Consider the following 144,179-nt stretch of genomic DNA (forward strand, 5'->3'; position numbering starts at 1 on the left):
CGAATCCACGATTCGTGTTCCGACTACTTTTCCGAACGAAAAATGCGAAAGTTCGCAATCCAGTTCGCGAACTGAAAAATGTTTGCGAACGCGAATTTCGTCTTGCTAATCCTCCGTAATACCGGTACTGGTATCAAGAGTACATAACCCCGGGGTTATGTACTCTTGCTGGTATGTAGAGCAGTAGGTCACGGAATACACTATGCGAAAAACCCACTATGCGAAAGGGACAAGCTCAATTTTTTTGCGGATTTTCTCGGATTTTCTGTCATAAAATATAAACGTCACAGGCTGCTCTTCGTAGGTGTTCGCGTCGAAGCGGTCCGGGCGAGCGACCGCATCTCAGTGGGACACTTGGCCGTGGCCTTTGTACTGGAATCTGTGGGAGAGCCTTGCCAGGGGGTAGCGGGTACACACCAGGGAGTCGTCAAATATGGTATTAATTTTGACGACTCCCTGGTACACACCAATACAAGTTGAGCTTGTCCCTTTAGTCCTACCCATCCATCTATGCGGAAACGAAAAAATGGCTGCGGTGCTATGCTGACTGTCCCCAGTCTGACACAGCTACTGGTTACAAATTCAAATACAATCATGGCTTTCACAGCGTACAATGCATTTTCATCTACATGTACTAGCAATCATTGAAGTGATATCTATTCATTCCTGAAGAATATTGATGACTGGATATCCTGGTTTGTCATGCCATTTTACAAAAAAATTGTTTAAAAAAAGACACGCCCTGCAATTGAATACTGAGAGTACACAAGAGTGTTGCCTCAGGCTGATGATTGCGTGAGCATGAAACTTGAAGTAGCAGCAAACAAGCCTCGATTGTCCTTGTTCTGTTCTGTATTACGCTCTGCCTCCGCGGTGTTGAGCACTGTCAGCACTCTGGAGACATCCTCCGTGGTGTTGAGCACTGTCAGCACTCTGGATACATCGTCCGGTGAATACTGACAAGTTGTTTTAAAAAAAAGGGCACACCCTGCAATTGAATACTGAGAGTACACGTGTAGTGAGAATGTAGGACATGATTGCAGACACTTTCCAAAGAGGGCTCATCCTCATTTTTAGACTCAACGGGTACGGTTTATGTACTGTAACACGGCAATATACGACTGCCCAACCGTCCTGCTTTGAGCAGGACAGTCCGGCTTTGGACGTAAACATTTGTATACATTTACATGGGACACAATTGCCTTTGTATACATTATGCTGTGGGTGTCCTGCTTTGGAATGGTGGCAAGGTTGGACAGACTGCAATATACAACCATGTGAAGCACACCACTTGACTACAACCATGTTCAGTTAAAACAAGCCAAATCGCCTCGTATGATGATGAGCTGGGTAAGAAAACCGGTGAAATAGGCACGGTACTGAGCTGACAGGTACAGTGTACTAGGTCTCTTGTTTCACACCAGTAGCAGAAGGTTTCTTTGAATAGGAGGGGAACATTTATAGGTGACAGCATCATTCCACAATCTGTTCAGATCATCATAAGAGTGTTCTTGATTTGTGACCAACCCGCCAACCCACACTTCCTACATTGCTACCATACCAAATGCAGTTGCGCAAGTTTTATTGATGGGTGCAGCACAACACTTGACAACAAGGAGAAGGAAGAAAGCAAAAATGGAATAGAGGCGGGAAGTGAGTTTTGCAAAGCCCCAAACGGCAGATGCTATCTAGCATTGAGTTAACTGCAAAAAACACGAGTAAATAGCTGCTTGCCTGCTCTTGTCTGCTCTATTTGGTAACTTGATCTTGGGCATATACCTTGAGAGTGAGAATGCTATTTTTTTTGTTATGTGCTTAGATAGAGTGAATGTTCAGCCGAACAATTGATCAAATCTTGCTTTTACACTCGCTCTCTTTCTTGGCTACATCACAATGCAGAGCTCGATGAGTGGCACCCTGAACACAGCTACATGAGCAACACTTGTGAACTTTATGCTCCACCGACGACACTGTATAGTTGACAAAAGCATCCACATGTGACGAGTTCACTTTCTCTTTTCTGAAGATGTAGTTCCAATCCCACATGGCTCCACCAAGTTCCAATGCAACTGATGTATAGTCTTTGTAAGTATTCCTGTAAACACCTGCTCTCAGATTAGCTAGGGATTTATTTCCGTTTGTAACAGTCAGATCTGATGAGTAAAGCCGGTAACTGGAATCAACACCATAATAAGCACCCTCAAGACCAATTTTATTGTCGACAATAACTTCCAAAAGGACTCCTTTCCTCTTCAATTTCCTCTTCAAATCTGACCGAGAAATTTGTGTCCCGGGCATAACATCTCGGTCCTCATCCGAGATCAATAGAACAATTACTGCTATATCTGGACGATCCAGTCTTAGCAGTTGGTCATTGGACCCGGGATCAGTGATGTTCTCCAAAGCAAACTCAATAGCATTGTAACCATCTTCTACGTGAGCATCGGTTTTTTTCAACAGCTTCTTGCTAGCCTCCTTAAATCCACCAATGTCATATACCAGTGAATTTTTATCGTTACGAATGACACTTGGTACTCTCATCTTGTTACCAAAGCTGACAAGAGTATAATGATTGTCTATTCCAGGGTACAGGCCAAACCCATGCTCTCTAAGAGATGTTTCAAGACTTTCTGAGATCATTTGCAGCCGATCTATGCGTGATTCTGACATGCTTTTCGACTCGTCAAACACAACAATGATATCGGCAGCTGATCGTCCACATTGAAAGGTGGTGTTGGAGTTGTTTGACATTGCTTGCAACTGCGGCGGAAAATCGGCTGGTAGTGATGCACCACATTTCACTGGACACACAAACAAAGACAAAGGAATACACTGACAATCACACCATAAGCCAGATTTCCTGATGCCGACAATCTTCATCATGAGAAAATTAGGGCTGAAACGATTATACCGAATAATCGAGTACTCGTTTGATAACTCTAACGATCGAGCAATCGTTTAGATTACCGATTACGATTATTTTGCGTTTTTTAAATTTTTGTCCAGAAAGTACTGTAAACCCTCGTTTTGTGAAGTTTGAATCAGTTTCCGCTGGGAGTATGCAGTTGCCAGGGGTATGGTTCATGTTCTGAGGTTAAATTGACTTCAAAACTGCCATGTTTGGGAGCTACCCTTTCCCTTATGCAGATTTGTTGGTATTATGAAGGCATAGTTTGTGGAAGCAGAGTGATGCTTGCACAGAATGAGGACACTACGGTAGGTATCGGTTATAGCGTGGGTGTTTGAAAAACGACTTTCTATTCTTATTTCCGATATTTCTTACACACGATACATCAAGTGTGACATATCATATGCATGTGCGCAGGGGCAGGAAGATCACTGTACGTGCAACGACGGGTTACGTAGTCGCTTAGTGCTACTGTGCATGCGGCTGGCCATAGTCCCATAGGCTTACCATGTGGGCTATCCAACAAGAGTTACATGACCACAACAGTTGAACCTGCGGCACTAGTGCCACTACGTCTACGACGCAACGCGAGTCAGATCAGAACTGCATGGGACAGATGTTATTACTACAGGCGATACACTTTGTACTAATCTGGCATGTTTTGCTACACAAAGTCCATTCTTAGGACCGATATATTTTACTATGCGATAAAATTGCTTGTAAGAATAAAAGTGCACTTGAAAGCCATGTTATGATTATGAAAACAGTTCATTCTTGTAGGCGGTATATTATTTTACACGACCACGCTATAACCGATACGCATTGTATTTGCTAACGATTATAATCGATTACTCGATCGTTAAGGTAAAGAGTAATCGATACGTGAAAATCCACGATCGTTTCAGCCCTAGAGAAAATGGCTTTCTTCCCAACTCACATTGTGTTTGTAGGGTCTAGGATTGCAATTGTGAAAGGCTACAGCATCACTTTCTACTTTTGGAGCTGCTTGGTTTGCTGTTGTCAGCAGATGTTTTAGACACCACTGGCACTCAAAAATTCTAGTATCTGGAACTACAAAAGGTAACCCAACTGACTGACCGCTGAATTTCTCGCCATGTTACCTGAAACATGCAGGCAGGCATAGTGGGATGGTCTAAGACCATGATTGAGAAACACAGGGTACCAGGTTCAATTGAAATTGAAGTTCTCCCAATCCTTTCAAAAATTATTATTATGATTATTATTAACTCGTCCTCGGTCCTCAAAGGGGTAAGCCTCATCATCTTCAGGGGCGTCACCGGACCCCTTCACAGGGGGTGCACAGGAATTTTGCACAGGAAAACACGAAAAAGTTCGCTGATAGCAGGCCCGTTGCACCGACTTTGGAGGTGGGGCGACTATGGGGTACGGGGCCCTCCCCCGGGAAAAATTCAAAAATTGAAGCCAATTGCAAGCATTTCCGGGCATTTGATGCCATTTCAGTGTAACTACAATGAAAGACTTTTTGATTCTGCAACAAGCCAAGAAGACGCTACGATCGGGGACAAGAATTCTTCGTTATCCTCCCCCGGGAAAAAATTTCAAAAATTGAATTATTGCAAGCATTTCCGGGCATTTGGTGCCATTTCAGTGTAACTACAATGAAAGACTTTTTGATTCTGCAACAAGCCAAGAAGACGCTACGATCGGGGAGAAGAATTCTTCGTTATCCTCCCCCGGGAAAAAATTTCAAAAATTGAAGGCAATTGCAAGCATTTCCGGGCATTTGGTGCCATTTCAGTGTAACTACAATGAAAGACTTTTTGATTCTGCAACAAGCCAAGAAGACGCTACGATCGGGGACAAGAATTCTTCGTTATCCTCCCCCGGGAAAAAATTTCAAAAATTGAAGGCAATTGCAAGCATAACCGGGCATTTGGTGCCATTTCAGTGTAACTACAATGAAAGACTTTTTGATTCTGCAACAAGCCAAGAAGACACTACGATCGGGGACAAGAATTCTTCGTTATCCTCCCCCGGGAAAAAATTTCAAAAATTGAAGGCAATTGCAAGCATTTCCAGGCATTTGGTGCCATTTCAGTGTAACTACAATGAAAGACTTTTTGATTCTGCAACAAGCCAAGAAGACGCTACGATCGGGGACAAGAATTCTTCGTTATCCTCCCCCGGGAAAAAATTTCAAAAATTGAAGGCAATTGCAAGCATTTCCGGGAATTTGGTGCCATTTCAGTGTAACTACAATGAAAGACTTTTTGATTCTGCAACAAGCCAAGAAGACGCTACGATCGGGGACAAGAATTCTTCGTTATCCTCCCCCGGGAAAAAATTTCAAAAATTGAAGGCAATTGCAAGCATTTCCGGGCATTTGGTGCCATTTCAGTGTAACTACAATGAAAGACTTTTTGATTCTGCAACAAGCCAAGAAGACGCTACGATCGGGGACAAGAATTCTTCGTTATCCTCCCCCGGGAAAAAATTTCAAAAATTGAAGGCAATTGCAAGCATTTCCGGGCATTTGGTGCCATTTCAGTGTAACTACAATGAAAGACTTTTTGATTCTGCAACAAGCCAAGAAGACGCTACGATCGGGGACAAGAATTCTTCGTTATCCTCCCCCGGGAAAAAATTTCAAAAATTGAAGGCAATTGCAAGCATTTTCAGGCATTTGCTGCCATTTCAGTGTAACTAGTGTAACTAGTCTACGAGTCGTACTGGTACTCGTACTGGTCATGTACATGCACTCGCTACATGCACTCGCTACATGCACTCGCTACATGCACTCGCTACATGCACTCGCTACATGCACTCGCTACATGCACTCGCTACATGCACTCGCTACATGCACTCGCTACTTGCACTCGCTACATGCACTCGCTACATGCACTCGCTACATGCACTCGCTACATGCACTCGCTACTTGCACTCGCTACATGCACTCGCTACATGCACTCGCTACTTGCACTCGCTACATGCACTCGCTACATGCACTCGCTACATGCACCCGCTACATGCACTCGCTACATGCACTCGCTACATGCACTCGCTACTTGCACTCGCTACATGCACTCACGCGATCGCGGCAGCACAGTACAACTAGTTTTAGTGCATGCAGTTTATTAGTCGATTCTACCAGCACTACACTTTTCATAACCAGGAGTTCGCAAGAAAACCAAGGTCGGATTTTTTAGGGGGGTGCACGTGCCCCCCGTGCCCATCACGGGTGACGCCCCTGATCTTTCGTTTCAATGCCTGTCCACGTTTAAAGATGTGCTCAGTGCCTATTAGCTCTTTCAAACCTCATCTTGGACCATTGGAAAACTTGTACTTCCTCCGTATACAAAACAACTTCGTGACTTTTTTTGAAGGCTGCGCACAGCTCTGGAATTGTTCCGTTTGACTTGGAATAACACTCGTGGCATTGTCCAACTTGTTTAAAAGTTATATGCAAAGAAAAAAAAGCAACTCAGACGAATGAGGTTGAGTTTATTCAGAGTCTTCGTAGCTCGTGTCATTGTCACCTGACAACAGTGACTCCGCATCGCCAACAGTCGCTGCTTCCGCTCGCAACTCGTTCAGTTTCTCGTCAGGCGCAGTGACGATTCGACACTGGACTTTGGCTACGTCCTCTTCATCTCCAGAGCTGTGTGCGAATCTGTGTCGACTATATTCAGTTGTTCCAACCCGCGACCTCCATTATGCCGTGAAACGAGTCGCACAAGCACATCCATGCGCTTTGCATTTTCTCGGCAGGATAATCCTTCCAGCATTCTACAACGGCTTCGAGGAGGTCCCTGCAATTCCCCTTGGCGACAAAGGAGACATCTGACTGGAGAGAGGCGAAGAAAGCCAGGTCGTCGACACTCCGATCCGCAGTCTGCGCTGGTTGCAAGACGACTGAAATGTTTCATCTTGCCGTGCGAGCGGAATGTTCTCACGCTGCGTATGAGGTCGCGCACTGTAAGTACGAGCCTGGCAAACTTCATGGCAACGAGTACAGCGTGACTCCGTGTTCCGCGAGCTCCACTTTCATGGCCAGGAATCGAGGACATCTGAGAGTTGTAATTTTTGTACTCCTCCGAGGTGTGATTTTTGGCGTGCTGGGCCAAGCACAAGGAAGCCATCTGCAAAAAAACTGCAGAAAATGGTTGTTGTTTGATCCTTTGGTGTAATCTTTGTTTCTAGTCGAAGCTAGTTGCTGTTTGGAGCAGAAACGCTGAAATTGACTATTTTCTGCATGTACTCATACATGTACTCATGTACTCAGGCATGCAGTCTCACTCGTATTTTAGCTCTTTTTCTGGAATGGATGCTGCTCTGCGCCCCTTGGTGAACATTTCCTGCGCTCGTGGAGCAGCTGAAAAGGACCACTGGTATGTCTGGTTCCTGGTTTGAAAGTGGAGAGTCGACTTTTGTGTCTTGAAAAAGGAGTAGAGAGCGATAAAGGTACGTCTGTGGCTGATTTTTGAGTGCTCATCGTACATTTTTGATCATGATAGAAATTCTCAGCCCAAAGTCAGACCAAAGTCAGCGCGATGATGGTCGTACAGTTTTCTTGTGGATTTTTTAGTTGTTTCATCTCGTATCTATGTCAGTATCGTGATGGTGAAGTGGAGAGGGTGATTTTCTTCCTCTGGGCTTCGTTCGGCCGACTTTGCTTCGTCCTCGTTGAAAAGTGATCCCGAAAAAAAGGTCGATTCGCAAAATTATGTTGATTTTCAATGTACGTGATGACATGCGATTGCTGGCTATGGTCACTGTGTCTGTTTCGGGCAAGTAAGTGTCCTCACACGCATAGCTTCCGTGGAGAATCTGTACGGGATCAACCCAACTTACCTCGACATGAATGTGGGTTGTCGATTACAGCCTTTGGCGCGGTTTGTTGAGCAGGTTCTTGCTCAAAATCACCGTTGCAATAAAGTCACGAAGGTTTTGTATACGGAGGAAGTAGTAAGATGTCCTTCTCCAATGTGACTGGTAAACTGACATGCATGCTACTGCTAAACTGAAATGCATGCTAAGGCTAAACTGTAAAACAGGCTAAAACAACTATTACAGTCAACTTGGCTAATAACGACTGCGGATATAACAACAATTCGCGAATAACGACAGAACGTCCATGCCCAGAGCAAAGTCCCATCCAACTGTAATACGTTATAGAGACTTCGGGTATAACGACACTTCGCGAATCAGGACACTTTTCTGATGCCCCGCCGAGTGTCGTTATACGCAAAGTTGACTCTACTACACTGTAAGACTAACCTTCACATGTTGGTGGCTCCTTTGACCAGTTGCCATTTTCCAGACACTCCAACTTATTATTTCCTTGCAGAATATAGCCTTTGTTACATCTGTATGTGTATATCACCTGCAGGTGCACAACAATAATCAGATAATATAGCCGAGCTAGATCAAATCTAGGCCAAAATACTGCAAAACGATGTTTTCCATTTCAACTCGAGTTTCAAACGAAGATCAATCTCCAGGCAACAGATCAAACCAAGAATATTCATTCTTTAACAAACGCCATGTAGCAGCTGGGTGATAACTGCGCTCCACCACTAGTGTGCTGTCACCTACAATGTGTCAATGTACAGCTTCAGGAGTGCTACATATACCAGGATACTAACTAGTAGTGAGCCCTTTTCCACCTCAAGGCCATCTAGTATGTACTTGTAGGTGATTAGGTCTTAGGATGTGTGAACACCGCTTGCACACTGTATCATCCCCTCCTCTTTCTCATCTACATACATGTAGCTGGTAGTATACTACTGGCTTCTGCACTGTACACGATTCTTGAACAGAAGCCTCAAATCATCTTTCTAAACGTATTCTATGATGGACAACTTTTATACTACCTGCCAAGTAGAGACCGTGTTCTAATAGACTGAACGCAACACAGCCACCCGCTACATGTAGTCTGATGTGCAACGTGTCCATGATAGGACCAAAACTAGTGTGGGAACGGCCACTTCAATGCAGAATACTGGAAGCAAGAGTACATAAGAAAGAGTGTGCAACTCGACAATCCCCGAGCCCACGGCGAAATTTTTTCATGACATCTGCCTTTGGCGGCGGTTTGGCTCACTGATGCGATCATGCGTAGCCAGAGATCAAAGCAAAAATAATTTGTATATTACAGCTACGGTAGTCGAAGCAGAACAACGGACAATAGACCGATTTGTCTTGAACCTGATGAACTCTCACCATATCTACAAAATAAGGTAAGGGCGGGAAAGCATATACACACTTCATCATACTTCTGCCAAAGAATGACGTTTTTTAATAACACTCTTGCTGTAAGTCAACAAATATTCGGCGCATGTTTATTCGAATAAACGCAGCGGCGACAACAACTATAATAAAGCAATGAATAGAACTAACTCTGCCATCGTCACCATGAATCTACAAAGTCAAATGTTTTCCATAATCGATTTTCTTGTCACTGTTGTAGGATTCCCTTTCCTAAGACAAGATTCCCATTCTCAGGTTTCACCAGGCACTCAAATTGCTCATATCGATAGTAAATCTTGTCATGGAGGAGAAGAGAAAGAAAGGCAAGAAATACGCGAGCATGCGCGCGGCTTACAAGGCCAGCGATTCGTCACGTGGACAGGAGCAGGAAATACGAAATACAAATGTAAGAAATAACAATCGTCATGCAATGATTACAGTAATACTCAAGTAATCATTGGCCTATACTACACAATTATTGGCCTATACTACACAATTCCCCTCCTCTCACCATTCACGACCTCGTGAATAATAGGCAAGCAGGGCAAAAACAATTAAATTTATAATATAGAAAAAAATTACGGGTATACATTGACCTAACTACAAAACATAGTCAAATCTCGCAGGAGCAGTGCGGGTCCGGCCTGATCGACGCACTAATACTGGAGTAGCAAAAGGAGGAGGTAGAGTTGATACGGCAACAGGCGGCGACAACGGAGGCGTACTCGGCACAGAGTCATCGGCATCATGTGGCACAACAGGAACAAAGTCATTAGCTGACAAACTCACTGCGTCGGGGAGATCATTGACAGACGACGGTAAGGTAACTGGGCACGATGAAGTTACTGGCTTCAAGCGATTGAAGTGAACAGTACGTTCAACTCCATTCAGCAATAATGTGTATGATGTCGAACCATGAACACGCACAATAGTATGTGGACCAGACCAGAAACGATGAAATTTACGGTGCTCGCCAGCACGGATAACTGGATCATGAAGATATACTTGCTGACCGACAACATAAGGCTCACCATGAACGCGATGGTTATAGAACTGTTCTTGAGACGTATGAGCAAGATCAGCATTATGACGGGCTTCAACGTGAATATTCCGCAGAGAAGTGTCGAGACTACGGACATAGGTATGCATATCAGTGGAAGGTGGCGAAGGTAAATTGAACACAATATCAGTTGGTAACCGGACATCCGCACCATACAGAAGGCGCGCTGGACTGAATCCAGTGTGCAGCACGATGTGACAACAAGACGAGAGGGAACGTTGCATCCCACTCCGTACTGGTTGGAGTAATGTGGGCACGCAGCAGACCTAGAAGAGTGAGGTTGACGCGCTCCACCAGACCATCACCAGAAGGATGATACGGCGTGGTTTGCGTCTTCCGGATACCAAGGAGACGGCAGATATCCCCAAATGGCCGAGATTTGAATTGGGCCCCTTGATCTGAATGAAGCTGTTCAGGTGCACCGAACCGACTGATCCAGCCATTAACGACAGCTGCAGTGACCGAAGCAGCAGTGATATCGCGCAAAGGGAATGCCTCGACCGCGATTACATCGCGTAAAGTAATCTGCCATGACCAGGAGATACTTATGGCCCAGTGACGTTTCAGGCAGAGGACCGACAATGTCCAAGGCAACAATTTCGAACGGATAACCGGCAATCATTGGCTGAAGTGGTGCACGGTTTGTTGGATTCTTCGCTCGAATCTGTGCACAGGTGTGACAGCATCTAAAAAATTCGGTGATGTCAGAAGCCATTCCAACCCAGTAGAAACGCAGACGAGCTTGAGACAGGGTTTTCTCCACACCAGGATGGTTAGCAGTAGGAAGAGAATGTACAGCGATCATGGCCGCTCCTGAAGTGAGCATGGTACGACCAGACGGCGTGACTCACCAACGTGGTCATGATCCGCAAAAGGAGGCAATACATACAAGACAGAATCAAGCAAAGACAACTGATCAATCTGTGACCAGATAATCTTGACAGTTCGACTAACACCAGAAATGTCATCTTCCGGAGGGCGAACGAACTTGCCATTAGCCGCGTCATACAATGACCAGACTGTGGATAGCTCCGGATCCGAGCGTTGAGCATCAACTATAGCAGCAGATGATACATCATCCAGCTCAACGGTGACAGCACTGCTCTGTAAACAAAAGAAGCATGTTGTCGCACTGAAATTGTTTTAATGATAGCTTGCATACCGTCCTACCGGTAGGACCACGGGTCCTACCGGTAGGACCCAAGAAATCGAGCTGCAAAAGTGCTTTTGGTTGAGAATTTTTTTAAACAATAGGTCTTTTGCCAAATAAGACACACAGTGACTTGGCGGGGCATGGCATGTGTACTGAATGCGTGACCCGGGCACACCACATACATGCAGTGCATTACGAGTCACGCGCGAGCTCTTGTTCCTGAACCGCAACGATCAATCACCGCGTTTGGCGTGTACTCACCCACGCGTCGAGAAAATAGTGACCTTCTTTTTTTGTTTTGCTTACAAAAACTATGTTTCTTCAAGCGATCGCGATCGCGATCGACATTCTAGAACAATAGTGAGGACGGTCACTGGATTTTCTCTGCCTAGTTCTTGTAAAGGGTTTAGTTTTGTTTTCTAGAAGATCTCTCCAGATTTTTTAGCCATGGGAAAGGCGATCACTGCTGCGTTCCGCAGTACAACAGCGACCGAAGTTCAGGCAAAATACTTTGTTCAATGTCTTCCCTGCTAGCAAGGAATCGAAAACTGGAGAAGCTAAGAGCGTGAGCAGTGACGAGTTGGACACAAGAAAGTCTTGGATTGCCGCCATTCGTCGAGATGAGCGGAATGGCTACGGGTACCATCATGTCATACAATATAGTGGTGTTGTTCTAACCATTTCACTGATGAACACTATAGTCGCTATCGACGATATCCAAGTGGAGTTCAGCCTGGAGATTTCGCTCGGTTTGAAGACTCTGACATTCAGTACTACACTGGTTTTCCTTTGCTTGCTGCGTTTGATGCATGTATTCAATTTCCTTACCTGGATTATAAGAGCGTCTTTCCTTTCGCAGTAAACCAGTGGATGCCGATTCCAGGAAGAAAAGGAAACCCGGTGATGAACGGAAGATTAAGTTAATTGGCTTGGAGAGCTTTTTCATAACCATGGTTAGTCTTCGCCATGGCACACATACCAATCTCTCCGCGTCCTTCCCAAGTGGCAGAACGATTGCTGGATGTTTTCAAAAAGCTGCATCCTACAACATTCATGATCATAGATGCTACAGTGCTGAAATGTAATATCGCTTCCAGTCTGTCTGCGCAGTCGCAACTCTACAGCTCATATGAGACGCATAACGTTACTACCTTGACGTGCCTCATTCGTATGACCCCAGATGCTGGTGCGGCGCTTACCTCCAAGTCATTTACGCGATCCACCAGTGACCACGAGCTCACAATCAGAAGCCACTACTTAGATCTTCTGCCAGTAGCTGGCTATGGGACTTTGATTATGGCAGACCAAGGATTTGACAGGGATCTCTTGATGCCACATGGCGTAAAGCTGAACATTCCCCCGTTCAAGCGATCAAGCAACAGATGGCCTTAGAAGATATCCAGAAAACGCAACAAATTGCCACGTTACGAATTCATGTTGAGCGTCTGATGGAGCGAATCAGGGAGTTCTCTATCTTTTCAAAGATCGTTCCAGTAATTCTTTTCCCTATCATCATTCAGATATGGTCCATTATGGATTGTTCTCTGCCTGCTCACAGTATTCTAGGCTCCTTTACTTGCTGAAGCAAAATAATATGTTTTCCATGCCAACTGTTGCTAGCATTGCATGGCGAATTGATCTTCAGCAACACGAATTTTGTCATGCCTGAACAATCATGCACAATACGGAGCAGCTAATGACTTAGTGGGTATAAATGTGGATAGTATGATATAATTTAGATTGCAATATTTGCAAAAGTGCAATGAATAATAATACCCCTCTTGATGAATATGAGTGCTGGCGGTTTAGCAATTTCCATGGTCACAGCAGACTTACAAGGGCGAATATAAAAGTATCTTTGCAACCATACAATAGGTCCTTTGGTAGAGCAGAGCTGGACCCAGTTTCAGGAAAACTAGGACGAAATGTAGCTGCTAGAGGGACGATTATGCTCATTGCGTCGCTATGGGCTTCCATGAGCTCAGCGTCAGCAATGCTCTGAATGGCAGCGGTTTTCCGCTTTCCTTGCCGATGCCTGCCGCCAAATATATCTGGAGTGTACAGTATTGGATCGATGTGATAGAACCAGGCCCTGAACAGATGGAGAAAGTTAGAATGTAAAACATGACATTGTACTGAAGTATCGATAAATGTACTTTTTCTTGTGCGAAATGTTGAAGACTGCATCCTGAAGTGGTACTTACCGATCGAGCAAATCACCCAGTTTCCTGGACACTCCGGCTCCTCTAGCTCGCAGGTAAGTCTTCAACTGGTTGATTGTCCATTTTTCAAAGGACTCGTTGTCCAAAGGCATCAAAAACCGAGCTTTGGGATCGCTAATTCAACTTGATTCTCCCTCGCAGGACTACTATCAACATTCCCTTCATCGCAACGTACCGCCACAAGAGATGAAGTGCTCGGCTCATTGACCGCTTCATCAGCCATGTATCAAACATATCACAAAGGTCCAGCAAGAAGTAAATGCAAAAAACCTTTCTACATATCGGACAGCAATGAAGAAGCGAGAAGAAAACAGAATCCTTCGCTGTCAGTTTTTTTTCCGATCCAGGAGAGTCTCGTTTTTTCTGGCCGCCTGGGTGAGTACACGCCAAACGCGGTGATTGATCGTTGCGGTTCCAGAACAAGAGCTCGCGCTGGGAGGAATGCACTGCATGTATGGCGTGCCTGGGTCACGCATTCAGTACGCATGCCATGCCCCGCCAAGTCACTGCGTGTCTTATTTGGCAAAAGACCTATTGTTGAGATGAGGTCTTTGTCAGGCAAAGTAATGGCGCAAAATGCAAGGCTATGTCCAGTGCATTGCGTATGCGCAATTTTACCGATTGTCAAAATGGCCGCACATAATCCTGTCGGTGCGCTAGCAACTCTGTCCAAAGTGAATTTTGACCATGGCACATCAATTGTGGTGAGGTCCTAATGTTTTTATTAGCTTGCCAAGGCCGTGGAATGCATAATTCCATACTCCGTTTCCATGGTTACCATGGGTTGTTACCATGGAATTTCGTAGTATGCCTTGTGCGATCACGTCTAAAATTTGTGGACTTCTTCATTAGCCCCTTAGCAACAGTTTAGGATCAAGTTTTAGGTCAATGTTAGAACAGAGGCCATGCAGCATGTCTGTGTATGATGGTCCTACCGGTAGGTCCTACCGGTAGGACCGAGGTCTATGCAAGCTATCATTAAAGTCCTTTGTTTCCATAGTTGTTTTTTTCACTTCACTTCATACTTTCTACATCCAGGTTGTCTCACCTTCCTTTGTGCCACCTACTTCCTATTTGTGTCGCTTGCTTGTAAATTTTATCACATTTTGAAATGCATGCTTAATCATTGTTTTTTGCTTGGCTTGCCTTCACTTCAGTCAAGATAATCCACTGATGATAGTGACAAGAAAATCGATTATGGAAAACCTTTGACTTCGTAGATGCATGGTGATGACGGCAGAGTTAGTTTTATTCCTGTAGCTATGCAGAAGACGTTACTTCAGTAACGTCTGGCACTAGCCTGGGTACACACAGCTTTATTTTGGTGTTTATTTGTTTGTTTGTTTAGGTGTGTGTGTCACGCCTGGCACTATCCCGTATCTGTCCCGTACCGTACCGTACCATCAAAGACAGCTGGCCACAATATTCAAATAGGGCTTTCAAATGCAAGATCATAACGTGAAGCAACTTGGAAGAATGAGTATGAATGCGAAGTGTAGCGGGTAATGCATGTAGGGCGATTGTGCGGGTTCGAATCCTAGGTTATGCCTTGAAAAAATAGGAGAATTGAAAAATTTATAACATCCCTATGCTTTTTTTGCCTAGGTCATCAAGGTGGTAGACGTTGTCGTATTACCCTCGACCGTACCTGTCCCGTACCGTACCGTACCATCAAAGACGGCTGGCCACGAACAGCTGGCCACAATATTAATAGGGCTTTCAAATGCAAGATCATAACGTGAAGCAACTTGGAAGAATTAGTATGTATGCGAAGTCTATCGGGGGATGCATGCAGGGCGATAGTGCGGGTTCGAATCCCAAATTATGTCTTGAAAAAAAAAAGGAGAACTGAATACTTTATAACATCCCTATGCTTTTTTTTGCCTAGGTCATCAAGGCAAAAAAGCATAGCGTAGGGCCCTGAGCTTCTAAGCTCTCTCGTTTATTGCATACATGCATCAAAAATTTGATGAGGCCGAAATGAGTTTTAGCCCTGGGAGGCGAAATTTGAATGGGCGGAAAATTTGTTGATTTACAGTATCTTTGAGGGTCATGCCATCTCTAGCAAATCTAATACGCATTTTTTTATTACTACAAAGCACTGGCCAGCAACATAAAAGGGAAGGTAGACAAAATTGGACAAGCGAACATTGACAACACAGAGGAGCCTGGCCATGGCCAGCAATCGAGGACATCTGAGAGTTGTAATTTTTGTACTCCTCCCAGGTGTGATTTTTGGCGTGCTGGGCCAAGCACAAGGAAGCCATCTGCAAAAAAACTGCAGAAAATGGTTGTTGTTTGATCCTTTGGTGTAATCTTTGTTTCTTGTCGAAGCTAGTTGCTGTTTGGAGCAGAAACGCTGAAATTGACTATCTTCTGCATGTACTCATACATGTACGCTGTTTGGAGCAGAAACGCTGAAATTGACTATCTTCTGCATGTACTCATACATGTACTCCTGTACTCAGGCATGCAGTCTCACTCGTATTTTAGCTCTTTTTCTGGAATGGATGCTGCTCTGCGCCCCTTGGTGAACCCCTCCTGCGCTCGTGGAGCAGCTGAAAAGGACCACTGGTATGTCTGGTTCCTGGTTTGAAAGTGGAGAGTCGACTTTTGTGCCTTGAAAAAGGAGTAGAGAGCGATAAAGGTACGTCTGTGGCTTATTTTTGAGTGCTCCTCGTACATTTTTGATCGTGATAGAAATTCTCAGACCAAAGTCAGACCAAAGTCAGCGCGATGATGGCCGTACAGTTTTCTTGTGGATTTTTTAGTTGTTTCATCTCGTATCTATGTCAGTATCGTGATGGTGAAGTGGAGAGGGTGATTTTCTTCCTCTAGGCTTCGTTCGGCCGACTTTGCTTCGTCCTCGTTGAAAAGTGATCCTGAAAAAAAGGTCGATTCGCAAAATTATGTTGATTTTCAATGTACGTGGTGACATGCGATTGCTGGCTATGATGCGTGCCGATGAGGTAGGTCAACCTCCCCTGACCTAGTGGTCTCGGGTTCATCAGTTGGTCTACGCATCAGGAAGGGGAAATGGGCAGAGAAAGGGAGAATGAGCATGAGGAGCTTCCCAGGAGAGGAAGAGTGAGAGAGAGAGAGAGAGAAACAGAAAATGATAATAATAGAGACAACCGGTTATTCTCAGTGCTGGTGGACGTCAGTGGCCCATAGCCAATTGGTCTGGCGGAGGGTGCATTATAAAGCCTTATGATAGAGGTCAATGGAAGGAGAGGTCTTACAGGTGATGGGTGCATGATCATTGCTAATGTGGATGTTGTAGTACGTTATTTTGTGTACGTCGTGTGTCGTCGTGTTGGTGCATGCGCGTGTTGCTGTGGTGTGAAAAGCTGTCTTCGTCTTGAGTTCATCATGTCTTCGTCTTGAGTTCATCATGTCTTCGTCTGAGTTCGTCATGTCTAGTTGTGTTCCCGTCGTCCTCTCGTAATAAACAGTCTTCCTAAATGTAGTAATCGTTGTGTGTGTGTGTACAAGTGTGGAGATGGCACGGGACTGGGAGCAGGTAGAGAAAGGCAGTTACAACATGGACTCATGTAAAACAAGCAAATAAGGACCCCTTACCTCCCTGTGGTACGTTGTGGATGAAAGAGTTCTAACGCCATTTTGGATGGATGGAAGAGGAGGGCACTGGGGAACTGTGGGAAGGGAAATCACAAGAATACTTCTTTTGAGAAAAGTATCAACCAAATAAGTGTAGCAGGACACATAAACGCTCATTACAAACACACACACACACACCCACACACACACACACACACACACACACACACACACACACACACACACACCTTTCAATCATCAAAAATCACAAGAAAAATCACAAGAATGCTTTCATTAAGAAATTATCCACTAAATGTAGCAGGACACATAAACGCTCATTACATAAACACACACACAAGCACACACAAGCACGCACACACACACACACACACACACACACACACACACACACACACACACACACACACACATCTTTCAATGGCTTCACCGTTGAGCCTATCCAAATCAAATCACTTGCATGCACTGTAACACAATCAAGTCCAGGTTTGTTTCAAGACGTTTTCAGTTGGGGTGCACCTTTCGCTGGTGTTCACCTCTGGCTCACAAACATTTCCAGCTACAAGATAACGGTCACTTTCCATCATGTCCTAAGTTGCTAGAACATGCTCATTGTAGTAAATCGGGTTTGGCGGAGTGCTAGCCGCACTTTATTATGATCGAAAGACACAATTAGGAAAGTTTTGCTAGAACTTCATACTGTACTTGTCCTTCACTTTTCAAAAACCGGCACAATCTTCATACATGCATGAACGGCTACATACGAAATTCAATTCATTTCTGATATTAATTTCACTGATTAAGCCCGGGGGTCCGACAATACCCAGTGATCACATCGATAGAGAACATCAGGATTGATTTTTTACTTCTCAATAGCAACCTTAGCATACTGCCTCTGTACTTCTCAATAGATCTCTTTTCCAAGTGTAGCCACTTGCCTCAGGCAGAATGCACTGGCTCCACGTTGTGGATATATGCGTGACCTTCACTTGATTTCTGATTTCAGCTATATGCGTGCTGGCCTAGTATCTTTATCATCATCATTGTTTTGTTGAAATGCAATACAATTCACAGTCCTACGTGTGGCTTATGCTGCCAATATCAAACAAATTTCTATTTCGGCATGGAAGGAGGGGCGCTGCTTAGACCTAAGTGAGGCAGACATTCCGGAGAATTATGGCATATCAATTTTGCGGATGAATATAATGAATGCAATGGCTCCAGCAATATAATGCGGTCAAGCAAACACAAGATCAGGTCATACCTTTACACTCGCTCTCTTTCTTGGCCACATCACAATGCAGAGCTCGATGAGTGGCACCCTGAACACAGCTACATGAGCAACACTTGTGAACTTTATGCTCCACCGACGACACTGTATAGTTGACAAAAGCATCCACATGTGACGAGTTCACTTTCTCTTCTCTGAAGATGTAGTTCCAATCCCACATGGCTCCACCAAGTTCCAATGCAACTGATGTATAGTCTTTGTAAGTTCTCTTGTAAACATCTGTTCTCAGATTAGCTAAGGATTTATTTCCGTTTGTAACAGTCAGATCTGATGAGTAAAGCCGGTAACTGGAATCAACACCATAATAAGCACCCTCAAGACCAATTCTATTGTCGACAATAACTTCCATATGGACTCCGTTCCTCCTCAATTTCCTCTTCAAATCTGACCGAGAAATATTTGTCCCGGGCATAACATCTCGGTCCTCATCCGAGATCAAAAGAACAATTATTGCTATATCTGAACGATTCAGTCTTAGCAGTTGCTTATTGGACTGATCAGTGATGTTCTCCAAAGCAAACTCAATAGCATGGTAACCATATTCATTGGAACCTCCAGGTATTTTCAACAGCTTGTTGCTAGCCTCCTTAAATCCACCAATGTCATATACCAGTGAATTGTCATTGTTACGAATGACACGTGGTACTCCATCACGGTTACCAAAGCTGACAAGAGTATAATGATTGTCTATTCCAGGGTACAGGCCAAACCCACGCTCCCTAAGAGATGTTTCAAGACTTTCTGAGATCATTTGCAGCCGATCTAAGCGTGAATCTGACATGCTTTTGGACACATCAAACACAACAATGATATCGGCAGCTGATCGTCCACATTGAAAGGTGGTGTTGGAGTTGTTTGACAGTGCTTGCGACTGCTGCAGAAAATCGGCTGGTAGTGATGCACCACATTTCACTGGACACACAAACAAAGACAAAGGAATACGCTTGCAACCACACCAGTGTCTGCTCCAGAGCCGGGTGAGCCGGGTAATCCACCCGGTTGGGCGGCGCTTGGACCCGGTTGAAAATATAGTACCGGGCCACCTGTGACCCGGTTGGTACTTTACACTTTCAAGCTTTGAAAGGATTGACTCCACGGCTTGTATGTGTCAGATACTTCTTCTTCTTTCGTAATTTTCTAATTCCTGTCCTCTCTTTTCTAAATGCGGCTTATCCATTCGCCTTTATATCATTGGGCCTAGTTCCTGTTTATTGTCCGAATTAAAATAAACCAACCAACCACCTGGCTCCGACCCGGTTGAAATGGTTGCGCCAGGTACACGTGTACCCGGCTGTCCTACAATCCTAGAGCAGACACTGCACACCATAAGCCAGATTTCATGATGCCGACAATCATCATCATGAGGAAATGGCTGTCTTCCCTCCTCACATTGTGTTAGTAGGGTCTAGCATCTCCATTATGAAAGACTACAGCCGATCACTTTCTACTTTTTGAGCCGCTTGGTTTGCTGTGGTCAGCAGATGTTTTAGACACCACTGTTACTCATGAATTATAATATCTGGTAAAAAAGGTAACCCGACGGACTGACCGCTGAAATTCTCGCCATGTTACCCGAAACAAAGATGTTATTCAGTTCGGCCTCATCATCTTTCTTTTCAATGCCTGTCCGTGTTTTACAGATATCTTTATTGAGTGATCAGTGTTCATTGGCTCCGATTCAAACCCTATCTTGGACCATTGGAAAACTTCAAATTACATGTGCTTCTACAATGTGACTGGTAAACTGACATGCATGCTATTGCTAAACTGACATGCATGCTATTGGTAAACTGACATGCACGCTATTGCTAAACTGACATGCACGCTATTGCTAAACTGACATGCATGCTATTGCTAAACTGACATGCATGCTATTGCTAAACTGACATGCATGCTATTGCTGAACTGACATGCATGCTATTGCTAAACTGACATGCATGCTATTGCTAAACTGACATGCATGCTATTGCTAAACTGACATGCATGCTATTGCTAAACTGACATGCATGCTATTGCTAAACTGACATGCATGCTATTGCTAAACTGACATGCATGCTATTGCTAAACTGACATGCATGCTATTGCTAAACTGACATGCATGCTATTGCTAAACTGACATTGTAATCGAACTATGACTTTCTCTTGTATGACTCTGTCTTGTGTAGTTGACATTACTTCTTACCTCTTGTTGCCTGTCATGTGATTCATGGGCGTGATTCATCCTGTGGTTGCGGCTTTCTTGTACGCATGCGTGTATGCTGTTATAATAGTAGTGTCATGTTTCATGTATGCTGTGCAGCTGTTTGGGCTTGCTGTGGTACGCATGCATGCTCCAGTTCCTTTCTGATACACGCTGCTCTTAGCTCTTTTTACGGTAGTTCTGGTGTGTTCCGATGGCGATGGTTTTGTGAACAAAGTAATTCTCTCTCTGGTTGTACTGTCGTATGTATTAGCACAAACAATAACCTTCCAGTTAGTATAATTACTTGTCCAGACCTGTGTGGTGTTTTGGCCGTGGTATGCCTGAGACCGGTTGTGGGGGTAATTTTCTAACAACATGCATGCTATTGCTAAACTGACATGCATGCTATTGCTAAACTGACATGCATGCTAGTGCTAAACTGACATGCATGCTATTGCTAAACTGACATGCATGCTAAGGCTAAACTGTAAAACAGGCTAAAACAACTATTACAGTCAACTTGGCTAATAACGACTGCGGATATAACAACAATTCGCGAATAACGACAGAACGTCCATGCCCAGGGCAAAGTCCCATCCAACTGTAATACGTTATAGAGACTTCGGGTATAACGACACTTCGCGAATCACGACACTTTTCTGATGCCCCGCCGAGTGTCGTTATACGCAAAGTTGACTCTACTACACTGTAAGACTAACCTTCACATGTTGGTGGCTCCTTTGACCAGTTGCCATGTTCCAGACACTCCAACTTATTATTTCCTTGCAGAATATAGCCTTTGTTACATCTGTATGTGTATATGACCTGAAGGTCCACAACAATAATCAGATAATATAGCCGAGCTAGATCAAATCTAGGCCAAAATACTGCCACACGATGTTTTCCATTTCAACTCGAGTTTCAAACGAAGATCAATCTCCAGGCAACAGATCAAACCAAGAATATTCATTCTTTAATAAACGGCATGTAGCAGCTGGGTGATAACTGCGCTCCACCACTAGTGTGCTGTCAACTACAACGTGTCAATGTACAGCTTTAGGAGTGCTACACATACCAGGATTATTATTACTATTATTATTACAGGGTGCGACAGAGCTCTCGGCCATTGAAGAAAGGGAGAATGAGCATGAGGAGCTTCCCAGGAGAGGAAGAGTGAGAGAGAGAGAAACAGAAAATGATAATAATAGAGACAACCGGTTATTCTCAGTGCTGGTGGACGTCAGTGGCCCATAGCCAATTGGTCTGGCGGAGGGTGCATCATAACGCCTTATGATAGAGGTCAATGAAAGGAGAGGTCTTACAGGTGATAGTTGCATGATCATTGCTAATGTGGATGTTGTAGAACGTTATTTTGTGAACTTCGTGTGTACGTCATGTTGGTGCATGCGCGTGTTGCTGTGGTGTGAAAAGCTGTCTTCGTCTTGAGTTCATCATGTCTTCGTCTTGAGTTCATCATGTCTTCGTCTTGAGTTCGTCATGTCTAGTTGTGTTTCCGTCGTCGTCTCGTAATAAACAGTCTTCCTAAATGTAGTTATCGTCGTCCCTTTGTACAAGTGTGGAGATGGCACGGGACTGGGACCAGGTAGAGAAAGGCAGTTACAACATGGACTCATGTCAAACAAGCAAATAAGGGCCCCTTACCTCCCTTTGGTACGATGTGGATGAAAGAGTTCTAACGCCATTTTGGATGGATGGAAGAGGAGGGCACTGGGGAACTGTGGGAAGGGAAATCACAAGAATACTTCTTTTGAGAAAAGTATCAACCAAATAAGTGTAGCAGGACACATAAACGCTCATTACAAACACACACACACACACCCACACACACACACACACACACACACACACACACACACACACACACACACACACACACACACACACACACACACCTTTCAATCATCAAAAAATCACAAGAAAATCACAAGAATGCTTTCATTAAGAAATTATCCACTAAATGTAGCAGGACACATAAACGCTCATTACATAAACACACACACAAGCACACACAAGCACAAGCACACGCGCGCACACACACACACACACACACACACACACACACACACACACACACACACACACACACACACACACACACCTTTCAATGGCTTCCGCAACGTCGAGCCTATTCAAATCAAATCACTTGCATGCACTGTAACACAATCAAGTCCAGGTTTGTTTCAAGACGTTTTCAGTTGGGGTGCACCTTTCGCTGGTGTTCACCTCTGGCTCACAAACATTTCCAGCTACAAGATAACGGTCACTTTCCATCATGTCCTAAGTTGCTAGAACATGCTCATTGTAGTAAATCGGGTTTGGCGGAGTGCTAGCCACACTTTATTATGATCGAAAGACACAATTAGGAATGTTTTGCTAGAACTTCATACTGTACTTGTCCTTCACTTTTCAAAAACCGGCACAATCTTCATACATGCATGAACGGCTACATACGAAATTCAATTCATTTCTGATATTAATTTCACTGATTAAGCCCGGGGGTCCGACAATACCCAGTGATCACATCGATAGAGAACATCAGGATTGATTTTTTACTTCTCAATAGCAACCTTAGCATACTGCCTCTGTACTTCTCAATAGATCTCTTTTCCAAGTGTAGCCACTTGCCTCAGGCAGAATGCACTGGCTCCACGTTGTGGATATATGCGTGACCTTCACTTGATTTCTGAGTTCAGCTATATGCGTGCTGGCCTAGTGTCTTTATCATCATCATTGTTTTGTTGAAATGCAATACAATTCACAGTCCTACGTGTGGCTTATGCTGCCAATATCAAACAAATTTCTATTTCGGCATGGAAGGAGGGGCGCTGCTTAGACCTAAGTGAGGCAGACATTCCGGAGAATTATGGCATATCAATTTTGCGGATGAATATAATGAATGCAATGGCTCCAGCAATATAATGCGGTCAAGCAAACACAAGATCAGGTCATACCTTTACACTCGCTCTCTTTCTTGGCCACATCACAATGCAGAGCTCGATGAGTGGCACCCTGAACACAGCTACATGAGCAACACTTGTGAACTTTATGCTCCACCGACGACACTGTATAGTTGACAAAAGCATCCACATGTGACGAGTTCACTTTCTCTTCTCTGAAGATGTAGTTCCAATCCCACATGGCTCCACCAAGTTCCAATGCAACTGATGTATAGTCTTTGTAAGTTCTCTTGTAAACATCTGTTCTCAGATTAGCTAAGGATTTATTTCCGTTTGTAACAGTCAGATCTGATGAGTAAAGCCGGTAACTGGAATCAACACCATAAGCACCCTCAAGACCAATTCTATTGTCGACAATAACTTCCATATGGACTCCGTTCCTCCTCAATTTCCTCTTCAAATTTGACCGAGAAATATCTGTCCCGGGCATAACATCTCGGTCCTCATCCGAGATCAATAGAACAATTATTGCTATATCTGAACGATTCAGTCTTAGCAGTTGCTTATTGGACTGATCAGTGATGTGCTCCAAAGCAAACTCAATAGCATGGTAACCATATTCATTGGAACCTCCAGGTATTTTCAACAGCTTCTTGCTAGCCTCCTTAAATCCACCAATGTCATATACCAGTGAATTGTTATTGTTACGAATGACACGTGGTACTCCATCACGGTTACCAAAGCTGACAAGAGTATAATGATTGTCTATTCCAGGGTACAGGCCAAACCCACGCTCCCTAAGAGATGTTTCAAGACTTTTTGAGATCATTTGCAGCCGATCTAAGCGTGAATCTGACATGCTTTTGGACACATCAAACACAACAATGATATCGGCAGCTGATCGTCCACATTGAAAGGTGGTGTTGGAGTTGTTTGACAGTGCTTGCGACTGCTGCAGAAAATCGGCTGGTAGTGATGCACCACATTTCACTGGACACACAAACAAAGACAAAGGAATACGCTTGCAACCACACCAGTGTCTGCTCCAGAGCCGGGTGAGCCGGGTAATCCACCCGGTTGGGCGGCGCTTGGACCCGGTTGAAAATATAGTACCGGGTCACCTGTGACCCGGTTGGTACTTTACACTTTCGAGCTTTGAAAGGATTGACTCCATGGCTTGTATGTGTCAGATACTTCTTCTTCTTTCGTAATTTTCTAATTCCTGTCCTCTCTTTTCTAAATGCGGCTTATCCATTCGCCTTTATATCATTGGGCCTAGTTCCCGTTTATTGTCCGAATTAAAATAAACCAACCAACCACCTGGCTCCGACCCGGTTGAAATGGTTGCGCCAGGTACACGTGTACCCGGCTGTCCTACAATCCTAGAGCAGACACTGCACACCATAAGCCAGATTTCATGATGCCGACAATCATCATCATGAGGAAATGGCTGTCTTCCCTCCTCACATTGTGTTAGTAGGGTCTAGCATCTCCATTATGAAAGACTACAGCATCACTTTCTACTTTTTGAGCTGCTTGGTTTGCTGTGGTCAGCAGATGTTTTAGACACCACTGTTACTCATGAATTATAATATCTGGTAAAAAAGGTAACCCGACGGACTGACCGCTGAAATTCTCGCCATGTTACCCGAAACAAAGATGTTATTCAGTTCGGCCTCATCATCTTTCTTTTCAATGCCTGTCCGTGTTTTACAGATATCTTTATTGAGTGATCAGTGTCCATTGGCTCCGATTCAAACCCTATCTTGGACCATTGGAAAACTTCGAATTAGATGTGCTTCTACAATGTGACTGGTAAACTGACATGCATGCTATTGCTAAACTGACATGCATGCTATTGCTAAACTGACATGCACGCTATTGGTAAACTGACATGCACGCTATTGCTAAACTGACATGCATGCGTGATGCATAATGTTGTTGTTTTTATCTTCCATATGTGCACTTTCATAAAAAATAAAATATAAAAAAATGCTATCAGGCGCGTACGCAGGGGGGGGGGGGTTCCCGTTGCCCGGAAAACCCCCAAATGTTCCAAACGAGCAACGTTTTTGGGCATATTTTGGTAGGGCGCACGATCAATCTGGCAAGAATGCGAAACTTCGACAGATCGTAACTCAGACAAATCTCGCTCAAATCTAACGATCCAGATATCCAGGTCGAATAGAAAACGCTCAGCTGTCGGTTGAAACAATTTGCGACGCGCTGCGAGCAATGTCTCTTGAGATAAATCGTTCGTAAGTTGAGCCGCGATCTCGAAATTTCAAAAGCGCGCAGTGCGACTCGAGTATCGAGAATTTGAGACTTTTCGTCCCGCTGACTTGCTCAATTATTTGCAGGAGCTTCACTTGTGATATTGTCAAGAGTACACAGCAAAAAAACGAAACTCTGCGATCAAGAAAAGCGAAATCGCTGGAGCAGGACGCGTTTTTCGGCCTTTCGCCCAGTTTGGGCACTTTTTCGCACCGTCGCTGCACTCTACCGGCATAGCATATAGAGCTGGATATGTACATGGCTGTACTGAGTCCTGGCTATCATGGTCGACCTCATTCTCTCCCTGGTAGGTGTACCTTTCCACTTCCAGGAAGCCTCTAAGATAATGAAGATTGAGTGAGTAGAACTGAAGTTTATGATCCAAAGAACACGAAAAAATGCATCATTTTGAAAATTTCCTATATGGTATGTTATACCTCACTCCATATTCACCCACATACAATTGGCCATCTACATAAGTGGTGATTATTGCTGAATATTCACCGCTTATATTCACCACTTTTCGATACTTACATTGTACTGTAAAGAGAGCAGTACTCGGTGCTGCGCTTGATTCCTCTTCAGTCAGCGCACCGGAGCTGTCGAGTGCCCTAGAAAATGTCTACGCTAACTTCCGTAGACAGGACTTTTCTGAGTACAAACGAAATTCCTTGCTTGCCATTGCCGCTGGATCCGCATGTGACTAGGTGCTGACAGTGAGCATCTTCACAGACGGAGCGTTCCAGCGAGCAAACAAGGTTTTGGACGCTCAACATGTCAATGGCCCGATGATTGCGGATTCAAGCGGCAAGCCAGGAATTTCGTTTGTTCAAGGACGTTAGCGTAGAATTTTCCTAGGGCACACAACAGCTCCGAAGCGCTGCCTAAAAAGAAAAGAAGTGAGGGTAGAACCACTTGGCTCGCTGTTATAAACCGACTCGCAAATTGGCGCGATGATCGCGGACTGGTCAAATCTTCGCGTGAAACGAAACCTCTCTCTGATTGGTCAAATCTTCGCGCGAAACGAAACCTCTCTCTGATTGGTCAAATCTTCGCGTGAAACGAAACCTCTCTAATGATTGGCTCCCGCCACAAAGCTGCACGAGTGTGTTCTCCATGGTGATTGGCACGAGCGTGTTCTCCAAGGTCGTCACCTCCCATGCCACATGCACCAGTACGTGTACACGATCGATTGAACAAGATTCTGGACAAGCCGCCCTCCGATTCAGGCAAGAACACGCCAGTCGGTCTGAAGGCTCAGTGAAGCAACAATGACTTGCGTTAGTTCTGCGTACATGTATATGTATGACCAACAGGACTCGTTTGTTGGGTTTTAGGGACGAGAGGGTGAATATGGAGAGGTATAAGTCTAATATTACCTTCATCCTCGTGAATATGGGCGAATATTCACTAGTTATACAAACATCGGCTTCGCCTCGGTTTGTATATTAGTGAATATTCGCCCATATTCACTCGGCTTCAGGTAATATTATATACGTATGGTACTGATTTATTTGAATTCGGTATCTCAACAGTACAATGTACAACTTGGGAAGATCCGAATGACATAGATACATAAACATAAAAGTGGAGTAGGTGCTACAGCTGATCATTTTATCGCAGGTTGTGGGGCTAAACTAATACCAGTATGCAAGTACACAAGAAATAAAAGCTGAATAAATACGACTGCATGACATTGGGGAAAAGCACCAATCAAAGCAAAAAATAGCGACACATCACTCATTGATAACTAGTGTTGAAACGAGCGTATCTATAACAAACGAGCGATCGGTTCCACTAACGAGTAAGCTATCGAGCGAGCTAACGAGTTTCATTGATGTGGCAAATATGTTTTTTTTGAATGTTTTTTTTCTAAGTTACTTCGAAGTAGATTTTTTTCAGCTGGTACAAATCATCACCCCCGGCATTTGGGATTGCTGCTGCTTCACTTCGGACTTTCTGATTGGTGTCGATATGTCTTTTCAGCGCCGTCGTTGAGTAGCCTTTGTAAGAATAGACCATTTTGCAAAGATTGCAAGTTGCCCTGGTCTTCGCTGCATCGCGGGAGAAAACTTCCAAACGACTGAGCGTAACTTTCACTCGAATGGAGAGGTGACCGAACGGCGAAGCATATCCTGCGACAGGTCAGCAGATGCGGAACAAGACATCAGTAGAGTCCACCAAAGCTGCAACGACAACTGAAACAACTCAAGTGTCGTGCAGGCATACAGTCACCGTAACTGCGAGTGATTTTCACTTTGCTGTTTGCTCGGGACAGGACTCATGATCGACCAGGGAGTCGTAAAATATTTTACGACTCCCCAGTCGACATGTACTGCCATGTGTACGGAGTGCGGTGTACGGTGTTCGTTAGTGCAAACGAGCTGGCCGCACAAACGAGCCGAGTTTCTGGCGAGCGAGCTAACGAGTATCCGGTGAGATCGTTTCAACACTATTGATAACATTTTCGAAAAGGAGCTGTTTTAACCGGGTACATTGTATATATATTGTAGGGCTCTTTAGACAGGGTTTAAAAACGAGTCAATGCTTGCGATTCGGTTGGAAACCCCACTAGAGGTGACCCTGCGTACGCGCCTGCTATTCCTAAACTGACATGCATGCTATTGCTAAACTGACATGCATGCTATTGCTAAACTGACATGCATGCTATTGCTAAACTGACATGCATGCTAGTGCTAAACTGACATGCATGCTATTGCTAAACTGACATGCATGCTAGTGCTAAACTGACATGCATGCTATTGCTAAACTGACATGCATGCTAGTGCTAAACTGTAAAACAGGCTAAAACAACTACTACAGACCACCCTCCAGAACCGATCGCTGTAAAGACTCCCCACTGTACAAGTCCCTAGAATACTACAATGCCCTCCCTGCTAGCATTCGTGACGTCTCCTCCCGACCTGCTTTCAAGCAAGAAATCTGCTCACTGCTGATTAACTCAATCTGCTCCTGCAGCGCTCACCCTCTCCCATACTTGTAAAGTTCAAAGTGATGTAAATCACTTTCCAACTGTTTAACCCACAATCTCACCTTCTCATCAATTTATCTCTTATTGGCGATGGTGCCATCGTGAGAATAAAGAATTCAAACTTCGCTAATAATGATTGCGGATTTAACAACAATTCGCAGAATTTTCATACCCACGGCAAAGTCCCATCTAACTGTGATGTAAATCACTTTCCAACTGTTTAACCCACAATCTCACCTTCTCATCAATTTATCTCTTATTGGCGATGGTGCCATCGTGAGAATAAAGAATTCAAACTGTAATGCATTTTATCACTCTCTTGTTATAGACCCCCACAGAAACTTGTGATCTCTAAGCGGTCAAATAATAATAATAATTCGCGTTGGCATCGCTTGAATGTTCAGAAACACACAAACTAGCCTTCGCTTCCGCAGGCCACCACTATGCCTATGCCTTGTACACCTTAGTGGCAAATGCAGACCTCAAAAGTGAGTCAGGGGAGAGTAGGTGAGTATCTCAACCAATCGGGCGTGTAACGGCCCATAACCCTGTAAACTGCATCCTTGTTACCCTTACTCCGAGCTGTGAGTACCCAGTTGACCGTGGGTGTCGGCGCAGTTCACCACGCATAAAAAGTCTTTACACGCTCCCTGCTACCAGTGCGGGTCTCGAACTCGGGACCTCATGATTCGCAGGCAGGCCTGCAAACCAATCGGCCATATGCGTTGGTCAAATATCAGCATAATATATTGACCGCTTATATCCTTAATCAGGCCAATGTTCCCAAAAGGGAACATATCTTTCCGCATGCGATTTGGTCAAGGGAAATTCATTTTTCCTCCGCATTTTCTGTTTATATACATATCAAGAAGGCTGATGATCATGAATCTTGGAATAATTGTCAGGCTTTTGAAATTGTCAAGTATCGGGATATAACGCGAAATGTCGTGAATTTTCGGTATTCGGCCGTACTTCAGAAATTGAGAATTCTGGTGTGAAAAACAGTCTTTATCAGGCTAATCCACATGTAAGAATTGCACTCTGCTACTATGGCCACCCAACTGGCCTGAAGATTCACCGAAAATTTGGTCATAGCACATAGAAACCCGCCGTCTTCCTTCGATGTTCCCAAAAGGGAACATTGGCCTGATCCGAGACCCAGATATACCTCATTTTCACCAGATTTCAGGAACCAGCATATCTAACGCATATGCCTTGTTTGTAACATCCGTAAACGTGGATATAACTGATGGAGCCTTTTTGATGTTTTGATGGTGATTGGACCGTCTCCATGGTAACCAAATTTGGTATTATATTTGTGATTCACAAGCATGCGGAATACAGCAATGCTGTGCGAGCCTGACATTTGCCAAAGTAAAGATTGCTAAACAGTCTCCAAAGGGATATATTTCTGAAGTAGGTTTTCTTTTGTGTGAAAAGATTCACTTGAACAATATTCAGCAAAGTATGGGTGCTTTATGCCGTTCTCCTGGACTTTCGATGATTTTTTCCTCCGCGCGGTTGCATTTTTGTCAGAAAATATCGCTTTACCTGTAATTAGGTATGGCAGAGGGACATTTTTACAGTAGCACAGCCCTTTCTGGAAAGGGACTCAAAAGTGATTCCAATGGAAGCTAAGGGCATTGTTGAGAACTCCAACACACTTCAGGACCTAGTCATAGCGCCACCGATTACTGGCAATCTGAACGTAAGCGCTATAGGGGTAAGGCATTCTGCAGCTTCACAACTCGAAAAGAAGTGGTGAGCACACTTGCTCCTTCCCTGAGCACTGCACATTCACAACTCAGTTCACTGCATGGTGGGTATGGTTCAGTGATTCTGATGCAGTGAATTTGCTGTGCCCAGGGAAAGAGCATGTGTGCTCACCACTCTCGTTGATCTGAACATGGACGATGAACTAGAGTAGTAATCAGATGATTCAACGGATGATAAGGGTTTCATCGAACTTGCAAGATATATGGACCTAGACAACTACCAGGTGACGAATGGAGAGGATGATGATGATGTTGGTGCCTGTCCTGTTGATAGTGAGTACGACGGCAAAAAAACGCCAACCCGCTGGAGCAACGCGTTGGGTGAAATAGACTGGTGTTTACGATAGGGGTCCTGAAATAGAACTGGACAAATCCCTTCACGATCACCACGAGATCACTACAGCATCACCCACTTGCCAATTGCGAGATATACACACCCTGTACATCTCTAAACACTATTTGACGAGTAAGTACCGCGCGATACCGGCGATACGAACAAGGCCCACATTAGCTCCGAGACCGACAATCTTGAGAGATTCAGTGTACTTCATGAAGTAATTCTTTTTGTCTGGCTCCACAGTCTTACAACTGATCTGGGAGTGCCAATTTTTCAAGCAGCGACGAGCCCCAAGCCGACGTCCTACATCCAATTTCATTCCGAGATCGCCGTCCTATTTTATTATAGCCGACCCCGCCCAGAACCACCAGTGTCTTGCTGTTGATGTGCAATATAAGGGCGTTTGACAACACAGAATATGAAGAACACAATGTCGTTTTAAATGGTGCAGACAAACCACGATATGTTACTGTTCTAAGTGTGGAGTTCGACTGCATTTCGATCGTGGATCGAATACTACGGTGTATACGAGACGCGAACGGTATCAGACGAAAACACTAAGAAACATTGTTGGACACTCCTTGACGACTATTACATATTTTTTCTTCTCCATTACTGCTTGTTCATGTTTGCATTGCTCCACAAACACTTAGAAGGCAACATAATCCATTATATCATATTGCATCTTCCCTTCATAAAAACCAGGGTCTTTTTGGTACGCGATCCGGCCAACGTTCCCTTTTGGGAACATATAAATATTTCCATAACGCATGGACATATTCAGTTCAAACTTATAAACATGCTTAATTGGTCCAATACAAGCCGAAACAAAACATAAAAACTGCAAGAATACGCTGAATTCTTGTGACGGCCAAATTAAGGATATTGACCACTTAGCCCGAGGACTTAGAACTTTTTCCTGAACTTAGAAAAAATCAGAAATGAAAGAAGAAAAATCTGAAGCCAAATGCTGGGACTTGAACCCAAATTGTCAGATTCTCAGTCAAAGAACTTGGGGAACATACTACAAGTAACAACTGAAAACTTCTGTTTACAGAGAAGTAATGTCCAGTGTAAACGGCACATGTACATACTATGTATTACATGTATTACAATAGTATTCCTTTCTTCCTATAAACAAAGTTAAAAACAGTTTAGGTATGCTATAAGAGAATTGGTGACCAAACATGCTCATTCCCTGGGCACTGAAAATTCACAACTCATTTCATTTTACATGATCATTTTCAACGGGAATGAGCATGTTTGCTCACCAATTCTCTTCGAGTTATGAAGCTGCAGGATGCCTCACCGCTACTTCGTTAGGTATGCTATGTCGTGATAAATCTATTATTGCCCTCATAATCGGTCAATATATGAAATATAGACCTCGTAAAAGACCTCGGGGGACCCATATATTTCATATATTGACCTCTTTAATCGTTCAATAATAGATACATATAAAGAGACTTCGGGTATAATGACACTTCGGGTATAATGACACTTCGCGAATCACGACACTTTTCTGATGCCCCGCCGAGTGTCGTTATGCGCAAAGTTGACTCTACTACACGGTAAGACTAACCTTCACATGTTGGTGGCTCCTTTGACCAGTTGCCATTTTCCAGACACTCCAACTTATTATTTCCTTGCAGAATATAGCCTTTGTTACATCTGTATGTGTAGATCACCTGCAGGTCCACAACAATAATCAGATAATATAGCCGAGCTAGATCAAATCTAGGCCAAAATACTGCAACACGATGTTTTCCACTTCAACTCGAGTTTCAAACGAAGATCAATCTCCAGGCAACAGATCAAACCAAGAATACTCATTCTTTAACCCTTTCAGTGCCAAGGGGGTCAGAAAAATTCAAATTTTTCTGAGTTGAGCCAAACTCAAATTTTTCATAGCTCAGCTGTATATCCACGGATCTTTACAAACGATGGCTCTCTGGAAAGATATCATGGCCAGGCAGACAGCTGTGAAGAGAAAATGCAGCGAAAATAGTCTTCCTCGCGAGGGCGCCTGAGCGAAGTCCGTTTTCTGCATTTTCGTAGCATCTGCACTTTCTCACGCGCGCGATCGATCACAGTGCAGTCAACGTTCAACGCACGAAATTCGGACAAAGTTGGCCCAAAAGCCACTGAAAATCTCGATGTTTTGATAGCCAATACGCATGGGTTGCCGCGAAAGAAATAGAGAAACCCGCGATGCGCATACGTCATGTTTTCTACGCGCGACAATTGTTTGTCCGAGCGCGCGCACTTCAGGCTTCGCCCTGGCGATATCTATCCCCACGGACACAAAGCGATGTGATGAGTCGATAGCCAAGGTCTTCCTGAACACGTAGAGTGGTCGTTTGTAACTCTCCTGTGTGTAGAAGTGGAGATACGAATTTATTTGTACACACATACTCATTCTGGGCGACTAAAGTCGCCCGTGGCACTGAGAGGGTTAACAAACGGCATGCAGCAGCTGGGTAATAACTGCGCTCCACCACAAGTGTGCTGTCAACTATAACGTGTCAATGTACAGTTTTAGGAGTGCTCCACATATCAGGATACTTGTTCAAGCTGTAGAGGCGTGCTCCTGCCTCGGCACACACTTCCAAACCACACAAAGGACCAGCTCACGACTATCAAGAGAACTCTGTTAGAAAACTCTGCCACTTGCTTGAAGCCTTCCAACGAACTCGTTAGCACTATAGCCAACTGACTCCCGCAGTGAAATCGTTTAGCTTATAACACTTGCATGCAAAGAACTCCATCAGCAGGCGCAAAAGAAGGTGAACACAAAGCCTGTGACTTAAAAGTGTGAACCCTAATGAAGGTCACAGCTACATGTAACACGAAACGAGGGTGCATGTCAGTGACATGTGCAACCTCCTGAACAATACTAACTAGTAGTGAGCCCTTTTCCACCTCAAGGCCGTCTAGTATGTACTTGTAGGTGATTAGGTCTTAGGATGTGTGAACACCGCTTGCACACTGTATCATCCCCTCCTCTTTCTCATCTACATACATGTAGCTGGTAGTATACTACTGGCTTCTGCACTGTACACGATTCTTGAACAGAAGTCTCAAATCATCTTTCTAAACGTATTCTATGATGGACAACTTTATGGTTCACGGCTTGCCACTAAAAGCACCCGTCACGTGCGCCTCCATTTCGGATTATGGAGTCGCGCGACAGGCCGCGACAGCGCCTGTCGAAGTAAACAAATATCGACTCGAAGACTAGCCGGAGAGCGTACTTTTTGAATTTTTCCTTCACTTCACTCGGGCTTTGCATTTTTGCTTCGGTTTTTCTGACTGACCTGGACTTGATGATGACTTGGTGGCGGTCTTGGCGAAAAATCCAGTTCCATCTGAGACACTCTGTCGCCTTTTCTTGTCTGCTGAGGTTCTGGCAAAGCGCAGCTGCATCGAACCTGACTAGATGTAGCTTCACGCATCCTTTGTTTGCCTTGCAAATCTCGATCTGTTGCTTTTCTTGCTGTTTGGCCGAAATGGCTGATGCCAAGGAAGAACATATTCTTCCTGTAAAGAGGCCGAAACTGAGCAAGGGCACGTCAAGATATGTAGGGTATACAAAGAAAAAGAAATGTCATGGTCGTTTCAGCAGCTCGCGACAGCCAACACGCTCCATCGTGTTGGGATTGGAAGTATCCAGCACGGCTGTTCCGAGCGCTGCTGCTCTTGTTATTCTTCTTCTTCAGAAATTCTGCACACCTTGTCGGCCAAAGTATGCGCGCGCGCGCGCGTGCACGGAAAATAGATGCGCTGAGCCGTTTTTTGTTCGATTTTGACAAATAATGGCTTAATGTTTTGCTCTCAACCTTGGCTATCCTTTTACCGTTCAATATTTTACGGAAACACAACGGCTCCCCCTGTTTCCTTAGCCGAACTTTGGCCAAAGTTACTAGAAAACCCAGAACTCGTTTGAAAAAAAACGAACGGTGGAAGTCTTGGAACGTCTTTCGTGCGTGTGGATTCAAAAATTCAGGCAGCTTGAGCCAACCGTAATGAATCCCGTAGAGTTGAAAGTGAGTGATATTGATGGTAAAATGCGATTTGAGCACTGACCGATTGTGTGGTACAGTATATGCACGCGCCTGTCACGTGCATGATGTAGCTGGCGACACTAGCATGCCAATCCGTGAACCCTAAACTTTTATACTACCTGCCAAGTAGAGACCGTGTTCTAATAGACTGAACGCAACACAGCCACCCGCTACATGTAGTCTGATGTGCAATGTGAAAATTTGATTTTTGGGTATACGTCCCCTTTAACAAAACAATTTCAACGCGACAACATGCTTCTTCTGTTTACAGAGCACAGGCTTACGCAAATGAATACACACAGCTTCAAGAACCTTCAACTGTCGGGCATAACGTGCACGACAGAACACAGTGCAAAAACACAGCAGACTTCTGACGATCAACACCTCCATCCAACCGTCAGGCGAAATAGCACGTCATAGTACATTCGAGATCAGCGGGAAGAAGATGACGACGTCCACTAATTTAGTATCTGTGCACACGAATCTGCTGTGTGTGTTACTCTGTGTGTCAGCTATGGCATCATCGCCTGTGGTTCCATGGCTAGCATGTACGTCTGAACCATCCTGCAAAGTTTGAATGACGTAGGTTGAGCGATCACTCCACGAAACATACTTTTTGAAATTCTCTTCATAGTATATCTTCCACCATTGAAATTTCGAATTTCTTCGAATTTTTTGCTGAGAGGGGTGGCTTGCAACCTCGATATGGCTTGTTCCAGGTATGCTTTGGAGCCATCGCCTGTTGAAACAGTGGCGGGAAGCTGCCCTGCAACTGTTCCAACAGGAAATTAATCGATCCGAGAAAGCGCGAGTCCGCGAATCTCGGTTGAATATTGAGTATTTCAAGCCTTTTCACGACGAAGATGGAGTTCTTTTTGGAGATGGACGTCGCGGCAAAGGACATGGTGTCCGACTTCTGGCATCTGGTGAAGCCAGGGATCATTTGTCCAGTCAGGTCGGCAGCCTAACCGTCGGTAAGCTTGTGTTTGGATCCCGTTCTGCTCGATGTGGTAGATCACAAACAATTTGATATCGCACAAATTGATCTCAGCATCGTGCGTACGGTATTTTATATTCAGAAAATCCCAAAGTGTCTCTGTGTGGCCGTCCTATGCAACGAGAAACTGCAACCAGGCTCCTATGTCCTCTGCCTTCATGATTGAATGTCCACTTCGTTTGAACAACGAACACAACAATCGAGGACGGCTTTGCAATGAAAAATACAGCTATACTGGAGCTGAAAAAAAGAAGAAAGAAACGTGCTCAGGATGAGACTCGAGTACACGCATACTCTCCCAGCAGGTGAAACGCAATTTTTTGTGAAAAATGCGTGACGCCGACTGACCAGTAATTTCGCCTGACGTCACCATCATCATCAGCACCACCATCCATGTCGTCCTCCGATCCTTCATCCGTGCCAATCTCCGACTTCTCCTCCGCTCCATCCTCCTCCTCCTCGACCTCGCTCACTTCTCCATCCTGTCCATGTCCATTAGACGCCGCTGGTAGACTTCTCATTTCACCAGCATGGTAAGTATAATATGCATCAATTGATGTTGCAGTTGTCCTCGCAGTTTCTTCATATCCGGTGTCATAATAATTCATAGTGTAGTTCACAGTTGCTCTTCTTGGTCTCTCAATTCCCTGTCTATTTCTTGTTGTGGGTGGCGGCTCCGGATATCAAGAAACTGTGGACAATTGCAACATCAATTGATGCAAATACTTACCGTGCTGGTGAATTAAGGAGTCTACCAGCGGCGTCTAATGGACATGGACAGGATGGAGAAGTGAGCGAGGTCGAAGAGGAGGATGGAGCAGAGGAAGAGTCGGAGATGGGTACGGATGAAAGATCGGAGGATCAGCGGCGGATACAGAGATCTCAACAGGGGGGGGGGGGGGGGGGGGGGGGTTCCAGTATAGCCAAAACTGAATAGCTGATACATGTACAGTGGGTATCGGTTATAGCGTGGGCGTTTGAAAAACGACTTCTATTCTTATTTCCGATATTTCTTACACACGATACATCAAGTGTGACATATCCTATGCAATGTAGTGCTACTGTGCAGTACGGCTGGTCATAGCTCCATAGGCTAACCACGCGGCGGCTATCCAACATCAGTTACATGTACATGACCCCACAACAGTTGAACCTGCAGCAGCACTACCACGCAGCTAGAGTCAGATCAGAGCTGCATGGGACAGAATGTTATTACTACAGGCGATACACTTTGTACTAATCTGGCATGTTTTGCTACGCAAAGTCCATTCTTAGGACCGATATATTCTACTATGCGATAAAATTGCTTGTACGAATAAAAGTGCACTTGAAACCCATGTTATGATTATGAAAACATGAGAGTTCATTCTTGTAGGCAGTATATTCTTTTACACGACCACGCTATAACCGATACGCACTGTACATGGACAAGCATATGGTTGCCAGTACAGTGGTCCCTCTATAATCCGGCACCATTTGTGCCACGGAAATCTGCTGTTTTAGGGAGGGTGCTGGATTAACAAATCGGATTTACTGCTGCAATGTGCATGAAGAGGACATTTTGGCTACTGAAAATTGTGCTGGTTTATCGAGGGTGCTGGTTTATAAAGTGCTGGATTAAAGAGGGACGACTGTAGTACATTCACGAAATTTAGGGGGTTCTGCCGTCAGGCGAAATAGCACATCATAGTACATTTGAGACCAGTGGGAAGAAGATGACGACGCCCACTAATTTAGTACCTGTGCGCACGAATGTGCTGTGTGTGCGACTCTGTGTGTCAGCTATAACATCAAACCCTGTGGTTCCATGCCTAGCATGTAGGTCAGAACCATCCTGGAAAGTTTGAATGATGTAGGTTGAATGATCGCACCGCGAACCATACTTTTTGAAATTGTCTTCATACTATATCTTCCACCATTGAAATTTCGAATTTCTTGCTGAGAGGGATGGCCTGCAACCTCGATATGGCTTGTTCCAGGCATGCTTTGGAGCCAAACCCTGTTGAAGTGGTGGCGGGGATCTACCCTGCAACTGCTACAACAAAAAAATGATTTGATCTGAGAAAGCGTGAGCCCGCGAATCTCGGTTGAATATTGAATATTTCAAGCCCTTTTAGACGAAGATGGAGTTCTTTTTGGAGATGGACGTCTCGGCAAAGGATATGGTTTCTGACTTCTGGCGTCTGGTGAAGCCAGGGATTGTTTGTCCAGTCAGGTCGGCAGCCTAACCGTCGGTAAACTTGTGTTTGGATCCCGTTCTGCTCGATGTGGTAGATCACGAACAATCTTGATATCGCACAAATTGAAGTCTGCATCGTGCGTACGGTATTTTATATTCAGAAAATCGCAAAGTGTCTCTGTGTGGCCGTCCTATGGCACGAGAAACTCCAATCAGGCTCGTATGTCCTCTGCCTTCTTGATTGAATGGCCACTTCGTTTTAACAAAGAACACAACAATCGAGGAAGGCTTTACAATGAAAAATACAGCTTTACTGGAGCTGGAAAAAAAAGAAAAAAGGTGCTCAGGATGAGACTCGAGTACACGTGTACCCTCCCAGCAGGTTCTGTGGATGTCGCTCATAGATGTGTAATTTCGCGTGACGCGGAACTCCTGGAACCCCTCCTGGATCCGCCCCCGAGGATGACATTGGACGGTGGGTGCTGATGATGATGGCGAGTAGATGGAGATGTTGATCGTCAGAAGTCTGCTGTGTTTTTGTATTTGCATTTCTTATCTCACTCCAAGTGTTTGCAAGTGTAAGATGATTTTCGTTTTTCTGTGTTGTGTCGTGCACGTTACTGTATAACGGGTAATTCTAGCGGCTATTAATTTTTAGCGTTTTCCCATTGTCAACCGGTTAGCGGCGTTCTATTTTAGCGATTTGCAGCGATTTTCAGGGGCGTGCTCGGCCCCCCAACTAGGGGGGTGCACGGGAGCCGAGGGGAGCCCCCCCCCCCCCCCTGGCAATTTTCTGCATATTTGCAATTACCCAGATTGAAAATTTTTGGGGGGTGCACGTGCCCCAGGTGCCCATCGCCGAGCACGCGCCTGGATTTTACTCACAGATCACCAGTGCACTACTAGTATCTCAACGGATTAGCGACTTGAAACTTTAGCGAAAATGAGTTGATCGCTAAATTCGCTAGGGTTTTTACGTCGCTAAAATTACCCGTTCTACAGTATGGCCGAAAGTTGAAGGTTCTTGAAGCTGTGTGTATTCATTTGCGTAAACCTGTGCTCTGTAAACAAAAAAGCATGTTGTCGCACTGTTATCTCTAGCAAATCTAATACGCATTATAAAGCCTTATGATAGAGGTCAATGGAAGGAGAGGTCTTACAGGCGATAGTTGCATGATCATTGCTAATGTGGGCTCATGTAAAACAAGCAAATAAGGACCCCTTACCTCCCTGTGGTACTGTGTGGATGAAAGAGTTCTAAAGCCATTTCGGATGGATGGAGGAAGAGGGCACTGGAGACCTGTGGGAAGGGAAATCACAAGAATGCTTCTTTTGAGAAACGTATGAACTAAATAAGTGTGGAAGGACACATAAACGCTCATTACATAAACACACACACACACGCGCGCACGCGCGCGCACGCACGCACGCAAACACACACAAACCTTTCAATGCCTTCATCGTTGAGCCTATTCAAATCAAATCACTTGCATGCACTGTAACACAACCAAGCCCAGTGTGTTTCAAGACGTTTTCAGTTGGGGTGCACCTTTCGCTGGTGTTCACCTCTGGCTCACAAACATTTCCAGCTACAAGATAACGGTCACTTTCCATCATGTCCTAAGTTGCTAGAACATGCTCATTGTAGTAAATCGGGTTTGGCGGAGTGCTAGCCACACTTTATTATGATCGAAAGACACAATTAGGAATGTTTTGCTAGAACTTCATACTGTACTTGTCGTTCACTTTTCAAAAACCGGCACAATCTTCATACATGCATGAACGGCTACATACGAAATTCAATTAATTTCTAATATTGCTATGAATAGGATGAAGGCCGCAGACATCATGCAACTACGTTACTTGTTCAACATGTATGACTGTGTATTTTATAACAAAAATATTATTGAAACCCAGGATCGATTTTCTCGTTCCTATCACCAGTGGGAAAAATACGGAACTAAAGGATACAATCAAAGAAACTGAAGTTAACTACTGTAATAGAAATGTGTTAGAAAGAATATCATGATACAAGTACAATAAAACCACTGGAGAAAACGCAAAAAAGGTAACAAGGTTACGTAACCAAAGGTGAGAAGGCACTGAACGAAGTGTCAACCTACGAATACAACCTCAGTGCAACAACGTGCTCTTTCTGCTTACACAAAACAGGCTTATGAATACGTATACAAACTGCCTCAAGGACTTTCAACTGTTGGACATAACGCGCACGACACAGTACAGAAAAATGAGAGTCATCATACACACCAAGACAGTCAGGACGAGATAACAAGTGTAGATACACAGCCGACTTCTTACAATCAATACATTCATCCGCCTCATCTGGCTCTTTCCCATCCTACTCCTCGTCCATCTCATCGTCCTCTTCCTTGTTCCGCTTGTCATCCTCACGATCATCATCACTACCATCATCTGCCTCGTCCTCTGTCACTTCACCAACCGTTTCGTCATCCAGTTCCTCTTCCATCCTCTGATCATCCGTCTCATCCTCCGTTTCTGTACAGATCACTTTTCTCCCATTTGCTAGCTGCTCGTCCCGTGACCGGAGTTGTTCCTCCAGATCCGCTTCACTCACTGACTTATGATACTGCTCGACCCTCCTCCTGTTGGTACTGTCCGCAACGCGCGGTCTTTGGCCGTTTCTGGCATACATCTCTGTGGAGTAGTTTGCTGTTGCCCTACGAGGTCTCTGGATTAATGATGTAGATTCAGTGAGATGTCTGCATTGCCTGTCTTACTGAGTAGGTGCTGCGGGCGCCGTGGCAATTCATGTGAGAGTTGGTGATGCCATCGCCATCCCATCTTTTGAGCCATTTTGTTTACCAATTTGAGTGCCGGAATTGTGGTAGGCGGTACGTTGGTAGGACCCTTCAACCCTTGATCGCACGTATCAAACAGCATGTACCGCTGCATATTCTACTGGATGCATCTAAATCCAAGCGGCCGTAACGCCAGTGGCCGACCGCGCAAGAACCCACCCCCTGTGGCAGTGGCACAGACTGAGCCAACACAAAATGCAGTGCCGTGTGGGAGAGCTAAGCCGCCCAAGTTGCCAATTCCAGCAGCACCACCGTTGCCCTTGCCACCACCAGAACCGCCACCGGCTCTTCTTGTGGCGGGGCCTGGGGTGGACCCACCTACACCTGCGCTGGCATCACCAACTCTCACATGAATTGCCACGGCGCCCGCAGCACCTACTCAGCAAGACAGGCAATGCAGACATCTCACTGAATCTACACCATTAATCCAGAGACCTCGGAGGGCAACAGCAAACTACTCCACAGAGATTTATGCCAGAAACAGCCAAGGACCGCGCGTTGCGGACAGTACCAAGTTGTTCCTCCAGATCCGCTTCACTCACTGACTCATGATATTGCTCGACCCTCCTCCTGTTGGTACTGTCCGCGAGTCAGTGAGTGAAGCGGATCTGGAGGAACAACTCCGGTCACGAGACCAGCAGCTAGCAAATGGGAGACAAGCGGTCTATACAGAAACGGAGGATGAGACGGATGATCAGAGGATGGAAGAGGAACTGGATGACGAAACAGTTGGTGAAGAGACAGAGGACGAGGCAGATGATGGTAGTGATGATGATCGTGAGGATGACAAGCGGAACAAGGAAGAGGACGATGAGATGGACGAGGAGGAGTCGGATGGGAAAGAGCCAGATGAGGCGGATGAATGTGTTGATTGTAAGAAGTCGGCTGTGTATCTACACTTGTTATCTCGTCCTGACTGTCTTGGTGTGTATGATGACTCTCATTTTTCTGTACTGTGTCGTGCGCGTTATGTCCAACAGTTGAAAGTCCTTGAGGCAGTTTGTATACGTATTCATAAGCCTGTTTTGTGTAAGCAGAAAGAGCACGTTGTTGCACTGAGGTTGTATTCGTAGGTTGACACTTCGTTCAGTGCCTTCTCACCTTTGGTTACGTAATCTTGCTACCTTTTTTGCGTTTTCTCCAGTGGTTTTATTGCACTTGTATCATGATATTCTTTCTAACACCTTTCTATTACAGTAGTTAACTTCAGTTTCTTTGGTTGTATCCTTCAGTTCCGTATTTTTCCCACTGATGATAGGAATGAGAAAATTGATTCTGGGTTTCAATAATATTTTCGTTATAAAACACACAGTCATACATGTTGAACCAGTAATGTAGTTGCGTGATGTCTGCGGCCTTCATCCTATTCATAGCTATATTAAAATTATTATCTCCACGTAGACTATTTGTACAATTCATTTCTGATATTAATTTCACTGATTAAGCTCGGGGTTCCGACAATACCCAGTGATCTCATGGATAGAGAACATCAGGATTGATTTTTTACTTCTCAATAGCAACGTAAGCATACTGCTTCTGTACTTCTCAATAGATCTCTTTTCCAAGTGTAGCCACTTGCCTCAGGCAGAATGCACTGGCTCCACGTTGTGGATATATGCGTGACCTTCACTTGATTTCTGAGTTCAGCTATATGCGTGCTGGCCTAGTGTCTTTATCATCATCATTGTTTTGTTGAAATGCAATACAATTCACAGTCCTACGTGTGGCTTATGCTGCCAATATCAAACAAAATTCTATTTCGGCATGGAAGGAGGGGCACTGCTTAGACCTTGGTGAGGCAGACATTCCGGAGAATTACGGCATATCAATTTTGCGGATGAATATAATGAATGCAATGGCTCCAGCAATATAATGCGGTCAAGCAAACACAAGATCAGGTCATACCTTTACACTCGCTCTCTTTCTTGGCCACATCACAATGCAGAGCTCGATGAGTGGCACCCTGAACACAGCTACATGAGCAACACTTGTGAACTTTATGCTCCACCGACGACACTGTATAGTTGACAAAAGCATCCACATGTGACGAGTTCACATTCTCTTCTCTGAAGATGTAGTTCCAATCCCACATGGCTCCACCAAGTTCCAATGCAACTGATGTATAGTCTTTGTAAGTTCTCTTGTAAACATCTGCTCTCAGATTAGCTAAGGATTTATTTCCGTTTGTAACAGTCAGATCTGATGAGTAAAGCCGGTAACTGGAATCAACACCATAATAAGCACCCTCAAGACCAATTCTATTGTCGACTATAACTTCCATATGGACTCCGTTCCTCCTCAATTTCCTCTTCAAATCTGACCGAGAAATATTTGTCCCGGGCATAACATCTCGGTCCTCATCCGAGATCAAAAGAACAATTATTGCTATATCTGAACGATTCAGTCTTAGCAGTTGCTTATTGGACTGATCAGTGATGTTCTCCAAAGCAAACTCAATAGCATGGTAACCATCTTCTTTGTTTCCTTCCTTTCTTGTCAACAGCTGCTCGCTAGCCTCCTTAAATCCACCAATGTCATATACCAGTGAATTGTTATTGTTACGAATGACACGTGGTACTCCATCACGGTTACCAAAGCTGACAAGAGTATAATGATTGTCTATTCCAGGGTACAGGCCAAACCCACGCTCCCTAAGAGATGTTTCAAGACTTTCTGAGATCATTTGCAGCCGATCTATGCGTGAGTCTACCATGCTTTCCGACACATCAAACACAACAATGATATCGGCAGCTGATCGTCCACATTGAAAGGTGGTGTTGGAGTTGTTTGACAGTGCTTGCGACTGCTGCAGAAAATCGGCTGGTAGTGATGCACCACATTTCGCTGGACACACAAACAAAGACAAAGGAAAATGCTTGCAATCACATCATCATGGCCAGCAATCGAGGACATCTGGGCATTGTAATATTTGTACTCCTCCGAGGTGTGATTTTTGGCGTGCTCGGCCAAGCACAAGGAAGCCACCTGTCAAAAAAATGAAGAAAACGGTTGTTTGATCCTTTGGTGTAATCTTTGTAGCTAGTCGAAGCAAGTTGCTGTTTGGAGCAGAAACGCTGAAATTGACTATTTTCTGCATGTACTCATGCATGTACTCATGTACTCAGGCATGCAGTCTCACTCGTATTTTAGCTCTTTTTCTGGAATGGATGCTGCTCTGCGCCCCTTGGTGAACATTTCCTGCGCTCGTGGAGCAGCTGAAAAGGACCACTGGTATGTCTGGTTCCTGGTTTGAAAGTGGAGAGTCGACTTTTGTGCCTTGAAAAAGGAGTAGAGAGTGATAAAGGTACGTCTGTAGCTTATTTTGTGTGCTCCTCGTACATTTTTGATCGTGATAGAAATTCTCAGACCAAAGTCAGCGCGATGATGGCCGATCAGTTTTCTTGTGGATTTTTTAGTTGTTTCGTCTCGTATCTATGTCAGTATCGTGATGGTGAAGTGGAGAGGGTGATTTTCTTCCTCTGGGCTTCGTTCGGCCGACTTTGCTTCGTCCTCGTTGAAAAGTGATGCTGAAAAAAAGTTCGATTCGCAAAATTATGTTGATTTTGAATGTACGCGATGACATGCGATTGCTGGCTATGAAGCCAGATTTCATGATGCCGACAATCTTCATCATGAGGAAATGGCTGTCTTCCCTCCTCACATTGTGTTAGTAGGGTCTAGCATCTCCATTATGAAAGACTACAGCATCACTTTCTACTTTTTGAGCTGCTTGGTTTGCTGTGGTCAGCAGATGTTTTAGACACCACTGTTACTCATGAATTATAATATCTGGTAAAAAAAGGTAACCCGACGGACTGACCGCTGAAATTCTCGCCATGTTACCCGAAACAAAGATGTTATTCAGTTCGGCCTCATCATCTTTCTTTTCAATGCCTGTTCATGTTTTAGCCCTTTGCATGCTGAGCCCCTTTTCTCCAATCCACTGGCTTTCCAGCGCACTGACTCTCTTGGTGGAGTATGCACTCACAGCTCCGAACGAAATGTATTCTCATTTCACTCCACCTTGATGGATTTTCATCATCTTGGGCTCGTTGCAAAAATCAGGACCAAGCGAATCCATCCTGGCAGCTCTCAGCACCATAGACACATCAGGGCCAATTCCACGTCCTCTATAAACTACTCCACCGTGCCTCGGAACGGCACAACAACTCAATTTCACATTCTTGTTCGGCTTCTTGCCCAAAGTCAACCGATTTTCACGATTCAAACTGCGCTGCAAAGCTGAGATCCAAGCGCTTCATTTGATATCCATCACGCATGTGCCGTGCCAAAGGGAAATCCCTTGGCACGCTCCTCAACAAAAAGAAGTAATGAACAAAACAATTTGCGTTCCCTCTGGCCCATGATTTCCTGTTCATCTTGTTGCCGCTCAATGAATTCTTATCCTATCGCGAAGAACTTTATATCCCCGGAAAGATGAGGTCAAGACCTTTCCAACGGTGTATTGATTGTCGCGATGCGTTTATGTTGGACGAAGATACGAAAGTTTGTACACTCGGACGTCTCTTATCCGGGCACCTTGAGACCGGGCATTGCCCGTATCTCAGATTTGTCCGTATCTCAGGATAACTCATCGACCATGTATCATATCATTTTTGAAGAAGTTTATTTTGAACACATTGCACATGTTCAGGATACAAAAGGAACCGATTGATAAAAATGTGTGAATTACATTGGTTGGCAGTGAAAAATAAGCACTTCCACATGCGGAAAAAAGTTCAAAACCCCCGAATTCGAATCATTTGTGCTATAGGAACTCAAGCTGAAGGTGCCCGGTAGAGATACGTGCCCGTATCTGAGGCGTCCGGATAAGAGGCGTTTGAGTGTACACTGGTCTATGCACTGCAATACATCGCGAGAATATTTTTGCGAGTTAACTCGTACGTAGTGAATCAGGTCATGCATAAAGCGCGAGTTAACTCGTACTCAGCACGTAAAGGGTTAAAGATGTCTTTATTGAGTGATCAGTGTCCATTGGCTCCGATTCAAACCCTATCTTGGACCATTGGAAAACTTCGAATTAGATGTGCTTCTACAATGTGACTGGTAAACTGACATGCATGCTATTGCTAAACTGACATGCATGTGTCGTGTCCGTGTGTTTCTATCTGTATTGTATTCCGTCTGCTCCTACATGCATCTTTGTCAAGTGTTTGCCGTGGCGTCGATGTGTCTCGTCTATGAATAGCGTTGGGAAACCTATCACTATTCATGCTTTGCTGGCTGGCTGCTCGCGCCCTTCGCTCCTTCAGCTTGCACGCTGCTAGGACATAATGGCAGTATATAGCTCGATGCTTTGCTTCGAGAGGGGTTGTTGTTCTTGTTGCTTCTCTGTTGCTTGGAATTTGGTCCTAGAGTGTAGCTTTGGTCTTCTTGTGTGGTGAGGGTGAGGAATGGGTATCTGGACTCCTGGTATATTTCCGTAAAGAACCTGGAATCGTAGAATCCTGAGATATGTCTGGCCCACTCCCCGGTCATGACATTTGGCGACCACGCCAGGATGTCCAGTGCCACTAACATTCCGAACCCTCGGCAGCGAGAGGGAGCGCTGCCAATAGCCATCGCCACCACACCGCAGCCCGTCCTGGGTACGACGATAAACTGCACCCTGGCGACCGCGGTTGGTCACCATCACCAACGCGCCCGTCCCGGAGCATGACGATAAACTGCTGGACGTAGCCAGAGCTGGAGAGGAGGTACATCGAGGAAGTCAAGATGAAGGCAACACGCAAACGGGAGCCGCGGATTTCAAGTGAAGTTAGTTCGGGTCAGTTACCAGTTCCTGGACACGTTTCTGGTCTTGTCACCCGTCTAGTCTTGATTTGTCTTATTATATAATAGTTCATAATGATAGTAACACAGAAGCCATCCCTGCAGGCTGACCAATAGCTTGTTCGAACGTAGTTGTAACGGCATAACCTATTTATTTTTTCTAACACTGCTGTGGCTGAGAGTCTGTGCAAGACTGGCGCATTATGTGTTTCTTTGGTTCTTGGGTCGGAAGAGGTTGGTTCCTTCCTTTCAAGTTTTCAAGAGTTTTATTATTTTGCTTTCTTTTTCAGTGCCGTTACTTTTCTTCTGTTACGAGGACGTAACATGTTCGTAGGCGGGGGATATGTCGTGTCCGTGTGTTTCTATCTGTATTGTATTCCGTCTGCTCCTACATGTATCTTTGTCAAGTGTTTGCCGTGGCGTCGATGTGTCTCGTCTATGAATAGCGTTGGGAAACATATCACTATTCATGCTTTGCTGGCTGGCTGCTCGCGCCCTTCGCTCTTTCAGCTTGCACGCTACTAGGACATAATAGCAGTATATAGCTCGATGTTTTGCTTCGAGAGGGGTTGTTGTTCTTGTTGCTTCTCTGTTGCTTGGAATTTGGTCCTAGAGTGTAGCTTTGGTCTTCTTGTGTGGTGAGGGTGAGGAATGGGTATCTGGACTCCTGGTATATTTCCGTAAAGAACCTGGAATCGTAGAATCCTGAGATATGTCTGGCCCACTCCCCGGTCATGACACATGCTATTGCTAAACTGACATGCATGCTAAGGCTAAACTGACATGCATGCTATTGCTAAACTGACATGCATGCTAAGGCTAAACTGACATGCATGCTAAGGCTAAACTGTAAAACAGGCTAAAACAACTATTACAGTCAACTTGGCTAATAACGACTGCGGATATAACAACAATTCGCGAATAACGGCAGAATGTCTATGCCCAGGGCAAAGTCCCATCCAACCGTAATACATTATATAAAGAGACTTCGGGTATAATGACACTTCGCGAATCACGACACTTTTCTGATGCCCCGCCGAGTGTCGTTATACGCAAAGTTGACTCTACTACACTATAAGACTAACCTTCACATGTTGGTGGCTCCTTTGACCAGTTGCCATTTTCCAGACACTCCAACTTATTATTTCCTTGCAGAATATAGCCTTTGTTACATCTGTATGTGTATATCACCTGCAGGTCCACAACAATAATCAGATAATATAGCCGAGCTAGATCAAATCTAGGCCAAAATACTGCAACACGATGTTTTCCACTTCAACTCGAGTTTCAAACGAAGATCAATCTCCAGGCAACAGATCAAACCAAGAATATTCATTCTTTAATAAACGGCATGTAGCAGCTGGGTGATAACTGCGCTCCACCACTAGTGTGCTGTCAACTGCAACGTGTCAATGTACAGCTTCAGGAGTTTTTTATTATCTTTATTCACACGATGGTCGTAACCAGTAAGAGAGAGACAGTACAATGTGTTATCAATCAGAGTGGGTGCAATAAACCGGGAGAAACAGTGGCTAGTGGCAGCCGTGGTTTGGGTGCTTCATTTAAGTAAAGACGAAGAAGGAAGTATATCCATTGCGAAGGCAGGTAGGCGATAGAGCTTGATTAAAATACACCTAGGCTGGGCTACAGCAGGGGTTGGAATATGTGCAAATTGATGATACTATGATCGGGGTAACTTCTCTTTTGAGTGCATTTATTTCTCGGAGGGAGTAACAGTGTGGTGGCAGGTGGTTGTACTGAGTGCATGCGGAGTACAAGGGTGAACGTTGAAGGCGGGTGGAGTGGGTGGTGGGGAGGGCAACGGCTCGATGACGCCTCAATTCTCGGCTTGGTGGCTCGGTGATGTAGCCTGAGGTCGCAAGCTGGATGTGTGGCGGGGATCGTTTGACAGCGATGGTGTGTGCAAAGAGTAGCTGCTTGAGTTTCCGGCGGGATGAGAGGGTTGGCCAAGTGACGTGGTGGAGTAATGAACTGTGGTGGCAAGGACTGAAGAGGGAGAGTCGGAGGCAAAGGTTTGCTGACCGCCGTTGGAGACGTTCGAGGGTATCTTGTTGCTGAACATTCATAGCTGACATAGCCAGAGGACCATATCTGTGCGATAACGGGGCATATATACGTGTTGTACAGTGCTGACAGCGCTGTGGGTGAAAGACGTCCACGAATCCGTCTCAAGAGGTGGAGAGTGCGCGCAACTTTGCTCTCGATGTGCTGGATGTGGGCATTCCACTTCAGGTCGGCCTGAATGATGATACCCAGGTGTCGCTGGCTCTGGACTCTGTTCAGTGTTTTGTCTCTCAACGTTATTGTCAGGGGGAAGGCACCGCACAGTGTCATCACGACCGTCTTCGTTTCGTTGACGGTCAGGTGCCAGGTGTCGAGCCACGTAGCGACTTTAGTCACACTGGACTGGAGCGCTCGCTCCGCTGCCCCTGCTGAGTGGTCGCTAGCGACTAAGGCGGTGTCGTCGGCGAAGAGGATGCTTCGTGTGGCTTGGAAGTTGCAAGCTGATACTAACTAGTAGTAAGCCCTTTTCCACCTCAAGGCCGTCTAGTATGTACTTGTAGGTGATTAGGTCTTAGGATGTGTGAACACCGCTTGCACACTGTATCATCCCCTCCTCTTTCTCATCTACATACATGTAGCTGGTAGTATACTACTGGCGTCTGCACTGTACACGATTCTTGAACAGAAGTCTCAAATCATCTTTCTAAACGTATTCTATGATGGACAACTTTTATACTATGGTGAAAAAGGTGAAGGACAAAATGTTACGAGTTATGACTAACTGTCCACCAACGTAACCAGATCTTATACAGTCAGCGAGTGCGACAAAATGTTACGACTAACTGTCCACCAACGTAACCAGATCTTATACAGTCAGCGAGTGCGACAAAAATGGCACACAACTGGCAAGGAGTACTCTAACTTCAGACATTTTCGGTGCTCAATATTTTCGGTATGAGGGCAACAGGCTAGGTTAGGTGAACAGAAATTTTAGGTACAGAGAAGCAGTTTCCTATTGGATTATGTGTGTTGGTGTTTGTTCGGTGTATTGAAATTTTAGGTATGAAAAAGACGCACCGAAAGTACCGAAAATAAAAGTACACCGAAAATTTGTGAAATTACAGTGCTGAGACAGTCGGCGACCTGACATCTAGCTCCAACACTTCCCCAAGGCGCAAACCAACAACCTTCCAACTTGGAAGGCTCAGGTTCGGAAAGGTCCAAGGCAAGGGGGGGGGGGAGGAAACCGCAACGAAGAAGAGCACGAGCTACGCATCACGGCAACAAAGAATGCCGAAAGTTACCGGATGATGACGAAACTAGTGAGACTATTGGACATACCGGCCTTTCTCTGGCACATCTTTCATCATCTACATGCATTATCCCAGTTCTGCACGCTTACAACCAAGCGCAGAGCTCTGCCCTAGACTATGTCTTTTTCTCTTTCTTTGCTCACCTATTTCTCATACCTTCTTTTACAGATTTGGTATTATGGAAAGTTTGGAAACCCCCTCGATAGGCGAAAAGATTTGGGGAATCCTTAACAGCCACAAATAATCGTCTTGAAAATAGCCAATTTACAAGCGCGGGCAAAACAGCCAGCTACGTCCTCAATTGGCAAGAACTATACACCGGCAGATAGTAGAACACCTCTTCTAGCGCTGAGAATATGTCCCCCATCTTCCTTTTGGGGTTTTCTTGAAATAAGCCTTTTTGAATTTTTCCACTCGACCATGCTGAAATACGGCCAAAGTCATACCTGCGCAGGAAAGCTTGCCCCTCCGCGACGTCTCCTCAGCAATTTCTACTCCAACAATACTCCCAACGCCGCAGAACAAAGTGTATTGTTGACTCTGACAAGGAAAAGCAGCGGTGATCACTTGTCACTCCAAACGACAAGCTTCTCCTTGCGCCACCAATATTTTTTTGTGCGACTGTTGATGCAAAAGTGACTGAAGGCCTGCGCCACCAATATTTTTTTGTGCGACTGTTGATGCAAAAGTGACTGAAGGCCTGAGCGCAATTCTTGAATTTTACTACAAGAGGAACGGTGAAATCACGTGCCTTGTGACGCAAGAATGCCAAGTCGTGTGGATCACGGCTTCCCAGTAAAAAGGCAACGCCTGTTGGGACTCCCCTAGTAAAATAATAAAATCTACTACTACAACTACTACTACGGCTCACGAGATTTCAGAGTCACCTTCGTCACGTGCGCTTGTTACTCGCCTTGAACGCCCGTTGGTCTGGAAGTGATCACACTCGTGTTGTTACTGCGCTCAAGAACACACTGACCGTGTTGTAGGCCTACGAACCGGGACTTTCCCTAACCATGTAGGTCGAAGACGAGTGAAATGATGATGAAATCACGTTCTTTATGACGTAAGAAATCTCTCATGCAGTTCACGCGACAAGTGCGTGCAGCCAGTGCTGCTGGCGTGCCATGCCAGTCAACACAAAGCGACCGAGCTAGCAGCTTTTGTCGAGCATCGACATGAAAACAAGGGACTTTTACTGTTGGACTATGTTCGAGATTGCAGGAGGTAAGTATGAAAGACGAATAACTCTACATGCTGTACGGGGCATATTTCAACGGCTTGCTGCCATTGCAACACTCCTAGGACAGTTTGTGGGGGTTCTCAGCAGATCAAGCAGGAAATGCAGCTCATCTTACCTCAGCCATCACGGTCTGTTCCGAGTAACGTTCCAGACGATGGCCACAGGTCGTGATCCAGGAAGCGTCATCCTACGTCACAGAGCACGCGATCTCACCTTGCATCTTGCAATAAAATTCAAAAACTGCGCTCAGACCTTCAGTCACTTTTGCGTCAACAGTAGCACAAATAATTATTGGTGGCGCAAGGAGAAGCTTGTCGTTTGGAGTGACAAGAGATCACCGCTGCTTTTCCTTGTCAGAGTCAACAATACATGAAAATTGGCTATTTTCAAGACGATCGTTTGTTTTATTAATATTTTATTGAAAGGATCTCCCAGAGGCGATGGCCTGTCGAGGGGATCTCCTAATGCAAATCATGCAATAGAAATAAACAGTGAGGAAAACTACACGTGTTACAGTATATGCTACATAATAAGCAATAAACACAGGGCTGGGTTGTTCAAAATAAAACAATTCGTTTGGCGTCAGGGGGTGATGGACCTCGTTTTCTGGGATCCTGGCGTGGCTCAGTAAGTAAGCCGTACTACTCCAGGAACTCTTCTAAGGTGAGGCAATGTTGGCTTGATGGAGTTTTGTTCGTAGCTTGTTCGTATACACTGTGGCGTGACTCGTTTCTAGACCCATAAATAATGTGATATCTCAGCCATTTTTGAGGGGTGTGCAAGTTTCAAGGTTCCCTTCAGAAACTTTTTCAAGGACTTTGCACAACCGATCTACACCACAAAGGGAACATACCTGCAAATTTTGAGCGAAATCGGAGAGATCCACTTACACACATACTTTGGTATTCTCAGACATTCTCTCTTAAAAAGGGGAAGTTAAGCCTAAAATCAAATTTTCACCAGTTGTAGTCTTCGGGGTGCTGAGTCGAATGGTCTTGGTTCGAGGAAGCTGAGATGCTCCCTTCCTCCTTTATTCCCAATCGAACTCGCGCACTTCCATCGAAACTGGGTGACTGCGCCCTACTAGATGGGGATTTGTATGCAAAATGTCACTAAAAGCGCCATTTCGTTCTTATAAAAGCACGGATGACTGCGATTGGCCCATATGTTGTAGTCTTTTGGACGCCGAGTCGACTGGTTTTGGTCCGAAAAGGCTGCGATGCAGCGTTCCTCCTTTATTCCCAATCGAACATGGTTGAACAAGCGGTCATGTGCTCCTGCGTACACCAGTCACCTGGTCACCATGCCTGCAAGGTACAACTTACAGCCTGTTCGACCTTTTTGGGTGCAGTCCTGTCACTCGAGTTGAACTCGAGTTGAACCTTGGTGTGAAATGTGTCGCCTGCTGGCGCGGTGACCAGGTGACTTGGGCACGCAGGAGCACGTGACCGCTTGTTCAACCATGTTCGATTGGGAATAAAGGAAGAACGCTGCATCGCAGCATTCTCGGACCAAAACCAGTCGACTCAGCGTCCAAAAGACTACAACATATGGGCCAATCGCGGTCCTCTGGGCTTTTATAAGAACGAAATGGCGCTTTTAGTGACATTTTGCACACAAATTCCCATCTAGTAGGGCGCAGTTACCCAGTTTCGGTGGAAGTGCGCCAGTTCGATTGGGAATAAAGGAAGAAGGGAGCGTCTCAGCTTCCTCGGACCAAGACCATTCGACTCAGCACCCCGAAGACTACAACTGGTGAAAATTTGAGGCTTAACCTCCCCTATAAACAATAAAAATACAATTACTACAACTCAACGACGCAAAGCAACAGACCACCCAACTTACTTGGGAGGCTCAAGTTTATGTAATAAACATAGAAAGGGGAAGCTAAGCAAAGACGAATTGTGACAAACCGAAACGTCAACATCCTACTGAACTCCACCATCATGTAGAATGGACTAGATATGTACAATAACAAGTCAGTTTTGTGCCATTTTGTCGCACTCGCTGACTGTATAAGATCTGGTTACGTTTGTGGACAGTTAGTCATAACTCGTAACATAAAATCTATGATCACTTCGTGCATAAAATTTCCGAAATAGGATGTTTGTTATCCAATCGCTTAGAAATTTATATGAGAAAATCGCGGGAGTTGCCTGAGCCATACTCCGAAGAAATTTCTCAGAAAGCCAAAAACAAATTTGAATTATTCGAAAAAGTCTAGAAGTCTATACTTTTTAAACGCGCTATAGCTAGGAGCTATATCTGCGCCACTATCAATGAAGGTCATGAAATTCCAATGCATGCATAAAAGCCAGCCCGAATGTATCTCGTTCCCACAATAACTTCGAATCGCAAGAGGAACATGATTCTTTTTTCGTCCAAATCACTATCTCCTTTGCTGGACTGTCGTCATCAAACACACCACAGTGCACTCACTCATCACCGATTCACTGCTCCAATCTCTAGTAGAATCAATTTCTTTAAATCCGGGTAATTATGTTCTTTAGGCAGGCAGGCATAGTGTGATGGTCTAAGATCATGATTGAGAAACAGAGGGTACCAGGTTCAAGTCCTGCTTGGAAGCCGAAGGATTTTTTCCAGCCGTGCTGCGACCCACAGTTAATTGGGAACTCGTGGCCTGGCACGAGGAAAACATGGATGCAGTGAATGGGATTTTCGGTCTTTGACCACTTGCTGGCGAGCTGATCTACTCACCTCCCACCGCTTTAGGAACTGCACCTGCGCCTTGATCCTTGAAGGGTGGTGGTGTTCCTACGGATGCGGAAAGCCCGGCTTCCAGCCGAGTCTCACGCGAACCGTGAATTTTTTGTTTTTTAATGTTCTTTAGGCGAGACCAAAAAAATTGAGATTCCCGGGCCCTCCCGCACCAAAATCGAGCAAAAGCCAATTTTTTTTATTTTTTACTTGAACACTGAGTTAATTTGCATGTACAGTACTGCTTGTGCGAGTAGATCTGTGACGTGGAGGCACACAAACCCGGGCTTGTACGACTCCCTGATGTACAGATCAGGGCCATCGTTGGCCGAAATACAGAAAAATTCAATGGGTAAAATACGTGCCTGTTTTCTTTAAAAAATGAATAAAAATTACCGGAAAATACTGTAAAAAAAGTTCAGCGTGGCACACACGTACATACATACATAGGAAAAATAAAAAATTGCCCGCCCGCACCAATTTCACATGGGTCCTTCCCGGGAATCTCGATTTGATTTTGGTCTCGCCTTATTGAAAAGAAAAAGGACCAAGGAACTACAAGTTACGCTATAATTATATTCTTTCTTCATTCTTTTCTTTCTCTTGCCAGTGGCTTTTGCCATTTGACGGTGGTTGAGATAATATAAAATAAAAAACCTTGCGTGCGCGGTGAATAGGAGACGTTGTACAGGTTATACCCACAGCGTGAGCACAATCACTGGTAATGTGGTCTCATAAAATGCAACCAAACCTGCATGTCTTACCTTCCTTTGGTACTGATCGGCTGAAAGTGTTTTCTTGCCATTTTGAATGGATGGAAGAGTAGGGCAGTCATCAACTGTGGGAAGGAAATAGTAAGAAAACTAAAGAATTTAAGGTCCCGGATGGAGAGCCAATGATTAATTTATACAAAAGAAAAATGCTACCTGGGGCTTCACGAGGTGTTTGTCGCGCTGGAAACAAAGCGTCTCTGTAAGTTTGTATCCCTGGTGATGGTTTGGCCTGAGGAGCAGTATATAAGTGGTGCTTTTCAGGCACAATCTTCCTCAGCCTACTCAAGCTCAACTGATGAGGGGTGAATTCCCCGAAACACTGTGTATTGAGCAGGGAGTGGTGCTTTCTTTCAGGTTTGCCGAGCGGAAGGTGCGACGTGCTCCTGGTGTGCTCCGGATGGCAGTCGTGAGTCAGTCAAGTGTCAAGTTCGGCAAGAAGCGTGTGCTCCTCGTTGGAGCAACCAACTTCATGACATTACCGCCGAAGTCGCAACTTCTAAGTTCGAAAAGAAAAATGGACCAAGGAACTACAAGTTACGTTAAAATGTCCACTAACACCACCAGTTACATTACATTACATTACACTTTTTCGTGTTCTTTGGATCATTTCGGTTCTACGCACTCAATCTTCCTGAAAAGGTCCCAGCAAACGTAGGTAGTCATCGCAAGCTGTGCGCATACCCACACTGCCCCCGTCTTCTTTCCATACCCACACTGCCCCTGTATTCTTTTCATACCCGCACAGCCACCGTCTGCTTTTCATACTCGTACTGCCCCCATCTTCTTTTCCTACTCACACTGCCCCAGTCTTCTTTTCATACTCGCACTGCCTCCGTCTTCTTTTCATACTCCCACTGCCACCGTCTTCATTTCATACTCGCACTGCCCACGTCTTCTTTCATACTCGCACTGCCCCCGTCTTCGTTTCATACTCGCACTGCCCCTGTCTTCTTTTCATACTCGCACTGCCCCCGTCTTCTTTTCATACTTGCACTGCCCCCGTCTTCTTTTCATACTCGCACTGCCTCCGTCTTCTTTTCATATTTGCACCGCCTCTGTCTTCTTTTCACACTCGCACTGCCTCCGTCTTCTGTTCATACTCGCACTGGCCCCGTCTTCTTTTCATACTCGCACTGCCCCCGTCTTCTTTTCATACCCGCACTACCCCCGTCTTCGCTTCATACTCGCACTGCCCCTGTCCTCTTTTCATACTCGCACTGCCTCCGTCTCCTTTTCATACTCGCACTGCCTCCGTCTTCTGTTCATACTCGCACTGCCCCGTCTTCTTTTCATACTCGCACTGCCCCCGTCTTCTTTCCATACCCGCACTGCCCCCGTCTTCTTTTCATACCCGCACAGCCACCGTCTGCTTTTCCTACTCGCACTGCCCGCGCCTTCTTTTCCTACTCACACTGCCCCTGTCTTCTTTTCATACTCGCACTGCCCCCGGCTTCTTTTCATACTTGCACTGCCTCCGTCTTCTTTTCATATTCGCACTGCCTCCGTCTTCTTTTCATACTCGCATTGCCCCCGTCTTCTGTTCATACTCGCACTGCCCCTGTCTTCTTTTCATACTCGCACTGCCCCCCGTCTTCTTTTCATACTCGCACTGCCCCCGGCTTCTTTTCATACTTGCACTGCCTCCGTCTTCTTTTCATATTCGCACTGCCTCCGTCTTCATTTCATACTCGCACTGCCCCCGTCTTCGTTTCATACTCGCACTGCCCCCGTCTTCTTTTCATACTCGCACTGCCCCCGTCTTCTTTTCATACTCGCACTGCCCCCGGCTTCTTTTCATACTTGCACTGCCTCCGTCTTCTTTTCATATTCGCACTGCCTCCGTCTTCATTTCATACTCGCACTGCCCCCGTCTTCGTTTCATACTCGCACTGCCCCTGTCTTCTTTTCATACTCGCACTGGCCCCGTCTTCTTTTCATACTCGCACTGCCCCCGGCTTCTTTTCATACTTGCACTGCCTCCGTCTTCTTTTCATATTCGCACTGCCTCTGTCTTCTTTTCATACTCGCATTGCCTCCGTCTTCTGTTCATACTCGCCCTGCCCCGTCTTCTGTTCATACTCGCACTGCCCCCGTCTTCGTTTCATACTCGCACTGCCCCTGTCTTCTTTTCATACTCGCACTGCCCCCGTCTTCTTTTCATACTCGCACTGCCCCCGGCTTCTTTTCATACTTGCACTGCCTCCGTCTTCTTTTCATATTCGCACTGCCTTTGTCTTCTTTTCATACTCACACTGCCCCTGTCTTCTTTTCATACTCGCACTGATACTATCTTCTTTTCCTCCTTGTGAATGGAACAACACCTTTCAATCCGTAACTGTGTGCCTTAAAAATATTGAGAATATGAGTGTTACACGGGCACTGTACAAAAATGGCCAAAATGCGTCCAATTGCGTCGCGCGACTCGATTACTGGCATTTTTGAGATTTTTGTGATGTAGATTTACTGACATTTGCACGGGTTTCACACCCTCCTGAGGTTGCCATGATCGCCTTCCAACAGCCGAGTGTTTTATTTTCGATCTGGATATTTAGATCGTTGAATTCGAGCAACATTTGACTGAGTTACGATCTGGGTTTTTTTTCTTTTTTCGAATGCATCGTTTACAATAGATTTAAACATGGGCAGATTTTAAATGGCTAAACTCTTGGCTCCACAGCTGATTCAATATATTTAGCGGATTTCTTTTTTAGGTTTGAAAGGCTGCACGGGTTCCACGCGCACCCGGGGCCAGAGTAAGTACCAAAACAGAAACACAAACAGCATAAGCAACCAATGCATGTGCATAATTTCTCTCAAGCAATCAATCAGTGACATTCCACTTACTCATTTCGTTGTTAATGCTTGCACCATCAACAGCAAGCAGCAGAACCTGCCACAGAGGAAAACAGCAAAGCATTCACAGCTTTGGTCAAACATAACAAAAACGCTCAACAGCAATGTTGAACTCGGATACAGAGCCAATACCAAATTTAAAAAGTAAAAGGCGTTTTTTTCTTTTTTTCCAGGCAATTCAGTTCCTCGACTGATCCTTTAAAAGTACAAATAAGAGGTTAACTTTTCTCCCTGCAAGGGCCTAGTAAGAGAAGGTAACGAAAAAGTTTGGTTCAGGAAGATTCTTGACATGTTCTTTTAGACTGGTGTGGACGGCGTAAAGACATTTTTTTATTAGCACGATAACGATGAGTACGGACTCTAAAACGAGAAAAATAACATAAACCCAAGAGAAGGATACTGCACAAGAAGAAATTTTCGTTTGGAATTAACTTTCGCTATATTCGTAAGGGGCACGAAATAACTAAAGTTTGTACCAAACTAAGGTTTTTTTCTTAACGTTCGGGGTGACCGACCTCGACCAAAAACGAAATTTAGTACGTAACAAGCCTGCTGGTGGAGTGATATAACGAAAGATTTCGTGAACGAAAATTTGTACTTATACAGTAATAATAACCAGCCAAATGCAAACAGAAGAAAAAGAAATGATAAGCCAATACAATACACGCTAAACTGCGCTTAAATAGACATCATTAGACAGGCAGGCATAGTGGGATGGTCTAAGACCATGATTGAGAAACAGAGGGTACCAGGTTCAAGTCCTGCTTGGAAGCGGAAGGAATTTTTCCAGCCGTGCTGCGACCCACAGTTAATTGGGAACTCGTGGCCTGGCACGAGGGTAACATGGATGCAGCTAATGGGATTTCGGTCTTTGACCACATGGTTGTGGGTCTGATCTACTCACCTCCCACCGTTTAGGCGCTGCATCTGCGCCTTGATCCTAGAGGTTGGTGGCGTTCCCACGGCGGATGCGGGAAACTCGGCTCCCAGCCGAGTCTCACGCGAACCGTGAAAATTTATGTATTTATTAGAGAAGTGGACACTCTTCCTATTCGTTTTGCAAAAGAAAAAGGGCCCATGGATACGAGTCACGAATACTAGTAACTGTTCACCACTGTAACTAGATAATACGCGGTCAGAAAGCGTCCCCGTACGTATTTATCTTCAATGTTCCTGAACCAAGTCGGGTGGTACATGGCTTTGCTGCTTCGAGTTGTAGTTGTACCTCACTGTCCAATAGCGTGATGGTCTCGTCATCGTCCTGTAACAGTCGACATTCTCTGTTGCCGTGGAATTCAGACAGCAGATCTACGCTGATGTGTATGGATGTGTAAGGAAAATGTCACAGGGGGAGATGTCCATGTACCTCCTCCGCGAGGCCGAGGCTCTTCATTCCATTTTATAACTTGGAAGGAGTGGAAACAATTTCGTTTGCTATGGCAAACGTTCCTGGTTAAAAATGTTGTGTCGAAGGCTGTGGTGTAGGCTACGCGATTCTGAACCGAAAGATATAGGAACCCGGCAGCTGTGTCCTGAAGTGATTTGTTGTCAGCAGATGAATCGCCTCAACCACAATACGTGCCGTCGCCATCCCAAGGGGTGGCCTGCTACTGTTTTCGGGGAAAGAACTAATTCTGGTGTTGTTCCCTACAGGAAACAGTCAAAACCACGTGCTTTTGTGCTCACAAAGGTTGTGGTGGAAGAAGTCAAAAAGATGAAACCTGTTTCAATTGCCTGTGCAGCTTCATGTGGATCTCCACTCTTTTGGCATTTGCTTTGTGCAGGACGTTCATGTACACCTATCGGTGCAGCTCTGTTCACATCCCAGTGTTTGCATGCCTAGGACTGCACAGCAAGTGGCGAGTACTTGATGTACAAGATAAAATTGCATGGCCAGACCAGCACTGTACATGTACAGCACTAGCATACCTACCAACCATACCGATTTGGCCGGGACCGTCCCGATATCAAGGCGGGTGGTAATAGGCACCAAAAAGTGCATTTGTCACATGCCTCACAGCTACATTTGTATACTGTAAGACCAGATATGTTAACGTCAATTAAAGTTAACGATCTCCGGATTTTTGTGGGTTAGCGACGTGAAATTCTAACGAATTTTGTCTCAAAACCGGCAAATGACTGCACATGGTACATATCGTTTTCTACACAACGACTTAAAATGTTAACGAATTTTTTTCATCCTTTCCTATTATTGTTCTTCACATTACATGTCCATCACCGTTATTTCTTTGTCCATCACCACTTTACATCTCAATAAGACCTTCGTTACATGTCGCTTCAGCTGATTCTGTTTATTGCAATCCTAAAACTGTTGTCACCTCGCCGCCTGTTCAAATTTTTTAAATTCCTTAAATCGTTAGAATTAAATGTTCTTGAAAGGATTGGGAGAACTTCAAATTCAAAGGATCAGTCGAGGAAGTGAACTGCCTGAAAAGAGAAAAATCGCCAGACCCACCGGGACTCGAACCCGGGACCTTGCTTGTCAAGAGCAATGCTCTAACCACCGAGCGATGGGACCAGGCTGAACCCAGAAGGCGCTGACAAGTGCTTCACTCCAAAGGCAGCTCACAACACGTGCCACACATACTGATGGCACTTAGGTCTTTTTCCCTCCCCTGATCCTTTGAATTTGAAGTTCTCCCAATCCTTTCAAAAATTAATCACTTTCTTTCACCTCTGGTAGTTTCCAGAAACTGACCGTGGTTGGTCCCCCTGGGGAGGGAAAAAGACCTAAGTGCCATCAGTATGTGTGGCACGTGTTGTGAGCTGCCTTTGGAGTGAAGAACTTGTCAGCGCCTTCTAGGTTCAGCCTGGTCCCATAACTCAGTGGTTAGAGCATTGCTCATGACAAGCAAGGTCCCGGGTTCGAGTCCTGGTGGGTCTTTTCAGGCAGGTCACTTCCCCGACTGATCCTTTGAATTAAATGTTCGTTAACATTACTGGTCTTACAGTACACATGTTAATACCTAGGTACGCCATTGTCCCGATCTCGGATTTGACCAGGTTGACAGACACTACAGTGTGTTTCAAAAATACAGACGCGCGATTTCAAAAACCCTTTAGGCCAGCATCTATACCACATAAAATCTGTGATCACTTTGTGCATAAAAATTTCGAAACTGGGCGTTTGCTATCCGATCGCCTAAAAATCTACTATAACATCTTTACTTCGGTGTAACGTAAATGTCGGTAACTTCGGTACTGGTCCTGGATCACCTAATTTAACATTACACCCAAATTTTCCGATAATACCAAAAATATGTAAAAATCATGAAAATCACTGTCAAATTAAAAAAAAAATTGTCTACTGGTACATGACATACAAAGTATGTGGAAACTAGCCGGAGATATTACGGTACTAGTGCAAGAGCGTTTTTTTGTTTGTTTTTTTTTTTTTGGTGCCACATACCGAATTTATACTTACACCGAAAGGTCAGGGGTTGGCTTTTACCGAAATTTTACAACACCGAAAATAAGGTGATATACAGTATGTGAGAGTATTTGCGGAAAGGACCTGAGTAATATTCCGAAAAACAATCTCAAAAAGCTCCAGCCAAGTTTGAAATATTTCGAAAATACCATGCGTCTCTATTTTTTGAAATGGACTGTAGGGCTGCTGCAACAAAGGTTAGAAGGTTCGGTGACTATTTGTTTCTGAATCCAAAGGAAGGAAGGTTGCATTCAAAGGAAGGTTCGAAACCAGGTTTCTGACCATGCATAGTCTCAAAATCTACTATATATTCTGGATATGCATACCAAGAGCATTAAACTACAAATATGGCAACAATTAACCGAATTTGATCATAGGAGATAGGATAGAAGCGGAACGTATAATTATACCCACATAATTATATTATTACGCGTGCTGTGGTATTATTATTATTATTACTATTAACCGAAGTAGTAACACCTTGCCACAGGTTGCCTTCAAAGTTGGCACACACCGGTAGATAATTAACGCATAGTATTGTTCTGCATCAGATAACGTGAATACTAGGGATGAAACGATTATATCGGTTATCCGTCTAATCGATCATTACAACCAAACGATTTCGATTACTGTATAAGCAGAAATATTCGTCTGGAACTTAATTTCGTCTTTTTCGTCCAAGGAGCTTTTGGACTAAATTAAATGTAGGACGAATATCGATTTGTCCAGCTTTTCTATGCATTCTTATGATCCATGGACGAAATTTTCAACCGGACGAACTCCTCTTCTTTGGAGTTGGACGAAATTATTGACCGACGAAATTTTCTGCCTCTACAGTATGCTGTCTCTTTCGATTTTTTATTTTAACTGTACAAGGTACATGACTGTACTGAAAGACCAGATAACGTTACGTACATACATTTCCATGTATATGTCAGTAACCTTGTACTTTGTACATGTGGATCGACAGTGCACATGCGCACTGCTGTACCGACTGTCTGCACTGCAGTGACTGCACCCGCACATGATGTGCCACTGCACTCAAAATAATTGTAATCAGCATCTTAATTCGAAACCTTGATGGTGCGCTGTGTCAATAAGTTTTTGCGTAGTATAGGAAATTCTAGGACGCAGTAATCGATATAATAAACGATAAACGAATCGATACAAGGGTAGGCTAACCGATAGTTGAAAAGTGTAATCGTTTCACCCCTAGTGAATACTTATGTCATAACAAGTGCTGCAAGATGAGAACAGTCATACACTCAACAGTACTAGAATCTTAGAACCTTCCTTCTTTTAAATTGAAAGGATTCTTCAACCATTTACAGCATTTGTTGCAGCCCTACGTGCTACGAGTACATGTACACACAAGCCATACCCGGAAAGCAGTACAGCAGTGGGTTACTATCTTAGCAACCGGGTTAACTCACCTGGATGATCAGCAAAACGGAAAGCAGTTTGTAATGCTCCATTGCTGCACGCACACACGACGGTCATCAAAAGATCTCCGCTTCAGAATAGACCAGCGCTGCAGTCACGCACCCGTTAACGAACACACACACGGAGATGGAAATTGCAAAAATACAACCAATCGTCAATGGAAATATCAGAAAAACGAAATCGCACATATCTTTTGCCACATTTCCTCATATAATTTTCTTCATCTTTCTGTGAGAACCGGACCTATAGGCCGGTAAGAAGGCAATCATGCCTGTGCAATTGGTGAAGTAAAATAAAAGTCAACAACAACAACAACATCATTTATCTCCAAGAACTGCATTAGTCAGAGTATACAAGAGGAGAGAAAGAGCAATCCGTAGTAGAACAGTGGAGACAAAAATTCGACTTCCTCCGCGTCATCGAAATTGTCGCAGTTTGACTAGTGACTTGTCACTTGTTACTGACAACTCCACAAGCTAAACCAAACAAAATTAGTACACAGTACGATAGTCTGAAGGCTAGAGTAATGTTCCAGGACAGTTGGACTGAGAGTTTTCATCCAGAGATGAAGGCCTCGTCGTCGCTGATGTCAATGGACGCAAAAATATCGTTCCGAAATATTTCAAGGAAGGTAGTAAGTTAGTTGGTCGTGCCTCATCTCAAACGCTTTGACTTTCTCCACAGGACAAAAGCTGCTATGCTTGTCGTCTTCTAGCTCTGGATGATTTCTACTTCACCACCAACGAAGTAAGAATACACGATCGTTGCGAGGTTGGTTGATTACCGCCGGCGGAATCACCTCGATCTTGAAATGAACTTTTTTTTTAGCTGTGGCATGCCCATTCATTTTAGCTGTGTGGTCACAGCTCATGCAGGTAAGTGTACTATCACGTCCAGCGCGCACCCTTTTCCAGCATCACTGGTACGGCACCTGCGCGTGCATCACTAGCACTACACGTAGAGTCTACACGGCTCTTGCAGGTACAATCATGTACTGAGAGCCTGAGTGTCTCGAGCTAGAGCGACACATTTTATCGCTCTTGCATGCATTTAGTTTGCTGACCCCTCGATGTTTCTCCAAGCGTTGCCGCTTGTTCCACGAAGTCATTCCCACCCCAGCCAAGGTAAACCAGCGATGAGGCTTTGAGTGAATGGCTATAAGCACGAGAAATGTGCAGGCTGCAACGCCTCACTGATCTCAGCGAGTCGAAAGTACCATCGCAGCGACATCAGCGAAGAAATTGCGTATAGTTAAAAAATTTCAGCTTCCAATAACAGAAATTAAAACTTTGCCGTCGCCCTATACTGATGACCGTCGCCTATGTCCGATGACGCGGAGGAAGTATCACACTCAAGAAAAATTCTATCACAGTCAAGAAAAGAACAAACGTCAAGCTCCTCGGCATCCATATTTTCCAATAAATGTTTATTTTTTATTTTTACTGGGAACACAGCCCTACAAAAAGATATGTTTTTGCTGGCACTTTCACTGTCTTCTCCTCAGGTGGGATAGAGGTAAAAAGAAACTCAACATGCACAATAAATTATATACAGCAGAGAATGATGTGATAGCAACAGCGAGAAAAGGGAAGCCAGAAACAACACAGTACATTGCATAACCTCGTGAACATAAAACGAAATGATAAAGAAGGTGAGGGTGCAACTTTTACTGGCTTTCTTCTTTGTGCTGTTTCTATCACATCTCTGATGAAGAAGTCATTGTGCTTTTCACTTCCTTTTTGCATGATTCCATCTAATAAGAAGACAGTGAACGTACTAGTGGAAGGCTTTTGAAAATGTTCATTGGGAGGATCCTGAAGCTTGTTCTTTTCTTCAGTATAACAGCAGTACCTCGTGGCTATTTTTTTACATAATAAATAATTGACCATGTCCATCCGATTGTCCTACTCAGTAATACAGTCGGTGACAAGCCTTTTCGGAGGAGAGGAGTATAGCCGGTACATGTACATTGATTCCCCAAAGGCATACCATATCTAGGGGCTTCCAGCCGGGTCCGATCATGACAACTTACGTAAGGTGACGTGACCGGCATTCGCCACTATAATTATGCTAATTATGGCATGGTAGCGCAGGCAGTCTGCCAGGTTATTGACGGAAGCAAAGCCCTCGCGCTGTAGGCCGCAGGCCCCAGGGTTTAGCTGAGCTCAATAACCTGCCAGTGACAGACCAGCGGCCAGGGCCACAATGCATTTTTGTATTTAAATTAATGACATGACATGACCAACACTCCAAAACAACAATAGTAACTACACAAGTTGATGCAGGAGCAGCAGCTAACCTGCTGCTGCAGATAAAGGGGCTCAAGGGAAGTTATGCACTTGTCATCGTTCAGCAACCAGTGTATAATTATTATAGTCGCACATTCTTCGCAGTATTAAACAATTTTAAATTATTTTGCAGAAAAACTCTGCACCTGATTTTACAGTTGCACCTAGTACCTACACAAATCCAAGACTGATATTCTCCGAAGAGCAACGGAGGCACAAGTAGATAGAACGCTGGTAGCACCTACCATTTTGACGCTCCGTGCCAGCATAAGCTTCACGAAGATGTTGGTGCAATTCATCTTCGTTGCAATAATCCAAAGGATCGACTTTCGCCTGTTGCAAAATGGAACTCAGTGAAAACACTCTCAGCCAGTCTTACATGGCTTCTTTCGTTTGGGCGGAGATCCTGCTTTGAATAACTTCTGACATATCCTGATCACTACCGCTTTCAAATCGTTTTTCAGCAGGTTCGGCCATGATCTTCAACACCTCACTATGTTGTAGGCACTAGTGCTGACGAGAAGAGGAAGGCACCACAATCCATACCTCAACGAACTACTTTCGTGCACTCACGAGTTCCCGGCCGTGCATGCCTAGCGCCTGTCCTGAATTCATGAATGCATGCACCTTGAACTTTTGAAGTACAAAAAAATGTGCCGAGGCCAGGCATTATTTTTATGGGAGCAAACGCTCCGGATTACCGAAGGGGTGCGCATGCGCAATTGCCGTCTTCTCTACATGTATCTGCCGACTGTCGGACTGAGCCTTTCAAAATACAAGTACATGACAACTCGTAGCCATATCGGGCCCTGTTTGCAAACCATGTGCCGGGAGCTGGTGACCCGATTTCTGTTTTGTTTCCCTGGGCCTTCTAGAAGTTTTTCAGAGCAGCTGGTTTTTGCTTTGTTGGTTTTGCCCGCAAAAGAGGCTAACGTCGAAAAAACAACGCGAGTGACCCGCAGGCCGCAGCTAGCTCACGTCGAAATAATAATTTGGAGTTTTACGCCTGACTTGACGTGAAATTGCGCGTCACATCGGAAATAACTTGCACCTCTCTAGCTCTAGTCTAGTGTCTGACGCACCATGGTCACAGGCCAAGGCCTTTTTACAGGGTACCCTAATATTTTGGCATGTTGGGGGAAACCAATTGTCCCTTTACGGGAACAACGACAACGACGGCGACGACGACGACAACGACAACGACAACAACAACAACAACAACAACAACAAGCATCTCTTATTGGCCACTGGCTATCGTGAGAATAAAGATTTGAAACAACAACAACAACAACAACAACAACAAACCAGTTGAGTCGAGCAGAATGACTTACTTCTTCGTGACAAACACGTCGAAACTCAGTCGATGACACTCTTCTGCTGGAAAGATTGGCCAAAAAAGGAAGAAGTAGGACAACGCTATCTTCAAGGTCAAGAATCGTTTTGCAATGGAAGAAGACACGCTGTTGCCGTGTTGGAGTCAAACTAGGGCAATCACTTACGCCTGTGGCAACGTGGTAGACAAGGAAAACAGCTACTTGTCTATGGCAACTCTTCTCGATATCTGAGGACGGAAGTAGCGCGAGTTGGTGAAGATATGTCCGGACGAAGCCAGCGCAATGAGCAGTGGGTGATTGCCGAAAGCGTTCATGCCGTACCATGGCACCCTCCTTGTATGTACGGGAGCGCCGGGAAATATCGACAGCGGCGCCCGCTTTGGATTCCCTATCTATCCCACGCGCCAACCATGTCATGTCAGCAGTTCGCAATTCGTGCGCAACTTTCGTTATAATCACTGCCGCTATTCGGGATCCAAATATTGGAGCAAGTGACTTCGTTGAGTGCAGTTATGGTGCCTACCTTTCACCTTTTAGGACTCAGTAGTATATAGTGGAGTTGATGATTTTGACTATGGGAGTCCCAAGAGGCAGAGCCTCGTTACGGGAGGACCCTGGGTAAACTGTTTACGGTCAGCAAAATACCAGCAGATTTCGCCTGACGGCAGTTGGGAGAAGAGAATTCCACCGATCTGCCACCAGCAAGGAGCAAGTGCTCCGTTGGGTGCCGCGGCTACTTTTCACCTTTTAGGAGTAGTAGTACAGTAGTACTAGTAGTGGAGTTGATTATTTGACTCTGGGAATCGCAAGAGGCTTGGCCTTATTACGAGGGGGGGGGCTGGATATACCCCGATAACGCAGGGTACGGTGAGCAAAGTACTAGTAGTACTGTTTTTCTTTACTCTATTCCATGCACCAACGGCTTTCTTCATTCAGCTCTATTTCACGCACTTTAATACCTAGGGAAACATGTTTTTCGATTTCGACAGCATGTTACAAGGCGAGGACGCGTAGTGCTCCTGACTACAACCATAACCCGGTTGGCTGTACTAGTACTCTGTAAAAACAGTCTGTGGGGATTGCCCTAGTAATTAATAATAAATACTACGACTAGTAGTACTGTATCAGCAGATTTTGCCTGACGTTTCTCCAATGTCATGCAGTCGTATTTATTCAGCTTTTATTTCTTGTGTACTTGCATACTGGTATTAGTTTAGTCCCACAACCTGCGATAAAATGATCAGCTGTAGCACCTACTCCACTTTTATGTCTATGTATCTATGTCATTCGGATCTTCCCAAGTTGTACATTGTACTGTTGAGATACCGAATTCAAATAAATGAATACCAATACCAATACGACAGTTGGGAGGAAGAGCATTCCACCGATCTGCCACCAGAAAAGAAACAGAGCGCCGATTATGTACAGGGGGAGAGTACCGTATTGTCAAAAACCCATATGCTTCTGCAGTAGCTCAAACTGTGCGTCTGCTCACCCTCCGCGATTTTTTGTCTTTCTTAAGTTTTCATTTGATTTCAGATTGATTTGTCACTAACCACCGCACCATAAGTTCGCTCTCCAGCCGACCTCGATACGTTGCCACTGCACACCACCAGCAAAGGGACAACACATCCGTTGGTACTGAATTCCTTCATACAGCTGTTATGCTGTGTGGTGCCGGTCAGTGAAAACCTGTACAGGGCCGAATGCTGCTGCTGCTGCTGCTGCTGCTTGCTCTTCAACAAGCAGCGATACACCAACATGCAAGAAATATACCAGAGAAGCTTGTAATTGTACACCAGTGTTCGGTGAACGATCGTAGATCAGTGGGGCGGATCCATGGCAAGCTTCTTCATTTCTGGTCCACTTTTGCAATTAATTTGTTGAGCTTTGCCTCACGTTCATACAACCAAGACTAGAGTCCATAACTAAAGGGAGGCGAGAGTTATGGACTCTTGGCTGTACATGTATGTTCATGACTACATGTGGTCTGTGAGGCAAAGCTCAAAAGTGGACCAGAAACGCACGCACGCACGCATCATACATGTACAGGATAAAGCCTGTGGAGAATCCATAATTAAATTTTAAAGACAAATTACAAATACATGTACATGATTGTACAAAGTAACGTCGCACGTCTCTGCAGAAGACAACCAACTACTTGTACACTGTACGTGAAACTACATTACCTGCGTGAAATAAATACTGAAATTGCGGCGTAGCATGTACATGTACGTGGACCGGTATTATGTGTTTAAGTCAAAAGCGTCTAGCCTCACTCTATCATCCGTATGCTCAAGTAGTAGCTCACACTGTAAGCCATCGTAACCCACCCGCCCCTCCGCGATTTGTTGTAAAGACTACAAGTTGCTAGATTGATTTTATAATGATTGTAGACTGATTTGAACCATAATAATCTTCCTAATTGGCCATGGACCATCGTGGAAATAAAGAATAATACTTGTACTGTGTAAGTAGTTGTAGTGGTTTGATGTATGGAATCGAGCATGAGTACGAGGACGAAAGTGCGGAATCGGAGCCCGACGCGCGCTAGCGCGGAGGGCTCCGATTCTAGCACTTGAGTCCGAGTACGAATGCTTTGATACCATTTCTGACATGCATTGCACGAACTACTTCGTACTACTACTAGTACTACTACATCATACATGTAGTACTTCACACATACCTAGTACCTACTCAAGGCACGCACACTAGACCAGACAAGGAACACAACTAGTCGCCAGTTTAGTACTTCAGACATGTTACATAATGACTAATGTAGAGAAGAGCCAGAGCATCGCTTATAACTCCAGGAGAGTCTGTTTTGAGGTTGACAGCCAACTTCCTCTGCTTACAAAATTCTTCGAACACTTTCACCCAGCCTTCGGTTGTGCGCTTTGTACTTATCGGCACACGACTCTCGATGATATTCGCCACATCCTGAAGGGTACTTTCAGCGAAACGAGCTTTTTTGGCTGGCGGCTCACTGCCCAAAGCAATGTCCGCAACCTCCTCCTCCTCCTCCTCCAGGTCCAACGCGAAATTTTGAATCACTGACATGTCCTGTTATTCTTCACAACCACCACTTATTCACTTTCAACATCAAACTAACAAAGCACTTGTAGCAAGTCCCTGCACATCTGCATTCTTCAACCATAATGCACTATGCACTTAGTCTTTCATACCGGCGCTCCACTCCCGCCTAAAAAACTCCCGCCTAAAAAAAAAAAAAAAAAAAAAAAAAAAAAAAAAAAAAAAAAAAAGCGGCCTCTGATGGCTGAATCGGAGCACGCCTGGGCGTGCTCCGATTGGAAAATCGGAGACCTGCAAGCGCTCACAGGTCTTCAGTGGCTGATTCAAAGCACGGCAAGTCGCGCTAGGATTCGCTGTTGCCATGTCGATTGTCATGTGACATGTCAGAAACGGATCTACGACCGTTCACCGAAAACTGGTCCACAGAACTAGAACCACTCTCGCAGAAATGCTACTCAACGGATCGGAGACGTTTCACAGAACAGGTCACCCCAAACATGGCACTGATTCGCAAAGATGTTTTCTCGATTTGCCAGGCTGGATCCAGATAGAGATCAACAGACAACAGTAGAGTCTACAAAATTGTCTCGATCAGCGGGACCCTAGATATTCGCGGGATCCTATAATGGGACCCTGCATGAGATTCGCGGGATCCTATATAGGGATGGGACCCTGCATGGGGTGGGGGTGGATCGGGCTCCGAAAAGCGGACCGCTTTTGGTGTTCCATGCGGGACCTGGACTTTGTGGAATTTAATTAATTATTTGCCAGGTGTTTTCGTGGGAAAGCGAGCACTTTTGGAGGGTGTCTGTTTGTGCCTCTTCGTCGCTGCCAAGTAAGTTGTTGTTATGGAGTACGGTGTTGCGACTTCGGCGGTGATATGTGAAGATGGCTCTTACGAACTGCCGGATGGCGCACTCTATGATTATGAAGCGCATCAAATCTTCCACTCAGCCAAGCTGCAAGAAAGCACCACAATCCCTGCTCACCAGTTGGCAGTACACAGTGTTCGGGGCCGGGGGCGCTCACCCCTCACCAGTTGACAGTACACAGTGTTCGGGGGCGCTCACCCCTCACCAGTTGATCCCGAGTATACTATTTAAGTATTTTTTTCAAAATATTCACGAGGGTATGGAAAAGGGAAGGTCTGAAAAAATTGACTGTCACCACCAGGACTCGAACCAGGGAAATCCGCTTGAGGCCAGCGATGCTCAAACCACTGCCCGGTGTAGCTGTCAAGCCAGCAGAGACCGTTTTTAATACATTCTCTTCAGATTTCAAAATTATTATTCGGATGGTGAGCCAATTTAGTTATGGTAAAAATCTAAAAAAGGAGAAGGGCAACATGTTAGGAGTTATGACTGTCCACCGACGTAACCAGATCATAATGTGCGACAAAATGGCTTTGCGTCGACGAGTTGTAGTAAGGCCGGTACCGATATGTCCAATAGTCAAGTACTAATTTCGTTATCATCCAGTCACTTTCGGCATTCTTTCTTGCCGTGAGGGCGTAGCTCGTGCTCTTCTTCGTTGCGCTTTCCTTCCCTTCTTGAACTTTTTCGAACCTGAGCCTTCCAAGTTGGAAGGTTGTTGGTCTGCGCCTTGGAGAAGTGTTGGAGCTATGTATCAGGTCGCTGAATGTCCCAGTACCACTTGTCAGTTTTGTGCCATTAATTTTGTCGCACTCGCTGACTGTATGATCTGGTTACGTTGGTACATGGTGGATAATTAGTCATAACTCGTAACATTTGGGAACCCTAGGAATGACTGGGTGCTTGTGACAAAAGGGGCTTAGCTTGACGACATCCAGCTGCAAGCATGTTCCATCTGTCTGCTGCCAAAAATGAAATAGCATTCAGGCCGTAACGAGACGTGGTTTCATGGAATTGGACTGTGACATGGTGCCCCTGCAGCTGTTTGGCGAAATACATGTATGAGCTCCAGTGCTAGTGGTTTGACAAAGACTTCTCCTTCGCCTGTTATCACACTTCCGATTATGGAGACCGCCTCGACAGGCAAGATGACTTTAGCCTTTAGGGGGCGGAGGGACTTTCAAAAACTGTCATGGCTTTCATGCTAGCATGGTCCTTCTCCAGCCCGCGAGAACAGTAGGCTCAGTTGGTACTGTTTTCTTCACCCTACTTAACCAAGTTGTCTTAGCTTTTCCCTTTCTCCCTTTCCATCGTCGTCATAACATCGGGCATAAATGTCCGTTCGATTTGCGAAGTAAAACAATTTAAAAAAAACAAGTACAGTAAAACCTGGTGTAAGTGACCTCTGGGTTTAGCGACCACCTGCTCTTAACGACCGTTTTTCCATGCACCGACAGTTCTACACAAACACACTGTGGGACCTGGTTCTAAAGACCACCTGGCTTTAACGATTGCTTTTGCTTGCACCGTAGGGTGGTCGCTTAAACCAGGTTTTACTGTACATACTAAAACATGTTGGTGATGATGATGACTATTGAGGCATATGATCCCACAGCCTCACAGATCCCACGGCCGCGTGGATCTCACAGGCTCACAGATCCCACAGCCTCATAGATCCCACGGCCGGCCGCGTGGATCTCACAGATCGCACAGCATCATAGATACCACAGCCTCATAGATCCCACAGCCTCTCAGATCCCAAAGCCTCTCAGATCCCACAGGACTTCGCACAGTCTTCTGTATACTGCAGAATATACTGCTCTCACTTTGATGCATGCAAAGAGGAGACACCTGTGTAGCTAGACTACGCACATGTGACATGCAACCTGCTTTTACATCAACTCACGCAGTAAATGCTATGAAACAGGCTAGTTTCAAGGTTGAATATAAGTAGTGCAAGGAATAGGCTTGAACAGAGATGAAACGAAAAGTGGCAATGGCTGCAAAGACAAACGCACAGACAGACCGACGTAACAACTAACTGATAAGCAATAGCAGGACACGCAACGGAGGCTGTCGTGAGCAATTGCACATTCGTGTCACGCTGGACTCAAGGTGACATGAGAACATGGCCTGGATGTAGCGTGTAGCATGTGGGCAACGATAATTGACTCACTTGACAAGCTTTCCTTTGTGTGCTAAGAAACTGGTGCATATTGCCAAGCTTCACCTAGCATATGCTGCAAATAACTTTTAATAAACGGCAAAAAAATTAATGGGAAATCTCGGCCCGAAAACCTCGGTAAAGCATCTTGGTATTTTAGTGCCGGTGTGTCTATTCTATGTACTCGCTCTTATCTGCGGTCTCTTTCGTTGGATCTGCATAGAGAAGAAACAGAGCGATGTACAGCACAAAATAACTCTCAAAACCAAACGTTTCATCTACATGTGTCTAGGAGCAAGTCTTAGTGACCATGTGTGTGTCAAGTCTCAGCGACCATATGTTGAGGACACACATGTGTGCATGTGCGCGTGCATGTGTGTGTGTGTGTGTGTGCGTCTGAGTGTGTGTGCGTGTGTGCGTGAGAGTGTGTGTGTGTGTGTGTGTATGCGTGACCTATTGCTGGACGCTGGACAGCATAAGAACCAGTAAGGAACACTAAACTCTACTAGGTGTTTGTGTTGCTGTGTGCTCGACGATCTGTATCCAAAAAAATCAACGGACTTATCATTTAGGAGTGCGAGACGCTCAACAAGCTGCTGGAAAAGAAATGCAGATCCACCTAATGTAAATGAGATGTACATTCCACGGCGGTTCCGCACCTTGACATGCTACACAAGAGAAGGAGGGGGGGGGCAGGGGGGGGGGGGTAGGGACTGACGTGGACATACTTTTTAAATCGTTAAGATTGATTGAGTAAAAAGGTTCGCTGTTAGTGCGAGACTCAGCTGGAGGCCTAGTTTTCGGCATCCATAGGAATGCCACGACCTTCTATGGATCAAGGTGCGGCCCGGATGCAGCTCCTAAAGCAGCGAGCTTTGCTTATACGACTATCAACTATGAAGAAACCAGGGTCTTTCCCTCAAACCAGTGAAAAGCAGGGTCAGTTAAAGTTTGGACTCATAGACATAGGTCTGGTCTTGTTGATCATGGCCCGAATTTATGTAGCAAAAACCACGTGATATTATTGAACGGTCATACGACATATCTATTCCGTAAGAATTAGAAAATCAGTGTGTATTTTGTAACGCAATGAATATAGTGAGTCACAGTGTGCACTCAGTACAAACACCATGATGTCATGATAATTACCATGATGTCATGATAATTACCATGATGTCATGGTAATTATGTGCATGGTGTGTAATACACTGTTTACTTATCACTGAGTGTGCAACCCACTATAATTATTCACTTCTTTGAAGTGTGTTGTTGTGATATGGAAGAGATTCAAGCTTGTTTAGAACTCACAATCCTTTTAAAGGAAAGGACACGAGCCGCTCACGTGGCGCTCAGAAACGTGTTTGAATGCAAATCTAGCCAAGCAGGCAGGCACAGCAGGCGAGGGTACAAAACGCTCCCGATGTAACTTCCGCAATGCACTGCTACAACATAGCCAACTATCAACGTGAAATATGTTATACTTACTTGCGCCTGAGCTGCCAGAACCAGAAAGAATAGAGTCATCAACAAAAGCTGAATCTCCGAAGAGGCCACCGGTAAGCCCGTCACCAGAGCCGGAGCCACTGACGCCATCCAAGACATCGGAACCAGCAGCAGGGGCCGCTGTAACAGAAGTGGCATTGCTTGCTTCGTTGTCGTCGTCCGTGAAAATCAGATCACCTTAGAATGGACATAGGCATGGGACAAACACACAACAATCATAACAATGTATAGATGAAAGTATTAGTTGCAGTAAAGGGCATATCCGGTGCAGTATACCATATTTTCAGGAGTACTGTCTAAACCGCACTGGAGTACAAGCCCCTCCCCCCCCCCCCATTTTTGCCACGAAATACAGACAGTTATGCATTTTATCACCGTTAATTCGGCCATCGGAGTATAAGGCCACCCTTTCTTTTTTCGTTGTTTAACGTCCGCGCCCGCGTGCCTTTTTCCCTCCGACCGAAAAAAAAAACAAGAAAGTAGTAGTACCAATAATATGCGAAGTTGTAAATACATGATTGTGTAGTTTCACAGTGTGCCGATCATGACCTTAAACTTATAATCTTGCCTCCCGGGCATGCCTTTGTCTTGTGTTCTTTTTCTTTTTTTGTTGGCTTTTAAATATCGTACGGTGTGTGTCCTAGTAAAAATCCAGATGTAATGAATTCATGACATGCTAACGCCATGCTATGTACCTGTTTTGTTGGATTCATCAGGCATGTGCTCCAATGTACCATCAAAGAGTGTTGTTCTATGCCTGCAAGTGCCGTTAGACCCAGAAATATTGTATATATCACATGCTTTACTGGTCAGAATCTTTGATTGGGGTTTCCAGTTTTTGGAATGGGCTTTTGTTTTTTTTCCGCCCTCCCGCGTACCTTTTCGCGAAAAAAAGGACGTTAAACAATGAATTAACAAAGGGTGGCCTAAGCCACAATCCCCTTTTTTGGGGGTGAATTTCGAGCCTTCAAAGCGTGGCTTATACTCCGGAACAACACGGTAAGCATACTGGAAAAGCAGAAATTTTCGGTGGTTCATGCAACTTCTGGATATGAACAGGTTGCTGCAGACATAACATGCCTATTGCAATAATGCGTACTGCATCTACCAACTACTCCCTGAACCGTGCAATGTACCCCAAGGGTCTAACCTAGCACCCCTCTCTTTCTTGTATTATATCAATCAACTTGATTACTAGTGCTATAAAGTATTCGCAGCCCTACTACTTTTGCTGAAGACGTCACTCCCCAATTTGAGTAAGGTACACAATCCAGTCCAACAATCAGCAGATGTTACAGACTGATCTGTCCAACTGCCAGACCTGGGCCAAGTCCGTAGGTGGCGCATTCCCGGCCCAGAGAAAACAACAGTTCTCTCTACTAGTAAACACGCTTTTAAAAGGCTCTTGTCCGCCACCACTGCAGCCTCGGATCAATGGCATCGACCTTTGTCGCGTGGACACTTGTAAGAACCTAGGTGTGCAACTGACGTATGATCCCCACTATAACGCCATTCGTCCCTTTTCTTGAGAGTGCGTTTGCTATGCTTTATGGCACGGTCCCTACCACCATCTGTAACATTATTGCTATACAAACAGCATGTTTTGCCTGCGTTAGAATGTGCAATTCCGGTCTGGCACTGCCGCATGACTGCACAGCAACTTTCAGCTCTGGATGTACTGCAGGCAAAGGTATGCCGCGTCTTTTTGCGGAAGAAAGCGGTTCGGTTTGACAAGCAATAGAGCAAGCGTGCGTCAAGTCCTAATGGCAAACCTTACCCTGTCCAATGCTAGCAGTCAATACGCTGGTGGACTGCATCAACTGTCAGAAAGAAAGAAAAAACACATACACAGCTTGAGTTAGTCGAAGCTACTGTAAGATCACACAGTAACGAACACTTTATTCTAACGACATACGAATTTAAACAATTCGTTAAAGTTTGAAGTCGTTATGTGCAAAACGATGTGCATGCATATACACAGTAATTCACTGGGTTTCGACAGCTAGAATTCGTTAAATTTTCACCTCGCTAACCAACAAAAATCCAGATTTCGCTAACTTTAATTGAGGTGGTCTTACAGTTTAGACTTTCCGTGTAAAGAAGACTGGCATACATGTACAATCCCAGACCAAGAGTCTACGGATCCATGCAGAAATAATTGGGCCATGTGGGTAGAATTCGACGTAACCATGACGAAAACGATCCGAGAATATGCAAATCTCTTCCCTCATGCATGTAGGCGTACGGGGAATGACTTGGAGTGATTTGCTCAAGCTACTGGTACTGTGTCGGAGCAGTGCGCAAGGAAATCATCAGGCAGAATTTCAGCAGTGGCAAAATGTATCTCTGTGACGTCGCAGAGCCGGGCAAGCTAGAGCATCAGCGTCGCAGAGCCGGGCAAGCTAGAGCATCAGCGTAGTGTCACCAAATATTAGTGAGAATGCCCAGCCGTCACAATGCTGTCAGTGCTGCTGGTAACTCTGGAGCCGTTGTGGCAGGTGTTCCGATCAGCCTGGGACTCTTAAAACCATTGAATGGTGCACGATCATGTCAAGCTTTGAAGTGGTCGGTTTTGGGTGAACTTCTCCTTTTTAAAATGAGCAGTGTAAATCTTCACTCAGGCACAATTATAATTTGCAGTGATGCCCGCACAACCCCTTTGCCAATCGCTTTTAAGAGCTGACCAGGCAGAAAAAGCTGACAATTTTTTGCAAACAACCTCGCAAGCAATTCACAAGCCCCACTGCACACACCGGGATCTCTGGTACAGAAAAATAGTTCAAATTGACCATGGCTCAGTTTGCTTGGCTATGAGAAATAAACTTCAAAGGATCATGGTGTCTCACGTCATGTATGAACCAGCACATGAAGTTTGGCTCACCTGGATAACCAGCAGGCAAACGAGAATCTTGAAACCTTCCATTATGTGTCCGAAGGTCAGCACTAGCACCTCAACTGAGATTCTCGCAAGGTCAACACTGTAGCAGAAAGGAAACAGATGTGCACAGTCACTTTCACATGCCCATCGCGGAAGCGATGATAGCGAACAGCTATGTCAGACATAGCAACTTGTGCTGGGATTACACACTATTCAACAGCTTGAAAGGCTGATGAATTGCCCGCCTCTAATTTGAGCCTGATCTACACCACACAGCTGATTGAAGTGGCCGTTTTCTGGCCAATGGATACCTATTTTTCATTCTCCATTTTTACACACACGCACACATACACAAGGCGTAGCGGTAGCAGCCAAAAACCAAAGGAATCCTAAAGGATAAATTCTTTTTATGTAGGCCCCCCCCCCCCCCCCCGACAAGGAAGAAGCAGACCGGAGTTGGAAGGAAAAAATCAACACTGCGACGGACTCCGCGATAGGCGGCCAGCCTTTGGGTCATCCTAATAAAGTTTTTCATGATGATTATGATTATTATTATTATTAACTGTGCATCAAGACTAAGAATAATAAGAATGGTCACTGATGGGATGATGCCTGCACAGTGGCTTGGTGGTGGAGCACTGGCCATGAGCCAGGGTGGGATGATGCCTGCACAGTGGCTTGGTGGTGGAGCACTGGCCATGAGCCAGGGTAAGCTTTAAATCACCTTGTGACAACTGTTGATATCTTGTTACCTTTATGCTTTGTTAGTTGGAGTCTTATTTTTTTCATTTCAGCCATTCCCTGTGATATCCTTGAAGAGAAAGGAAAAGTGATGACGCAAACCAGGGACCTTCGCTTGCGGCCAGCGATGCTCTAACCACCGAGCTATGGGTCTAGCTGTCATCCATGCAGAGACAGTCAACACCTTCCCTAGAGTTAGACACTCGTGCTTCCTACCGGTATGAAACTACACAAGCTGGTGGGACACAGCCCTGACTGTACTCGGATGCTTCACGCACAAACGAGTACTTCAAAGTACGCGGGTAGCCCCAAAGTATCAAATTTAATATTCGATCACTAGCTATTAGCCGAGAATGGAAACGGGAAACGCCAGTGATAGTGAGGTTGATTTTATTAAATTTGGATTCGCAGACCAAAACGGACAAATATGTCCAATGACAATGGAGAGAATAAGGAGAGGCACAGTGCCATGATTGTTTTAGAAGAGAGAGAGAGAGAAAGAGAGAGAGAGAGAGAGAGAGAGAGAGAGAGAGCGAGAGCGAGAGCGAGAGCGAGAGCGAGAGCGAGAGCGAGAGCGAGAGCGAGAGCGAGAGCGAGAGCGAGAGCGAGAGAGAGAGAGAGAGAGAGAGAGAGAGAGAGAGAGAGAGAGAGAGAGAGAGAGAGAGAGAGAGAGAGAGAGAGAGAGAGAGAGAGAGAGAGAAAGAGAGAGAGAGAGAGAGAGAGAGAGAGAGAGAGAGAGAGAGAGAGAGAGCGAGAGCGAGAGCGAGAGCGAGAGCGAGAGCGAGAGCGAGAGCGAGAGCGAGAGCGAGAGCGAGAGCGAGAGCGAGAGCGAGAGCGAGAGCGAGAGCGAGAGAGAGAGAGAGAGAGAGAGAGAGAGAGAGAGAGAGAGAGAGAGAGAGAGAGAGAGAGAGAGAGAGAGAGAGAGAGAGAGAGAGAGAGAGAGAGAGCGAGAGAGAGAGAGAGAGAGAGAGAGAGAGAGAGAGAGAGAGAGAGAGAGAAAGAGCGAGAGAGAACGAGAGAGAGAGAGAGAAACAGACATACAGACAGACATACAGGGAGAGACAGACAGACAGACATACAGACAGACAGATGGAGACAGACAGACAGAGAGAGAAAGAGACAGACAGACAAAAAGAGACAGAAAGAGACAAAAAGAGACAGAAAGAGACAGACATAGACAGATATACAGACATAGACAGACATAGACAGACATAGACAGACATAGACAGACATAGACAGACATAGACAGACATAGACAGACATAGACACACATAGACAGACATAGACAGACATAGACAGACATAGACAGACATAGACAGACATAGACACACACAGAGAGAGAGAGAGAGAGAGAGAGAGAGAGAGAGAGAGAGAGAGAGAGAGAGAGAGAGAGAGAGAGAGAGAGAGAGAGAGAGAGAGAGAGAGAGAGAGAGAGAGAGAGAGAGAGAGAGAGAGAGAGAGAGAGAGAGACAGAGAGAGAGAGAGAGAGAAAGAGAGAGAGAAAGAGAGAGAAAGAGAGAGCTGACTTCTGGAATATTTTATCACCCCTTCAAGCAGTTGGCCACACATCTGAGGATTAGAAACTGACTGCTTCTTCCAAAACGGCGCACGTGATTCTGTGGAAGCACTGCGTGCTTCCTCCTCAAACGGAGCCCAAAGCTATACTTTTCGCGCACTTCCATTGGACCTGTCTGCATGGTGGAGCCACAATCAGTGCCTCCTTGATTCTTGAGCTCCATCGCCTGATCCACGACCCTGGAGGATACTATACATGTAGTGTGTTTGACTTACCCGAATAATTCAAATTCGATTTGAGCTATGGCACCTGCCGGTACCTGACACCCCACCACCACTGATTCCGTCAGCAGACTAGAGCTAGCACATACACCCTTCCTATTTTTCACGGCTCAGTACCACGTGGAACTAACTTCACTGCCTACTGCCATTCATACTGGGTCCAGCCCATAGTAATTCATCTCTCCTGTACGCACTAGGGCATTTCCCAAATCGGCCGGCCGAAAAATTCGCCGAAAACAGTGGTTTTGAATAAATCACCGATCTTTTCGCCGAATACGCAATTTTCGCACTGCATTCGCCGAAAATCGATTTTTGGTGCCTCAACAGCATGCAAATACAATTTCTGTAGCCGCCATCTGCGAAAAATGACTGCGACTTTAGACATTTCCGAAAACTTTCGGCAGGAAAAGACACCGAAATCAATGGCAAGAAATCGCCGATAATTCCGCCGAATTTACAAATGTCGCGCTGCATTCGCCGAAAATGGATGTTTTAGTGCCTCTACAGTGTCCATCTAAAAGTACATCATTCTATACTGCGAGAGGTGACTTCAAGTACCGCTTTCAGCCAAATTCTAACTTTAGAGCTCATGACACGGCCGAATTTGGACATTCTCTTAGCCGCTCAAAAAGCCGATTAGGCGAAAAAATCGGGCCGATTTGGGAAATGCCTAGTGCGCACCCAGTTTGCTTCCACCCGTTATGAGCCCTCTGGAGTTATTACACCATCGTATGTCCTTTTTATGAACACAAATACATTGTACAGAGACACGAGCTATCTCAGGCATGTTGATGGCCTGACATAGGCTACATTTCCTTAGCTGGTTTGTTTATACACTGGATACAATTATTTAGCGACTACTGACTAACTTACTTCAAAGTAACCTTTTTATACACTAGATACAATTGAGCGGGTAGGCGATGTTGGCCGCTCTGCTTACACGATCTGCTGTGTACCTATTACCTCCCTTCTTTATCCACGTACCAAACGTGCATGAAATGTACCAGACAAAGTACCAAATCCTGCCGATTTTTCTGCCCGGGCAGTGTAACCGCCAAGGGCTATCTCTAGGACATGTACAATGTACACGTACATGATCGTATTCCCTATGGAGTATGGGCAGAGCCACACAGAACATGTCTGTTCAACCAAGCCGAGATGATCTCTCACATTATTATACATAACGTGTATGTACATGGCTCCATAACAGTACAACACAAAGTGATCCCCGCCTAGACAAAATTATAAAAATTTCACGGTTCGCGGGAGACTCGGGATCGATTGGAGGCCGAGTTTTCCGCATCCGCAGGAACGCCACCAGGCTCTAGGATCAAGGCGCAGGTGCAGAGTCTGCCTAGACAAAGACGAGTATAAACGCCGTGGCACGCATGCTCCTGCCAGACAAAGACACACAAAACCGCATAATGTGCTGTGCCTGGCTAGCTACATGACATATCTACAGCCATACTCGTTCTCTTGTTACCGCCACTACTGGCACTAGCACGAGGCCAAGTGATTGCGTGCACGAGCCGCACGTCGGATACACTGCACCTAAAAACAATGCCTGTTGATCTGGGCAGCCAGTGCCTTGAAAGTACCTTACCAGTCAATCAAAAGCCAGACTATCGATAACCTGATAACTAGAGGTACAATGTACTATAATTATGTAGTAGAAGGATGCCACTTACCTGCTGTGTGATTGCTGTAGTGCAACCAAGAAAGACCTCCAACTCCGCTTGCCTCGATCTGGGAAGAGAAAACTTACTTGTAGTATCTGGCAAGACTTCAATGGACATGTAGTAATGTACTGCCTACTGGATCCCCCACCATGGAGCAAGGCTACTCGGCATGCAGTCGTGAATTCTATGTATGTTCATGGCCATACATAGGCGTGGCCTAAGAAATGCGACCCGTGAGTCAAAAGCAGCGCTGCCATGCGCCCGTCCATTTCCGCAGGGGCCGCACGAGCCTTGGCGCTGCTTTCGGCTCACAAATCGGATTTCTTGGCCACGACGGCCGGGTACGGGGTATGTACGGTTGCAGGGATCTCTGCATATGGCGTGTAGTCGTAGAGTCAAGAGCCCATAACCCCAGCAACGGACACTTGATAGGATCGGATTCCGCAGTTCGTAGCAGCCCAGCAACTCCAAACTGCCGAGGCAGGCCCCTTCGCGATCCGCTAGCCTGGACGTGATGCTTCTTACGGTTCTACTTGCTGCCATAAAAGTCCCTTCCAGGACACAGCATACCCCAACCAGACCATTTCCGAAAAGGTTCTCTGCGCTGGAATCGAAACGGGGCATCTCCTTTCCCAAATATAGGTTCTGTGGCCGTGGCTGGCCATTAAATTGCCGCCCCAGCGCCTGGCCTGCTGGGCGCGGTCCCCACCTTGGTGGCCGGGAAATTATTATTATTATTATTATTATTTAAATTTTGAATAGGGCAATCCCCACAGGCCTAAGGCCTTTTTACAGGGTACCCTATGCGGTCATTACATGTATAGATTTGCGGAATAGTGAAAGCGAGGAGCAAGAGCGAATGTCAGCTGGAAGAGAATTCCAGCGGTCAGAAGCCAGAAAGCTCAAAGCGAATAAGCCTTAACGAGTGCGTGCTTTAGGCAGAGCAAGTGAGTCTATGGACTGGGAACGTGTACGGGCAGCTGTGCGTGTTGTGGCAGAACGAAGGCAGAAGCAATCAGAGAGCAGAGTGCTACACATGCCACGTATGGCCCGAAAGACAAGAATATACAGTTTAAGCTGATAGCGCAGTGCAATAGGAGCAAGGCCATATCTGGTGTGTAAGACTGAAACATCATAGTGCCAAGGGAAACCAAAAACAATCCTAACAGCGCGGTTAGCAATACGAGTTAGTCTATCATGTTGTGTGGTGTGAAGGCAGTGTACAAACGCATTAGAACCATATTCGAGGTGTGCTTGAATAAATGAGCAGTAGAAGGTCTTTCTCGCAGCCGGTGTCAGATTTTCCCTGATCTTCCGGAACATGGCAAGTTTTGTTCCGACCTTTTTCTCAACTTCAGTGACATATGAGGAGAATGATAGATGTTCGTCAATGGTGAGGCCAAGATACTTCACCGTTGGTGTTGGGGATATGAGGACATCGCCGAGCCGAAGGCAGATGTTAGGAGGAACACATTTTGTTTTTTGTCTTATGATGATAAATTGAGTCTTGGAGTTATTAAGATTGAGACCTCGGTCACGTAGGTACTCTCTGATGACAGATAATATATGTCAGCAGAGAGATCATCAGTGAGTTTCTGCAAGTTCGTGCCTGCCTTATACTTCGAAGTACATAGACACGTCGTCTGCAAATTGTCGAACCTTGCTCGTGATGGTACATGATGGCAGAGCTCGGACAGATAGGTTAAAGAGGGCAGGACCCAATGTTGACCCTTGAGGTACACCTCTGGTAGGTGTGTACTGTTCACCTTCCTGATGCTTCGTGACTACTCGTTGGCGACGGTCACATAGGAAACTAGCTATCCATTGCAGTGCAGTACCACCGACACCAATAGAGAAGAGTTCTTGAAGAAGGGAGGCGTGATTGACTGTGTCAAATGCTTTGCTGAGATCGAGAAAAGCAGCGACAACAAATTGGCCCTTGTCTAGACATGCTTGCCAGTCGTTTGTTGTCGTGGCTAAAAGATCTTCGCAGGAATGCTGCTTGCGGTAGGCGAACTGTTCATTCGGCAACGCGTTCGGAAATGATTCACCTTGTATGTGCGACATGATCTGCTCATACGCGCACCTCTCCAGCAGCTTGGAAGCGATCGGGAGGAGGGAAATAGGTCGATAATTACTGGGATCAGATGAACTCCCGCGCTTGTGAATTGGACGAACGTTGGCAATCTTGTATAAAGAGGGAAAAATACCTGATCTGAAAGAGATGGTGAAGAGCTGGGCAAGAGAGGGAGCGATTCGTTTCTGGAGGAGTTTGTAGATGGACGGAGGTATTTTATCTGGACCACTTGCTTTGTGGCTGTCAAGGCGTTTCAAATGGGACACTATGGTTGCTGCTGACACCGGTTCAAACTCAGTGAGGGACGGCTCTGGCATTGGTCCGATCGGTAGTTCGATACCTGTGCCTGATCGTGAGGGTGCACTCGAAGCGCGCTGTGGAGCGGTCGGTGATACGTTGAGGTGTCCAAAGGTCACGGTGCTAGCTGCACCTGCAGGTGTTGCTGGGGCAGGGGCTCGAGGTGAGACTATCCTGGCGAACGTTGCTGAAATGTCTTTGACTGAGGCATGGGGCTCATGGTACACAGTTGTTCTCCCAAGCAAAGAGTTGATTGTTTTCCACTGTAGCCTTGGGTTGCAATTGTTTCGAGTCAGTTCGTTTTGGAAATACGCAGCTTTCTTTCTTCGCATGAGGAGTTTACTTTCGCGCCTTAGAGCACGGAAAGCCTGAGTTAGACGTTGATCATCCGGTCTCTGTATCATGAAATGAGAACGATCGATTGCCGGTATACAGTATATTCAAAATCTAAAATAATACTAATAATGAGAATCATCGTACACACTAAGACAATCTGGACGTGATAACAAGTGACAAAATACAGCTGACTTTTTGCTCACGTCGCTCTCTTCCGTCTCATCCCGCTCCTTTCCTTCAACCTCCTCCAACTTATCCTCGTCCTCCGTCTCATCTTCATCATCATCGTCCTCATCACCACCATCATCATCATCAGTCACTTCCTCATCATCCGTTTGATGCTTGAACCCTCACCTCGGCAGTTGCCCTTGCCTCCGCCTGAGCCACCCCCTTTACCTTTGGTGACTACCGAGACGGTGGTCCCCCCGGTGCTGGGATCCACGGTGCCGACTGTGTCTGGACAGAGAGGGAGATCATCGACAAACCAAAATGAAACCAATATCCTTACCCATAGACCCAGAAGAAGCACAGCAAACTATTCACTTGAAATTTATGCACGGAATGGACTTGGCCCACGCAAAATGGACAGTGGAAATGGGTGTGCAGTAGCAGAGAACCCAGCAACGGTGACGCGGAGCAGCGGTCAAACGACTTGTGATGCTGGTGGAGATGATGGAGCCATGTTGGAGGCTGATATAAGGAGTGCAGTGAGACTGAGCATCAAACGGATGATGAGGAAGTGACTGATGATGATGATGGTGGTGATGAGGACGATGATGATGATGAAGATGAGACGGAGGACGAGGATAAGGCGGAGGAGGTTGAAGGAAAGGAGCGGGATGAGACGGAAGAGAGCGACGTGAGCAAAAAGTCAGCTGTATTTTGTCACTTGTTATCACGTCCAGATTGTCTTAGTGTGTACGATGATTCTCACTTTTCTGTTTTGTGCCGTGCAAGTTATGTTAAGCAGTTGAAGGTTCTGGAAGCTGTATGTATTCGTGTGCATAATCCTGTTCTTTGTAAACAAAAGAAGCATGTAGTCGCGCTAAAGTTGTTCTCGTAGCTAATAATAATACTACTAGTAATATCTTTATTAGGATGACCCAGAGGCTACACTTATAATAATCATGTACTGATGTAGTACCTCGTACCTGGCAAACGAAGGTTGCACTGCTTCCTTTGTCGTCTTTTCGATGTGTAGACCAAGCAATGTACATGTACTACAATCATGTAGTAGCCGTTTGTAACGCGGACGTGCAAACTTTACTCGCCTTTTTTTAGACCAAGCAATGAAGGCGAGACGATCTGTCACCCAAGCTCGGGCTATCAACACCGCTGAACAACCCGCACTCCGTATTCGCGGCCGTGGGTTGTTTGTTCTTTTGTGGTTTGAATTGTGCATGCCAGTAAAAAAAAGAGAAAATACACAGGCCTCATATAGCTCAGCCTCTGGCTCGTAAACGGCGCCCAGTTCAGTTCTACTCGTACCTGACCCCAATTGGCAAGGTTACAAGTGGCAGGTTCCGTTGCTGGCTGGAGGACGCTAAACCAGTACTGCAGTATGGGCAAACGAGAAGAAATACAACGTAGGTAGAACCAAGAGTGCATAAACAGTTTAGTGGACTCTTGGTAGAACGTTGCAGCTTGGATGGAGAGTGTTGTGAACCCTCTGGTTCTCTAAGTGGGAGGAACGAACGACCCCACACGGCGCGAGGACAACTATTTATTCTCAACAGTATATTTCACTTCCATCGACTAACAACAATGAAATGAATGAACAATGAATAACACTAAAACCACCAGGTAGTTATAGCGTGAAAATGACAGCGTATATGAGAAAAGCATACACATACAACATACAACTACAGCGCACACAGCAAGACCGCACATAGCGCATGTAGCGTACAGTATACTACGTCGTAATCATCAGCGGTCACCGTAACCCTGCGAATTCTAATAATCAGCTCATTATTATTATTTTTTTTTCTTCTTATTTTGTTAGGGATTTCCCAACAGGCAATGTTGCCTTTTTACTGGGAACCCTAAATGAGACTTTGTGTGAGCGCGAAACAAAGCAGGCGACTCGGCCAGGCGACAAGATGGAGGCAGCGCATTCCACCTGTCGGCACCAAGATACGCAACTCATCTCTCCCGTAGCTCCAGCTCTCCTTCCATCATTACCGAACATCAACTATACCTCAATTTGTTGAATTATCAGAGCAATACCCATAGCCTGCACAGTCATAGCTGCTAAGATCCAGACGTCATGACTTCGTAACAAGCATATTAGTGTAGATCTACATGTACGCGGAGTTTTGCGGACTTCCCATCATTATCTCGTCCGCCCCGGGATACCTGATAAAGGCTGATTCACTCGCATCTTCCGCTACATGTACTGTATCAGGGTGAGAAAGAACTTTGAGAAGACGTAACGAGTTCGAGCACACAAACTGATGATGTATTTCCATGATTTCTACCCTGCTTTTCATTGAAAACACTATCTGCATGACTTCCGAACCCTTTGCCATGCAGACCACCAGCACTGATCAGGTGCATTGTACACAATTGTGTAGCCTACATACTAGAACTGTAATACAATCATGCAGTTATGCTCCTACCTCCGAAAGGATGCCAAATTATGCTCCAAATTTTCAACCACCAAATTATGCCAATAATTATGCCGGCATAATCCGCCGGTGCCTAGTGTTCGCAGAGGGGGGCATTGCCCCGGCATAATGAGGCATTTATTTAGAGAAACTAGCATACATTCGCGATTTTCAGCATCTCATGGCCGGAGAGTCGTGGAATACAGTACTCCCTGATCAACCTGATCAACCGCAAACTACATGTATACCATTGCGTACAACGATGTTGCCTTTGTTCGAGTAGAAGTAGTCTACCACCGATCAATCAATTTTGCGAGCATATCTTTATACCTACATGTACTTTGGAAACAGACTTTTTCGCGTACTCTTCTGCGATGTACATGTATTTGGTCATAATTATTATATTGCTAGCATAAAACGCCCTAAACTACTGTAAAATTTCGGTGGTGTTTTATTTTCGGTAACTTCGGTGCCGACAATTTTTACCGATAATAAAACGCACCGAAAATTTCGGTACAACCGATACTGTATACATAATACATGTACATGTACATGTACATGTACATGTACATGTAGTACTACTACTAGCACACTTACCTGGAAAACGGGTTTTACCGAAAATTTCCCTCTGCCGAACCACCGATTTTGGAGAATACCGAAAATATTACACCACCGAAAATTTCTGCTTTTACAGTAGCATATATTGACCTTTGATAAATACCCACACTCATTAGTGACCACACCATCAACAGTATCAAATTCAAATAAACTTGCTTTACTCAATAAATACCACTGTACTTTTCCATGCAGCACTGCACTTTTCCCTAAAAAGGAGTATTTTATAAACAGTATTTATTGGCCTTAGTGGTATTTTATAAACAGTATTTATTGGCTTTTGGGCCAATAAATACTGTTTATAAAATACCACTAAGGCCAATAAATACTGTTTATAAAATACTCCTTTTTAGGGAAAGCGAAGGTCAACATATGCATAATAAATGTAGTAGCCTCAGGATTTATTGCAATTACATACCAGTTATAAAAACCTCGGGGGACCTCGGTTTTTATACTGGTATGTAATTGCAATAAATCCTTCGGCTCTACATTTATTATATACATAAAAAGCATTAAAACGAGCATAATATCCTGGTTTTTGCTGGCATTCTGAAAAGCATAATCGGCTGAGTTTACTTACCCGCTGATGCCTACCCAGGTCCGATAAATGCATAGGCGTAAATGTGCGGTCAGAGTTATGACATTAGCTTTAGCATGTTCATTCACATTCTTCATCATTTGTGAGAACTAGACCTGGTCTAGTGACTCGTAGTGAGAAGGCATTCTTACCCGCTGATGCCTACCCAGGACCGATAAATGCATAGGCGTAAATGTGCGGTCAGAGTTATGACATTAGCTTTAGCATGTTCATTCACATTCTTCATCATTTGTGAGAACTAGACCTGGTCTAGTGAGAAGGCATTCTACTGCCTGTAATTCTGGTGAAGTAAAATAAAGTAACAACAATAACAACAACAACAACAACAACAATGACACTTGACAGGCTCCGTGTGACATTACCGTATTTCCGCGCATATAACGCCATGGCGTTATACATTGCATGAAACATCGCTGTTTTGGACCAAATTTTTGGAGAAAATAGCCTCGGTTTTAACGCCATGGCGCTAAATGTGAGAGACGCGTACATGCAAAAAATCGGCAGAGTACGAGTATATACTTCGAGTACTCGCACGATGCCGTTGCACGTTCATGTCGAGCATCCATGTACTTTCAATTATCTCCCTGAAAATTTCAAAATGTGAACCTATTGTGTACAAGGTGGCATGGAAACTTGTGTGAAGGTGCGGTGGCGGTATGGCATGTGACAGTGGGGATGGGTACATGCAGAGAGAATCACCGCTACTGTACGTTCACTGAAAGAATTGAACTCACCTTTAACGCCAGATGCAACTTCCTCCACATTGAATTTTGTTCACTTATAACGCCATGGCTTTATAAGTGAGGGTGGCCTTATATTCGGATATAACGCCATGGCTTTATATGCGCGGAAATACGGTATGAACTATTGTGTCCTCTGCGCGTTGAGCGCCTTTGCAGAAGATAATGATTGAATGCGGATGCATGAGTCTGAAGAATCAGAGAGGCGCACGGAGTACTTTGACCTGGCGGCTGGCGGCTTTCCTGGAGTTCCTGTTTGCTGTAGTTGATCACGGTTGACTGACGAAGATCGCAGTGTCTGTCGTATTTAAAGATCGTACCTCTCCGCGGAAGCTGCCTCCGGCCCTGAGTAGTCAATACTTTCGAGAAGGCCCCCGTGTAGTATCGGCATTGTTTTTAGCATTTTCGGTACAATCCGCGAACCCAGCACTTTGGGCTCGTGATGCAGCATTTTGGGGGAAACGGAGCACTTGGCCGTTGTGTATCAAAATAATGAGAGAAGAAAAACTTCCCAAACAAGAACGTCACTTCCGCATTCCATGGGTTAGCTTCTTGTTGAGTAGTTTATGAATTGAAAATAATGGTTTTGACCAGGGAGTCGTATAATACCGGTATTTTCTGACTCCCTGGTTTTGAGTCTTTTGACGGCGTGTGCTGAGGATTACAAAAAAGTGAGCATTTTCCGAGCATTTTCGGCAAGGTTTGGGAGCATTTTCGGCAAGGTTTACGAGAATTTCCCAAAAGCATTTCGGCAAAGTTTCGGGCATATTACACCGGGTCCTACTTTCGAGCTTGCACAGACAGTGTGCACTGACTTCTGAAAGAGGGTCTCCTGGGGAAGCTAGGCCCGCTCACGCTGCGGCCAATGAGGCAATGACTGTGTGGGTGTACTAACCACGGATGGCGTAATGTCAGCGTGTAAACACATAATTATCATATCCGTGAACCCGGAGCCATGGTCTCGGTGGCGGCATGATCCCCTGGGAATCTGGCTGGGATGCATGAGCTAACGGACGCACATGTACATGACATTGTATGTACATTGACTTACGTACATGTACATGATTGTACATTGTACATGTAGTTACTAGTAGCGTAGATCTACTAGTAGTACTAGTAGTAGCGTAGATCTACGTACAGTGTACATGACTGTGTCACAGTGTGGAGTTCGATACACACACTGTACTGACACACTGTATGTAGTGTGTGTCGCACGCTTCCGCAGCACCTGCCCTCCCCCGTTCAGCGATTCTATCTTGGATGGCTGAAATCGCTCGACGTCGCGTCACAGCATAAAACGATCGTTAGCTGCATCGCGATCATCACTTAGAACCTGTACGGCTGCAGGGATTATCCGAAATTGCAGTTTTTTTGTCGCTCGGTCAATTGTCTTGTAGTCTACTAGTGCAATTGTACTAGTACATTGGTAGTGTATGTTTGTATTATTAGACGACCCATACTGGCCATAGTTGTAATGGCGAACAGCGCAGCTTTCGTGCTGTCTATGCTCGCAGTGCAGTCATTCGTTTCCAATCACTTCGTCCTATCACAGTTCCCTGTTGAATGTCTAGACGACACCAGCCTCGCCAACAGAAAGTGCTGTCCAACCGTTAGCATAGGAGGTGCTAATCACGACTGCGGCGGACCCGGCCGTGGATCCTGCAAGAGCATTCCGGACTCACATTGCCACACAGAAACCTCCTCTGACCCCGAGGATATTATCCTGGCCTATCTAAAGAATACGACATACGAACCGTCTCGCTACCCCTGGCCTAACCGAGTGTTCACGCAAGTATGTGAGTGCGAAGGAAATTGGGCAGGCTATAACTGTGACGAATGTAAGTTTGGGTACGTGAGAACGCCAATGGGACAGGGCGGTGTTGCGCAATGTGTGAAACGCCAGACACCCCTAGTGCGGAGAAACTTTCTCACCCTGAGTCCTTCAGAGCGCGATCAGGTGCAGAAAGTCGTTGCTGCCTCTCGAAATAGAACGGGGGCTGGTAAGAGTCGCTTTGGCGTGCTAGTGGATGAAAGTCACTTTCCTCGCACCCCAGGCACCAGTAGTCCATCACAACTCACCAGCGCTGATTTCAAGACGGATATCTCTACATACGAGTTCATGGCATGGATACACTACTTCGCGGCCAAGGACAGCAGCAGGCCCCCACCAGCAGGCTGGCCAAACGTTACCGTTGACTTTGCCCATGAAGCCCCCACTTTCCTTGTGTGGCATCGGTTGTACATGCTGCTGTTCGAGACTGAGTTACAGATGGTGTCTGGAAACTCATCATTTGCCCTTCCTTACTGGGACTGGTTGGACAATAGTACCCGATCCACCTTGCTCACAGAGAACAAGTTTGGCAATACATCAGCCCCGACCGGAGTACTGGCAGATTTCACCATTACCTGCCGATCCGCTGCATTCTCGCCTGACAGGCCACGACGCGGAAGTTTGTGCACACGCGCAGAGTTTGATTCCACAGTAAAGGTATCCAGGGACTTTGGCCAGTTTCATGACGAGACACAATTCCTTCCCAGCAATCGAGATATCTGGGACGCACTGCACACCACAGACAGATACGATATGGAACACTATAATGCAAGTGCGACTGGATACAACAGCTATCGCGAGGCTTTGGAGGGTTTCACTCCATTCCCAGGAAAGACGTACTGCCAAAAGCCAGACAGGGACACTGTTCACGAAATTCACAACGCCGTACACATCTATACCGGTGGAACAATGGCCAACGTAGCAGCTTCAACAAACGACCCAATCTTTTGGCTTCATCACTGTATGGTGGACAGAGTGTTTGAGATCTTCATCAAGAGGAACGGTGAGACATACACACCGACAGTGGGTGCACCACCAGGTCACAATGCTGATGACTGTATGGTGCCGTTCTATCCCCTGCATCGTAACAAGGACTACTTGAAACTGTCAACGGAGTTCGGCTACCAGTATGACAGTCTGCCCGAATACACACAAGAACCTGTCCGACATGATCGCAGCCAATGCGCAGGTGAGTCGAGCAGTCCAGCAGACAACCACACTGTACATGTAATGAACTACCGTATCTCCCCGTAAGTTAGTTCTCCCCAATGACTTAGGGGTCGTCCGCAATTATCGAAAGTTTTTTCCAATCCGTAGTAGCTTCAAATTTTTCCTCACCCACCCACCCACCCCCCCAGTCCGTAATAAAATATTATTGATGGACACACAACCCAACACATATGCCATATAGAACAAACTCAATCAGTGCTGGTCCATGAGTCATAGTGACATCATGTATTTCAGTTCTTTCTTGTAAACCAAGAAACGATCCGCATTCCGCAAGTTTCGCCAGCTCCGCCATCAGGGTCACCTGTCCAGTGACTTCGCTGGTGAAGAAACTGTCCGCGTCGACGCCAATCTCCTCACACAGGACGAGGGTGGGCTTCGCCGTCGATGGGCCGGTGGAGGACGCCTGCGGGGCCGGGGCCGGTGACGGTCCGCACGCTGAACTACTCGACTCGCCGGGTTCCTTGTGGACGACGAAAGACTCGGCAACTTTCACATCGCCCTCCAATTTCTTCGCCGAATCAAACAATTCTCGCCTGGCTGTCGCATCGTTGGCAAACTTACTCGTCCATTCCTTTTTCGCTTCGGCAAAGAATACATCCTTGTTCGTCGTCTTGGACAACTGCCACAAGCAATTTATTGTTCTGTAATAATCAGAGTCACCAGCGGTTTTGAAAAAGGGCTGCTTCTTCACCGCCTTTCCAAACAACGTCGCCTGTCTGGACATAGTCAATAACAGTCGTCAGCGCCAGCGTTAGACGGAAGGACTTCAAAGGAGTGCATGGAAGACGGTACTCTGGACGAAGGAGACAGTGAAACTCAAAAATAGAAAGTGTCGACTCGCCGTCGAATGCGCCGAACTTTATGATCCCCGGCCCAGGAGCAGCCAAGAAAGCGCGCGCGGGGGCGCAGAAACTGCCAGAACTACAAAAATATTTTGTAGTAGACAGTTAACTAGTTCGCGCGCAGCCGCGCGTGGAAAACAGGGGCTACACGTAGACGTACACGTGGCACGCGCACGTGTCATTTCGGAAGTTTTTCAATCCGTAACTGGCCTTGACCCACCCACCCACTTTCGAAGCTACTACGGATTGGAAAAAACTTTCGATAATTGCGGACGACCCCTTAGTACCCCCCCCCCCCCCCTATAAAAAATACTTTCCACTTTTCCACTTTCCACTGCCGAGGTTATCACCCCGAAAGACAGTTCCCCCCGAAAGATAGTAAGTTCGTACCCATCCTACATGTACAGACACCGTACAGTACATACATCATATGCACGGACACTAGAGTTGCGCCCAGGGAGTCGTAAAATACCCTTCGGTATTTTACGACTCCCTGGTTGCGCCGGCTTCCCACTGCGTGTCATTTCCCCCCGATAAAAAAAGTACTCCCCGAAAGATAGTACCACCCCGAAAGTTAGTACTCATGTGGCTGCTAAGTTCGAAAGTTAGTACGTGCTATTAAACTTACGGGGAAATACGGTAGTACCGGTATCTCGGTATCTGTACAGGCTTGCCTGCATAATTATACCGTGTAGCGAATATTATTATAATATTATAATATATATAGCCCTAGTTCTTTGGGCCGAGGCACGCATGAATGCAAGAACATATTTAGTTCTGTATAACTGTGTGGCTGTGTGTAGATACCTCTACAAAGTCATTGTAACATTACTCCTTGAAGTAGTCTTTATAGTAGTATGGCACTGTATTCCGTAGAAATGAACGTCTGCTCCTGCTCAATGTTCAGCTGATTTGAAAAGGCCTTACATGTACATGTATGTTGCTCCAAGTATCAGTCATTTAGCCTATCTGAGACACTGGTGAGAATGTTGGTGATGTTAGTGGCCAGGCATCGGAACATGCATCTGGAGTAAGAACAATACGTTTGGTCTGTCTGTGATCTGTTCTTGTGATGCAGCCAATCTGCCCACAGAGGAACCTAGACCGATCGCCACTCAACCGACTGCACCCGCACCTGGTCCTGTCAGTGACACCACGCAGGTCCCCGTCCAGACACCGTCATCGGCCCACAGAGCCACATTGGATGTTTCGTTGGTGGCATACAGTGTTCTGGTCGCCATGTACAGTTCCACTGTGGTCCTAGCCTGCTTCTAAGCGCTAAGTGTGTGCAAGAGAAAATGTTTCGAGGAAGAAGACACGGCTATGTAGTGAGTGAAGACCTACTGATGTCTGATTGGAAAACTGCGCAACTGTAGTACAGTAGGAGGATCTGCTGCTTTGCTTTCTGCTGGCAGCACAACCCTCAAGTATGACTGAAACACACCCAACCGGGCATACTCAGTCCAACCCACCAATGTAGCTAGTAACGTTATCTTGAAACCCTCTTGCTCCTGCTTTTCCACACTTCGCCTTGTTGCTGTTTTTGAAAGCTCAGAGTCATAGCCAGATAATATTTTTAGTTTTTTCTGCCATTTCTGTCACGATAATATGTGTTTAGGCTACTTAGTGCATGCACAATACGCATCCAGTATGTCACCAGTGCCAATGCAATCATGTAGCTACGCATACTCATAGGTCAAATTTAGAAATCTTCTGTGGACATTATCTGGTAACATTGGAATCTCGTCTTTGGCCAATTTTTCTTACAACTTCTGCATCACACAATGGTACTCATGAACCGAGCAGTAACGTTTGACACTTGAAATGTATGCATCCAGTATGCCAGCATGACCCCACGACTATGTGTTGATAATTAATTGACTGGCAAAACAGGTACATGTACTTGTTTTTCCTATATTCCTTGTCACTTAACTACTTGTGATCCTATATTTTATGAATTTAAAACATTCAATCCGAGGACAGAACTGTTTCGTCCTTTTTGGACTCGTGAATTTAAAACATAATATCCATGAATGTAGCAAATGGGAAAAAAAGTTAATCAGCACTCCACCACTCAGGAGTGGGGCGAGCGTACCATCGCCTGCTTGCGTTCTCATAGTACTGTACCGCAATCATCTACACTAGGGTAGTTTGGGTGAGCATCTGATAGGTACAATAATAATGTACATGGGTCTGGGCCACGAACCAACACGTTACATCAGAGTAATGTGCTCTGGATAAAGGAACAACAGGAGGGTCTGGATAAATCACTCCATCCTATCATATTGATTATACGTGTGCCTTGCAAGCATAAAAAGCACATTTTGCACTCATGGCATCGCGCTGCATGCACCCTCTGGGCATGTACTGAACCAACCTCAGATTTAGGCAAATTTCATCAGTAATGTTATCTAAGACCAGGGAGCAGTACAATACATGTACATGTACATGTACATGTACCGTATTGTACTGCTCTCTGCTTCAGACCGAGAAGCAGACACTATAGTGACCGATGAAAAAAAAAAGAGAATATTTGCATAAAGGGTGGGCTATCTTGGGAAGATATGTAATCATTCGACTTCAAGCATACATGCTCTTACTAGGAGAATCAAGCCCTGGTGAGCGGACTGAGTGTGGAAAACAAACTTGTTTCCTGCAAGGACAATTGTCACGGCAAGGCAGGCAGCAACAAGTTATCAAGATCTACAACCATTTTCTAATATATTATAACTCGGATACTGAGCCAGTAATAAATGGACGAAGTAAAAAAAGAGAAGAAAACACATGAGAACGAGTTATGCAGCAACTACACGCAAACCAACAGTCTTCCAACTAACTTGGAAGGTTCATGGTTATCGCACTTTCGGACTGTTTATTATCTTGTTCGCAGCACGGCTGGAAAAATTCCTTCCGCTTCCAAGCAGGACTTGAACCTGGTACCCTCTGTTTCTCAATCATGGTCTTAGACCATCCCACTATGCCTGCTTGGAAGCGGAAGGAATTTTTCCAGCCGTGCTGCGACCCACAGTTAAGCTAATGGGATTTCGGTCTTTGACCACTTGGTGGTGGGTCTGATCTACTCACCTCCCACCGTTTAGGCGCTGCATCTGCGCCTTGATCCTAGAGGGTGGTGGCGCTCCCACGGCGGATGCGGAAAACTCGGCTTCCAGCCGAGTCTCACGCGAACCTGAATTTTATTATTATTTTTTATTATCTTGTTTCAGTCGTGGATAGTTGCTGCATAACTCGTTCTCATGTGTTTTCTTCTCCCTTTTTCTTTACATTAATAATACAATGTCATGTATTATAACAAAGGCAACCAGTCAGCAGTACACGTTCTGAAGCACGTCATACGAAGACGAGAGGAGCAAGATCAGCATATCATAGGCCCATCAACGCCTTGCGTCCGCTGGCAATGGTAGAAGGAATTTTCTGGTAATCTTTGATGTTGGCCTGTCATTTTTTGCATCTTTTGTTTGTTTTGTTGCAGAGGTATTTTACTGTGTGATTCCGGACTTGTTAGTTCTCATCATCCAAATTGCCCACTTGTGTCTATTGCGCAGTTCTTGTGCTCTATGTATCGAGGTTCAGCATGATCAATTCAGGTTGCATTGTGTATTATTTGACTCGGGAGGAGAGCCAAGGATTAATTTATAAGAAGAAAAGAGGACCAAAGAGCTACACTGTACAAGTTACGCTATAAAATCCATAGGTGTAGAACGTCAGTACCGTTGGACAGTGTCGTGCAATGTTATCGCATGAGCTGATTGTAAAGTAACTGGTGGTGTTAGTGGATGTGATAGTGTAACTTGTAGCTCTTTGGTACTCTTTTCTTCTTGTGTATTATTTGTTTTCGTTACATTTTCGAACATTGCATTCATTGTGTCATTTTCCCGTACAAGAGGCTTTCTCAGAAGTAAATTATTTTGTACATTTTTGTGGTCCACTCTCACAACAACACACACACACACACACGCACACACACACAGAAGTCTCTGCTGAGAGCGCGGTGGCTCGGCAATGGCTCACAACAGTCGATAGAAATGCTGAGACAGTAACTACACAGCGAACAGCACGTCCAACAACAGAACTAACAATAGGGTACTGCGACAAACACAAAACCAAAACGCAAGAGACAACCCCCCCCCTCCGACGCACAGCATCTCCACATCGCCACATCACACACGGGTCATAAGTTCACACAATCCCTTGATGGCCCATGAAAAATCCAACCGACCCTTCAATTGTAGAGTCTACATTTATGCATGTTACGAAGTCATAATTATTATGACCTCTCGATTTTGGCAGCCATGACTGTGCAGGCTATGGATATTGCTCTAATAATTAAAAAAATTAAGGTATATATGTAGTTGATGTTCGGTCATGTTGGAAGGAGTGGTGGAGCTACGGGAGAGATGAGCTGGTTACTCGAAGGGTGAGGGTAACATCGGTTGGACGAGTATGACGATTACGAACACAGTTCCTGAACATGATAATTTTCAAAGGTAACTCACACTAATTTGGCAATGAAAAACTCGTTTTACGAAAGAAGTCAACTAAACAATAGAAGAAGTAATGTTTTCTCTTTTCCATGTTGATCTCTAGCATGCATGGATACCTTGGTATGGGGATACTCATGCATTACGTTGTACTTATGGCCACTTGCAAGTACGGAAAGGCACAATTTTCCGAGCTTTGAGGCTCCATAAGTACAACAAAGTGAATATGTATCCCCGCGTGCCAAAGCATAATATGAGGATTTTGCGAGCATATTGCGAGAATCCATGAAAGCATAATTCCATGATCCCGCGAGCATAATCCGCCGGAGCCTAGTCCAGTTGCAGGGCCATTGCTTGGGAATTTATGTATTTGCTACGTCAATAGCAATACTTGACACTTGTATTAAACAAAAGCCCAACCAAACTACAATGTACAACCAAGAATACGTATACATAACGGTTATGTACTAGTAAAATAAATAAAATAATAATAATAATAATAATATTAACTGGTTTGAGGGAAAGAGACAAACGGGAGAAGTCTGAATAATAATTATAATAATAATACTACGAAGTAGTGGTTGCGACTTCGGCGATGATTTGTAAGAAATGGTTTGCTCCCCACACCGGAGCTCGCGCTATTCCGCCGACTTTACTTGACACTTGACTGACTCACGACTGCCATCCAGAGCACACGAGAAGTCCATCGAACCTTCGACTCGGCAAACCTGCAAGAAAGCACCACTCCCTGCTCAATACACAGTGTTTCGGGGAATTCACCCCTCATCAGTTGAGCTTGAGTAGGCTGAGGAAGATTGTGCCTGAAGAGCACCACTTACATGTATATAGTGCTCTCCAGGCACAAACACGCGAGCTCCGGTGTGGGGAGCAAACCATTTCTTACAAATAATAATACTCTTGGTACAATGTACCGGTAAGGTGGCTCGCCCTTATTTCTAAGGCCACCCTTTCTTTTTTCGTTGTTTAACGTCCGCGCCCGCGTACCTTTTTGCCTCCGACCGGGAAAAAAAAACAAGAAATTAGTAGTACCAATAATATGCGAAGTTGTAAATACATGATTGTGTAGTTTCACAGTGTGCCGATCATGACCTTAAACTTATAATCTTGCCTCCCGGGCATGCCTTTGTCTTGTGTTCTTTTTCTTTTTTTGTTGGCTTTTAAATATCGTACGGTGTGTGTCCTAGTAAAAATCCAGATGTAATGAATTCATGACATGCTAACTCCATGCTATGTACCTGTTTTGTTGGATTCATCAGGCATGTGCTCCAATGTACCATCAAAGAGTGTTGTTCTATGCCTGCAAGTGCCGTTAGACCCAGAAATATTGTATAATCACATGCTTTACTGGTCAAAATGTTTGATTGGGGTTTCCAGTTTTTGGAATGGGCTTTTGTTTTTTTTTCGCCCTCCCGCGTACCTTTTCGCGAAAAAAGGACGTTAAACAATGAATTAACAAAGGGTGGCCTAAACTCGTCTTCTGCACAGGGTCTCGCGCATTCTACGTTCGAGAAAAGTGCATGCGAAGTTGGCGTAGCGAGCTTTGTAGTGCACTCCTGTTTCGAATCGAAGGGTCCAGCTCACGCACATGCGAAACCTTTTGATGCAATCAGTGCGGGTCTGTTTCAACTTTCCCTCAGGCTGCCACAAACATAGGGTATTTCTTGTGAGGTAACATGGCGAGTTTGGAAATAGGAGCAGACTAGACATTGGCGGATGATGTTCGAAAATTTGGCAGATTCTGCCAAAAAGCAGAGAAATTGGCAGAACCATACAAACTTTATGGCAGGCACTTCCTTGAATTCTGCTCCATTTCTGTATCAACATACCAAACATGCATGAAATATACCAGAAAAAATACCAAATTCTGCCCATTCTCCTGCCGCGCCGGCATTATCCGCCAAGTGCTAATTACTTGTACTTTTTTTGTTGTTGTAGCTTTTCGTCTCCAAAGAAGTTGTACATAATATCGAGAGTACATAAACGTTTATGTACTCTTGATAATATTCATTGAGAAAACGATAGCATACTGGCAAGAGTATGGAAGAGGGGGAGTTAGGAGGGTAAAATTATACTCTTGTTAGAAATTAGTGTAATCAAGAGTACATAACCCTCTTGGTATAATCGGGTGGTGAGCCGTCTTAGAGAAAGCACCACAATGTTACGAGTTATGACGCTGAGCCTTCCAAGTTGGAAGGTTGTTGGTTTGCGCTTTGTAGATGTGTTGAAGCTGCAAGTGTCAGGTCGTTGGACGTCTCAGTAATTTTAATTGTAATTACAGTAAAACCTGTAACTAAAGACCACCGTGACTAGCGACTAGCCTGGTACTACAGACCACTTCGCCAGGCACGGACGGTCTCACATTCATATTATGATGGTTGTGCGGTGCAAACCTCTAACTAAGGACCACCTGCCACTAAAGACCGCTTTCTCTGGCCCCAAGGGGTGGTCGTTAGTCACAGATTCTACTGTATTTGTGTATTTCTGGATTCCCAGAGGCTGGACGGCCTGTCGAGGGGTCCTCATTATCAGCATTAAAAAAAAGCAGGTGAGAGTGAAAGGGAATACCGTACGTAAAACAGAGAAGACGAAGAGACTGAATACAGTGAGGAAGTGCCTGCCTGGCCCTGCCATAAGGAACATTATTTTAATTGTCGACAAAACTGTACATGTACACATCATGTTTTCCGCTCTTCAAGAAGTACAGTCATAGGTACATAGGTACATCCACAACAAAATGATTATTGACACTTTGCCATCATTCTTATTGTAACAGTTTTACACCTACTTTCACCACTCACACCTTATCACCTTGTGTCACACCTACTCTCATATACATAACCAGTATATTGAGTAATAAACGCTCTCTTCTTCCTTCGCTCAATGAAGAACTATTACATTGGTAGCAAGAGGATGGATCTCCATCCCCTGTGGTCGTTCGTGGGCCTAGTTCTGGCCTCGGCTATCAGCTCTATCGTCGTCAGCATCTGGATCGTCAACCGTCTCCGGAAGGAAGCTCTACCCTCTACTCAGTCGTCACCCCAGTGCGTTCCTGAGTCTCGTGCTTCAGCTTCCCAGCCTGCACCGCGTGATCGCCCACACGTCAGGGAGCCGCCCGTGTTCACCGGAGATCCCACCACGTTTCGGGAATGGGCATTTGCCGTCGAGTTGGCCTTGGCTTCGTGGCGCTTCGCGGATCCAAAACGTGAAGCTGAGTTTGCAGCCAGTTATATCGCTGGAAATCCGCGTCTGTGGTTGATGACTTCCCTGGAAGCCGGCGCTGCATACCCAGACTGGTCGTCCTTTTTTTTTACTATTGAACACTCACTGCATGATGAACTAAAATGAGGAGAAGAACTCGACACAATGGTACATATCCAGCAGGACGGAGTGGGTGGGACCTGTGAAGCTCAGCCGACCAAGGGTCTCGGCATCACAGCTGCACATGTGCACCAAAGGAAACAAAATGGGGAGTGGAAGGGCGGGGAGGGGAGCAGGAGAGCAAGAACTCTAAGGGTAGGAAAGAGAGGAGGGGGGGGGTAGGAAACCAGGAAACTTGTTATTCCAAGATATGAGTGCAAACAAGTACGCAAACAAGTACAAATATAGCAGTATCAAGATCATGATGCTGAGGCGAAAGTAGAGGCTGATTGCCGTGCAGATTTGACGAAAGATTAGAGGAGAGTTAGAGAGAGATAAAGACAGATGGATTGGGAGTTTGATGAGAAGGGAGTGCTCCGAGAACATGAACAGGGTCGTACAGGCAGTAGCCTAGGGGGCGATGTCCGTGGCCAATGACCAACCCGACCGTTTCAGGTAGCGGTAGGTCTGAACCTTGAACTGCTGCATCCCTTTGGCAGACGGTACATCGCGGAGGAGAGTGGCTGGCAGTTCATTCCAGGCTTCGATGAGGCACTCCGGGAAAGAGCGCAGCGCAACATTGCACGATCTGGCAGGTAGGGCTGTCTGGAGTTGAAGCTCGTGCGCAAGGTTGGCTGCCGAGCGGCGACGTGTGGCAGGCGCGATGGCGGGTGCGATGGCTCTGGCTGGGCGTGTCGCTGCAAGAGCTGGCGGGCTTGCGATGTAATGGAGCTTGTACAGAGTTGTGAGGCCGGCCACACGGCGCCGCAGGGACAGAGTGTCCATTGCAGCCCCTGTCCCAATCAGGGTGAGGGCACGATGCTGGACTCGGTCCAGCTGTGAGAGATGGGTAGCCGCAGCTCCCATCCATACAAGTGGACAGTACTCCATTAGAGGCCGAATGAACCCCGGTATGCTGTGGCCCGGCCCGGTGGGTCCAGGACATGGCACGCCTTCCGGAAGAAACCAATTCGCTGTGTGGCACGCACTGCAGTTCCTCGAAGATGCTCCGAGTATGTTAGATGGGCATCAAACGTCACTCCAAGGAGCTTCAGCCGCGAGCATCCTTGAAGAAGGCATTAGAGGCGGCTTACGGTGTGAAGTACGACCAAGAGAGAGCTCGGTGGAGTTTGTTCTCCCTCTCCCAGCCTTAGGCGCCGGTCACACATGCAGGCGGCGACACCGCTTTTGCGGCTGCCTCCAACACGCTGGCAGTGGGCGCTTTTGCGGCTCTTTTCTGCTGGCGGTCACACATGCAAAGGCTTTGGTACGCACGCAGCTTCACGGGTCTCCACAGGTGTCGTAAAACTTTTCTCTGAAAAAGACTGTAGCCTCAAAATTCCTTTCCTGCGCTGGTATGGATCGCAGAAACGCCCAGAATCGCCGACTACGTCGTGACCAGCGACTGCGGAGAGCTATGGAGATTGCCTCAATATTCATGTTGTTCAATTTCTCTTCGTTTGAATCTTGCGGAAGCTCCTTGAGCATCGGTGGACGCCTGAGTCGAGTCCCATGTCGGATGGTTGACCTCGAAATAGAGGGAGAGGAGCAGTTGCTCTTGGTCAGCAGTCCACTTCATGACGAGAGATGAAAAACTAATTTTTCCAAGATCCAAGAGATCCAACAACGACAACGCCGCAAAAGTTGCACTACCGCTTTTGTGTTTCGCCACCAATTTTTTGGTTGTGGCGCTTTTGAGATTGTCGCCGTGGCGCCAGTGGCGCCAGGCGCAGTATCCATGGTGATCCGGGGATATCCCAACTTTTGTGGTGCAGCTTTGGTGGTGTCGCAAAAGCGCCATGCATGTGTGACCGGCGCCTAAGGAGACTACATCGCAGAATTCTCGCGGCTCAGTTTTTTAATCACTGACCTGGATGGCCACTCTCGCGCAGTACTATTTGTCAGGGGCCTGGCCCCGGAGCTCAGGTGTGAAGTCATGAAGGAGCATCTACAACCCTGCAGAAGGCGACAGAAGCAGCGCTCGCCGTATCGCAAGTGATGCCCTTCATTACGGTACGACAGCAGCAGGGGAACCCGGTACGTCGTCCACTGTCGGTTCCTGGTCCCCGTTCCAATCGCGAGGAAACGGAACGACGATGCTACATATGCCACCGACCTGGTCATCTGGCACGTCAATGTGACTCGAACCCAAACGCTGGACGCCAGTAAAAAGAGGGGTGCAATTACTGGCGTGTGAGAGAGCACCCAAGGTCACCGTGCCAGTCACCAACAGGTTTAGTTGCCTGGAGACAGACGACGTGGAGACTGATGACGGCGACGACACCATGGAGTCTCAAGGCCCACATGCACAGTGCGTGCGGAGCTACGTCAGCAACATTGCCCTGGATTCGCACGCGCGGGACCACGATCTCCTTGTTGTGAACGGAAAGGTGAACGGCCACCGAGCGACAGTGTTAATCGACTGAGGGTCAACACACGATTTTATCTCGGAACGATTCGCAAGAAAACAAAAGATGAAAACGAAGATCGTGGAGGAGGTTCTAAAGGTGGCCTTGGCGGACGGATCAACCAGTTCGCGGCCGCTAGAGACCACCCACGCTCGCTTGGCCGTAGGAGGCTATGGCGATGACCAGCGCCTGACGGTCTTTCCCCTTGATCGATACGATGTGATCCTGGGAGAACCCTGGCTGACCCGGAATAACCCAGCTATCAACTACCGCACCAACGAGGTCAAACTGGGTGCCGAATCCCTAATCGCGGGTGAACCCACAGGCGACGCTGCTGTTCCCTCGGAGCTGATGTTCATCTCTGGCAAACAAGCGCGACGTGCGCTACGGCAAGGCGCAGAGGGTTACCTGGCTTGGCTATCTTCCCCCGACGACAGTTCGTCACATGGGCCTCGGAAGGAGGTACCTCCGGACAAGCAGCGTGACGTCGATGAGCTGCTGCACAGATTCTTGGACGTGTTCCCCGATGACCTCCCTTCACAGCTTCCCCCTCACAGCTTCCCCCAGAAAGGTCGGTGGACCACGAGATTGAGGTCGAACAAAACTCAACGCCACCATCCAAGGCAGCGTACCGACTATCCAAGCCCGAGATGGATGAACTACACAAGCAGCTGACAGCCCTCCTGGGTAAAGGATTCATTGGGCCTAGTAAGTCCCCGTACGGAGCCCCGGTGTTCTTTGTTAAGAAGGCCGATGGATCATTACGAATCGTTTGTGACTGGCGGGATCTAAACAAGATCACTATTAAAAACAAAGCCTGCCTTCCGAACATTGACGATCTGTTCGACACCGTCCAAGGGGCTCGCTACTTCACGAAATTAGACCTCCGTTCGGGATACAAACAAATCAGAATTTGTGAAAAAGATGTACCCAAAACAGCAATTAATACCCCCTTTGGACATTTCCAGTTTCGGGTAATGGGATTTGGTCTAACCAATGCGCCTGCCACATTCCAGGCCTTTATGAATTCAATACTGCAGCCCTATTTACGCGATTTCGTGGTCGTATTCCTTGATGATATCCTTATCTTCAGTAAAACATGGAGCGAGCATTTGAGGCATGTCAGCACTGTTTTGGAAACCTTGAGAGCCAACAAGTTATTCTGCAAACCCTCAAAGTGTGAATTTGGGTTGCGGGATGCCATCTTCCTAGGCCACAAGCTGAGTGGTTTATCTATCTCTCCCGACCCAAACAAAATTGCTGCGGTTAAGGAGTGGCCTGCGCCGTCCTCTATAAAGGAAGTGAGACAGTTCTTGGGTTTCGCGAAGTATTTCAGACGGTTCATTGATCACTATTCCATGATTTCGAGACCTTTGGAGGAAATCACAGGGAAACACTCGCGTTTTGAGTGGAACAGCGCACGTCAGTCTGCATTTGAGAAGCTGCGGAAGGCCTTACTGAGTGCACCCGTATTGCGACTTGCTGATGTTAAAAAGCCATTCAGAGTAGAAACCGACGCTAGCGATTTCGCCATTGCTGGAGTGCTCCTGCAGCAAGGCGAACCAGGAAATCTCTGGCATCCAGTCGCTTATGCTAGCTGGAGACTGTCCTCCGCCGAGCGCAACTACACAGCCGGAGAAAGAGAAACCCTCGCTCTAGTCCAAACCCTGAAGTGTTGGCGAGTGTACCTCTTTGGGCATTTCGATGTGTTCACGGATAACATGGCCGTTGTACACCTGAGAACCAAACCTACCCTCACCAAAAGGGAGGCCCGTTGGGTAGAGTTACTGGCGGATCTCGACTTTACGGTCCATCATAAACCTGGAAGGGACAATGCGGCTGCTGATGCCTTGTCTCGTCGTCCTGACCTTCAGCCGGGTGAGATCTCAGTAGTTCAAACAGAACTGACTGCTGCACAGTGTAAAGCTCTTGAGTTTGCTCTGGCAATTGATGATCAGTTCTCGAAGACGGTAGCAGAAGCATATCAACACGATGCAGAGTTATGGCCTATCATCCAGAAGATGCGTCGTTCTCCGAGTGACAACGTTCACCAGGCATACCTCTGGGATGGTGACGCCCATCATCTTTACTTGCGATCTTCCCCCAGTAACAGGTTATGCGTTCCCAAATGCGCACTTCGACTACAACTCTTGCAGGAGCACCATGACTGCATTGCCGCAGGTCATCCCGACAGAGACAGAACGTATTTCCAGCTCGCTCGTCACTTCTATTGGCCGCGCATGGGGCTGGATGTTAAGAAATTTGTTAAATCGTGTGATGTCTGTCAGCGCACTAAGGGTGCTCAATTAAGGTCTGGGTTTCTCCAGTCACTTCCTGTGCCCGAGCAACCCTGGGACCATATTACCATGGACTTCATTATGGGTTTACCCAAGTCACCCGAAGGTCATGATGCAATTTACACATTAATTTTGTAGATAGACTCACAAAATGTGTTCACCTAGTACCCACAACGGCAAGCATAGATGCCGAAGGCAGTGCCAATTTGTATATTCAGCATGTTTTTCGTCTTCACGGTCTTAGCTCTTGTGTACGCTTCTCGTTGGCTGAGAATTCGAAAGAAACGAGAAGCAATGTTCTCTCGAACTAATTATTACTTCGAAATTTGCGAAGCTTGTTGTATTATTTTTTGTTGTGGCACGCAGTGCAGGTTGACGTCACTGTAGTGACGTAATCGTTGTTGAGCGAGTGCTGTGAAACAGCGCTTGCGCAAAAAGATTGTCCTTCTTTTTGTCTTGCTCATCAAGGGCCCGCCCACCCACCCTCTGTATATATATAATTGCTCTGATTGTGAATGCGGTGGTTTCCTTGCTGTATCTTTCTGCACTGCTGATTTTATAAGTTCTATTTGCTTATTATTTTATTTATTTTTATCTGGATGGTCATTCTGCACTAACTGTTGCTGTATCATTTTGCCTCGAATTCTGGCAACTCTGTTTTCCCCTTGAAACAAGGCAATGTGGCTGTCCGCAGCCGACCCTGCACTGTGGTTTTGCTGTTGCAAATGTGAGGTGTGAGAGAGAACTATAGTGTGTGACCGTGACCCACGATTTACGGCCCAGTTCTTCCAGGAAGCGTTTCGTTTGCTCGGTACTAAGTTGTCATTTTCCACGGCTAATCACCCTCAAACAGATGGACAGACAGAGCGAATGAACAGATTAATTGCAGATATTCTCAGGTGTTTTGTTAACCACAAGCAAGATAATTGGGCCGCACTATCACCCATATGTGAGTATGCCATCAACAATTCCCAGCAAGCATCCACTGGTAATTCTCCCTTTTTTGAATTATGGAGAAGGTGCCCGCAGACTTCATTCTGGGAACGGGAGCGCGGAGAACTAGGCCAGACTGGATCCAAGCCAGATCTGATGCGCTTAAAGGGGAAGTATACCCTAAAATCAAATTTTCACCAGTTGTAGTCTTCGGGGTGCTGAGTCGAATGGTCTTGGTCCGAGGAAGCTGAGACGCTCCCTTCCTACTTGAATCCCAATCGAACTCGCGCACTTCCACCGAAACTGGGTGACTGCGCCCTACTAGATGGGGATTTGTATGCAAAATGTCACTAAAAGCGCCATATCGTTCTTATAAAAGCACGGATGACCGCGATTGGCCCATATGTTGTAGTCTTTTGGACGCTGAGTCGACTGGTTTTGGTCCGAAAAGGCTGCGATGCAGCGTTCCTCCTTTATTCCCAATCGAACATGGTTGAACAAGCGGTCACGTGCTCCTGCGTACACCAGTCACCTGGTCACCGTGCCTGCAGGGTACAACTTACTAGCCTGTTTGACCTTTTTTGGGTGCAGTCCTGTCACTCGAGTTGAACTCGAGTTGAACCTTGGTGTGAAAGTTGTCGCCTGCTGGCGCGGTGACCAGGTGATTTGGGCACCCAGGAGCACGTGACCGCTTGTTCAACCATGTTCGATTGGGAATAAAGGAGGAACGCTGCATCGCAGCCTTTTCGGACCAAAACCAGTCGACTCAGCGTCCAAAAGACTACAACATATGGGCCAATCGCGGTCATCCGTGCTTTTATAAGAACGAAATGGCGCTTTTAGTGACATTTTGCATACAAATCCCCATCTAGTAGGGCGCAGTCACCCAGTTTCGGTGGAAGTGCGCGAGTTCGATTGGGATTCAAGTAGGAAGGGAGCGTCGCAGCTTCCTCGGACCACGACCATTCGACTCAGCACCCAGAAGACTACAACTGGTGAAAATTTGATTTTAGGGTATACTTCCCCTTTAAGAAAGCGCAGGATAGGTCGCGGCTCAAGCCCGCCAGGCCCTGTATGCCGACAGGGGTAGGAATCCTAGCCGTCTCAAGGTGGGAGACCTGGCCCTAGTCTATTACTTTAGACTTTCTGATATCACCAGAGGCCCGACAACAGCCATCGAGGAAGCTACAACCAAAATGGTTTGGGCCGTTCCGCGTCGTTCGGGAGGTGGGCTCGAACGGAGCTGCCGTCCGTTTTCCGCTGTCATCCTGTATTCAACGTCACTGCTCTGCGACACTACGAACAGAACACCATTCCCAACAGACGCCAGCCAGAACCACATCGAAAGAGAAACGTAGAGTATCCCTGTTTTGTGCCTTGTTGTCGCATTGTTGCGAACTCTGCCACCTCTCGCCCTGGCCTAGGCCCTGCACAAGCCTAATGTCAGATGTACAAATCATGCCTGCGCCCGCCGACCGAGCGCTCGCGCTAGTGTAGCCTACCGTATATAGGAAATGGAAAGCGTTTCGGCCTCAGGGATCGCGAAGGGGTCGTCAAACACCATAACTAAAATTTACTTGACGACTCCCTGATCCCGTTGATCCAAACAAGGAGGACCTGGGAGCATGCGCATAAATATACCGGTAATGGATGAGAAAATGGTGTGATGCAGAACAAACCAAACTGTCACAGTGTGATAAGAGAAGGGAGTCGCAACAGCAAATGTTTGTACGACGTCCTACAATTATAGTATAGGCCCTGGTTTATAATACCTGACCGAAGAGAAAATAAACTAGAGTATCTATTCTTGCTTGGTTGGCTCTGTCAGAGGGTGCTTGCACCCGACGAGGTGACAGCAAAACCTGGCAGAGAGATCATACGTAATCGATAGAGGTAGTCAGTACTGGATTTGCAGGAGAAGTCTGGAACACCGCAAGAATCCAACCAGTAAGTGAGTAGACTAGCAACGATAATTTGACATATAAGTAATAACAATAGTTACAGTTCGCATGTCACTCATGGAAGGATCCATGGGCTTAGCGCATCTGTCAATGAAATCCATGAAATAATGGAATATGAAATATGCACCGGGCCGGCGATATTAACTGTATATTTTATTATAAATTAACATCGTAACTAGAGTTCTGTCACCGAACCCCGCTCAGAAAGTAATTGTCCTGAAATCAGTGATTGATGGCTCTGGAAGGTAGGACCCCTGATAAGCCGTGGCAAACATTGAAATAGGCTCAGCGGCACTGCAGTTTAGGCACCGGCGGATTATCATGATTATGCCGGCCGCTGAGAAAAATTGGCAGAATTCGGTACTTCTTCTGGTAAGTTTCATGCATGTTTGGTATGTGGATAAAGAAATGGAGCAGAATTCGAGGAATTGCCCGCCATAAGGTTTGTATGGTTCTGCCAATTTCACTGCTTTTCGAGCAGAATCTGCCACCTTTTCGAGCATAATCCGCCGGTGCCTATAGTACTGCAGTATACAGTGTACATAATAATTATTATGTTCTGCCTGGTTCGACCACTTATTTCTCAAATAGTTCCATGCCATAGCATATTTATGTTTCAATTCTCCTGGAAATTTAAAGCTTTCTTGGAGACCGGCAGCTTGTCATGTATATCAGGGAAAGAATTTTTTTAAATTATTTCCGTAAAAAAATACTGACAAACACAGGGCATGCAGTTGGCAACACTGAGAGCTGAACTACTTGTCAATCATAGACAAGTAAGTTCGTTACCGTAGGCTAAAAATTTAACGGAGAATACCAGTGTGAGAGTGTGGAAATGCTCAAGAGCACGGTCTCCTATGCCAGCAACAGCAAAGCCGTCTCACCATACACGTATCAGTTGTCATCGGTTATAAACTGGTGCTACAAACTCGCCTTTCCTCCCGTTGGTGACCACGGTGACTATCACCTGCAGCTAATTACATGTACAAGGGCACCAATGTGGATAACGACTACCGTATTTTTCATATTTCCGGAGTACGTGTGCGGCTTGTACTCAGGAGAATACGGTAGCTAAGAGTAGTTTCGCCTTCTTGCCCCGTCAGGATAGCACAACACACTAGTGCTGCCGTCTCCATAGCTGACACCCATCCCGACCATTCCCGCTTGCATACCATGCAAGTACCTCTCCTTCGTCGCCGTCCCCCTTGCTCACAGCATCCAACAGTTACTACATTGATCAAAAGCTACTAGTAATATTGCTCTGATAAACTTGGGCATGTCGGTGAAACAGATTCGTGAAAACCGGTGATATAGAGATCTATTTTGTAAATGGAACTACCCCGTACACTTCATTACACCAAGGAAATGCATGACACAACTGTGAAAACAGAGGTGCCACGAACAATAACGATCGGGACGCATCAAATGTCCTTTGGCATGTCAAAAGGAGCCCCGTGCACGCTAGCCCCGGCACGAAAATGAATAGAAAAAGGCACAAAAAAATATTGAGTGTGTAGTTAATAATAATATACAGCTGTCTTCAAGTTGCAGAAGTAACATAGGACCAACAGGGTCAATGATAGCCAGGGGGGGGGGGGCTGGGAGATTCAGACTCGTTTGGCGAGTTTTTGGCATGCGCCCCGGTGCACTCCTGATTAAGTGTTAGATTGCTGAGCTAGAGTTGTCATAAGCTATTTTGGAAGAATACAAAAAAAATAAGTGTCAACGATGATAATAGGAACAGTCTCGACGTCTCGAAGAAGAAGAAGAAGAAGAAGAAGAAGAAGAAGAAGAAACAACAACAAGAAAGAAAGTCTGGCTCTGTCCGTGTGCGCATGCTTACACTACTAACGGTGGCTGCTGTACGTAGCTTCTCCTCAAGTTTGACGGCATGACTCGGGATGTTTTCTCGTCATGACGACGTCGTGCTGACTCCGTCGCTGCCGCTCACAGGCCGTTGGGGCATATGCGTTCCTTGGGGAAAACGAGCATGTGCCTCCTGGTGACGGCAAGTCGGAGGCACTTGTCTGCTGAATGAGCACACGTCACAGGACCTGATCCTCTGGCGCGGCAGCCGAATTGAAAACCAGACGTGTCTTGCATATCATTGGGCGTGAACTTCAGTGCCGCAACGCTCTCAACGTCCCGTGTCAATGGATGCGGTAGCTCTTCGTTGAAACCGGGGAACACCAGTGTGGGCATGGACGGGTCATTGTGAATTTTGTAGCCAATCTCCACATCCGATGATTGTCCAATGCAGTGGACCGTCACTTCTTCCGCACTGGCAGCGCTTCCGAACTTGAACTTGCGGATCGTGCTCTCTCGTTCCTCGTGCGTGTTGATGTGCGCCGTCTGCAGACAGCTGGTGGCTCTACCGGATGTCTCAATGACTCCACTGTGTACGGATACCGATGCCTGAGAGCCACTCGAGCCACCGAATCGGATACCTTGGTAAGGATTGGTTGCTGAAGGAGCTGCATGGGGCATACAGAGAGACAACACGTTTGTGTGTCAACAAACGTTAGATGATATTCCGCCGCTTGCATGAACATTCTTCGTGCCACCAATTTCGTGCTGTGGCTTGCCAATTTCAAATACCAACGTCAGGAAGCTGTGCTTTGTCCGTTAGATATGCTAAACGTGCAGACCAGGTCACCATGGAAACATGCATGCACCAGCAAGAGAGGAGGGCAACAACTCACCAACATTGAAGTCCGCTATTGCTGCCGACGCTCCAAACTGGTTGCGTCCGATGCACTTGTACATCCCGGCGTCATGCTCACTGACGACTGCAAACTCCAGAGCATGTTCGCTCGACTGGCCGCCGTTGTACTGGAGAGCATTGAGCGGATGGGGGTCCCACATCACGGCGGGCCTGCCCTCGTCCGCCGGAGCCTCAACCTGGCACTGGAGTTTGGCAAAGCCGCCCGCCACGGCCGACGATTCGCCCAGGATGCGTACAGACAGCGCCGCGTTGGCTGGAAAGCGAACAGTGAAACACAGGCAGCACATCATCACGGTGTCACCCATAAGGTGTGGTGCATGCATGCCGGGCATACACATTACAATTCACGCGCAGCTGGAGTGCGGATAGTCTTCATGTGATAACAATTTGAATATTGGCCACTTCCTACATAGAGGAACACAACTATCCAGCTGCTTTTGTTAAGTGCATGTACATTGTAGTAAGACTTCTCCACTGTCAACGAACATTCATGTTGTCTGGCTCTGCAGCCGGGGTAACCTGACCTCTTCTGGGTTCCCACGTGTGCGCGTATGCGCCGTGTTTGAAAAATTCATGTATTAAATTAAACTGTACAGCCGCACCTGCACATACTCACACGTACTTCAATGTCACTATGGCAAGAGAGCGGTGCATGGTTGTTGTATCACTATGGCAAGAGAGCGGTGCACGGTTGTTGTATCACTATGGCAAGAGAGCGGTGCATGGTTGTATCACTATGGCAAGAGAGCGGTGCATGGTTGTATCACTATGGCAAGAGAGCGGTGCATGGTTGTTGTAGCTGCATTCAGTGGTGTAACCATGCAGAGAATGCTGTATAAGCAGAAAATTTCGTCGGTCAATAATTTCGTCCAACTCCAAAGAAAGGGAGTTCGTCCGGTTGTAAATTTCGTCCATGGATCACGAGAGTGTATTGAGAAGCTGGACAAATCAACATTAGTCCGGCATTTAATTTAGTCCAACAGCTCGTTGGACGAAAAAGACGAATATTTCTGCTTGTACAGTAGGTGTCGCTATCACAGGAGAGCAGTTATAACTGGTGCCTGTGCATTCTACAGCACAACACAGTACATCACAGGAGAGCAGTTATAACTGGTGCCTGTGCATTCTACAGCACAACACAGTACATCACAGGAGAGCAGTTAGAACTGGTGCCTGTGCATTCTACAGCACAACACAGTACATACAGGAGAGCAGTTATAACTGGTGCCTGTGCATTCTACAGCACAACACAGTACATGCAGTAGGATTTCACGTGCTATGCACGACCTTACCAATTGGGTTCAGACAAGATTGCTCGTTGATGATGTTGGGCAGTATGTCACACGTCGTCGTGCCGTTCCTGCACGCACATTCCTCACAGCGACTGACAAGCTGCACCTGGATCTCCTCGACCTTGGCGGCGATGAAGCCCTTGGTGAAGGCCTCGCGGTACGAGTCGTCTCTCAGCATGTCCAGATCCCACGCTCCACCGCCGGTGCGAGTGGCCAGGTCGACGTAATCCCGCTCGGTGGTGCCGTGTCCGCTGTCCGTCGTCGGCATGCCGTGCGGCAGGAAATAGAAGTCGTTCTTTTGCCGATTGACAATGACGGCACGCTGGCGTCGATCTATGCCCATGGCCCGCACATTACGCATGTCATCGTCCTTGCCGTGGAAGCGATTCTTGACAACAGCGTTCAGCACGCCACCTCGGCGCATGATGGCCGTGCGGATCGTATCCTTTGTCCACTCGGGCTTCAGGACATCGCGGTCCTCGTCTGTTACGAGAATAACCTACGATGCCAGCAAGATAAAAATGAAACGCGACGGCGAAGTAGAATATCAGGTCTGCAAATGGATCAACACAGCTTTCAGAATGCTGCCGTAATATGTCATGTGTGTAATGTTATTTTAACAGTCTGTTGGAGCTATGGTGCAAGGTAGTCAAATGCATATTGCATGCTCATGTTTGTAAAACTTGAGAATACTAGAACGGACACATTACCCATTCACCGCCTACATCGATAGTGCTAGTTATAACTACAGTAGCGACCAATAATATCACTACCCATCGTACAGACGGTAACCTGTCCTGGCCTGGGCTAGGTGTTTCTGACTAACGTCCTCTTACCTGCAGTGCTGTGTTTCCGTCCTGACGGTTTTGCACGCAGCTGATGGAGTCGAGCGCCATGCCGATGGCAGAGTAGCCGTCTTCCTTGCGGCCATCCTGGCGCAGTCGCTTCAGCGCAAGGCTTATCTCGTCGGCTGTGCCGCAGTGACGGCCCTCCGCGGCATTGATGATGTGACCGAGGCGGTTGGCGCGCGGGCTGGCGAATCCAACCAGAGCGTACTGGTTGGCACGGCCCTGACTTCCGACACCACGCTCCATTAGGTTCTTCTCCAGGGCTGTGATGGTCGTCTTGAGCCACTGGTGCTCGCCACTCATGCTGCCAGACTCGTCCACAACCAGGATCACCACGGCAGAGCTGACCGAAATCGTGCGCAGGTCTTCCAGCTTGGTCTCAGAGTAGCTGCGGGCAGTGCTGCCATGGAGGATCTTGCGGCCATCTCGCAGCTCACAGTTAGCTACACAAACAGACAGACACGCAGAGATAAAGGCAACGGAAAGTGGAATGTTCAAGCTTGGTCAATAAAGAAAGAAATTAAAAAACAGACCAGTCAACCGTCCTAGACAACAATGCATGTTTGCTTTTGAGTACATGTACTCCCCACCTTACCCCGTCAACTCTCATGTCACATGTATATATTAGCCAGAGACAATGCAAAGCAATGCCGCTGCTGAAACTGTAGCACAGTACAGACCAGTCAGCCCCTCCAAGAGAGTACTACTCTCTGCTTACAAGAAGCACGCACTGTCGAATGTAGGAGAAGCTGACGTTGCCTAACTTACCGGCGTAATCCAGGCACTGCACGGTGGACTCCGTGGCACCTTCGATGTTACTCGCCAAACATTGTACGCAGGTGATCGACGACACGTCGGGAACCATCAGAGTGCAATTGTCCTCGCCGAGGTAGCGTGCCGATGGGGGCAGGGCGGTACCGTCAGCCCGTGACCAGCTGCAGGTCGGGGCAGGGTCGCCTCCGGACTGGCATTCAAACAGCGCCGAGCCACCTTCATTGACCGCGGCCTCGCTGAGATGTGAGTACAGAGACTGGACGCTGACACTCACTGGAGGCTCTCCTACAAAGACAAGACGAAAAGGGCATCGATTTCAACGGCTGTGTGTGCAGAGATGTTGGCGTATCACAATACAGAACACATCTACTGGCTGATCAGTTTCTTCATCATGGCTGAGGTCTAGGTTTCTCCATCATGCAGTGCTTATCAATTCGGATTATTCCGTACGCAGAAAGAGTGGAATTGCAGTGTGTGAGTGTGTGTGTGCGTGTGTGTGTGTGTGTGCGCGTGTACATGTGTGTGTTGAGCATTGATCATCTTACCCAGGCAGCCGGGTCTGCAGAACGCTTCGGGCGCCGCGTCGCACGTGCAGCGCTCGCACAGCTGGTTGCTAATCTCGCGCTGCTTGAGGTGTACGAATGCCTTGGTGAACGCCATGCCAGTGTCACCGCCGAGGCGCAGCTTGTTCAAATCCCAGGCGCCGCCGTGCGTGGCAAGAGCCAGCTTCGTGTAGGACTCGTGAGTGGAGCCGTGGCCCGTGTCCGGAATGGGACGGCCCTTGTCCGGAATGACGTCAAATGCACCACCGGCCACGTCCACATAACCCACACCGTTGCTACCCACGCCCAGACCGCGCTTTCCGCCCACGTCCATCTGCTGGTTGACGACGACGTTGAGCACGCAGCCTTTCTCCGTCAAGCGCCGCAGCATGTACTCAAACTCGTAGGGCACGTTGCCGGAATCACGGTGGTTCGCCGACGGGTTCAGTGGGTTGCGTCCCTCGTCGGTGACGCCGATAATCTGACATGCCATGCCGGGCCGGAAATCATACTGATCCAGCGCCAGGATGATACCCAAGTACATATCCTCAAGTCGGCCGTTGATGGCCAGGTTGGAGGTGGCCTGCTTGAAATGACTGGCCTGTCCAAACTTGCAGCCGGTGTCCATGTGAATGATGCGGCCGGTGACGTCCATCGGGTCGTCGCGCGCAAAGCCGACCAGGCCGAACTGGTTGGGCACCTTGACGCCGATCTTGTGCCCCTGCAGCGACGTGTCCAGCGCCGTGCTCACCTCGTGCAGCCACTGGTGCTCGGTGATCATGGAGCGCGACTCGTCGATCACAAACACGATGTCGGCGGACGGCGGGGAGCTGCGCGTCGTCTCCGTGTAGAAGAAATCCTTCAGCTCGCGCAACTCCATTCGCTGGCCGTATTTACCACAGCCATCGAACGGCACTGTACACGTGCACACACAAGAAAACATGACAAGAAATAGACACAAATTCCTTTTTTAAATGGAAGAAAACACGTGGGAACGAGTTGCGAAGCAACTATCCACGGCTGAAACAAGATAATAAGCAGTCAGAAAGTGCGATTCATACTGGCTCAGTATCCGAGTTAAATTTCCTTTTTACGACGTTTACTCCAAATGTGTGAAAATGTGTGTTAGTATCTCCAAATGTGTGTTAGTATCTCTTGTTCACCATACACGTGTGTGGGGGAAAGCACGCACACCCAAACACTGATACTGAGGCTTACTTCCACAGTTTGTACCTCCAGTTCAGCATGAACGCACATGCTAGCACATGCACACACGCACACACACACGCACACATACACACACACGCACACATGTGATCGCTAGGGCTCTTTGGCCCTAGTGGTAGTGGTCCTCTAGGGCAGGTGGCTCCCTTTATCAAAGCGATCACCTTGACAAGCTATAAAGTACTACACGTACTGCACCTGATACTGCATGATATAAACCAATGCCAGCATTGGGAAATACCATTATCACTGTGTGTAATGATGTAATCCCCTTGCTTATCATTGTGTGTAATGATGTAATCCCCTTGCTTATCACTGTGTGTAATGATGTAATCCCCTTGCTTATCACTGTGTGTACATGTAATGATGTAATCCCATTGCTTATCACTGTGTGTAATGATGTAATCCCATTGCTTACTTGTCTGACATCTCTCTCCAACGTAGCCATCCATGCACACACAGTCGTAAGACACGTCGTCAACATTGACACAAGTTGCGCCGTTGTAGCACGGGGACGAACCGCAGAAGTCCCCTGGAGAGCACGAGAGAATTGAAGCAAGAGAACAGCTAGAGTGAAAACAGCGCCGCAATTCAATCTAAACCATGGAGCGCTGCAGGGTCCGACTCATACACCGCGTATAGTTCACAGCACCAATCCATGTATACATGCAGCACCTGCGGACTTGCAGCACTTCAATCACGACTCATCATGACATCACAACTCATCACGAATCATCACTTACTCTGCTCGCACGCATGCCCGGTGAAGCCAACGGGGCATGTGCACTCGAACTGCCTCACGCCGCAGATCTGCGAGCGGTTGGACAGGTTGTGGCAAAGACCACCGTTCTGGCAGGGGTTGTTGGCGCAGTTGTCATCTGCCGGCAGAAGCATGCGAGAAGATGCGAGTCAGAATCAACACCAGCATGAATCAAAGTGGTTTACACTGGGCAATACCACAATTCTACAATGGCTGGATGCAAGGCGCGAGAGAAAGCAAATCAAGGTAGCGTGCCGTACACAGCTGTACTGCATCTGAGCAGTGTATGATGCTATCCTGAAATTTCATCATAGTCAGTGCACACTTTGGGCCATCTTCTGATGATGATCAAATCCTATAACCACGCACAATATACACCACCTATTACGAAGAGATTCCACGCATACAACACATGATTGTATACCTGCTATTTAAACAAACTGCATACTTGCACAGAGGTTCCATACAACACATGTATAACAGCTACTGCTATACACACAAACACGTATACTAGTAGTACTTACACAGAGGTCCTATACAACACATGTATAGTCCTGCAAGATACACAAATACCTTTTTTACTATTTTTATTCCAAGCAATACATGGCTGGGGTAGCCAATGACCACTCTGCATGGTGATAGCAGGGTGTTTACAGCCTAATGTACAAGAAGGTTCCATAATACACCACACATGCACACCTGCCATATATGCAAATGCTTATACTTACACACATCGCACGTGCTGCCGACAAAGTTGCCAGTGCAACTGCAGGTAACGGAGCCGTCGAACGCCACGCCGCACTCTCCGCCGTTGTTGCACGGCGACGCTGCACACGGGTCGGCAGTGGTCGGCGCGGCGGTGGTGGGCGGCGGTGCGGTGGTGGGCATCACCTGGCAGTGCCGCCCGCCGTAGCCCAGCTGGCACAGGCACACATAGTCGGAGACCTGCGGCGCCTGGATGTCCATGCAGTGGCCGCCGTTCTGGCAGGGGCGCGACAGGCACGGTGACACGGCCTTTGGCTTGGCTGCAGGCCACCAGCGGGACGTAAGAACAGCAGGTACATGTACACGCATGGATTCGGACGGAGAGCCAAGGATAAATTTATAGAAAAGAAAAAGGACCAAGGAACTGTTTAGTGACTGGTGGTGGTAGTGGACATTATAGCGTAACCTGTAGTTCCTTGGTCCTTTTTACTTTCTATACATGTACACGCGCGCATACAATTGAGTACGGTTAAACCTGTCAAGGCGACCACTCGGATAAGGCGACCACCTGTCCTAGAAGACCACTGAAACTAGCACCAAGGGATGCTAATTCCAGTCAAATGACCCTGGATAAGAAGACCACCTGGTTACAGAGACCACATTTTGAAGGTCCCATGAGCGGTCGTCTTAGACAGGTTTCACTGTATATAGAATTCACTCAAAATGTAAGGATACAAGTCTTTCCCCACTTGTCATTCCAAATCTTCCTTCTCTCATCCCACGACAGGTATGTTCATTGGGACATTGGCTTTCGTCCTGTTAATCCTACAATCACAATTCCTCTGTAGCACAAAAATTACTTCTGTTGAACAAATTTTAGTAAAGCCTGCTCTTGGCAAGTGCCTAGTTTGCACAATCTGTATAAAGTATTTGCGGAGTGGTTATCGGAATCAACTGCTTTTAGGGTTCCCAGTAAGGCAGCATTACCTGTTGGGAAATCCCTAACACAATAAGAAATAGGACATATGGATACGAGTTAGAGTAACTGTCCACCACAGTGACTAGATACTATATACAGTCAGAAAGTGCAACAACTAGTGGACAACCGCAATCAGTAATACAAGCTGGATCGACATTTTGTGTACCCTTTATTCATGTAATGTAAAACTGTGGAGACAATGTGCAATAAAACGATAAAGTGTACACAAAATGTCGATCCAGCTTGTATTACTGATTGCGGTTATCAAATTGTTGTCTCCTCGCCGTTTGTTCAACTAGTGGACAGTTACTCTTTTAAACTCGTATTCGTATGTCCTTTTTCTTTCTACATTTTTTATTATTGGCTCAACATCCGAGTTTCAAAATAAGAAATAATAATAATAACTGCATCTCCTTACGTGCCATGACGCGCAGCAGACTCGTTGCCGTCGCTACCGACCCGCTGTTCTGGTTGCCGGTGCGCACATTGCACACGTACTCGCCACTGTCCACCGTCTTGATCTTGTAGAGCAGCAGGTGCTTGACCTGCAGCGGCTTGTGAGAGTAGGTGAAGCTCCTGCCCGGGTCCAGGCTGCCGCTGCGCTTGGTCCAGTAGATCTCCTGGACGTCCGGCAGGTCGCTGACCGTGCACTTGAGGCTGATGTATTCGGATACATTGCGCATGGCGATCAGGGGCGACACCACGATGCCTGCCGAAGGAATAGTGCACAGATAGTGTCAGCATTAATAACACGATACCGAAATCCTCAAACTGGGTGCCACTGGGATCAGACCCACGCATATTGCTAATAGCCCTGTGCTTCAAGAAATGTGACAAGCTCCAGCTTTACTTTTTGTAACACTGCGTTGTCACTGGGCAAACTCAGGAAGCGCTCCGTCTCCCCAAATACACACGTTCCTATGCAGTGCCTGAAAGAAGCCAATCCATCCCCTGGTTTGCATAACAATGTAATGAACAAGCCAGAGGCCGGGCATAGTGGCTTCATTAAATTTTACTATCCTGCAGTTCATACTTGTATCTAGATCTAGCTGTGCTAAAACGAGGAAAGTACACGTCACCTCTAAGAGGGTAGTGGAGCCAGGACCACCAGTGCTGCTGCTCCCCGGGCAGAGTATTCTCTGACACGGGGTTATCGTCCACTGAAGAGCGACTGGTTCCTATCTGAAGAGTTGCGACATGGATTCGGAGTGCTGGCACACTCATTACGTCTATGTGTCTCACTATGGTGCAAGGTGACTGGTGGAGTCTCCATACCCCTAGCCCTAGGTCCTGACCCTCTGTGTTTACATCATTTGCATCCAGGGCGCCTTCGCACTCAGAGAGTTGTCTACCAGTTTAGTATGTGCACCCATTTCCATTCTATTCCTGCACTGAATAACTACGATAGCCACTGCGGTGGGGGGGGGGGGGGGGAGAAGACAGCTTTAGCTATAGTACCGAAACGTCATGTAGTTAAAGCCAGGCATGTTCCTGTAGAAGCCAATTTCAGGGTTAGGTTTCTATTCACATCAGGTTTCTATTTCAACCAGGTATTTTTCTACTAGATGCTTGTCAACACGACAGCCAGGTTTATCTGCCGACGTTGCATCTTGAAAACCAGGCTCGCATTCAAAACAGGCTTCTATAATGGGACAGGCTTTATTACAAGACACTACGGTATGGGTTAAGTGATGGAAGCATCTAATGTGGCAACCCCTTATCCCAGCATGCTAAGGAACCTGCTAATTATCAACACGCATCACTGTAGACGCCTGATAAGATTTCAGGATGGACTCGCCCTGGTCTTTTGTCGGCACTGCTGGAACAATGCCCTGCCTGATAATAATGAATTAATTCAGACTCCCTGGCTGGCCGAACCCTCAAGTAATTATAGGAGTTCTACTTGTCACGTATAACAATGCCTGTGACGTTACAGAGGGCCCCAGGAGCACTTTTCTAACGAATTACATCACTTCAATCAGGGTTCTCAACTTCTCACTTCACAGAGTGTATCAATGTCGAGCTGGGATCAGATCATTGGAACACAGTGTACGCTGTGGACGTATGTATACCTGACAAGAAATTGACTCATTAGCTAGGATGCCGCATTGCTGGGGAGTGGCTTAACCAGACAAGTGGTGACATTGGCAGGTCAGGACCGGTGGCGATCTGTTCCCCTTTATCCCAATAGTGTACGCGCGTTGCAGGGAAACTGGAAACTCGCTCAGAGTATTCCATCGCAATCGAATGCGCAGTGAATGCAATAAGATATGCCTGTTGTTATGCTAAGTGCTATCCACACCGGAGAGATCAATAGTGTATGCCGGGCAGCTACTGGCAGGACACAATCACAGAGACCTGCCACTGGGGGTGTCAGACGCTGGTGACCAACTTCTACTTCTCGTATCGGAATTTATTACGTGGATATTTTGTCCATGCTCACTCCAACACACACGGCAGAGGTAGCTAGCTAGGAAGGACACAGCCAGTGTGCGTGAGGCAGCTTATCATCCACTAGATCAAAGTGCACCCCGTGGCGAGCACCGAAACAGGACAGTGGACACAAACAAAGCCGGGCACCAGCAGCCACAAACACTGCTGTTGCTGTTATAAGCGATGACAATGTCCTTACCCTGCCCATGGCTTGTGGCGAGTACACCAAGCTGCAAAAATAGTCACACACACACACACATATCATGTTAGGCACAAGAGTTGTAATATATCAAGGACAGGGTGGCACCGGTCAACTCTCAACTAGGAATGTTACTGCTCCGCACACACACACACTGTGCAGACATAGCTTGCAGCAATGTCCTGCAGCCGTATTCTACTGTCGGCGACCGGAAGACCACGTTGTGCGTTGCAGACCAAGAGACATGTAATGATACAGCACTGGGTACGTTTCCATCTTTACATGGTGCATGCTGTACATATATTGTACGGGTACACTAGTTTGAGTTTTAACTGCAGCATGCACTGTGTATACGTCACTACCTAAATATCATCTCAAAGAACTAGAAGGAACCTACCAACGACAACAGGAGGAGGGACCACCGTCCAAAGTACATTTTGTCACCTATTCCAGCAGGATGTCCCCAACGACCAGCAACGGAATCTTCCCTGAACTGACACAGCGGCCTATGTGTTTATGCTGAAATACCCAACTCTCCGGAATGCTTATGTGTGAAATGCCAGCAGCGCAGGACCGAGCCAATTGCAGCTCCGAAAACACAGAGAAACCGATAGTGTTTTGCGCCGGAAGGTCAGCCGTGGGCTCTGCTTAGGGAATGATTTGCACGGCGGAGGTCTGCGGGCTATATAACAGTGCCTCCCAGGGAACAGGACTGGAGTGTCAGGCGCCACGGGGCTGCCATCACCATTCATAGCGCTGGCATCTAAAAGTAGCGTCACACCAATACCGGGCAGCAACCAGCAGCAGCAGCAGCAGCAGCAGCAGCAGCAGCAGCAACCAGCACGGGTTGAGTGTGCCTCGCCACCAGCTCAGTTAACCAAGCCTGTTGTCATACACACCGACAGAATGCACTGTGACTAACTCAGTTAGCTACCAGTACGGCTTTGGCTGACAACTCTCACTGTGCTGCATTCCTGCCTATATCTCTATGGGCTGGCCATGGACTGTTACCTAGAGCTACATGCACACTCGGAGATGAGCTCGGGGTTTTCTGCTGAGCCGCAGTGATCCCCTAAGCCTGACAACCTCTTAACTCCATGCTGTCATCCCTGGTATAAAATGGTTCAATCAAGGCCGGGATGGTGGTACATGGTGGTGGCACGTTCACATGATTTTCATGTGCACTCTCTCAGGAATTCCACTTCAGCTAATGATGGCACTTGAGACAACAATAACTCTGGCAGAAGAAGTGAGCAGGTCAATTGCAATTGCCGGACTCCTCAATGTACTCCATTTGAAGAAGACTGAAGAGACTTGCACAGACCGAGTGGTTTTCCAACCCATTGCTGATCTGCTGGGACTTTTGGAGTCACAGAACTGAGTCAGTGGCAGTTTTTCCTACTTCAGACATGTTTACTTCGACACGGTCTGGTACTTCGAAGTAGAATCTTAGCATCTCCCCTGCCATGGCTTGGGTGGCAAGTCAGGCTACCAGATTCTGAAAACCTTTCTCTCTGCTCAGCATCACAAGAGAACAAACGGTCCAGTGGATTGCTTTCCTACTAAGTGACAAGTCGGTCTCCAAAGCGGCCATGTTGCTGCATGAGTAAGTTCACAGTCTTTATCAATATAAATTCAGTTAGTTCCCCAAAGGAATGCTTGCTCCTGGAAGATGACATCAGATCATGAAATTTCATCCAAGACGGAATCCCATCAAGGAAGTCCAGGCCTAGAATCCCTTTGTAAGGAATTGTGACAAGGCTGAGTTCGATGCACTCGGCCAAGTTAGTTGGCTAAGTTGAGGAACATGAGAGCTCTTCCGATTCACAGCAGGAGTTTGCTGCACTAGAGCATGCCTTATGGAGAGCAGTCACCACATGAATACGCCAAAGGAACAGCCAGGTGAGACCAGTGACTCCGGATGACTTCTCAGGTACATGAGCGGGGTTCCATGCAGAGGATAATGGTTCCGCTACCATTACAACTCTACATTCCCAGATCTTCTATGCATACTGACGCTTCCATACAAAGACCTTGAGTTGACTGAGCTCACTTTGGCTCAGGCTCCTAAGCACTGATCGTGCAAAGAAGCCGACCAACTGCACTGACCAGCAGATGCCAATAAGGTAATGGTCAACACCAACAACCCCAGCACAGTGCATGCGTGGCCATAGTCACACGGTAGGCTGTGTTGAGCTGATGGATACAAAGAAGTCCCACAGTACAGTCCCAGCATGCAGTGCTGTTCCTTTTGTCGATGTATACAGATATGTGGTCCTGTGCTGTGCCTGGTGCTAATGGACATGTACCCACTACCATCCAGACCAACACCAATTATCCCTTCCAGACATTTTCTTTTAGTGTGCAGGAAATCTGCACACTTCTGAAGTCAAACACAATTGAATCTAACCCAATCAGAACCTGTGCACTGACCAACAGCCAGCTTCCCATCAGTGCCCAAATCAGAGTGCTGCTATGACAGGTGTTCTGCAACCAACAGTTACACGATCATGACCATAGGCATAACTGCATGAGATGATCAGGAGCTGAGGCACAATGCCACACACACCTGCCCGGCATACATGCACATGCTGACCCATCAAACATCAATCCAGATGATTGGAATCTGAGGAATCTCCCACAATGTCCCGCACACTCTCCCACAATACAGCAATTCGTGAATTATTTTTCACCCATTGAGCCAGATGCAATTATTTCTAGTCTTACTCTTGGGCATTCAGGCAGGAGATGGGCATTGTCTATGGTGTTAGTACATGAAAACATTGTTAGAGTCCATCCTGAACTCAAATAATTGAAGTCAATGCTGTGGTACGGCCCCAGGGACTCAGTAGGTTACTAATCACAGGTCCAATAAGAGGGTTTGTACAGCACACAATGCCAGGTGAATTCGGCCACACCGTTTGGCAACTCTGATCACGCCAATTGTGTCCCACTCGGAGGAAGTAATTTTGAGGCAATCGTCCACGCACGAGTGCACGCGTCTCGCAGGGACACGGGTCTACCAGAGCGGTAAGGCAGGGCACCGGGAACCAACGGTCACGCGGATGGAGGCAGGGAGAGGCTGAGAGCGGAAGTACACGCCAGCAGTATCTGGGCTGCATGCCAAACAAGGTTCCTTCCAGACACACTGTTTCCTTTTCAAAAACAATCAAGCACGCCAGTGCCAGAGCAATGATGTACATGATGTACATGCACCAGTATGAATGGAGCAGTGATGAGTGACACGTTTACTTTGTATCACAGAAGGAGGAGGATGTTCACACCTGTGAAGCCAAGAAGAAACGACCAACGTGACGAACTGACCACAACCATTGAACGATAGAATGTGCAAAGTGATGTCCACAGGAGCGGACGGTAGTGCTCAAACGCATCTCGTTTCAGGCCAAACGACAAACGCCGCCATCACAAAGGTTCAACAATGCGAGCTCCCCCTTGGGATTGGCAAGGCTTATGGCAGAAAGTCTGAACACACAGCAGGTGATTGTGTCACTGTATCAATCTGTATCAAGTATCACGACAGCAAATGAGAAGAAATTGAAGCATGTCATGTCAGGACGACTACTTCCAATTCTTTCCCCAAGGTCCATGCTGCCAGTGGTACTGTCACAAGAGTCTTGTGTACACGCATATCCAGAAAAGGCTCCCATTGTGGAGTAAACAATGAACTGACGTGCTAGCTGACGGCAACAAATTTGGTGCCAGTGTGCCGTGAGTGCATCCAGACAACACAATTTCATGGATGCATGTCAATGTTCAGTTTGTTGTCGTCCCCCATAAGTCTGCTGGCAGTGCGCAACCCGATCGGGAACGGAATCTGACAGTTCATTTCGGAGTAGACGTTGCAGTATTCACGGAATGGCACGTCACACCAGATGTGCAGTGTCCCAACAAGGCACTGAACAAGAGACATAACAAGGAACTAAGTTCATCACCACAGAGATGTGCCAGCCAACTACTACAAGTAAGCCTGTTACTGAGTTAGGCTGTTTAGCATGGAACAACTGCAGCAAACATATACAGCAGCAGGCTATATTCTGCAAGATGGGAACTGGAGTACATAGTAACATACACACACACGCACACAGATTACTACTAGTACAGTCATGTACATGTACCTGTGTTTGTGTACACTTCATTAGTATTAGCATAAAGCAAGTGTGGCAGTCTAGCCACTCAGCAGCATTACCAGCACAACAACACAGCTAACATAGTTTAGAGCCCTGATTAGCATTGCACCACTTGCTAACACTAATTCAATAGCTAGCTGGCTGGCCATGTTCTCCACAGATTCAGACTGACCGCCATGGAGGACTCTGAACCTGTAACTAGCACAAGGACCATTGCAGACCTATTCCCAATGCCAAATCCCACCCGCTAGGCATTAGGATTCCAGCAGCATGTTCGTCTCAAAATAAGCTCCAAATCAGAGAGGAAATCAGGAAGAGGAAAAGCCCGCACGAAGCATTGCCCCAACAGCAGACTTCTCAAACCAGACTGAGTAGGTATTGTGCTGAACCCGAGTGTAAAGTTATGACCTGCCATGGTGATTGTGGCCTGCAGGGGTAGTTAGCCCTTGCACCTCTTCACATTCACAAAGGAGACATGGATACTTGGGATAGTAATACCAGCCAACCCTGAACCAAATCCCCTGAATACAGTACAACGTAGGCCTATACAACTGGTCCATTCCAAGTGCTGGACGTGTACAATAGATATTACCGTGATCAGTGATTATTTAATCGATTGATTTGATTCTATTTTACTTCAGATATACAGTCATGATGATTTCTGCCTTCTCGCCTAATCTAGATAGAAGAGTCTGCACCTACTCCTGCATGCACCCAGTTGTTTGCTTGCTAGAGCTAGTAGTGGATCACTAAACGATTTTTGATAAGACTAATCAAGGCAAGCACCCCCGCTACATTCATACTACCCATGCCCATACCACTCACTGAGCTACCACCCATGGAGGCATGTTTACCCAACTGCACGTTTTCAAGAACTGAGTTACCCAGCACTGGGGAATGAACAACACACCAGCTCAAACGGTACCCCATCTTCCGGCGGGTAACGTTATTGCTGGTGGTGACAATGCCACATGCAGAGGGCACTACAGCAATAGCGGAAGTTAGCCTTTCCACCGCCAGCTGTGGGCAAGGACAAGAACTTGTCACTATGTACAGTACGTGGGTGAAAGTCTGGAGTCCATGGCGCCAGCCTGTAGTCACAGTGACCTACCACAGGCTTTTATCGGCAATCTCAGGAGTTGTTTTCTGTTTCTGTGTAACATGCAGTATCCCATCTGCTGGAGCATATGCAGCTTACCACCAGCCAGCCTGGCCAAACTACCCGTGTGTGTGGTGCATCTCCACTAGCATACGCACTATGCTTGCAGTGTGAGCCATGAGGGATCTCTGCCCGCACATGTATGTGATATGTACAGTATTAGCCTTGTGATACTGACTCATGGGAAAGATCACTATTAAAATGTTTAAACTACCACACACACACACACACACACACACACACAGTGCGCCATGCAGGACACAGCTGCACTCGCAGTTATGCAGAACCGCCGGTTTTAGCCATTACAAATATTACTCAACCCCATTAGACTGACACGCTGATCCACTGAGCTGAGAGTGTCGTGATATCCCGGTGCGTCGATCATGCAAGCGTGCTAAAACATAGAGAGATCCACTGAAGCAAGGCATCAGGAAGTCAGCCCAGGGACACTGGCTGGACACACGATCACATCCTGCTCCTGGTGGCTTCCTAATTGACAGCACCAGTGCTGTGCAGCTAGAACACACGGAGTGTTACCAGCAACAGCCTCCAACACTGGGCACAGGTGAAAACTACTGAATCAAGTAACACTTGTCACGTTTCTGCATCGCGCCGCATGCCGATGAGTGGAATGGCTGAGAACATGAACAGCACTGGGCTAGCCAATCTGTGTGTGGTTGTGTGGATTTGCTGTTGGCCGGTAGCCAGGGCGCACTCCAAGCAGAGTCACTGGCTCAGTGACTGCGTGAACATGATGAAGTTCTAAGAACAGATTGAGGGATATTCTACACGGATGTATAGAGTATCTAGACCACAATGTCTTCAGTCACAATACGCGCACCGGTGATTTCAACACTTAGAACTACATGAATACAGAACAGGCTGCACACATACACGTGACTGGTATGTACGGCTAGCTGCCATTATGCCCAAGACATGATCTCCCATAAGACACACAGCACAGTGTTCAACTGCTCATCGTCCCTGTGAGTGTGACTCCACTGACACCTGTAGTGTTGAAGATACATGTATACCCAAGTAGCATGGGCCGTTCATGTGTTGCCATTGTTGGGTCGAATGCATGTGCAGGCCGGGGAAGAAAAAGTAGTTTCTCTTGGTGGGTCTAGTGGTGTTCCACTTGGAGGCTTTGCACAAGTGATTTCGATTAGTGCCAAGTCGAATTAGTACAAGCCCACGGCCATACCCAGTACTGCCCATGTGAACTAATTCATTCAGGTACTAGGCACAAGTAGTAACTGGTTTCTGTCAGTACAGTAAGTGATGGAGAGGCATGGATGCATCTCCTCACACAGGGCAGACCGGTGTTTTTGATCTTCTATTGCTACACAAACCGTTCATCAGGTACACAAAGGCAAAGGCTTCATAGTCACCACCAGAATTAGGCATGAAAGAAGTCCAATTCAAAGGGCGACACCAAGAGGGGTACAGGTGCAGCTTGGAAAACAATGCGCTTGAACAATCTCCGTTTGAGGTGGCGTATATTCTAAAGTGTTCTTGATCCAGAACATGACGGATCCACTGACCTCCATAGATCACCTCTCACAAACTGTTGACAGCCAGCTCTGGCCATGTCTCCTCTCCAATCCAACAGTTTGTACCACTGGAAGTGTGCATGTCACACAGGGACGACACCCAGTTGACACAGAGGAACAATCAGGTAACAATCACTGAATCAGGCAGTTGCACCAGTACTACAACAGTGGCCTACTTCAGTTCTGGCCATCATGCTCATGGTGACGGACATGACATACCACTAGTACTACATTGTACAATGATGTAACTGTTAGCGTTACTTCATAGCAACACTTGAACACATCCAGCAGTAGTACTAGTATCCACCAACACAATGCCACGGCGCAGCGTGAACAGTCAAGCAAAGTCACTGTTAGTCATTGACGAAAACGTGCTCCCGCCTCAGTACACGGGTACACAACACCGACACAATGCCACAGCGCAGCGTGAACAGTCAAGCAAAGTCACAGTTACTGTTAGTCATTGTAGAAAACGTGCTCCCGCCTCGGTACACGGGTACACAACACCGACATGATCACCGCCTGGCCTGGGGTAAACACAAAGAGCCTAGCAGCAGCCTTCACTACGACCTGTCACACTGCCAAGAACGTTTGCACCAAACGACAGGGCTGAGCCGTTCCTGTCTGGTCGGCGATTTCCCCTCTTCGCCGTTGTGGCATCTTTCACTCGCACACAAACCCCGTGCACTTGAGAACGACCTGTCAGTCAGTTTGAACAAGCGAACAATCAACAGGCATGAGTCGTGAGTGTACGTGTGCCGTCCGCCATTATTATCTTGCTAAAATTATCAACAAGTTAGTTTGGTTGCATCAGTGGCGACTTTACAAAGGCCTTGCGAGGATCTAGGCCCACCATGTAGATCTACTGAGAAGCAGACACGAAAATGCCTTGCCCTTACTAGCCTTTATTAATAGCCTATGTAGGACCTCGTTTAGCACCGCGTCATGTAGGGACTCCATGATAGTCACGAGTACATTATATTGGTACAACAGAATGGGTGCACATGTTTTACAAACGTATCTATCAAAATAAACCAACCAACCAACCATATCCTATCCTCCAGCGACACAAATACTATGAATACTAGTACCGCATCCCTACGGCACGTGCAAGATGCCAGAGCAAGACGATAATTGTTCGCTATGCCCCAAACACAGCAGAATGCAAGAATGGCACAATAGTGCACTGTGTACAGTGTGTAGTACTTAGTTGTAGTTCTGCAGCAGCAGACTTTCTACAGAGGAAATTGGTACTCAGCCTGAAAAAGAGATAAAGCGGCGCTGGCCGTTCGCTGACTCCTTTCTTCGTGCTTCACCCGCACCGTGCTGCTAGCGCTGTCACGGACAAGGTTTCGTCCAGGCCTGACAGCTTCTACTCGACCCCGTCCATGATCCAGTACGAAGCTCGCGAGTCGGGGTTGGCCGGCACAGGCATGCATGCCATTTTGGGAGTCTGCCTAGTTTTCCAGTTGCCCCTGGCCCTCTGTTAGCACTAATCATACCACCGATCTACACTGTACCTACACTCGGCTACAGGCTACATTCGGTAACTGCCATAGAAAAATTTGAGCAGCGCACAGCGCCGACAGGATATTCCGCTCGACAACCACTACAAATTCAACGTTGTAGACTCTGCGTTCCAGAGTGAAGCGCTCTTGCAATAACTGGATCAGACGCGGCGGCCACTTACTACTCAACCTAAATGCAATACATTAGTATGGGCCTTACAACGGCCGCTGGAAACTGAAATAATCATTCAACGAGAGGAAGAGCCGGCAGGAGCTGTTTATATCCGCACAGCGCGCGCATCAAACCAAACTGACCGAGTGCTGAAAGCAACGATCGCGAAGGAGAACGCTATTCTGGCGCAAAAATTAAAAGGTGCGAGGTTCAGTTCGTGTCGACGTCGACTCGACTGCTGTATGTTCACGAGCGCGCAGGGTACCGGTAGTAACACGTCGTGCAGCCCAGAGCAACAGGGTCTGCTAAAAACAGAAAAAAAATGCAAGCACAAAACCCTAGCCTAGGCCTCACCAAGGCACATGTTTGTTCAAATAATTATTTTTATACACACTTTCGGTCAGGTGGTAAGTTTTGGATCTGCGACATCACCTGCGGGCTGCACAAGCGCTGAAACTGATCATCACAGACGTGATAAACTGACTGAAATCAACACCCATCTGCGACCGCGAGCTATCGCCCCTGTGTCCCGTGCCAGGTCAACCCCACAACTTCACACAAGGCGTAGACTCTACCTTCGGGAGCGTTGTGCAGAAGTGGGTAGATGGGCAGAGACGATCAGATTTTACAAAACTAAATGGACGGGACACGCAAACGAAAATAAACTGTAAATAGGTGAGACAAGGAGCGATACACCGCCAGGATCTCGTTCAATAAAGTGTTGTTCGCTTGAATGAGCTGTCGCCGCTTTATAGAGAAGGTCAACAACGGCTACCAACAAGCGAGCGCTGAAAATGGGCCGATCGGAACCACTACTATCAAACTGAGCAGAGAGATAGAGTGATCGTGGGTGCGTGTCCAATTGTGGAGAAGTGAAGCAACACAACATCTCCTGTTTTTGAACTGTTGGGTCCCACAACAGAATGGGACCGACCCGAGATTGTGTTTCCAGCCCTTCGATCTGTGTGGAGTGCTGTGCAAGTACTAGTACTAGAGTCAGATTATCTTTCCTGTCAAAGCATTCTTGCACTGTAACTACATGACTCTTTATAGTTTTATTACTACTAGTAGTAGTACTAGTAGCAGGCGCAGCGTAAGCAAGTAAACACTGAAAAGGCACTGGGTGTGTACGTGTAATCAGCTTCATCTACTGTGGTCACCGTGTACTCTTCATGTCATTGTTTCTCCTCGACCAACAAACACTGCAGTGCTGCATTCCGGAAAGAGGAAACCCAAACCTGTTGAAGCGCCAAGAATACACCGTGTTACACGTATACGCCTAATCAGCAAAACACTTCTTTGATGATTGGCAAAAGCAAGCACAACAAGGAACGGATTCATCACTCGTGCGGGTCATCAGGTCAGGTCACGTCAAAATGCTTGAAAGGCTAAATGCAGGGGCAGGCCTGTGAAAGGCATTCCTGTGCAGGTAGCATGCCACCGACCCTGCTACTCATGTCACAGTGATCTGTTCGCGACAACTGATCAACCTACCACAGAAATGCAATGACTCGCTCGACGTGCGCACCATCTGGACAGCAAATACATTGTACTCATCGGATCTTCAAACGCGGCTGACGGAGCAAGCAGACTTAGTAGCAAAGGAATCGGACAAACGACCAACTCATGTTACTGCAAAGCACTGGTAATACATGTGTAACAAGCGTTCGGAGTTCTCAACGACCACTGATCAGATACACACCCTCACAGCTGAAACTATGCGAGTGCAGGGCATAGCCCAGATCACAGACACACCCAATATCCCAATCTAGTAGTGGCTATAGTGTGTCCAACCACGGAGGTATTCGGAAACGGGAACGAATGGCTATGTCGCGCCGTCACCATCTTCTACGTGACGCATGAAGATCAAGAAGGAAAAAGTGAGTTCTGGTCGATAGGAAAGCGAACGGGATGCTTAGTAGCTGGCAGCGATTTCCCACACCCAAAGTCATTACAAGGAGGCGGGCAACACAGCACGAGACATATAATTACTAGTATTGTAAGGAACGTGTCTTTGCCCGAGGACACCGCCGAAAACCTGCCTCATTATCATTATCCAGAAAACATGCCAGAAAACTGCTAACGAGTCCACCCCAATGGCTCGCCCGGGTGACACGAACTAATTGCAGCAGTTACAAGAAAATGGCCAACGTACTGTTACGTGCCTTGTTTTGCTAGGCCAGGCGATGGCAAAGACAACATTCATATCACGCCACAGAGCAGATATCAGACCATGCAGGATACCGAGGTGTTCTTCTGCCACATGCATTCCATGTATTACAGTACTAGTACTACACCGTAGTAGTAATTGCATTCTCACGAATAAACCAAAACTCAACATTACCGTCATTGGGGTTCGCTTACCTGAATGGCCAGCAGAACGGCCAACAGCTTGAATCCGTCCATTTCGTGTTCCAATATTATTCCGCTCAAGAGTCTTAGTTTCTGACCGCTTCAACGGTGTAGTTCAACTGTAAATGAGAACACACGCACGCAGAGATGAAAAATAGCCCAACCGGGTCAGGCTTTGAAGCTCGAATTCGACACCAATTACCCGGGTTCGGCGCGAGTTTTATAGTCGGAAATGCGTACCTTCAGGCTTCCCGGCGCGGAGCGAACAGCCAAAGGCAAAGAGAGGGATCAACGCAGCAAGTGAGTGAGTGACCGAATGATTCGTGCTGCTGGCTTTTGTGAGTGAGCATATATGCCTGTTGTGGCCGAGCTCAGAGAAATTCTTCTGCCTGGCTGAGGTTTGACAGGCAGTCGAGCACAGCAGGGTGCGTCTGGTCGTATGTTGGCAGATTCGAAGCTCTCTACAGTGGGGCAGGACGGGAGCGCGAGCACTAATATGCGACTCCGGTGCGAGATCTGGCTACTCGGGGCCAAGTCTTGACGAGTGTGACCACAATGCTCGAGAGTTCAGGTCACTACCTTAGCCAGTACACTCAACACCGACATCAGAATGGATCAACTCTTCACAGTCGAAACTGTCGAGCACACGCCAAAAGTCAACAGCAAGTCAAGTTTTCGCTGCGTAATCCTTTACCTTCGGCCAGCAGGCGCACGTTCCAGACTGAGAAAAAGAACCTTTTCGAGCCCACAGCTAGCTGGCACCAGTGACAGTGCATAAGAAATCACAGCTCCAGATGAGAGGCACAACTGCCCACAAGTGCGCAAGGCTTTATATTCACCGGTCGGGTATGCCGTGTTTATCTCGCTCAAGACACCAGTTTGCAGCAAGCGAGGGTCAGGGCTGCAGCAGCCTCCAGTCCTACCATGTCTTGGCGCGGGAGTTGAACGCTTGCCATGCTGACAGAACTGTACGATCAACGGCCGGTCGTGGCGTAAAGTCGTTACTCGATGCCAGTAGGCAGTAGTGGCAGTAGCGCTAGATCTCCTGTTCAGCTGCTGGATCCATGGAGTCGAGATGAAGGTACGGAAGAGGTTCGACTTCGAGTACTGCATGACGGATCGAACGAGCACCCTGGCCCCTGGCCCTGATGACTGGATCGCGAAATACAAGCGATCGGCGAATCTCCGATGTCACATGGCACGTGCCTCCGGCAGATCTGTGGTCCACTCCTCCAATGCCGCAATGGTAATGGCTCCATCGATACATCGATGCATCTCGATCGATCTCGAGGTCGGAACTAGCACGTAGAAACGTCGTAACGACGAAGTAAAAGCACACTCCACTCGATCGTACTAGTAGTGACTACTATACTAGTACTGCATCGCGGGGACGAGAAGACTGACACGGTCACCAGTGGGACACCAGGTCACAGGGACACCTTACGCTGTGTACCATGGTGTACTGCTGTTACTGGATGTATGTTATGAGCGTGTACGTGTACAATATGCAGATGGTGCCCGTAACAGCAAACATGATTTCTAGTGTCAGCTGGGCTGCTACAACGACAAGTACAAGTCCATACATCATTGCGTGATGAATAATGAATCGAGGCTGGATAAAACGCATTCTACATGGGTGACCAGTCACATACCAACACGATCCGTGCGTTCTGTAATACAACACACAAAGTCATTTTCATGCCATGATATTAGGTACAACGTACAGTCACATACTCCTGTTCTGTGTATAGTGATGGCGCTGTCTAGCTGTGCATTCCACTTCCAGACCTTCAAACTCTCCTCAAAGAAAAGCACCGAGCAGCCAAATCGACGAGTCACTCTTGAACCTTACAGAACCGGCTTTCAGACTGATCTTCCTCGGTCGGCGGCAATCATTTACTCTCAACTACAGAAGGGGCAGGATACACACAAGGCACAACGGAGGTTTACGTCGCAGCTCCGAGTTTCTTGCACAGTGCTGCGATCAGCAGGCGACTTGCAACTAAACGTCCTTTGTGCCTTTAAAAGGCCTTTGTGTGCAATAGAGCTCCACATGTTGAGCTCCTTCCGCTGGTTAAAGGCAAAATTCCTCCTTGAACGGTCAGGCCTCACTGTATGTAGTAGGGTGACGCACGCATGGTGTTCATGTAACACGAAATCCAGTTTCGTTGAACTGCAGATTGGATGCAGAACGAACTGATCGAGTGATGTGTGACCAGTCTGTAGTTCTCTACATCGGTACATGATACGTTCCCTCACACCATCACGCCTAGCGCCTACAAGCCCCCTTCAATCTTCACCATAATCATAGACTGGCAGCCGCGACACACGTCTTGAATACGGTCACACTTGTCGGTCAAGAGCATTACACTACCGTCTGCCCAGACCGCCCAGGTACTAGGTGGACTGGACGGAATAACGACGGACCAAAAAGTCTTGACCAAGGAACAATGGCCGGTTACCACATGTACATGTGCGTGTGGCACACACTTCGAAGTCCACAAACACTTCACGCAAATAGAATTATCCGTCGCTTGTAGCTGATCCATATTGAACCCACTGTGCATAACTGCCTGCAGTGTCACTTGCTCTTGGACTCGTGCCCACCGATGTCGTTCGAAACTTCAGAAGTGAGGAATCGAACAAGGACAACAACGTTACATGTGCTGTGTCGTCCGGTGGTTTGGATTGTATCGATCCGCCACAGACTAAAGAATGCTCTAAACCACTCTGCAGAAGTGCTCACGGTTGGTGATATAGTCCTTCATCGTACATGTACAGCCTACGTGTACGTAAAATGCTTCTGATGAATGAAGCAAGCGCTGACACGGCAAGTCAATCAACCAACCATTTTACACTGATTTCCGCGAATGGAACAGAAGACGACTCGGAAGAAAGCGATGTACGATCATGTACATAAAATTATAATGCGCTTCTCGTAAAATGGAATACACGCTTTTTAGTAGACTAGATTCATGCTACATGCGTATCGTATCAAGATTAGCTTATTTTGACTCTTGATCGTAGCCCATAGGCTACTGGATGGTTCATACACCAGTCACAAGCGGCAAACCATCGATACACTGCAGTGTCCTGCGAATACATGACCAAGAAGCAGGGGGAGGCTAGAGTCTAGAGACTAGAGTATAAGGGACAGATGAGTTTCCGGGGTCGGTTTCCTTTGTGCCAATCACGAACGAAAGCCCTATGAATCCGTGAGTCATGGACGGATTCACGGCCTGACGATTCCACGCGACACCGGGATATCGGAGACTCCAAGAGGCGGTTGAATGTGCGGTTTTCTGTTCATGATTGTGGTGTTTGCTCGCAGCGTCGTCAGAATCCGCATCCGCACATCTTTGGGCCATCCACATGTACAGTCAGTGTACATGGCTTTTATCGTTAGACTTCTGCAAGCGTTTAGTACCAAGATCACCGTGTTTGGTAGTCATGCGTGCGTGCGTGCACGAGGTGACCATGCTTTCTCGTAACAGTTGTGACCAGATGAGCTCTTTTTAGTCCGTTGTTTCGGTGTGACCGCGGTCTAACGCCTGTGTGTCCGTCGGGATTTCCAGCTCAAGCAATCACAAATCTGCAGCATTGCACTTCGCCTCGATCCGTGCATGAACGGTGTTGCCTTTATCGTGGCACTTCGCGGTCGCTGACCTGATCGTTGTGCCCGCCCCGTAAGACCAAACCAAATCCAGATGCGCAGCACCCTTGCCGTAAGGGCCACCACGAAGCTTCGTTTTTTCGATTATTTCAATGCAGCAGTCTCCTGCTTGTGCTAGGCTGCCTCTGTGTAGATCCCGCGTATTACTTTTAGATATTCTGTGAATACATGTGACACGGATTCTGTAGAATGGGCGGAGTGGTCCTTCTAGGGGGGGGGGGGGTAATATTGCCCACCAAGGCTGCAACCCCCTCAAACGGAATAGCGTGTTATCAGAATTCAGGAAAGATACTATCCCTGAATTCTTCTCAATCTGCGATTCTTGATAGGCATGGTGTATGGGATTGCACTGGCGTGCCGATTGGTCGTACAAAGTGTCCCATGTCCGTTGTCGTGACTGCTTTGAAAGCATATCAGCAGCAGCTCCTGCGATCGTGTCAAGACATACCGTTTGCTACAACTTCCTCCTGAACTCGAGGGTGAGCATGTAACAATGTTCGTACTACATGTAGTGCTTGACCATTGGCATTGGCATTGGCCTTGGTGGAGGTATCTAGATGTAATGGGGATCATAGGCTTCAGAGATAAAGAATGGTCATTGCATAGTGTACAGTGGCTGTAGAGGACATGGCAGTGCACTCCAAGTCCGTGCCAAGATCATCTTGGTTACTACTAGAATGATGGCGTTTTCACGATGACAGCATGAACACGTGAAACATGTTACCTGTCGGGCAAGGCTTGCATAGAATGATGATGTACGCGGTAGTGACTTATAGCTGGGTTCGACGGTTTTCTTTAGAAAACAAACTAACAAAGCTCGTTGCAGTATCTCTGTCGTTGTATACAAACCCTCCTGATAAACCGAATGCTGTGAATAGCAACCACTTTAAAAATGTTATTCCGTACACCAATCATCATTATGATTACATTGTTCTTGCATCAGGCACGATATGGCACCTCGACTGAGATTTTCATGTACATGTACATGTATACAGAGCACCTAACAACACACGGCGGTGTTACTCAGGACAGTAGCATTGTGGTTGTGACTTCCGAGTGAACGTGCGAGTGATAGTTGCGAGGACCCTCCAACTACACCCTGGATGTGTGCTGAGGGTATGCACCCTGTCATTGTACCCTGTACGTTCTCAATGTTGTCTAGGTCTGGAGATCAAGGATAGATAGGGTATTTTTACCGCGTCGGCTACAATGCGGGCAACAGCAACAGGCCACATCAGCGTTCACAATAATAATTATTACACATGTCATGTGCATGTACATGTAGATATTATTTAAAGTGATTACTTCATAATGTGATACACTTCACACCATGCCTGGTGGCAATGTTATCGTACCGATTGTGAGGCTGCAGGCCACGAAACGGCGCAGATTGCTCCTCTTACCAACACGAGCCACTGTCCTTACACACTCACGCACGAACTCCTGATCAAGGCCTAGGAAAATCCAGCGGGGACAGGAAAGGAAGAGATACAAGCAGGGGACGTTGTGCGTTATGTGCAAGCTGTCAGCAGTAGAGGCGCCAAGTATCCCCCTGGTCAAGTGCTCCACCGGGCGCAGAGCGACCCTGCATGAAACGCTCAACGCCAGTAGCAAGGTGGAAGCCCCACTGCAAGCCCATGGAGCTTCTCCGCAATAGACACCCCTTGCTGGCTAGAAAGACAAACAAAGGGACCGCAGTTGCCTATATTGATTACTATAAGAAGTTTTGGCCACGTGCACAGGATTTCCCATAAGAAGACAGCGAAATGTTGTGCTCAATCTTTGCTACCTTGCTTGACCTCTTCAGATTCCTCTATTCGTGCTGATATTAATATTATGAATGGCATTACTGCACTTGTTCTGAGCCTGCCAGGGAACTTGTCTTAACAGAACACCGTATTGAAATCAGTCTTGTTGTAAGGAAGTGTCCCTGGTACCCTAGCTGTGCTCCATAGTAGCTACTATAGCATAGAGCATTGTTTGTAACCCATTGGTCTTTTTGGCAAGCGCTATTTATACAGAGGGAGTCATACAACAATCGTCACATACAGGCGGTCTGCAACCAATCTCTCCAGAATGTGTCCAGATGACTTGAAATTCGTGCAGGTGACCCAAGACCAACATTCAAAGCAGATTGAGCTGCCGGACCTCACGGAGATTTCGTGTGACTTTCACTATTTGTAGAAGAGCTGCATTGAGCAAAAAACTTGTTGCCAATCCATGCAACCTTCTGCCTGCACGATTGGTTGTCGGTTGGATACCGGCTAAAGTGGTTCCAACCGACCACGAGACAGAATTTTACGTTGGTACATGTGCATGCATACTCGGAGTAGTACAATGTAGATAGACCTATCCATAGACCTCGGCCTCGACGTGAAAAAGTCAAAGCGGGGTACCTCCCGTCTTGCGCGCCAATCCGAAGCAAGAGGTCAGGTAGTATTGGTTAACGATACGGGTAGAAATACTAGTATAGACTCGGGTGGAGAGCTAAGGATGAATTTATTGCAAGGAAAAGAACCAAGAAACTACAAGAATCACCTCATCACCTTCCCCCCCCCCCCCCCCCCCCTCCTAAGTTTTCATATAACTTAGAACCTTCCAAGTTAGTTGGAAGGCTTTTGGAGTGCGCATCCAAGACTTGCTATAGCTGATAGCCAGTGTCGATCAGTGTCGTTCAATGTTATCGCATGAGCTGATTGTTCAGTAACTGGTGGTGTTAGTGGACAGTATAGCGTAGCTCTACGATAACTATAGAGTGTACAATACTACTTACGGTTTACCGTTACGCGTACGCCTTACTCACGGAGTCGTGCATGGGATCGAAAGCCTGCTATCGATATCATCACGCCACACAGCTCCACCTACTGTGTAGTGTGATCCCTGGTGATGCAGCTCGTCCATGTGTCCCTTGCCCATCGATACATCACGACCGTACTGATTTTGCGATTCGTTGTACAAAACGTATTGTAGATCTATAATAATATGTACATGTACACCCAGGCGATCAAATCATCGTGCAGGGATCACGTCCATCCGGGAAACAAGGTCACGAGGTCAACAATGTTCACCGCCTTCATGTACAAAATATGTTTTACTGTTACATGAAGGTGGTTCACATGATATCATGTACCCGGGACTGTACCTTCCTTGAGACAGGAACTTGAGTGTACTACAAGTATTAGGCTATAGGCCATACTAGTACCCCAATGAAGGTGCAGCTCAATATCATCATGTACAACAGGTTTTTGGAAGCAATAGCTCCGCATTTGGAAACAAACTGACTTGCTGTTCATGACATGTGCATCGTGCATGGCCAACATAGCGGGGGTCCGTTCCAAATCGAGTCTCAATCAAAGACTGTTAGACAGTACTGTCCTATTGTCACTGCGGAGCAACTAGCAACTCACCCTGGCGCGGCCTGTCTTACTTACACTATTTACAGCGGATGGGCGTGTGTAGGGTACTGAAAATAGTGTAAATCGTCTCAGTTTGTACTTTATACTATTTTTTATAGTCCTGTCAGATACTCCAGTTCCACTGTTTTCACCGTTTTCTGAACATATATGGTCATTGAGATGGCTGCTGGCATGGGGCAAGCGGGCAAGATGCCAAAGACTTCAGGCAGGATATACACATTATACAGTACATGATTGTATACTAAAACTTACTTCAGAAAGTCATTGTGGTCAAGCGACGTTTGGAAAGATTGCACTAAACTGACCGTTACTGTTCTTCGAAGTAGTTCATTATTCATTCAGGCAGGTCTCAAGTTTTGCTTACGAAAAGGGTTACTTGTATGTCTCGGTATTTGAAATGGCAGGATTGTTTTAAACAATCTACATGTATCCCCCTTCACCCTGCAAACTCATCACCGATGAAGAACAATTGGAAGCTGCTCGTGCTGGAGAGTGTGTGCTCCGGCAATGAGGTGTTGATTGACAATAGACTCATTCTCACTTACCACTCTGGATTGGTGTCAGGGTCAAGCAGGTAAGATCGTTTATGCTCCACCGACGCGCAGAATCCTCATGGGCAAATGCACGCAACATTCTTTCCCGTCGCCAGTGAACATCAGGAAGTGTATAACTGCCGGCACGTGTAACATACTTTAACGGTTTGCATTCGTCAATCAAAATGTCGTCAATCAAAAATTCAAAATACAATGCACGTCCATAATGTAATTACTAAACTACCACGCTTGCCGACACACACCACGTCCGCATATTTCGAGGACGTGGGACATACCAGTGGTGTCACGGCATTTCAGGATCATCGTCCGAAATCCAACAGATCAGTGGGGATGGACGTTTTTGTTTGTTTGTTTGAAGTTTTATTTTGCATCGCAAACCAAACGGGCATTGATGATGCCCAATATTATGATGGCGATAGAATAAAAAGTGTGGCTCGATAAAGCTGCACTTGAGAAATGAGAAAACAGTCAAGGGGAAGTACATGTACATGTATATGTATCGGTAATTACAAGTCAAGTTCGAACGAATTAACAATCAAAGAGAAATAGGAAGATGAGGACATATGCCAGAGGGAGGTGCTATTCGGCCATATTAACCGTAGAAAAACACTTTCAGCAATCTTTTAAACTGGGTTGGACGACGAGTAGACATGAGTTTCTGTGGCAGGGTGTTCCAAAGCTTCACGGTGGAAACCAATGGTTGGCTGTCGCCAGATGTTCGCCTAGTTAGCGGTTTGTTGAGGCAGGTTGCCTTTATTTCCTTGAGTCCCAGTGCTTTCTGAAGCATTCAGGTAAACCAAGTGTTCGCAATCAGGCTAGGCTGATTGTAGCAAGGACAGCGCGCGGCGGTTCACTAGAAAGGAGGATACAGCGTTACCGTCCACGTGTTGATCCTGCACATTCACACCTTCAATAGGAAGATTGTTGGGAAGATAGGAAGACAATTATAGCCGCCTCGGCATGTTCCTTGTGCTGGGGAGACAGCTGAACACCTACTGACACAGCCGCTGAAGTTACAGCACCGAATTGTATTGCAAGGCCCGCCGACAGGCATGACCACTCGAGGTCAGTTGGGACGCAACCTCTCCCTCCCCCTGGCCCACAGTGCTTCTGGCGCATGCCGACCGCTTCTAGCCAGCTGCCTACTCTGGAATGGCCTGCCCGACTGTATGAAGTCCATAGTATCTGTCCGTGAATTCAAACTCATGCTACGCATATTTTACTTCGGTTAAATGTAATGGCTTTCGTAACCTGCTGATGAGGCTCGATAGAATCATGCTACGATGACCCGACTTGTAAATTTGAGATCCATTTTTTCTGCTCGTCTTGACCCTGCCTCCCCTCATTGCTACTTCCATTTTCGTATTTATATTTATATTTATTTTTCTCTTCATTTCTGACTCTTCTTACTAGTTGTCATCGCTTTCATAATATTGGGCAGAACTGCCCGTTTGACATGCGATGTAAAATAAATATACAACAACAACAACAACAACAACAACAACAACAACAACAACAACAACAACAACAACAACAACCTTTCTCACCCTATACTTGCTTATGTCGGTACCAGTGGTTGCAAAAGTCGTTAATTAATAGTACTTCGAAAGAGGTTAAAACACTGGCGTCATAGCTGGCACGAGTAGGTAAATGCTATAACATGTTTGTACCGCTGTCGTCGAACGAACCACAGATACATGTAACAACAATGATAAAACTATTACTTGCACCGAGTGTACCTCGGAGACTACACAATACAAATTTACAATGTTGATGTTTATTGTTCTTTCCAGATCTCCAGAACAGGAAGAAGAGTGAGCAGCTGTACGACTGCCAGTAGTTCCCTGATGTGCGGAGTAAACCTACTGGAGGATGCTGATGTTAATAGAGAGGTTAAGATGCACGTTATTTCCGACGTGACGCCCAATTTCACGTCACATTTGGCGTAAAACTCCAAACTTTTGGACGTGAGCTGCAGGTCACTGGAGTTGTTTTTCGACGCGCGAGCCACGACCGGCACCCTCTAACTACTCGTGCATGTACCACAATAGCCACTTCGTATCTACATGTACATGTACATGATTGTACATTCTGGCAATCAGCAAGCCGGTAACACCGTCCCGCCTCTGAACACGACAGAAACTCTCCGTCCGTGGCCCTTTATGGGCCCTTTAGTTTAGAGTTTTGAGAGTGAGATGGAGAACGCAGGGTTGTCCCCTGCGTCGTCTTACCCAACTGTTCATGTAGAACTCCCGGTCTTTTGTGATTGTGACAATGGCACTTTTAAGTGCCAGGTTGAAAGATACAATTATGTAGCAGTAACTTAGTTACTAGAACAAAACTTCTTGCAGTTTGGTCAGGTAGGCAGGTGACGTTCCAACTTCCGAGGGTGATAAAATCGATACAATCGCTTGCCAATTTCTGTCATGTTGAATAGGCAATGACTCTACCGCCTGCTATGCTGCGATAGTGCTTGCTGCTCACACCGTGTGAATTATTCTGTGTACGCCGTTAGGCGCTGCATCTGCCACCCTGGTAGCACAGGCATGGTGGTGGCCTGGCACATGCGAAACTTCCTAAGCTGGTTGTGTTTCTCAACGCAATTGTATAGCCGGTGGTAACGCGGACGTGCAAACTTTACTTTACTTTTACTGTACAAGTCATGGCTATTATGTACCGGTACTGCGTTTCACTAAGCCACTCAGCCATGTAGCCATGTAGGGTGTAGTTCACATGTACAACGTAGATCTACAATTCTCTACATGTACGTACAACGGTACATTGCACATGTATGGTGGGTACATGGGTGGGACGTCTCCTGTGTGTGAGAGAGAGAGAGAGAGAGAGAGAGAGGAGAGAGAGAGAGAGAGAGAGAGAGAGAGAGAGAGAGAGAGAGAGAGAGAGAGAGAGAGAGAGAGAGAGAGAGAGAGAGAGAGAGAGAGAGAGAGAGAGAGAGAGAGAGAGAGAGAGAGAGAGAGAGAGAGAGAGAGAGAGAGAGAGAGAGAGAGAGAGAGAGAGAGAGAGAGAGAGAGAGAGAGAGAGGGGGGGGGGGAAATGGCCGACGCGCTTTAACCATAGAGATCGATTTACTGAGTACCGTGAAGAAATTGGCACAAATCCCCGCGCCGATCTGCCAATGCTGCCATTACATGTACATGAACGTGTCAGTTGTCTGAGGATTGCCTTAGCTTTGCTATGTGCATGAAACGCAGCGTTACAACAATGACCTAGCCGGCTGCCTCTGTTCTCAGAGTCTTCTGCCTTTGTGGTAATGCTCCATCCTTGTGGTGTTGAGCACTCTAGGCAATCTGGGAACTCTCGCTATTGCGCACATGTACGTTGTATGCATGATACATTGTGACGTTATAGTGAAACCTTTCTACGGCGACCGCTCAAGGGACCTTACAATTGTGGTCCTCGTGTGCGGGTAGTCTTCTTATCCAGGGTTGGAAAAAGATCCGGGCCTTGATCCAAAAGAGCGTACCAGGCGTTACGTGCATGCTCCCGTGTCAACACCCGGTGTATCCACGACATGTGCACACGCGTGGGTCTAATCCAAGCAGTAAACAGCAACATACATGTAATTGTACTTGTAGTGTTGCATCTGTCATTCTGATTCGTGTTATACCTCCCTATCACACTTACTGTACTATTCAATTGTACAGCAATAACGCTCATGGTCCAGGCTGAACACAATCATAGCAATGGGAGCGTTGTGCATTCATCACGCAACACGATAAGCACCGTCGTGTGTACTGGGAACAAAATTAACTAGCACTGCGCTGATGGTTATCAGCAGTCTTCCATCACGCATCATCAGTGCTTGATCCAATCGAAGGGATCGGCCTCAGTAACGACATGCAGATTATCACAAGAACTAATTACTTTTTCACGTTATCAGCCCGAGTGGCCATGCACGATTGGTAGTAGAACACAACCATGTCGACTATCAAACGAGTGAGGCTCAGCGGCTCTGCCCCACTGATTCATGATCACGAAAGCATGAAAGACAGAGTCGCAGCCAGCAGTCTTCACTCCTCCGTCATGGCTGGTATTACATGTACATGTAGGTAACAATATGTATTACATGTACATTTACATTCTTACTGCATCAGTCTTGATAAGCTGACCAGCACATGTTTCATAATTAAAGTTTGCACCGCTGGTGCAGCGATACAGTTCTTCAACTCCTCCACCGGACATAATTATACTTCTTGAAAGGGTGCTATTAAGTATCATGAAAAGAAGCACTGATTTCAACACATAATAATTATTATGTCAGGGCAGGTATTCGCGTACTACCAAGAGTATACTATAGGGGGGGGGGGGGGAGTATAAATTATTATACTCTTGGGAGAGTCTACTACCGTAAAGGTCATGCAAGGTGGGGTTTGGTAGCAAACATGCCGCACATCGCCTAACGGTCCTAATGGCAGTACATTCCCTCGCAGCTACTGACCCGTGGACATACACTGCACGTAGTCATTGTAGATTCTACATGAGCACATTGATTCTGCATTCAGCCAGAGGTCATTTCGCATGGGAATTCCTGGTATGACGAATTGCTATTGTGAGTGAAGGTGAATTGCGTAATTCAGATCGCAACGTAAGTTACGTAACACCACGTGAGAAGCATTTACACTGTATCAGCATCACTGACAGCATTCAAACACACAGACTGTAGGAGTTACCATGGTTACACCCAAGACCGTGCCTTCCCTTTCACCATGATCCCTAGAATCCTAACATACAGTCAACTTCGCTTATAACGACACTCTGCGGGGCATCAGAAAAGTCTCGTTATTCGCGAAGTGTCGTTATATCCGAAGTCTCATTATATGTGCACAGTTGGATAGGACTTTGCTCCGGGCATGAAAATTAAGTCGTTATTCGCGAATTGTCGTTATATCCGCAGTCGTTATTAGCGAAGTTGACTGTACATGTACTGGTAGGTTTGGCAAATATTAATTGCTCCATTCAATGTCCAAGGAAGCTACGGCAGCGGGAATCCGCTGCCAACTCCAGCCTCTAGAGGCTTGCTTCCACGCTTGCACACCGAGGGATATGGATGGTAGTGACGCTTTCACCCTTTCAGTTCTGGCAGATTCCACAGGGTGAAATAATTGAAATTGGCAGCCGATGCTTGTAAGTCGGACCTTTGATCCACCTTTGTATGCGACGTTTCCCATCAATTTCAAGTATTTCCTCGATCAATTATTCGACCCGGGGGAAGCGGGAGAATAAGAAACAGCTTTCCGACTATTGCTGCACAACGCAATGCAATGAATCACACAATTCTACCACTAGTACAATGTACTTAGTATGCTGCTGGTATGTTTGTGAAGGAGCGACCCCACACGCTTTCCCACGGGTTAGTGCAGACCCTCACGATCCGTGCGAGCTTCTCTCCCCTGAGAGACTCGGCTACAGCGGGTGAGAACTGAGAACTTCTTACTTCTGGGACACTGATGCACTGATACACTGTAGATCTACACACTGTGTTGGGTAAACAGATCATCGGCGACATAGCATTATGCATCGCGACAACCCATTACAATTTGCATGTGGCAGATAGGCATTCGGCAATGGGGCCCCGAGATAGATAGCCATAG

General features: G+C 46.4%; 5 protein-coding genes across 10 annotated transcripts; 2 read left to right on the plus strand and 3 right to left on the minus strand.

Annotated features, from left to right (window-relative positions):
- Positions 1–1,565: 1,565 nt before the first annotated feature.
- On the minus strand, positions 1,566–66,466 carry LOC135817798 (uncharacterized). Of its 3 annotated transcripts, none has more exons than XM_065331042.1 (16): positions 66,402–66,466; positions 66,234–66,276; positions 62,605–62,702; positions 57,712–57,757; positions 54,859–54,932; positions 47,881–47,986; positions 42,908–43,846; positions 39,389–39,462; positions 32,505–32,610; positions 23,599–24,534; positions 22,289–22,362; positions 21,346–21,451; positions 18,418–19,356; positions 17,157–17,230; positions 8,168–8,273; positions 1,566–2,801 (listed from the first exon to the last, which is right to left on the minus strand). In XM_065331042.1, exons 3-16 carry the CDS (start codon positions 62,644–62,646, stop codon positions 1,849–1,851), a joined length of 4,575 nt encoding a protein of 1,524 aa, XP_065187114.1. In that variant the 5' UTR covers positions 62,647–62,702; positions 66,234–66,276; positions 66,402–66,466; the 3' UTR covers positions 1,566–1,848. The 3 variants fall into 3 exon arrangements, with proteins under 3 accessions (XP_065187114.1, XP_065187115.1, XP_065187113.1); XM_065331043.1 differs by having other exon boundaries at positions 66,234–66,279; positions 66,402–66,455; XM_065331041.1 differs by lacking the exons at positions 66,234–66,276; positions 66,402–66,466 and adding an exon at positions 65,148–65,482.
- Positions 66,467–72,055: 5,589 nt separating this feature from the next.
- Positions 72,056–81,093, minus strand: LOC135816630 (uncharacterized). The gene is made up of 5 exons (XM_065329793.1): positions 80,913–81,093; positions 76,690–76,786; positions 75,586–75,628; positions 73,791–73,985; positions 72,056–72,520 (listed from the first exon to the last, which is right to left on the minus strand). The coding sequence occupies exons 2-5, from the start codon at positions 76,729–76,731 to the stop codon at positions 72,477–72,479; spliced, it is 324 nt and encodes a 107-aa protein (XP_065185865.1). The 5' UTR covers positions 76,732–76,786; positions 80,913–81,093; the 3' UTR covers positions 72,056–72,476.
- An 8,492-nt stretch (positions 81,094–89,585) lies between these two features.
- Positions 89,586–94,140, plus strand: LOC135817799 (tyrosinase-like). The gene is made up of 2 exons (XM_065331045.1): positions 89,586–91,192; positions 93,154–94,140. Exons 1-2 carry the CDS (start codon positions 89,647–89,649, stop codon positions 93,348–93,350), a joined length of 1,743 nt encoding a protein of 580 aa, XP_065187117.1. The 5' UTR covers positions 89,586–89,646; the 3' UTR covers positions 93,351–94,140.
- An 8,286-nt stretch (positions 94,141–102,426) lies between these two features.
- On the plus strand, positions 102,427–103,035 carry LOC135816822 (uncharacterized). The gene has a single exon (XM_065329923.1). The coding sequence runs from the start codon at positions 102,427–102,429 to the stop codon at positions 103,033–103,035; it is 609 nt and encodes a 202-aa protein (XP_065185995.1).
- Positions 103,036–108,780: 5,745 nt separating this feature from the next.
- LOC135817800 (uncharacterized) lies at positions 108,781–131,858 on the minus strand. Of its 4 annotated transcripts, none has more exons than XM_065331048.1 (13): positions 131,619–131,858; positions 130,937–131,043; positions 120,033–120,063; positions 117,819–118,109; positions 116,445–116,741; positions 115,700–115,834; positions 115,375–115,488; positions 113,736–114,647; positions 113,185–113,475; positions 112,405–112,859; positions 111,569–112,067; positions 110,254–110,529; positions 108,781–110,025 (listed from the first exon to the last, which is right to left on the minus strand). In XM_065331048.1, exons 2-13 carry the CDS (start codon positions 130,976–130,978, stop codon positions 109,499–109,501), a joined length of 3,870 nt encoding a protein of 1,289 aa, XP_065187120.1. In that variant the 5' UTR covers positions 130,979–131,043; positions 131,619–131,858; the 3' UTR covers positions 108,781–109,498. The 4 variants fall into 4 exon arrangements, with proteins under 4 accessions (XP_065187120.1, XP_065187118.1, XP_065187119.1 ...); XM_065331046.1 differs by having other exon boundaries at positions 131,165–131,858; XM_065331047.1 differs by having other exon boundaries at positions 131,127–131,858.
- Between the last annotated feature and the right edge of the window lie 12,321 nt (positions 131,859–144,179).

The sequence above is a fragment of the Sycon ciliatum genome, chromosome 5 (genome assembly GCF_964019385.1).
Source record: "Sycon ciliatum chromosome 5, ocSycCili1.1, whole genome shotgun sequence".
Classification (NCBI taxonomy): domain Eukaryota; kingdom Metazoa; phylum Porifera; class Calcarea; order Leucosolenida; family Sycettidae; genus Sycon; species Sycon ciliatum.

Excerpts from the sequence above, each read along its gene's own strand:
- LOC135817800 (XM_065331048.1), bottom strand. The coding sequence starts at position 130,978 with ATGGACGGATTCAAGCTGTTGGCCGTTCTGCTGGCCATTCAG. Across the intron at positions 112,860-113,184 it reads GCAGTGCCTGGATTACGCCG|CTAACTGTGAGCTGCGAGAT; the intron begins GTAAGTTAGGCA and ends CTGTTTGTGTAG. Across the intron at positions 112,068-112,404 it reads ACGGAAACACAGCACTGCAG|GTTATTCTCGTAACAGACGA; the intron begins GTAAGAGGACGT and ends CTGGCATCGTAG.
- LOC135817798 (XM_065331042.1), bottom strand. The coding sequence starts at position 62,646 with ATGGAGCATTACAAACTGCTTTCCGTTTTGCTGATCATCCAG. Across the intron at positions 54,933-57,711 it reads AAGCATTAACAACGAAATGA|TTGATGACTGCCCTACTCTT; the intron begins GTAAGTGGAATG and ends TCCTTCCCACAG. Across the intron at positions 19,357-21,345 it reads GGAGCCACCAACATGTGAAG|TGAAATGTGGTGCATCACTA; the intron begins GTTAGTCTTACA and ends TTGTGTGTCCAG.
- LOC135817799 (XM_065331045.1), top strand. The coding sequence starts at position 89,647 with ATGGCGAACAGCGCAGCTTTCGTGCTGTCTATGCTCGCAGTGCAGTCA. Across the intron at positions 91,193-93,153 it reads TGATCGCAGCCAATGCGCAG|CCAATCTGCCCACAGAGGAA; the intron begins GTGAGTCGAGCA and ends CTTGTGATGCAG.
- LOC135816630 (XM_065329793.1), bottom strand. The coding sequence starts at position 76,731 with ATGGAAGGTTTCAAGATTCTCGTTTGCCTGCTGGTTATCCAG. Across the intron at positions 75,629-76,689 it reads TTTGCCTGCTGGTTATCCAG|TTGATGCAGTCCACCAGCGT; the intron begins GTGAGCCAAACT and ends TCTTTCTGACAG. Across the intron at positions 72,521-73,790 it reads TTCTGGCAGCTCAGGCGCAA|ATCCAACGAAAGAGACCGCA; the intron begins GTAAGTATAACA and ends TTCTCTATGCAG.
- LOC135816822 (XM_065329923.1), top strand. The coding sequence starts at position 102,427 with ATGAAAACGAAGATCGTGGAGGAGGTTCTAAAGGTGGCCTTGGCGGAC.